This window comes from Prionailurus viverrinus, chromosome E2 (genome assembly GCF_022837055.1).
Source record: "Prionailurus viverrinus isolate Anna chromosome E2, UM_Priviv_1.0, whole genome shotgun sequence".
Classification (NCBI taxonomy): domain Eukaryota; kingdom Metazoa; phylum Chordata; class Mammalia; order Carnivora; family Felidae; genus Prionailurus; species Prionailurus viverrinus.
Window position 1 is genome coordinate 24,056,379 of NC_062575.1, and position 144,179 is coordinate 24,200,557.

Below are 144,179 nucleotides of genomic sequence, written 5' to 3' on the forward strand. Positions count from 1 at the left end.
TCATCAGGTGACTCCTTCCCTTCCTTTTGTGGGTTAATAGAATATTGTTTATTCTATTTTATCTCTGCTATTGAGTTTTCAGGTATGAAAACTATTTTGTTTTCTTTTTAACTGTTTCTCTAGAGTTCACAACATACCTCTTAATTTCCTGCCATTTTCCTTTACAAAAGATTGTACCACTTGTTATACAGAATAAAAACCTGACAGAGCATGCTCTGCTGTTAACTCACAAGCTTGCAAAGATTAGTACTCAGCCAAATCCTCCATTCTCATGGCTTTCATGAACTCTCATTCTGGACAGTGGTCTCCTTTTCCATGTTTTGCCTTTCCATGCTTCTGCCTCCTCCACTCAATGAAACCTCTGGACTTTGTATAGGTTTATACTCTCTGAGCTGTGGCCTATAAATTCTCTCCCAGGTTAGGGTTTGCCTCTTTGTTTCCCTTCCTTGAGGGTTATTCTTTATGCTCCATATTATTTAATATCTAAAAATACTTGTTTCATATATCATATTAACCATGTTTCAACCTTCCATAAATTTGATGCTTTAACATCTGCCCCACATGCGTAGATTGCATATGCCTTTTTATGAACAACCATAATAATTTGCCTTGTTCACCTTGCCTTGACTTCCTGCCTACCTTGTTACCTCCTGCCCCTCTTGAGAGAAGTCCTCTTCCTAGGGATTCATTTTTCAGATAGAAACCACCCAATCCAGAGGTCACATTTCAGCCACCTCCATCTTTCTCTCTGGACCAATACCCACCTGTCCTGATTACCCAGAGCCACTTCCAGACAACCAGGACAAATTTCAGGCCCTAGAGCACAGAGAAGTTATCTAAATCAGCCAATTCTAAGTCTTCTTACCCCCACTTCACCTGTTTCTTTCTGAAGAAACCGCAATAAAGGCTCTGACTTATAGCTCCTCCTCTCTAGCTGCCACCTGACTGACTCTGGTGCATCCCCGTCTCCCCCAAACAACACAGACCATGTGGCATGACCCCTCTTCTTGGGAACTTTGAGTAACAAACTATCTTTCCAGTGATGCTTAAATATTGTTCTGTTGGTCTTGCTATACCTTAAAATTTCCATTTACTAATTATATTTCAAAACATATTTTTCAAGTTTTCTGGTTTTTAAGATGTGTGTGTTGGGGGGCAAATCCAGTTACACCATCATGGCTGGATTTGCCACCATTTTAGAGTTAAATAAAGTGCTCTTCAGAGAATTTGTCACCTTCTGAAACCACACAATGATTTCAGAGACTCAATATATTTGTTCAGTGTTCTTATTAAAAACATTTATCTGCCATAGGTTAGGTTGTGTTATCATATTAGTCTCCTGAAGGCACTGTAACAAATTACTACAAACTGTGGCTTAAAATAATACACACTTATTCTCTTATAGTTCTGGAGGACAGGAGCCTGTGATTAGTAGCACTGGGCCAAAGTCAAGGTGTGGGCAGAGATACAGTCCCAGTGGAGGCTCCAGAAGACAATACTTTCTTGTCTCCCCCAGGTTTGGTGGTTGATGACATTCCTGGGCTTGTGGTTGAATCATCCCAATAGTCAAGGTTCGCTTTTTCACTTGTCTCTACTCTGCTCATAGCCTTCACCTTTGTGTGTATATTCACAAGGTGAATCTGTCTTGTGTGTATATTTACAAGGTCCCTCTGCCTCTGTCTTACAAAGACACTTCTGATTGAACTTAGAGCTCACCCTGCTAATTCAGGATAATATATTAACTTCTTTAATACATCTAAAAAAGACCTTGTTTCATCAAACATTCACAGGTTTCAGGTATTATGGCATGAGATTCTAGAGGAATCATTTTTTAGCCTAGCACAACTGCTTTGCTTTTATGTTTTGTTTACTTCTGGCAATGTTTTGTCTTGCCCACATTCATCATTAGATACAGAATAAAGCTTATTGTCCCCCTGAAGAGGTATTCTGCTCAGTCGATCAATCTCTGGAGGTTTGAAAAGAACAAAGTAACAGCTGAAAATGTTAACAGTTCCTCAACAGATTAGAATAAAACAAAATTCAAATGTCTTCATCTTGCATTTCTTAGTGTTCTAAGTTTCAAGCTTTCTGCTTTTGGTCTGTGACTGTGTTGGGGGGAGTAGGGTACAAAGTAAGTTCAGTTTAATAACAATGATAATAAAACTTAGAGTTCCTTCTCAAATGTGGGAGACTACCTGAAGGATAAGATCCTTGAGTAACAAGACTATATGCAACAATCTGTGATAATTTCGTAAGTTTTGAGTAAAATGAGAGCATAATACAAAGTAAGCACTTAATAAATATATACTTAAAGGAATGCATGAATGAATGAATGTGTAATTGCTTCCTATAAAGAATATGTCCTATATATCTATCATTCACAGGCACATGTGGGTAATTACATAATAAATATTTTCCTGGGCTCTGCTCTGAGCATAGAGCCTATTTAAAATTATCGCTTTTTCTCCCTCTGCCCCTCTTCCCCATCTGTGTACACAATTTCTCTCCCTTAAATTTTTTTTTTTTAAAATGCAGTGTCTGGGTTGCTCAATCAATTGAGCATCTGACCCTTGATTTCAGCTCCGGTCATGATCCCAGGGTCCAGGGACCGAGTTCCTCATCAGGTCTATGCTAATTGTGGATCCTGCTAAAGATTTTATCTCTCTCTCTCTCTCTCTTTCTCTCTCTCTCACTTCTCCTTCTCTCTCTCCCTCTCCCTTTCCCTCTGCCCTCTCCCCTACTCCTACTTTCTCTTTTTCTAAATAAAATTAAAACTTACTAAATGAATGAATTAAAGAAAGAAAGAAAGAAAGAAAGAAAATATTTCTGTAATGCTGTGATTCTAGAATGTGATTGTAGAGTTTTCATAGCAAACACATGATTTATTTGCAAAGTTTTCAAGGTATTTGCAAATAGATTTGTGATTTACTTTTTTTTAAAAAAGTGAACATTCTTGAGAATGCAAATGCTTTCCAATTAGCATTCACTTTTCTTTCTGCAAAATTATAGCTGTATACAAAAGTGTATAGCATTGAGAAATTTAATCATTCTCACCAAATTGCTTGTATAGGCGTATAACTAATTGTGCATTTTGACATTCACAGTTTCTAGGAAACAGAAAAGATGAACCCAAATATGATGTAACTAGTCAATTCATGCTCACAATTACAGTGTGCTGGCAACATCTCCCTTGACTTAGTACTTTGGAGATAAAACTTTGTGGTGGGGTCTAAGACCTGACCACTGGCCCCACAGAGCCACTTGTTGGACGTGTGACCCTACCGCATGGCTTAACTTTTTCTTTTTTTTTTTTTTAAATCAATCTAGATCATGGTGAAAATCCAAGTCTTAATATCTCAGAGGATTGTTTCTGAAACAAGTGGAGAATAATGCATTATCGGTTTTTCAAGAACTAACCATTGGTATTTCTATATGCTGGGAATATTGTACAGTGCTTGAAAAAATAGTATTAATGTTAAATATATGTTAAATAGGGATATTCTTAAGTGATTATACAAATATGAGTTGTGATTCTCACCTATTCTAAAGCAGGTTGGAAAAAAAAATCATCTTTCTGACTTTCTTCCACCTTCAGCAAACATGGCAGCAAGGCTTCAAAACCAGAACCAAACAATGGATTCCTTAGTGTGGAAAGCCATTCAGTGATAAGCAGAGAGGAGAGCAAAATGCCTAGGTCTTTGATGAGGAAACAGGAGTGAGAACATAGGTGAAACAGATACACATATTAATTGAAAAATGTAGTAGCTTATGCTATAAATGGCATTTGGATGCAAAAGCCAGAAATCAGATGAAAGCTAGCTGAGACAGAGGAGATTAAAATAATTAAGGATGGACATTGAAAACTGATAAAGAATTTAGAGGTTGGCTATGGCTAATCTGTAAGGGCCGGTAGGCGTGCTGTTCCTGCAGTTCTGTGGGGCTGGACTGAAAACATGGCAGCAAAATGGCTGATAGTATAGATTAACAACAACCATGAAAATCTATTGAGCCAAATTAGTCTTTGAAAGATTAGAGTGATTAGGGTTTTAGAGAGAATTGAAGTATGGTATTCCTTTCAAAGCTCAAGAAGCCACAGGATAAAATGCTTGACAGACTGATATTGTAATAGAAAGTAGTACTTCTCTTAAGAGAAATTTCTCCCCTCCCCCCCAATACAATCTCCTTTACAACTTGAAATAGATAACCCCTTGTAGAGACATTTTGAGTGGCAGGTTTTGTGGTGCTATTGTAGATGTAGGGGGAAAAAAAGAAAAAAAAACTGTCAATTCATGTAATGTTTGGTTAGCACATAATGGCCTTGCAGGTGAGCAAAGAGTGAGAGATCAATAAGATACCCTGTCATTGCAAAAACTCCGATAGAGGGTAAATTTATTTTCTCCACCACATGGATTTCAGGTTCATTTCTCTGTAGGATGTATTAAAAAAAATCCTGGTGCAGTAACTTACATTGTATGTACACCCAGAAGGGAAGAAACTTACCAAGAAAATGAATAGTTTCCAAATTTAACAAATGACTGGTTGTAAATGGGCTGTATTTCTAAAGATGAAAATGTCAGAAATTTTAATACTCAATTACTGAAATAGCAGAGCATATTTCATAATTAAAAAAAACAACAATCTCATTCCCAGGAAGCATCAAAAACTCATAGAAATGTATATGTGGATATGTATTTATGTGCATGTATGTATTTGGGTGCATGTATGTATGGGTAAACATTTTATTTAGTTTTCTGTGGTTAGATGACCTCAGCTATGGGGAAGCTTGTTTATTTTTTCTTATAGATTATTAAGTGAGGAAGAAAAATATTATCACTATGTTCATTAATATACTTAGGAGAGGAGTTATTATAACACCCAAACACTTTTATTAGGGTTATTTATATTTTAATTCACTCCAGGGAAACCATCAGTGTTTTGAAAGTCACTTGAAGAACTACAAAATGACCAAGATACAATAATAAATTTGTGGGCTTATTATCTTAGTGGAGTGCTCATGTATGTATGCAAAGCCTTTTGTGTGAAACAAACACAGGCTAGGATTTCATAGTTCATCCAGAATTGGGTCACTTATAGAATGAGCAAAATGAAATGGTTTCCAATGCAAATATGGAACTGAGTCTTCAGAAATTGGAAGGATTTTTTTCTGATGTGATTTCTGATGTGATTAATACCACTTATGTAGTGTTTAACCTTAAATAATCATGAAGAAGAAATTAGGTAAATCCAGACTGTGAGACATTCAACAGGAAAACTGGTGCCAGATATTTAAAATTCTCAATGCCATGACAGAAACAAACAAATGATGGAGATGGGGTGACTTCACTTAAAGACAGATAAATAGAATAAGTGATCCTTGATTGGATCCTGAATTGGGGAAAAACATTTTTGGACAATTAAAGAAATTTGCATATAAATTTAATATTCAATAATATTAAATCTGTGTGAATTTTGTCTGGTATAAGGTTTATTTTGATTCTCTAAAGATAGGAGTTTCAGATAACAATTTGTATATGGGTAGTTTATTTTATTTTTTATTTTTTATAATTTTTTGATGTTTAGTTTTGAGAGAGAGAGAGAGAAATAGAGAGAGAGAGCATGAGTGGAGAAGGGGCAAAGAGAGAGGGAGACACACAGTTCGAAACAGGCTGCAGGTTCTGAGCTGTCAGCACACACAGAGCTGGATGTGGGGCTTGAACCCACATGCTGTGAGATCACCACCTGAGCTAAGTTGGATGCTTAAGCAACTAAGCTACTCAGGTGCCCCTGGGTAGTTTATTTTAAAGGTGACCCCAGGAAGAGAAATGGAGTGGACACAGTGAAAGAGGGAAGTCGTGTCCTCATATGTATGGTGCAGCATTAATGTAGCTGTTCACACATTGGGGTAATTATTCCTCCAAGAATTCTCTGATGAGCAGCTGTGTAGAATGCACTCCAGAAACGTAACTGAAAAACAAAGGGCTGGGATAGTTATCCACTGCTTCAAGACTTCATTGGTTGAGAGAAGCTTACTATGGGTGTTTTGTCACATGCATTTCCAAGTACATAGGCTAAGGTACATTTTGAAGGAGGAAAGCATCAAGATATGTGGCCAGGTGAATAAAACAGTAAACTCTCAGTGTTATCAAGAACTATCTACCATAGTAGTGACTAATATTAAAACTGGATTGACAGGTGTAATGATATTATTGTGGTAATATAAGATAATGCCCTTGTTTTTATGAAACAAATATTGAATTATTTAAGGGTGAAGTGTCAAAATGTCTGTCACTCAATATCAAGTGGATCTTCAGGGTATGTGCACATGTGACTGTATGCGAATTTGTGTGTGGGGGGAGGGTGAGAGCAAAGAACGTTAAAGCCAATGTAATAAAGTCCTTTGTACCATTCTATCATTTTTAATGTAGGCTTAGAATTTTTCAAAATTAAAAGTTGGAGGAAAAAGAAAAGATGGGATTTTAACAGATGAATTTAGAATAGGAAAGAGGTTTCCTTGTTTGAGAAAACCTAAGAGTAAAAGGTGGGAACTCTCAAGGTAGAAAAACACATAAGTGTCTGTATAGAGTGTTTGGAATTAGCAGTTTAGAGTTATACGAGAATTTAAAATTTATTTTATAATAGATATTAAATACTTGGAGTTATAAAGGACAGATGAAATGTATGTATATGATATAGGATGCCTTCTCTCTCTCTTCCTCTCCTTCTCTCTCTGTATGAGTGTTGGTGAAGGTCAGAGGTTCATTTATAGTACTAAAACAAAGTGGAGGCTACTGGAATATTAAAGAAGTGAAGAATTAAAGTCCTGAGCCTGGATAGTATTAGTAGTTTAAAAAAAAAAACAACGAGATGAATGCTAATGAAAAGATATCATACATAGAGAATTGATATCTTCTAATTAGACTCCACGATGGTAAAGGTGAAACATCTATGTGAATACTTAGCAATATTTTAATCTTTGTGTCCTCTGTTCCCACTGTGTAACTGGTGATCAAAATTTATAAATAAAGAATTAAGGTATACCTTAGATAACAAGGAAGAGCTTTATGGCTTCAAAAGAAACATAAAAAATAAGGAAAGAGGACTTTGGGGGAGAGGAGGAAGTCAATGAAGTGTTGAATTTTATATCATTTTTCAGGGGATGTCCATTCCTTTGAATTTATTTTAGGATTAGTGTTTTTATAAAACCTTTTGAAAGGAGAACTTTGTATAAGAATAGGAAGGTGCTATTTAAACAGTATTTTAAATGGGCCAAGAGCTTTGGTGGTAACCCATTCAGGAACCTAAATTTGATGGCTGGGCTAATGACATAGCAGACTCCAAAGGTGTAAGATGCAAACACTTATTAATACTCACACAGCAGAGGTTACTGGATTGTAGAGGTTATTTCCACACATGGAGACTGAGGCAAAAAGGGAATCAAGCCAGATGCACAAGCAAAAGCATTCCTGTGGCTAAGGAGAAAGGAGGACAAGATGGGCAAGGTTGCAGTTTGATTAGTTGATGTGAATCTCAGTTGTGTAGACAGGTTTGTGATGGTTACTACATGTCGCACGTGCATCTATCACAGGATACCATCAGCATTTCTCCAGTTAACACACCACAGGGTTAAGGAGCACAGGAGATCAGGAAGAGCTTGGGAGAGAGGCAATTGGAAAGGCTTTTGTGAAGCTTAAGGCTCTTGTGTCTGTGTTAACCCAAATAAAACGGAGTTCATTTAAAACTGAAATGGACTGTCTCGGGCATCATGGATAGATGGCTCCTCTCATTACAAACAGGACTGAGCTTTTCCTTATCATGGTAGCAAACTGTCAGTAGTGCAAGAGTAGAAAAGCAAAGGAGATTAGCATGATCACACAAGGATCCAACAGGAAAGAGAGAGCATTTGGCACTGTGGAAGAGCCAAAGAGAACAATTTCTTCACCACACCCCCCCGTCATGTATAAGAGATGGACTCTGGAAGATTTTATGCCATCAATCCCATTCTTTACTTTAGAAGGTTTCATCTTCCCCCATGGAGTAGTGGTTAAGTGAGTGGAATTTGGAGTCACTAGGTTTTTGTTTGAATTTTAGATCATCCACTTATGACTGTTCCAGTGGTAAGTCATACATGCTATAAACCTCTGTTTACCAATCTGTACAATGGGAATAATAACAGTACCACAATAGAGGTCAAACGTGATTTTACTTAAAAAAAAAAAAAACAAGCTGTGAAGCAGGCACCATTGTTAAAGATATTTTCCATGTAAGTGGCGCCTGGGTGGTTCAGTCAGTTAAGCGTCCGACTTCAGCTCAGGTCATGATCTCACAGCTTGTGAGTTCCAGCCCCGCGTCAGGCTCTGTGCTGACAGCCCAGAGCCAGGAGCCTCTTCAGATTCTGTGTCTTTCTCTCTCTCTCTGCCCCTCATCCGCTCACACTCTGTCTCTCTCTGTCTCTCAAAAATAAATAAACATTAAAAAAAAAGAAGATATTTTCCATGTAAGATGCTCAGATAGGAAGAGTTAAGTCACTTCTCCAGAGTTACAAACTTGTAGTTAGCAGAACTGGGATGTGAAACTAGGTTTGCCTTATTTCAAGTGTCACTTTTTAAATTAATATATGATACAATGTCCTCTTTTACATAATGCCAATCAGTGGGGGATTGCTTAGGAAAAAGAACAAAAAAATAAGGAAGAGTCAAGGATATCAAGGTAGACAGTACCCATTCAAAGACTACTCTGGGAATACAGTGCCTTGGACAATGAGAGGGAAACATAATAGTCCCATTTCAAGGCAATTTCTATGCAGAAGCAGCTGAACTGGGTTTTCTCAGCCAGATCTCATGAGAATAGAAGCACGTAACCCGTCCTTCTCTGCCCCTAATTTCTTATCCACCAAACTCTTTTCTGATCGTAATATGGCTTCTTAAATTAAGGTTGCCAATGCAGAGCGGTTTTGAGTTATCTAGGTAATTGTATGTCACAGGATATAAAAAACCATCGGTATTCAGTTCCATATATTCATCTGAGAGTTCTTGTAAGAGGGAAACACAGTCTGTCCATTCTGACACACTGCTAGAATAATGTTTCTGAGCCAGAAAGGCTTCGCGTCAGGCTCTGAAGGCAGCAAAACCCACAAGTTCACTGTGGTTGGGGAGGCTTCTAGTCAGCCACACGCCGACCAAACACACTTCTCCTCATTTACTTTTTTTTTTCTTTTTCTTTTTCTTTTTTTAAAATTTTACTTAAATCCAAGTTAGTTAACATATAGTGTAATGATGGTTTCAGGAGTAGACTTTAGTGATTCATCACTTACATGTAACACCCGATGCTCATCCCAACAAGGGCCTCATTTACTTTTAACAAAAGTCATCCCATTCTGCAGATGAATAAATTACGGCAAAAATGGATAAAGGAACTTGCTCAGTATCACAGGGCTGTTCCGTGGGAAGAATTGTGTTTTGGCCACTCCTCTTTGGACCCCAAAGTCCATCTTATTACTGCATCACAAGAGTACTTAGAGGAAAATACAAGTTCTCAAGGTAACTTTGGAGAGAACACTTTCCACTTTCTCTTTTTCATAGCACCAATAATAGCAGATGGAAAGGGCTTGAGATATGGTATAATTATTCTGTCATAATTAGAGAAGATTCATATGAAATGTAAATTCTAGCTGTTATGTTGTCTCTTTGGGTTACCAACTCTCTAACTTGGGCACTGGAGGGGACCAAGGCCGTTCACGTGATGATGCTGTGTCCACATTGATGCTAACTAATCCAATTACACATGCAGCCACTGACTGGCTATGATCGTAGTGAAATGTCAGGACTTAGAGCTTTCATGCTAATTACACTCACCTTCTCACTTGCTTCCCTTCTCAGTCTCTTTCCTCTTGATGTATTCATTTCTCTTGAGGCTGTCTCCCTCTGCCACCTCCATCAACACAGTTGCCTCTTAGAACAATGATTCCGTTAGGTTCTCCACTTTTGGATTCTTCTGACTAGACTGACATGCTCTGGGTACAAATGTAAAGGAGAAATGTACAAAATAACTTTATTTACCTTCCTTCCTTCGTTTCTCTTCCTTTCTTCCTCCCTCTCTTCATTTTTTCCTTCTTCTTTCTCTCTCTTTTCCCCCCTTCCTTCCTATTGTCCCTATGTTTACAACCCCCAACATAGGAATATATAATCCCCTAAGGTAAATATTAGTTTGTTGGATTGGGGCTATAGTTTCTACCTGGCACTGTGTGTATTGTTTCTAATTAAGGATTACTGTGTATGCTTATTCTTTTGTTTTATGACAATGCCCACCTGCCCCAGTTTACGGCCTCTGCCTGCATTCTCCATGGTCCTAATGCCCCCATGAAGAAGGCCTAAAGCTCAGGTGGTAACAAAATAATTGGAATGAGGACAAAAGGCTGGTTAAAGTGGGAGACTTTGGATACCCTAATGGGTCTCATCAGTATCACCTGGAGAGCTCGGGAAAGCCAAATTGCTGTGCTCTGCCCCCCTAGAAATCCTGGTTCTGGTATGGGATGAGAATTTCCATAGAATTTCCACACCCAACAAATTCCCACAGGGTGTTGATTTACCAATATAGGCAGAAGGATACCAGTTCTGAGGAAGTAATTGCATTCCAGGAGGTGAGTCCAGGGCCTTAAGATTCAGGATCAGTCCCCACAGCCGATAAAGATTATAGGCCGGAACTAGAGGCGAATGCAAGAGTTCAAAGGTCTGGTAGTGGAGTGCGGAGTGGGCTAGGTGGCTAGAGAAGTAAATCTTCAGGACTTGTGTTATTAGTGCTGATTCTCACTTTTAGCTGATTAATTAGAAATCATCTACAGTATTCAAAAAGTGTAGTTAAGTCAGTTAGCAAATATGCAATATAACCAGGCAGAAGAAATTAAAATCAACTCAGAGAAAATCAATGATAGAAACAACAGCAGAAGCCTGGAGCAGGTGAATCAACTAGCTCTTATTGATGCTGAACATGCGTGCCTGGGAGGGTCACGGGCAGCCGCCAGCCCAGCAGGAGCAAGGACCGCTCTCCTGGTTTGCTGTTACTGATGGATACACTGAAGACACACGTGGCGTCGCCTCCCTGTGGCGTCTGGAGCCGTGGCAGTCCCTGGAACGTGAGTATGCATGAGTATTCGTGAGCAAGCGGGAGCTCACACTGAGTGTGTTAGCCTCACTTTTATAACTCCTGCAGAAAAGCCGTCACAGACTGTTCTGTTCTGTGACAGAAACTATTATCTCCGTATCTCTTTCTCAGTGCCTGTGGCAGTGAGGGTTCTCCGGGCCACGTCTTTTTCTTAAGTTTCTTGGAGGTTCTGGAAAATGAGAGAAAAAAGGCCTGACTGCCCCTTGCAGAGTAGTTTCAAGAAGGATTGTCTTCCAATTTATTTCCTTGGGTCTCACTTTCCAGAAAGATTGTCAAACCTCTTGGTGCCCATTTTCAGTAGCTTATTCAGTGTGAGGAGTCACAGGGTGTCCTCAATTCTGAGGAAATTGGTGATATGACTCAGAGTGATATCACAGAGTGTGGAGGGGCAGTGATCTTGAAAGTAATGTAAAATTCACAATTTTCAAAGTTTATAGAAATCATTTCTCATGTGTCCTCAAAACCAAAATTTTCCTTTTTCCCTGATAAACAATGGAAATAGGAGAAAGGCCTGCAGAAGAATTCTCTCTGGTAGCAGGGATGAAAACAAAACCTACCTAAATCAACACCCCACTTTGGAATCTTAGATTTTCCTGGCTGAGGAACAAGTATTGTAAGAACACTGTACCTGCATGGCTTCTTGGGACTTTCAGTGTTTATGATCTAATGTACTGGACTTCTCTGTGCTCAGAATGACATTTCCCTCCTTAGTGTTAATCTCTACATATACCAAATGACAACCTCTCAGGTGCAAAGGTAAATAAATAGGCGTATTTGATTTTGAAATGATGCCTTTTTATAGGAACGATAAGGTACGAAATTTCAGGCTGTGAAAGAATATCCTTTGTTCTATGTTTTTGCATGGTACGTGCGACCTAAATTGAACTGTCTAGTCTTCCTGCAGGCATTTCACATATACAGGTGACTATTAGAGTAACTGCTTATTTCTCTCTAACTTTACCTTGTAAAATTGGAAAATAAAGTCACCAATCCAGGCATATGTTGAGGAACCATTAGTATTCCTAAAACTGAGATCTTAAGAAAAAAAGTAAATTACAACATGATGGTAAAATATTTAAGATGTTTTAAACTGAGAACCAATTGTTAATTTGAGTGTTGAGTTAGCATGATTTATTGTTTAAATTCATGTATTCTGAGAGAGCGGGAAAGGGAGGGCACGAGTGGAGGAGGGGCACAGAGGGAGGGAAAGACAGAGAATCCCAAGCAGACTCCCTGCTGTCAGCACAGAGCCCCATGCAGGGCTCGAACCCGTGAATTGTGAGATCGTGACTTGAGCTGAAATCAAGAGTCAGACGCTTAAACGACTGAGCCACCTGGGCACCCCCTTGAGTTAGCATGATTTTTTTTAAGTTTGTTTATTTTGAAAGAGAGAGACAGAGAGCACGAGTGAAGTAGGGGCAAAGAGAGAGGGAGAGAGAGAATCCCAAGCAGGCTCCACACTGTCAGCACAGAGCCCTAAGCAGGGCTCTGTATTGTGAACTGTGAGATCATGACCTGAACCAAAATCAAGAGTTGGATGCTTAAAATACTGAGCCACCCAGGCACCCCTTGAGTTGGCATGATTATTAAAAACAACTAATTGTTGAATTCTGAGCTAAAGAATGTCATTACATAAATTACTAACAACACTAAAACTAAGCAAAAAAAAATGTACAACTTATGTAATAGCTTTAGGATTTATGTTTAATCTCTTTCTTCTGAAGAAGCTGCAACAAGAACCTGCTATAAAATCTCAACAGACTTCTTTCTTCTTTGTGACCATGAGTTTGCTTTGCAGACAGTGTCTGAACACTTGGGATGGAATTCAGTGAGTTTTCTGAGAGTGTTTTGCTCCTACCTAGTAAGAACTGTGATGTAACATTTGCATATATTCCAGCTAAGGCTTACATTGCTTTGGTGTGCACATGTAACATTAATGGGCTTCTGAGGAAAGAACACATTCTGTCGTCCTCACAAAGATTTCAGGGCCTCGTGAATGTTTTTGTCAACTGCTGGAATGTTAGGTGTCTCAGCAATTGTATGGCTCAGCAAGAGTTGAATGTGAAGTTCTGTGAAAAAGAAATGTGATAAATATTCTTTTAATAGTTTCTACTCTTCATAGACTGGATTAGAATGGTGGCCAGGGGCACCCGAGTGGCTCAGTCGGTTAAACATCCAGTTTCGGCTCAGGTCATGATCTGGTGGCTCTTGGGTATGAGTGTCTCAATGGGCTCTGTGCTGACAGCTCAGAGCCTGGAGCCTGCTTCCCATTCTGTGTCTCCCTTGCTCTCTGCCCACTCCTTCTCTCAAAAATAAATGAAAACACTTGAAAATTAAAAAAAAAAAGTGTTGGCCATGTGCAGTGCCTCAATGCTGAGAACATGAATTGATCACCTAGTAATATCAAGCACAGTATTCTGAAAACTCTAGAAAACAGCAGAACAAGAGACATTTGGGTTTTACAATTAGCGGAGGAAAAGAAAGAAAGAAAGAACCATTGGTTAAGAATCTAATATGCAACATATACTTTCTGTAGATTCTTTCCATGTCTCAGGTCACACATTGATGTTGGCTTCACCAGAATTTAGGGGCCTGTGCCCAAGTTCAAACTTGATTAATGAGGAATTATTGAGGCTCTGAAGGGAATGTTATAGTCACACATCCAGCATAACTTGACTGGTAATTATTACTGCTTTTAAACAGTTTTCTCTTCTTATTGAAGTACTGTAACGATCTCTGTGAATTGGTTGATTAATCGGTACATGGCAAGGTAGACAAGATGTATGTCATAGAGTGTGTTTTGTTTTGTGTTTTGTCCCTCTCCTTTGTGAACAATAATAGGAAGATTACTTCTATCACCAGTGCTCTGATACCAACTAGGGGCCCCACAATTTATTCCATTTCTGACACTAACTAACCATAGTTAGCAATAACCCTGCAGGTCAGGGTCACCACCTCACAAGACTCTGTGCCCACTTCACACACCAGCATCAAGTCTTGGGTGACTGCAAGCCACCTACACTCTTGCCTAGCTAGGCTACAAATTCAGGGATTCCTGCAGTGTTTCTTCGGGTGTGATAATTTGTTGGAATAACTCCTAGAATTCAGGAAACTGCTGCAGAGTTGATCCTTGAGCAACATGGGAGTTAGAGGTGCCGACCCCCTGTGCAGTCACAAACCCATATGTAACTTTTGATACTGTGAAAACTTAACTATGAAGAGCCCGTTAACCAGAAGCCTCACCAATAACCTAAGCAGTTGAATAACAGGTGTTTTGAATGTTATACATTCTTAGAATAAAGCAAGCTAGAAAAATGATAAGAGAAAATCATAAGAGAATATACATTTATAGTACTATACTGTATTTATAGAAAAATTGTATGAGTGGACTCATGCAGTTCAAACCCATGTTTTTATAGGACCAACTGTACTTAGAATTTTCCATTTTATTATAATAAATTCAAATGAATAGAAGAAGAGACACACAGTGGCAAGGCCTGGAAGGGCCTGAGAGCAGGACTTTCTTTCCTTGTGGAGTAGGGGTGTGCCCATGTCCCCATGCCTGTACATCAGTGTGGTCACCAAACAGGAAGCTTTCTGAGCCACATTGCTCAGTTTTTACCAAGGTTTCATTGCATAGCGATAGTTGATTAAATCATTGGGCACATGATTGAACTCAGTCTCCAATACCTTATTCTGAATGCTGTAACTCTCAAATCACTTGCTGGGTTTTTCTTTCTGCCAGCCTTCATTGTGATGCTATCTCTGGGCCCTGGAAGGATCGCCTCATTAACATAACAAAAACCTACCATCACTCTGAAAGTTCCAAAGGTTTGTGAAGCTCTGTGCCAGGAACAGGGGGGACAAAGACTATATATATATATATATATATATATATATATATATATATATATATCTCCATTTCTAGATCTACACACACTTTTATTATACTTCAGAGGATAATGAAATATTGTAGTGCTAATTCTTATTCAGAGAAATGTTTTTTTTTTAATGAAGTTTGGATATGTCTGTTCATGTTTTTGTGATATCAAAAAGGAAAAATCTATCTGTCTATGGATTCCCTCAGCAAAAGAAGTCTTTCCCTCTTGGGAATCTGTGAACTTAAATGGACATAACTATGGTGAAGGTTCTTCTGGCAGTTTCAGATATTTTTATAAATGAGTAGACAAGCTTAAGATGGTTAAGTGGCTTTCCCAGAATTCTACAACTGGGGGCTATATGGAAATTTAAGCTCTGAAACTGCAAAGCCCATGCTTTCTACTAATCATGCAGACTTCCAGCACAGAATTAGCCCGGGATTGATTTACTTAAGGTTACAGTTTCTGGTAGACCACCCAAAAGGAGAGCAAACATTAACAGGTATTAGAATTATTGGTCCCATGCAGAATTGAGTGTAATTCAAACTCAGAAGACCTGCAAAGGCCACAGATATCCAATAAATCATTTATTTTGATGAAGAAAAATCAAGTTAAAACAAAGCTGACATCATACTTCAAATTACACAGTCTTTAAAGTTTCTGTACTCACTACAGATCATTGGTGTCTATTCTGTCTTATTTAAGTGTTTACGAAGTATCAGTTGAGAGGAATAAATATGCCATCAGGAATCCATGGAGAAAAATGCATATTTTTGTAAAGATGGATTATCTAGAGAAAATTCTTAACATATTGTTTCCCTGTTATTTAAATTCAGACTTTAAAAATCCATATTGGAGTTCCATTAACCTGCCAATTAATATAATAATTAACTCATCACCTTAATGGTGCTATAATTATCTATTAGCTATAATTGTATTTTAATTTTTCTGAAGTCAAAGCTTAATGGTCTTATCTGTGCTCCCATGCACAATTTTCTCTCTATGTCCTTTCCCCTGCAGGTTATAAGTAAGACACAGAGAATCCCTATGATGAGTTATCTAATCCCTACTACACGTAGGATCATTATTTTCCCAGAGCTAGCCTATCTTTTTATATATATTTTTAAACATACAGGAGAGTTTGAAAGACGAAGCCCCGTTCTTTGTCTGAATATGTATCTTTTTCTGACCTGGGCTAGAACTGCATACTTTCTCTGGGGGGACCTCTGCTTCCCAGGTGGTGCTGCCAGGCAGTCTATTGAGCCAGATCAGGAAGAAGATATGATGGGCTAATGAGTTCTGTCAGCTTCCTGGATGCATCTCTTACTTGTTTTTCTGGTCTCCTAAGCATGCTTATTTGACTGGTTTGGTAATCCAGCCCCAGGTTTTAGACAAGAAGGGGAAAAAAATAATGTTGAAGGTTGATTCAGCACAGCTTAACATAAGTAGAGACTTCACGGTAGAACTTAGGGGACAAGGCTAAATACTCAGCAGAAGGTCATTCTGCTTTGTCCTAAGAATAGTTGACCTACTCATAGCAATTACTTAATGTGTTTTAAATTCTAGCTGCTGATTTCTTTTAGATGATTCCTCTGGTTTTGTCAAATAACTCTATAAATTAGTTGTGATTATTGTCTCAATATTACAGGTGGGTCTTGGAAAGGTGATAGAATTTCTCCCAAATCCTAGAGCTAGATGATGATAGACATCTACATATGGCTTCAGATTATTAGGCTTCTGTTTCTATGAATATCTTTGTTCTGTCAAGTTGACAATGAGGAGAACTCAGGTCTATATAATTTCAAAGTCCACATGAATTATTGTTTTCAAAAATCACCTTCATTTCCTTTTTTCTTCTTTAATCACCTCCCCGCATGCCCCGCCCCCCACCACAATGAATTACGTAAAAGATCAGTAACATAGAGGAACAATTTTCCTTTTTAGTCAAGAGGGTAACAGTGCCATTAGAAAAAAAGGTTATATTTGACAGTTGAGTCATAAATACACAGTTGGTCTGAAGAGTGCAGGGATTATAAGGAATAGCTGAACTACTTCATTTGGTATTTCAGACCTAATGATAAAGTTTTATAGGGTTTGATCCACAGCAGTAAATTGACACATTCTTTAGCTGTGCCCTGATGGAAGTCTTGGTTGTAAAAATAAGAGGGTATTAGCTAGTCCAGTTGGCTGCCTATTAGTGAGTGTATCCACCTCCTATTTGGCCACTGCTACAGGCTACATTGTTGAAAACTCAAGGACATTCATTTGAGGTGGAGATGATTGTTGGAACAGGCTGTGAGAGACAGTATCTGGAGGACAAATTGAGAATTCCTTGGCTCATCTGAGCTCCCCTTCTTTCGCGTCCAACTTGGTTCCAGATTGATATCTTGGTGAGGAGTACGACATACAAAAACTACCATTCCTTTTGTCTGTATCTTCTTGTCCTGCAACCTCACTCTTAGTTTCTTAGAACCAAAGTTCAAAAAACAATTAGAAAGTATATTTTTAATGACAGTGAGCAGCAAAAGCAGACTATGTCTTTATTGGAAGAGCTAGTGACTTCTTCAGGGAATTAACTAGTGGCAGTCTTACTAACACCACTGTCTGTGACTCCAGGCATCAGCCGTTGTGACAACATTGATGGGTCTCAGCTGCAGTGGAGCCTTCAAACTGCATTGGAGGCATAGCTTCTGTGTCTGGCATTGACAGTGACAAAAAAATGTCACTGAAAGTAATCAGAACACAGATTAGAAACAGGTTAGCCAAAAGGAACAGTGTATGTGCACAGAGAGAAAATGCAGAGCTGAGATCCACCCTTACATGTATTTGACTTTAAAGATCATCATGTCCTAACCAGGGGCTTTAGAAAAGTTACTAAACAACTCTGTCTCTGAGTTTTCTCAGCTCTCCATTGTCAAATGCAAAAGATTTGAAATGCCATTCTGGGTGCTGTGTGCTTCATATGCTAGTGGTCAAACCTATTAGCTGATATTTGTAATCTTGGAATAGTATGTCTTACAGGCTTTTGGATAAACTAGAGAAAGGTAAAAAATCCCCCAGCATAGAGGGAACCACAGAATACCAATCTGTGAGTATAATTGAGTTGATATTATTTATTCCAACATCTAGGAGTTAAGGCTGTCCTTTATATAAATTGGTCTTTTCCTGCTCAAATAAGGGTTTAATTGTTTGGGCTTCTTCCTAAATGTATTTTCTCTCCCCTCTGTCAGGTCTGTGTCCCAGGTCTTCTTATGTGACTAGACATTTCTCATGGCTCAAACAAGATATCTTCGTGCCAGTTAGGAACAATTAGGGTCTAACAGCAGTTAAGTGTTGGTGTCTTGATGATGTGAAGCTGTTTCTCCTTTGCATTGATCTAAGAAATGATCTATGAAATGATGGTTGGCTAACCTAAAGTAAATGAAGAAATTCCACATTATCACCTATGTGCTTATAAAATAGGCAGGTCAGTGAAAAATAGAAAAGTTGTAAGCTAGTATAGAATGCCATCGATAAGTTAGGTTGAATGGATGCCTCCTTTGGAATTGAATTTCACATAAAGCGGGAGGTTGTAATGCTCATGCAGCCCAACTGTTTGTAAAGATAAGTTTGTGAGGAGAACTTGCATTAGAAAGTGTTTTTGGACGCTTATCTTCTGCAAACCACAAGTTGACAGGACTTTTATATCGTCTGTTACAGGATCATTTGGAAGAAAAATAAGACATCAAGAAGTAGTTAAGTCAACACCAGAACAAATTTGTGCAGTTGCCCTTGAATAAAAACGTAGACTGTTGTTCAAACCTTTCTAAAAACGGTCCTATTTGGTATTTATCAATGACCTCTGCGTGTGTCCATGAGCTAATGGACACTTCTTTCAGAATACACCTCACTCTTGCAAAGTCTAAATGGTGTCAGAGAAACAATACAGATCTATCATAAAAGGCTATCATCCTATCAGGTGAAATTACCTCTTCAAGAGAGAAAAAGTAGCCAAATGTAACACTTCATCTCTGAGCCCTCTCTTCTGTATTAAGCAGTATGAGATCAAATATATAAAATGTCTCCTTTTCAGGGTGTTCATTCTGTGTGCGCATGTGTGTAAATAGAAGTTTCAGAGTTTATCAAGTCTAAGAAAAAATCCAAATATCCCCTCTTCTGGGTAGGCTTTTCCAATAACTCTCCCCTAACCACAACACTGAAACACCTTCCCTTCTCTGATGCACAGGTCTCCAGTCTAGAATTGAGAATTATTCTCCCATCTTATAGGAGCACTAGGTTAAGATGTCTGTCAGCTTTCAGCACTCACTGAGGGACTGTGTTAGTTTAAAAAATTTCTTGTCCAAATTCATGCTTCGTTTCAGAGGCAGCCTGAATCAGAAGACAGGTCAACGTGGAAATATAAAAACTGTCCCCTTCACCCCAACTCTGAAAGAGCGTTGCAGCTCCAGGGTTTCATATGGGCTTGGTCTACACTGGGGATGCATTGCAGCTCAGGGACTTCTGCCTGATCCTGTGTCTGCTCTTGCACTTCCACAGGTGTAAATTCCCAAATCCCCCTTGAGTAAATATGTTGAGTGCTTATCTCCATTGTGTAGGCTGCCTCTAGGGGAACTCGATTGGCAACACCTTTGTACTCCCACAAAATGCTTGTGTACTTGTGTTTCAGTGACAACAATCCACTGTGTTTTTATAATGGCTTTCTGTTTTCCTATATGCTAGCTCATTGAATTTTCCTGATGTCCCTATAAGGTATACATTATTTTTCTCATCTGCCAAGTGAAGCTTGGAAGAGGTTAAGAGCTTATACCCAGGTAGAAATAAAACCTAAAGAAAACTTATTTTCTATGCACAATGAAATCACTCACTCAAAATATTCATTGTTATGTATGTCCATTTTTTCCATTAGGAAAGAGACCACAGTTTCTCCCACTGATGAGCTCAGTCCTTTACCCAAAATTCCATGTGTGTTTTGTGAACTTGGAAAAATTATCAACTTTGTTTATCTGTGCTTGGTTCATCTTTAAAACTGATAAATATAGCTATTAGGCTAAAACCAGGTACATTATGTAAAAGGTGTAGCATTCAATTGAACTGTGGTTTATAAGCTTTCAATTCAGCTAGCTAATACCGTGAGAAGTATAAGGTTGGTATTGTGTAGGAATTACCAGCATAAGTATTAGGGTCAGGTAAGTATAGTATTTCCAGTTAAAACTCAGAGACTGACTCCATCCCTGACCTGGGGTAGTTTTCATGATGTATCTGAAACTGAAATTGTTCAGCCATAAAGTTGTTTATCATAATCCTGTAAGATCATTCATGTAAAAACATTAGCAGGATGCCTGAACTATCATTAGCCCTCAATAAACAGAAGCTACCTTGCGTAGATATTCCTCTCCCCCGGACACACACACACATATACACATGCATGTGCTTGTGTCAAATGTGCAAGGACAAAAGAGGCATCAGGGTAGGGAAGAGATGGGAAAGGCAGCTAATAGGTCTTGGGCACTAGTTGGTTTTGATAAATTATCAAATTCAGTTGCAAAGTCCAGTATTAAAAAAAAGGAAACTAAATTTCAAGAATATTAAATAACTCCCTCAAGGTCACAAATTTGGTAATTGATGGAGCAGCTGTCCAAAGCCAGATCTATTGACTATAGAGATTGAGAAGAAGAAAAAAGGGACAGAAAATATAAAGGAAATAAACAAGAGGGGGAATAATATAATTTCTCAAAAATATGTATGTCTGATAAATATAACAAATGAATCCCTAAATTTTTGTGAAAAGTAGAATCTTAACTCTTTAGTTGATTATCAAGTTCATAGAATCTGCACAGCAGTTATTTATCTCTCCACCGATAATGTCCATCAGTATGGAGAATGTGTGCCATCTCAGATCTGAAGATGCAAATGTGGTCTCCATTGATTGATTGAAGATACCAGAGTCCAATTTGCAGGAGAATTCTTACTTCCTTATTAAGCACACATCACCATTAAATGTTCACTGTCAAGGTTTCTCATCAGGCTTTTAGAGGTTTTCTGTACTCCCTGTAAGATACTCACAATATTGGAGCTTACCAGTAAAGGCATTTTCATGTCTGCAAGAGTGGTTATGGCCAACAGTAGAAATGTACTTTCTGGGATAATTGAGAACAGTAGAAACGTGCTTTCTGGCATAATTAAAACAATTATCCTTGAGGTCAATTCTAGGTAATGTGAAGATCATTCCCACTACAGGTTATTCTTATCGAGATACAATCCTCTATTACTGCCACCCCTCAAGAAAAAAACGCTGATGAAAAATTACATATCAAATCTAAAGTAACTTTTATTGATGCAGCCTTGCCAGATGTGATAGAAGTTGGTCATTCAGTAGAGATTTAGTTTGTAAATATTTCTAATCTCTCTACAATGTCATCCATTCTTATCTTGTTCTAAACACAGCTTGTAAGACATGCCTACGTGATCAAGTTAATGACTAAGATGATAACTGAAATTTGTATTATACTTTTGCTATTCCAAAAGAGTATTTGTTTCAATAATTTTACTGTCAAAATAAAGGAAATGGTATAATTGACCTCACTAGGGGTTTTTAGCAAACCAAGAATAAGGCTTCCTAAAGAGAAATATTACATTTAGTATGTGGATATTCATGTTTAAACCCTTAATATGCCAAAGTATTATAATTGAGAGCATGGAAAATTTTTAAGAATTCTATAATGCCTTTTCAAAAGCTACAATAGTCTACTATATCAAGAGAGTCAACCCTGTATGACTACTTTGAATGGATTACTACTAGCAAAGAAATTCATTGTGGGTCCACATAAGAAAAGCTCCATGAGTAAACAGATGTATATCTTCAATACCAAGCTTTACATATAGTACAGGATTCATAAATTCATTTTGTTTTTGAGCAAGGATTAATTGTAAGTCTATAAAATAACAGATACTGTGCTCTCAGGAATTGACAAATAATAAGATAGAAACTCATACCTTACACACACTCATTCACATACTCATATATTAATTTATTAATATTTACAAAGAAATATGACAACTCTGTGAGGCAAACACTGTCTTGTTGCACAAGACAAAGTATTTGTGCAAATGGATTTTATATTATTAAGAGGGTGGGTGTAAATAGATTAAAAATAAATACAGAAAGTAAAGACATGTACACAGTGAATAATAGGTATTTCATTTTAGTAATAATAATTATAATATGAAATAATTATTAGAGTATATATGTGATATTTAAAATGAATTTTTAAAAGTTTTTTTAGTGTTTATTTAAAAAAATTTTTTAATGTTTATTTGTTTTTGAGAGAGAGAGACACACACACACACAGAGCATGAGCAGGGGACAGGTCAGAGAGAAGGAAACACAGAATCTGAAGCAGGCTCCAGGCTCCGAGCTGTCAGCACAGAGCCTGATTTAGTGTTTACTTTTGAGAGAGAGAGCACGAGTGTGAGTGGGGAAGGGTCAGAGGGAGAGCGGGACAAAGGATCCGAAGTGGGCTCTGTGCTGACAGCAGAGAGCCCAGTGTGGGACTCGAACTCAAGAACTACGAGATCACGATCTGAGCTGAAGTCGGACGCTTAACTGACTGAGTCACCCAAGCACTCCAACAATGAATTATTATTTTAAATGATAGAGTGATAGAAGGAAACACAGATCTCCTTGGGAATATAGAAAAAGAAGCAAAAAGATTGTGGCATTAAACCTTCACTCAGGACTTTCCCAAAGAAATAATTATTTTAGGGAGAAGAAAACTTTTAACTTTTCTAAAGCTTTAGAAAAGATGGTGTGTTGTGGACTTGCACATAGTTCAATAAGACCTGTTATTCTATACACATCTTCACATAGATTTGGGACCCTGTGTTCCCCTCTCCCTCTACCATGTTTAGCTGGTAAATGTCCCTGCTAAGGAGAAACTTGGTGACTGCGTTAAGCAGGTGAGCTCTGCTGCAGAAAAGCACAAAATTGTGCTAAGTAATCTTACTTTCTATTTGTGATCACAATTGCCAAATGACTATAGTATTGCTCAGCAGTCCAACCTTCTTATTTTTTTCTTCCCCTCCAAAATCACTTCTTCATACCCCCTCATCCTCAAAACTCCTCTACCAGTCTTGTCTTCCTTACTCTCAGCTAATGGCCTGAATCATGATAGGAGAAAATAGAAACCAACAGAAATTCCCTCTTTTTGGCATCCTGTAGGAACTAAAATATCTTCACCTGTACCTGCACTCATTGCCTCCCCTTCTTTCTTTGAATGGAAGATTTTCATCAAAATTTTATCAAAAACCAACCCTTCTACTATGTTTGAATTCCATGGTCTCATGGATTTAAGGAGAAATTCTGATTGTGCCAAGTCAGGTGATAAGACAGCGAATATGTGCTAAATATCAGGAGGTAGGCAGTCAATCATTGTCTACATTAATTTATAATGAAAACAATTAGGTGTGTCTAACCATACGTATGTGAGAATAGAGGGAGTCCAACAAAAAATAGACACCAATCATTTTCTCTAATAATAATCTTTTTACTCTCATGCTTTTGTATAGATCTCTGTTAGATCAGTTTTACCTGCAGAGGTATATGAATGAAGTTGAAACTTCAGGACCATTCACTTGTATGGCCTTATTAAGACATTAAGTTGGGGGCGCCTGGGTGGCGCAGTCAGTTAAGCGTCCGACTTCAGCCAGGTCACGATCTCGCGGTCGGTGAGTTCGAGCCCCGCGTCAGGCTCTGGGCTTATGGCTCAGAGCCTGGAGCCTGTTTCCGATTCTGTGTCTCCCTCTCTCTCTGCCCCTCCCCCGTTCATGCTCTGTCTCTCTCTGTCCCAAAAATAAATAAACGTTGAAAAAAAAATTAAAAAAAAAACCACCAATCCTTCTACTATGTTTGAATTTCATGGTCTCATGGATTTAAGGAGAAATTCTGAGTGTGCCAAGTCAGGTAATAAGACAGCAAATATGTGCTAAATATCAGGAGGTAGGCAGCCAAGCATTGTCTACATTAATTTATAATGAAAACAATTAGGTGTGTCTAACCCTATGTATGTGTGAATAGAGGGAGACCAACAAAAAGTAGACACCAATCATTTTCTCTAATAATCTTTTTACTATCATGCTTTTGTATAGATCTCTGTTAGATCAGTTTTACCTGCAGAGGTATATGAATGAAGTTGAAACTTCAGGACCATTCATTTGTATGGCCTTATCAAGACATTAAGTTGGACCCGAACTTATGCTCATACTCATATTCAAATGTGTATTAACTTTGCATTCTTCAAAGCAAATCCTCCAAAGGCATAAGCCTCAGATCCCACAAAACCAAGATCCACATGCCTATGTGTCCACAAAATTATGACTTTGATTGAAAATAGATTGTACCATAACCCAGAATGCTTCAGTCAGATTTCTAAATAGAGACACAGTGACTGAAGTGTTAGGCACTGTATTAGACACAGTGATCTGTAAGTACTGGACACTGGACGTTTTTTATTTTTATTTTTAAGTTTATTCATTTATTTTGAAAGAGCGCAAGTGAGGGAAGGACAGAGAGAGAGGTTGAGAGAGAAAATCCCAAGCGGGCTCCATACTGCCAGCACAGAGCCTGATGCAGGGCTCCAATCCACAAAGCCATGAAATCATGACCTGAGCCAAAACCAAGAGTCAGATACATGACTGACTGAGCCACTCAGGTGCCTCAGGGCACTAGACTTTTTTTTTTATTTAAAAAAAAATTTTTTTTTAACGTGTATTTATTTTTGAGACAGAGACACAGCATGAACGGGGGAGGGGCAGAGAGAAAGGGAGACACAGAATCGGAAGCAGGCTCCAGGCTCTGAGCCATCAGCCCAGAGCCCGACGTGGGGCCTGAACTCAGGGACCACGAGATGGTGACCTGAGCTGAAGTCGGACGCTTAACCGACTGAGTCACCCAGGCGCCCCTAGACTTTTTTTTTAACAAAATTTAATTTCTAGAACTGATTACATTTACATAAAAATAGCAAAGATAGTATAAAGAGTTCCATAGAACTGACACCCAGTTTTCCCTATTATTATTATTTTATATTAATGTGTTTTAAATTTGGTACAGTGAACCAATATTGTTACATCAGTATAACTAAGGTCCATATTTTTCAAATTTCCTTTGTTTTCCCCTAATGTCTTTTTTTCTCTCTCAGGATTCCATCCAGAACACCATATTCTATTAGTTGTCATGTGTCCTTAGGCTTCTCTTGGCTGTGACCATTTCTCATACTTCTATTGTTTATGATAGGCTTGACAGTTTGAGGAATACTGGTCAGGTATTTTGTACATTGTCCCTCTACTGGGATTTGTCTGATTTTTTCTCACGATGAAACTGGGGTTATGGTTTATTAGAGGGGAAAAGAGATAAATTACTATTCTTATCACATAAGGTCAAGGGTACATACTATCAATGTGACTTATGGATGATGCTATTGATGTTAAACTTGAGCATTAGTTTATATCGGTATGGACTCATGTACATTTATTTTATACTTGGGGGATATAATCTACTTTATTTTGTTGTTTAAAATGTTCTAGCTTTGCCCTTTGGGAGTTCTTTCACTTGACTCTTGTGTCCTTAGACATACCCCCATCATTGTGGTTTTGATATTGTTTTGTTTGTGAGCACTTTCTTACTTTCTGGCACCATAGATGTCCTATGGGGTTTGTACTATTATGATCCCAGTTCTCATGTGAAGATTCTGAAAGACTCATGTTAAGAAATTTGCTCATAACCATATAGTTATCATAAAGAGTGGAGGGAGGTTTCAGACTCAAGCTCTGTTCTGGAATCTTACCCTTTATACTTTATTAAAGGGATTTAGAAAACAGGGAAGATGAACATATAACCAATGTCATTGAAATATGAAAAATAAAAGAATATGATAAAATAAATGTATTTCAAAGACCTGTAAAGTCACAGATGACTAATTATGGGTACCAGCTTTTTAGAAGTTGCTGTATTTTGCCTTTCTCAAGTCTAAACTTGGCATATTTGAAGGCAGCTTCCTAAAGATAGAAAAATGGATATTTTTGGAGTGCCTGGGTGGCTCAGTCGGTTGAGCGTCCAACTTTGGCTCAGATCATGATATCACAACTTATGCGTTGAAGCCCCACATTGGGCTCTGTGCTGACAGCTCAGAGCCTGGAATCTGCTTTAGATCTTGTGTCTCCCTCTCTCTGCCCCTCCCCCTCTCATGCTCTCTCTCTCTTCTCTCTCTCTCTCTCTCTCTCTCTCTCTCTCTCTCTCTGGCAAAAATTAATAAGCATCAGAAATTTTTTTTAAAAATCCATATTTTTAAAGGCAACTTCTTATATGATGGGAACTCTGAAAATATTGCTAAGAGAGCCAAACTTGTGTCACAAAGGGAGACTTTACATTATGTGGTACATGGATGATAGATCCTAAAATAGCAATAGTGTCCTTGGCTTCCAAATTCAATACTGTTCCCAATTCATCAGTCCTGAATTAGTCTTCAAAGTGTTTTACACGTGAACCCCAATCACATATCTAAGGGCACCTGATCTTAGGCCTGTTTCCATTCCCGCCTTTGCCTTGATGACCATGGAACTGGATTCTAGAATATCATTTTAGGTTTTCATATGTTCATCCTACAACTGGTCTTATCTAGTTTCCTGTTTTTTGCTCAGATACTACCTTGAAGAGTAAAAGGGCATTACCAAAATTTATTAACAAAGGAAATATCTTATTATGATGTTGTTTATATTCTAAAAATTAGGAAATTGATATTAAAGAACAACCAGTCTCTCCTGCATCTGAGGACAGTTAATAATGTCACATTGCCAATTATAAGGGACTACATTTGAGAGCCCACAATTAATTGCATTCTTGTAAGTCATTTGAAATAAATAGAAATAACAAATGGGTTTAGTTGCCACTTTTACACCAAACAAATTCCATTATTTATACCTACTAAAAGATTAATTATCAACTGAGAGCTACATAAACCATGTTTATTTTAGTAATATATCTGTATTACAAGCTTACCAAATTCTCCTTTGCTCACTAATTTATTTGCATAAACTTCAGATTATTGTCAAAGAAAAAAATATCCAGACTTACAAGCATCTAATAAAATGAATAAAAGGCTTTTTTCTCTGTTTTTTCTCTTGAGTTGAAGTAAAATTCATTTTTTTTAGCAAAATTAGCTTCCAGTGCAGTTAGAAATGTCTAATTGGAAATCTGAATGTGATTAATATAGAGATTGAAAATGTTATGCACTGCTTCTCTAAAATTCTCTTTTTTAGTGGCCATTCATCTTTATTTGACTCTTTCACTATTGACCATATGTAAATTATACATACAATTTAAATATATTAATTACATGTAAATTAAAAAATATAACTTTCTAAGTGTTCTAAGAGGACCAACCTTTGCCTAAGGAAAACAGTGGTATTTGCTACTGTTCAAAGATCAGGAAAGGTTACTTGAAGCTGTCAGTCACTAATGTTTTTATATTAACTATAGTTGCAGGATTTTTTTTCCAATTTTTTTTTTGTACTATCAATTTCACCTTTCCATAGTCTTCTAAGCCACTCCATGTATATCTGGGATTTACAGCACAAACGGAATTTCTTTTGTCTTCTGGAGGACCATATATGAATAAATTAAGAATTTCTTTCAACAAAATATTCCAGGAAATATATAATTTAGGAGCATAGCCTGACTTAGGGCTTGGTGCTTTGAAGAGTATATAGTAGGAAAATGTTCAACTGTTTCCACTAAGCAGTTGAGTGATCTTCCTTTTTTTTCCTCCCTTTTTCCGACTATTATTTACAACTGGGAAATTCTCTGCTTGAGTATTATAATAGAAAATTATTTGACCAAGACTATATTACTTACATACATAGATGTCTGGATAATATAGTTGGTCAACAGACATAGCTCATAGGGGCACTTTTCTTAGGGGTATATATGTTTGAGCTGAAAGCAAGCAGATCTTGACAATGATTCATACTTGGGTCTATGTGCACATATGAGAGTGACCTCGCATTAGAGATTTTACCTTGCTTTTAATTTAATGATTTAAAGATGCACACACACACATACATACACACACACATGTGCGCGCACCCCTACATTGTGTAATAAGAACCAGTGGAGGGTGTGAATGTTAACACATTGATACTTAAATGTGAGAATCATCTCCTCTCATATACAAATTCCCATTTAATCCTCACCTATTATTCTTTCTATTAAGATCGGCTAATTAATATGCATATTATTAAGGGTTTAATTCTTAGTCATATTTATTGTTTTTGGTTATATTTTGAGACATTTCTCTGGGATAATGTATTTATCCAACTGGCCACTGACTATGCAGTGTTTTCTTCATAGAGTTAAATAGAAAATTGTATAATGACCTACAAACTCAGAATCCAGAATTACCATGTCTCAATATCCTGCCTAGCCTTGTTTTTAAAGGGTCTTTTTCAGGAGTCATTTTTATGATCCTCTGGGCTTTCTGGGCCTTCATTCAACATTGATTACATATGAGTTGATGATGAGATCTTGTTATTAGGCTTTCATGAAAAATGCATCTGAACTACCATGCAAGGGCATTGCTAAAACTCATTTGACTTAGCAGGATCCTACACCTACGGGATGCAGAGGGACAGACCACTGTTTTCCAGGGGTTATATATTCAAGGCAAGGATTGATTTCTCATGAACCCAAACAAAATTTCCTTTAAGAAATGTTACCAGTTTTGCAATTTTCACACTTATGTTACCAACATACAAGTTTTATGGATCAATTTAAATGCTAAAACCTTCCTAATGAAAAGGAATTGAGAGATACTTGAATATGTTAATTTAAAAAACTGAAGTCAAGCAATGGAAAGTTATTCTAGGCATCACATTCTTAGGATTGCATTAACCTCCTATTTATATCCACAATCCAAATACTTCTATCCAAATTCCTTTGTAAAATAATTGTGTTATAGCATAATAGCCCTATAAAATAACTTTGTTGTCATAATGCCTCTAGTTTCTCTTTGAAATCAAAGTTTTAATTTGCTTTGGTTGTATTTTAATTCCTGCTTGACTTTTGAAGGTACTGATAGTAGAGAAAAGGAAGGCAACATGTTAAAATGTCATCAAAGCAGCATTCTATTTTAAAACAAAGATATATATTCTAATTCCAACGACAGCAATAAAGCACTCCAGGGTGTGCTTTAATGGGCCATTAGTTTTCTTCTCGGGTGGTTGAAATTCTTTGGCCTATAGCCTTCTGCTCCCCTGAGTCTCTGGGCCTCTATTACAACTATTAAAAACTCCCTGGAATGTGGTTTTTGTCTAATATAATTATTATAAAAATGTTCAAGTTACACATTTATTCCCCCATTTGCAATGGCACTGGCATTTCACTTGCCTAAATGTTGACATGAGGGTCTTCAGAAAAAAAGTTGTGCAGATTATCAATTAGAAAGTAACAAAGATTGTTCAGGGCCATGTCAGTGAAGGCAAGAGGAAAGAAGAGAAATGTCTGTGTAATCTGAGTAATTTTCACACACCCCAAATGCATAATGTTTTGAACGATGTTGGCAAATCTTTATATAACACAAGTTTGATACATTACCCCCAGCTTAGTTTTTCAAATGATCATTTCACCTCTGTTGGGGACAGAGATACTTTTCTGTGTTTCCTTGGACCTTCAAACACATTTCATTTTGTAACACTAGTGAGAAAACAGATTCCCCTAATAAGACAAAATGGACTAGGTCCCAGGACCAAAGGCAGAAGAGGCAGGAGTGGTTATGATTTATTTTCCAGCAAACTTGCTTTGGGAGAAACGTCCTTCCCTATTAAAAGTGGTTCTGGTAGAGGTAGCAGTAAAGCCTCCTATCCCCTTTCAACAAGAGTTTAACCCACCTAATCCATGACCTAATTTACTTGAATACAATGATCGGTGTTAAGGTGCTCTAAAATAGGACAGATAGCCTTTCCTGCAATTTGATACCTGGAAATTTGGACAGAGAAATGATGACTCTTCTTTTGCATGACAAACTGAAAGGTAGCCTCAGAACTCTCAGGGACCACTGTTCTTGCCTTTGTTCTGTTGCCTTTATTGGGGACAGTGTTCTTATCCTTGTTTGATTAGATTAAATTGGATAGTTGGATAGATAGGTGATAAATACCAATCAATCTGAGAGACAAGGAGGAGGAAGAGAGAAAAAGAGAGGAAAGAAAGGTGGGGGAGACTTGATAAATTTAAATTACTGGACTCAGCTATACCCGAAGAAAGACCTGCCTTTGGACACCTCAGTTACAAGAACTGATAAATTACTTTTGCTTAAGTTTGGCTGTTTTTTCCCCCTTGCTTGAATTGAATTAATTTTGGCTATTATATTAGACCTAGGTCCACATCCACCTTAGAATTGTCTATATTTTAGTGTGCATTCTCCAGAGAAACAGAAAATAAGAACAAAAACTCTGTATGTATATACAATTTTTAGTTTATAAATATATTTACTATAAAGAATTGGTTCATGTTGGGGTGCCTGGGTAGCTCAGTCAGTTAGGAGTCCGACTTTGGATCAGGTCATGATCTCGTGGTCCATAGGTTCAAGCCCTTGCTTCAGGCTCTGGGCTGACAGTTCAGAGCCTGCTTTGGATTCTGTGTCTCCCTCTTTTTCTCCCTGCCCTTCCCCACTCATTCACTCTCTCTCTCTCTCTCTCAAAAATACTTTTTTTTAATAAAAAAGAATTGACTCATGCAATTTTTATGGAGGTGGAGAAATCCAAGAACTATAGTCAGCGAGCTGGAAATTTAGGAGAACTAAGGATATAGTTCTAATCTAAATATTTAGGACTCAGAATTAGGGGAGCTCATATTATAGGGTTCAGTCTGACTACAAGTCCAAGCTTGAATCTGAGTCCACAGGCAGAAGAAGACTGATGTTTCAGCTCAAAGACAGTCAGGCAAAGAGAAAAAATTATTTTTTATTGAGGCTTTCGTTCTATTCAGCCTTTCAATAAATGATGTTCACCTACCTTGGGGAGGACAATCTCCTTCACTAAATCTACCTATTCCAGTGTTAATCTCATCCAGAAACGTCCTCACAGTTACACCTGGAAGTAATGTTTAACCAGTATTTAGCCAAATATCTTGGCACTCATGGTCCAGTCAAGTTGATACATACATTTAGCCATCACAACTAACATGTGACCTTTTTCCTGGCTCCTGGCTCTCCCATGAAATTTCACACCCATATTTATTGCCAGTATTTTTAACTCTATTTCAGGTTAACCACTTATGTCTGTTCAACTAAGATCAGTTTCTGGAGGTTTATCTTGGGTTCTTGTGTTTGAAATACATTCCTCTGTTTCTTCATTTTCTTTGATTCTCTGTGGTGGTTTCTGTGCTTTAGATGGAGCAGCCACCACTCCAGCTCTTGACAGAATGGTCTCCTATGGGAGATGAGCCTTGTCAGTCAGCACACCCTGAGCTCCTGGATGTCTTTGCAACCTTTGTTGCTGTTCAAGATAACTTCTTTGTTCTTAGTGGCTCACAGCAGTTGCAGGTATGCCAAAACTTGTCAGCGTGCTGGTGGGGAGGATCTTGTTCAGTGCCTAGATACAGGCTGATTTGAAGTGATCCTCAGGCAGCAACTGGGAAAGCGTTGAGTTAAGCATCTTTCACATAGAAAATGGGAGATGGGAGTTTTGCCCACACTATCTGTGCTGGACCTGGGTGTATAGCTACGAGGAGATGTTCTTGTACCCATTAGAAGTGGCTGCTTTGTTTGCTACAGTCCTAAATGATGTGTTAGTGTAAGCCCCCATCCGCTATAAGAACCAGACAGCCAGGGTCCTGTCCCTCACTCAAGCAGCAGTCACAACTATGAGGTGCTTTTTCCAGGGAGACACTGGCAACTTGGAGCAGGCTGAAGAGTTGGACAGGTGTCTTACAGCTTCCCTAATCTCCTTGGAAAATGATAGAGAGCCCCTAGATTTGTGATAAATTAGAAGCTTGACCTTCAGGTGACTGATTTTAAAGTATGCATATAGACCTCTTTCAGGGAAAAACTGGAACACAAGTGGTCTTGCCTGCTTCCTCTGATCTGAGTCCTGTGGGGATAGCTGATGAAGAACTGTTGCTTTGTAGACTATAGACTTGTAGAACTTGTAGATGGAAGTCCTACTAGCTATCAGAACCAGGTATTCTGGGGACTTGTCCCTCAGGCAGCTGCCAAGAGCCAGGATGCAGACATTTATACAAGCTCCTTATAGGGAGATTTTGGTAACTTGGAACAGGCCATGGGGAGATGGCAGGGGAATTGTCTGCTTGTTTTCCCAGACTCTGGGAAGGATTGTAGCCAACACCTAGATGCATGCTAAATTAGAAGCCTGACCCACAGGCAGCAGTTTTTAAAGTATGTAGTAGACACTAGTCAGGGAAAAACTGGGAGATGGACAATTTTGCCTGCTCTCTCTCTTGGTGAGTACTCATGTGCCTATTAACAACTACTCCTTTGTTATGGTCTGTGGTTCTCCTTGATACAAGACTCATTGGTCTTAAGAGCTAAGTGTTTTGGGGTCCCATCCCTGGGTTAGTAGTCATAAAAGTTAGGGCACTAAATATAAGATTCAAACTCCTCACTCCTCAAGGAGTAGCTGGCAGTGGAAAGTCCCTTCCTGATTGTAAGGTGCAATGCTGGGGGTAAGGTACATGGTCAGAGTGTTTCATTCTTTCTTGCCAGTTCCATGATAGGTATTTCTCATTTGCCCCATGTATAGGAGTCACTCAGTTAATTTCTGGTTTTCTTTCAGAGATAATTTCTCCATGTTTAGCTATACATTCAAAGTGTCTGTGGAAGGAAGAAAGTTCAGGGGCCTCCTGTGTCACCATCTTGACCAACCCCCACTCTGGAAAGTTTGTTAATAGTGTAATTTGCAAAGCCTAACCACCAGGTTGGATTCTTTGTTTGTTCCTTCCTTCCTTTGTTCCTTCCTTCCTTCCTTCCTTCCTTAGTTTCTTTCTTAGTTTCTTTCTTTCTTTCTTTCTTTCTTTCTTTCTTTCTTTCATCTATCTATCTATCTATTTATCTATCTATCTATCTATCTATTTTTACACCAGGTTTTTAGATAAAAAATCATGTCAATTGTCAACAGAAATAATTGTACTTCTTCCTTTCCAAATCTGGAAGCCTTTCTTACTTTCCTAATGTCTCTGGCTAGCACTTCCAGTAGTATGTTGAGTAAGGTGATGAGAGTGGGTACTCTTGTTCTTGATCTTAGAGTAAAAGCTTTTAGTCTCTCCCTATTTGAGTATGATGTTAGCTATGGGCTTTTCCTTTGTGGCTTTTATTATGTTGTGGTTGTTTCCTTCTATTCCAAACGTGTTAAGTGTTTTTGTTTCTGTTTCCATGAAAGGGTGTTCAATTATTTTTCAAATACTTTTTCTACCACAATTGAAATGATCAAGTAGTTTTTCTTTTTTATTCAGTTTATGTGGTATATTACATTGATTGATTTTGCGTATTGAACCATCCTTGCTTCCCAGGAATAAATCCCATTTGGGCATGGTGTATAAGTATTTTAATGTGCTGTTGAACTTGTCTTGCTAGTATTTTGTTGATGATTTTTGCATCAATATTCATCAAGGATATTGGTCCCTAGTTTTCTTTTGTCTGGCTTCAGTATTAGGGCAATGCTGGTCTCATAAAATGAGTTTGGAAGTATACCCTTCTCTTCAGATTTTAGAAGCATTTGAGAATTAATGGTGTTATTTTTTTAAAAGTGTGTTAGAATTATCCAGTGAAGCCAGTTGTGCTTTTTTGTTGTTGTTGTTGTTGTTGAAGTTTTTGATTATTGTTTCAAACTCCTTAGAAATTGTATGTTTGTTTAGATTTTTTAACTTTTTTAAAAAATTTAAATCTCGGCAAATTTTAGGTTCCTAGAAATTTGTCCATTTCACCTAGCATCCAATTTATTTTGTCTCTTGTTATCCTTTTGATTTCTGTGGCATCATTTGTAATGTCTCTCTTTTATCTCTGATTTTAGTTGTTTTTTTTTCTTAATCTAATTAAGGGTTCATCAATTTTGTCGATCTTTTCACAAAACCAATTCTTAGTTTTGTTGATTTTTTCTACTGTTCCGTATTATTTTCTATTTCTGCTCTAATCTTCATTATTATTTTTTTTTTACTTTTCTCACTTTGGATTTAGTTTTTCAAATTCCTTGCGTAAATTTAGGTTGACTATTTGAAGACTTTGTTTCTTAAATTTTGAAAAAATATAAGTGTTTACTCGCATAATTTTCCCTCTTAGTACTGTTTTACTACCTCCTGTAATTTTTGGTAGGTTGTGTTTCTGTTTTCTTCTGTCTTAATATATTTTCTAATTTCCCTTGTGTGTGCTTCTTTGACCCATTGGTTGTTTAAGAGTGTGTTGTTCAACTCTCACGTATTTATGAATTTTCCAGTTTTCCTTTGGCTATTGATTTCTAGTTTTATTCCACTTTAGTAAGAAAAAAATAACTTTGTTTTCAATCTTCTCCTATTTCCTGTATGCACTTGAGAAGATTGTATATCGTGTTGTAGGGCATAATGTTTTGCATATGTCTGTTAGGTCTGATAGGTCTGTAGTATTGTTGCAATTTAGCATACGTTGGTTTCAGCTTGAAGGACTCCCTTCATCATTTCTTGTAGCACTGATCTGTTGGTAATGGACTCCCTTACCTTCTGTTTATGTAAGAATGTCTTAATTTCTTCACCATTTTTGAAGGATAGCTTTGTCAGATATAATATTCTGGGTTGGAAGGTTTTGTTTTCATTTTATAGCTCTTTGAATATATCATCCCACTCCTTATGGCCTCCAATGTTTCTGCTAAAAAATTCATGGATAATCTTATCCTCTTAATTCTTTCCATGTGATGAATCTTTTTTTTTTTTTCCTTCTGCTTTCAGGATTCTCTCTGTGACTTTTGGCTATTTGGTTATAATGTATCCCAGTGTGAGTGTCTTTGGGCTTTTCCTAGTTGGAGTTCATTGAGGTTTTTGAAATTGTATATCCACTTTCTTCCACAAATTTGGGATATTTGGGCCATTATTTTTTTCAAATGGGCTCTCAGCAATCTCCTGTCTTTGTTCCTGAGACTCCTGTAATGCATATATTGGCCTACTGGTTATCTTATAAATCCCTTTGACTCTCTTCACCTATCTGTGTTCATAATTCTTTTTGCTCATTTGCCTCAATTTCAAATGACCACTCTTCAAGTTTGCTAGTTTGCTTGATCAAGTCTGATTTGAACTCTTGCAGAGAGTTTTTCAATTCAATTATTGTATTCTGCAGTTCCAAATTTTATCTTTGTTTATTTTTCTTTATAGTTCCTATATTCTTGTTAATATTCTAATTTTGTTCATGCACAGCTTTCTTCATTTTGGTAGTGATCTGTGTTCTCCTTTAGCTCATTGAGCGTCTTTGAGATTAATTTTGAATTCTTTCTCAAGGAATTCATAGAGCTCTGAATCTTTAGGGTCAATTCCTAGAGATTTGTTTTGTTCTTTTGATTGGGTTGTATTTCCTTATTTCTTTGTATGCCTTATCATTTATTGAAGTATGGGTAGTTGAAAGTTAGCCATATATCCCAGTCTTTAGTAACTGGCTTTGTATCAGGGAAAATCCTCACCAGTCAGCCTGTCTAGAGATTCTAGGGACCTTTCAAACCTTTTTTAGGGATACATCTTCCTTCAGCTCGTGTGTGTAATTTCCCAGCCAAACTGTTCTGCCATTTATTTTTCAGGAGTTCATAATCCTTTACTTCTCCCAATATCTTTCTACATTGTAGTCTCTCTCATTCTTCTATAATAAACTGTACTCAATTCGTTTTCAGTAGCCTCCAGGCATCCAAACTTTGTCAGTTTCCATTAGTGCTCCAAATCAGGAGAGACAGAAACCAGACCCTTGTGAAGCCCTTCAGAGTGCTAAATTTTATGTGCACATTCCACTCTTCTCCTTCACTTCTAAGGGAGTGGCCAGGACTTGGGAGTTTTCTTGTGATTATGCTATGGTAAATGCTTTGAGGAAGGTCTATGGCAAGTAAATACAATGAAGTGTTTTACCCACTTCGGTGCAGTAATTCTTGGCTTTGTACTGACAATGAGTACTGCAAACTCTTAAATGTTCTCTGGAATTCCCACAGAGATAATTGGTCCATCTTTCAAATTTGGTATCTCCATGGGGAATGAGCGTCTGGGGGGTTCCTATTCTATCATCTTAGTGACATCACTCTGGACCATCGAATTGTGATTTAGTGTATTAGGATGGCATCAGTACAGTAGAGGATGTTGATGGAGAATATACATAGAACATCTGTTTAGAACTACTGTTCTATACCAATGGTTCTCAAAACATATGGCATATTAGAAACCCTGGCCACTCCCAAACATGCTGATTTATATGATGTGTGGTGGAGTTCAATATCAGAAGTTTAAAATGCTCCCCAGGTGATTGTAATATGCAGCTGGTGTTGAGAACCAGTGTTTTCATGCTCCTTATAGATTAATTGATTAATTCTGGAAGTCCATCAGGGAGTCAGCTCGTCACTCCAAGTAGTTAACTATTGACTTAGGTATAGTTTCAACATCAGTGAAAACTCCATTTAGTGTCATAGCCTTCTTCAGCCCAGATCTGTATGCCTATGTTATTAACTAGTGTCAAAACACTTGAAGATGACATGTGCATTTCAAAAGGGCTGTATAAATCTAATACCACTAGTAAGGGAAGCTGTGACTCAAACTGACCAAAAGGTGAAGCAATTCAGCCTAAAAATTTTCAGTAGAAACAACTGATTCTTCTGTCAACAATAAAAGGCATTCACAACTCTCAGTACACACATTTAGGTTTATTAGATAACACAATTAAGACAGATAGTGTAGGAAGAGGGACTCCTTTTCTGATGCATTTTCAGAAGATTTCCAAGTGATGTTTGACTGGAACTCCACACCTACACTCCTACCAAATCCAGAGTTCCTGTGAGGTTTTTTATAACTCCTTCTAACTGAGACTTTGGCCAAGAGATTTCAAAACACGTAATTTGCATTTTTTGAAAAACTTCTTTTCCCTTGATAAATAAAGAAATATAAGTATTAATTTAGATGTCGTTTTTAACTTAGAAAAAATTCAACAATATTGAAAGAGAAGATAGATGCCTATTCATACAAGAGTGAGTTCTTTAATCAAACAAAGTAATTTTTAGTTTTTTTCCTTTCTTACTATACTAATGAATAAATTATCTAGATTGTCTGTCTCCCAAATTAACAATGGGAAAGCAGAAGAGAGAGCAAGAAATCTTCCAAGGTTTCCAAGTATAAACTCTTTGAGATGTTTTATGTTAGTAGAAGTATCAAGAGTGCTGTAATCATCTGGCATGTAGAAGAGATTGAGTAAACATTTCACCAATTATGAACTGTATGTGGATATAGATGTAACTGTAAAGACATTTGCAAAAATCAACCAGGACATCTTCCTTTATTTCCAAACTGTTCTTAATCCATGTGTGGCTTTCAGGACACTCCGGTCTTTTTAACTCCATCCCTTCTCTTATGTATAACCCCCCAACCACAACTCAACTACAAAACTTCAGACTCCATCCCCCAGATCCAGTTAACCCCAGCAAGTGTTTTTGGAAAAACACCATAAACTGTAGGTAGTTTTGCTTTGAATTTAATAAGAATGAGTGGCCCGTTTTTTCTCCTTAATTGGAAGATTAAATGAAAACTTACATACAATTTTGTTGGTGCTAATATCTTAGAAATATTATTCAGACATATATTTCTGGGTTTTTTTTGCATGGAGTTCATTCAAGATCATATAACAGTCTCAGCGAATTTCTTAGTAAATTCTCAAAGATCTAATCTTGTTCTGTGCTTCATTGCCTAACAGTATTACCCAAACAAATTTTCCAGAAGTCCTCTTAAGTTATTTGACTGGAAATATTTTTCTGTGACTAGATCGGAAATCTTTTCTGCTGCCCGTACCTTTCAGGGATCCATTTAAAAAGTGGATGAGGGGTGAGATAAAGACGTGGAGTACAGTTATTTTTAAGTATTTTTATTTCTTCATTTTTCCAAATTTTGTCTTTCTCTTCTACCCCTGCTTCTAACTAGGCTGTAGTTTTCCTGTCAAAAAAGTCCAGAACCTAACCTGGCCAAGAAGTCTGCAGTTACTCCTATATAAGTAAACCTTGACATCTGCAAAATTAACAAGCAAACAAACCTAGAGCCAAACCCAACAAAACTTAGACTTCCTCTATCCCTTTGCCATTCTATCACGTTTGCAGTTTTTATTCATTGAGCTGCCATAATATGATTGTTATGCTTACCAACAGTGATTTTTTTAAGGCTTAAAAGCAGTATAAATTGCAACAGATTATACAGCTCCCTGACGATTATTGAAACTTCAATTCAAATCAAACTGACAGTTGAAAGAAAGCAATCTTTTACATGAGCCTACAAAAACTCATCTAAAATGACCTTACTGGATAATTCATGAGGACTTTTTGTTTTTGTTTTGATTTTATAAGGTGTGCACACCACACTCTAGCCAGATGACTCCAACGGTCTTTGCAAAGGCTAAATTACAACCATTCCTGTCATCTTTTCTAAGAGTGGTGACATCCATTAGGCAACTTCACTACAGCCTGGACAGATGAGGTAGTAGTAGGACACATTCTATCTGTTTCACTTACTTTCAAATTAAGCCCTTTGCTTGAACAGTGGTCACTGTGCTGTATAACTAATGATGGAAGTCAATATATACTGTTCAATTTTCCTGTTCCCACAGCTTAGAAGAATACTAATCAAAGGCAAATTATCAAAGGTCAGAATTTTTATAATCCTTCATATTTGAAGACAGTGTGCATTCATAGAATCTCTTAGTGATAAAATACTTCAGTTCTAAGGAATGAATACAATTGCTAGTACATTCTATGATCTGTGTTCATTGTACTGTATATAACAAACCAGGAAGTAGCAAAGTAAGTCATTTATGGTCACCTAAACTAATCTGAAAACTGTGCATGTAATGTCTAGTCATATGTTTGTAACTTACTTTGTTAATCACATTTCTGATAAAATATAAAAATGAAAGGGGATAATGAGAATCACATAATTATTTGACCCTGCTCAAGGAGATTTTTTAATAATAAATGTACCAGTGGATAATGATAATCTATATCTATGCCATTTCTTCTATAATCATATGAACTGTTAAATATGCCTTCACAAAACAGGGATCATAATATATTTGTAGTTTTATATCATTAAAATTATTTTGTGAAATATTTTAAATATACAGATATTCAGTTTCTAGCTCCACTGAATCTTAATATTACACTTTGTTGACTGCTTTTTTATTGCTTTGGAAAAATCAGATATTTGAGACACAGTTGAAGCTCCCTTGGAAAACCTCTGTGATTCTGTTACCCTCTACCAAGGTAATCACAAACATGAATTTATGTTTATTATTCCCATGCATGTTTTAATATTTAATACATATTTATATATCCCTTAATGTAACATCTTGTGTTGGAGGATTTAAAAGTTTAAATAAAATACATCATACTTGATAGGGCACTCTGCAGCTTGCTACTCCTGCCTAACATTAGGTATGGAAATTTATCTCTGCTGATACATATACCTCTAATGCAGGGTTCTCATACGTGGGTATCAGAATCACCTGGAGAACTTGGAAACATTACAAAGGCCCAAGTCCTATCCTACTTCAATAAGCCTGGGTCTCTGTGCTCTTTATTATAGGTGCTCGATAGGTGATTCTGATACACTCACCAAAATTCATTCTCCTTTTGCTGAACATACTTTTCCCTTACTCCTCCCCTCCTCTCCTTTCCTTCCTCCCTTTTTCCTACTCTTCATCCTGCAAGTTGCAAGTTGTCTCCCTCTTCCTCTGACCCTCAAACACTCATGCTTTCTCTCTCTCTCAAAAAAAAAAAAAAGAACAGTTAAAAAAATTAAAAAACAATACAATAAAATCTTAGTTTTTTAAAAAAATTGTTTTTAATGTTTATTTATTTTTGAGAGAGAGAGGGAGAACATGAGCAAGACAGGGACAGAGAGAGAGGCACAGAATCCGAAGAAGGCTCCAGGCTCTGAGCTGTCAGCCCAGAGCCTGATGAGGGGCTTGAACTCAGGAGAAGTGAGATCATGACCCAAGTTGAAGTCAGACACTTAACTGACTGAGCCACCCAGGCACCCCTAAAATTATACTTTAGATATTACACCTTTAGTATACCTAGAATTATCTGTGAGGTAAGAGCTAACTTTACTTTTCCCTATATAAATAATAAATTATTTCAACACTGTTACAAACAGTCTGTATTGTAGTCATTTATATTTGGTACTATTTATGTCCCAGATCTAGTTTTTAATATGTCTTCTGCTTTAACATAAGGTTTCCATACTAGGGTCGGTTAGTCTATGTTTTGACCTCTATTCCTGTCTTCCTCAACTAATTTATCTTAATTACCATAGTTTTAAATTAGTCATAGTATTTGCTAGAAAGAATGATTTCACATTGTCCTTTTTCAGTAGTCTTCTTGCATACTGACTCTGGTCTTCCACTTACATTTTATGGTAAACTCAAGTCCATTAAAATGTGATTTTTATTGGAATCACATTGAATTTATAGGATAATTGAAAAAACTGGCATCTTAACAATTGAATCCTCTCATCCATGAGCATTGTATGTCTCTTCATTCACTCAATTCTTTTTTTATTCCTTCAATATCTTTTATTTCTCCTAGAAGCTTTACTTATATGCTGTTGCATCATGAGTGGAAATTTTCTTTTTTCCTTGTATATTTTCTAATTTGTTAATACTAATGTCCACGACAGTATTTTACATACATGTTATATTTTTAGTATAAAGCAAAATGTCTGAAGATATGTAGACAATCATACATTCTAAAAACTAAAAGCATTTTTAATTTCCTTTCCAATTCATATAGCTATGATTTATTTTACTTATTATATTGCCCAGCATATTTCATAAATATGGAATAGAAATAATGATGGAAGCCAGACTTGCGTGTTTTTTACTTAGAATGCTTTTAAAGTTTCCCCATTAAGTAGCAGATGGGCTTACATGTATATATGCCTTTAATGGATTAAAAACTCTTCTTTCTACTTCAGATTTTCAGAAAGTAAAATTCTCTTTGTAAAACATAAGTGAATATAGCATTTTGAGTATTTTGGAACAAGCATTGAAATGCTTTGCCTTTTAGCTGCTCTTGTGGGCAGCTGCAAAAATGGGCAGCCCCCAATGATTCCCACCTCATAATATCCATGGACTTATATGAGCTATTCCCTTGAGTGTGGGTTCCACCCAATGACTCTCTTCAACCAAGTAGAATGATAAAAGTAATGGCATGTTACTTCTGGGTTTGTGTTGCTCACAATCTCTCTCTGGTTCTTCTTTCTTCTACATTCTGGTGAAACTGTTGTCCTAGGGAAATGTCCGTGTGCTAAGGAAATGAGGGCTGTCTCTGGACAATTCTAGTCAAGAACTAATTTCTGTCTGTTGACAAGTGTTCGTAGCACTGTTTGCAATTTTCAGTATACAGATCTTGCCCTTATTTATTAAATATATTCTCGACTGATTATTCTGAATTCTTTGTTACTGTTACTGTTATTTGTAATTACTTATTTTTATTTACTCTTTTTATGTTGACTTTTTATCCTGAGACCTTATTAAAAATTATCAGTTCTAGTGACAAATTTTTAGGTCTTATTAATGTGTAAAGACACAATATTGTTTCCGTTAAATGATTTGTTTCCAATAAATTATTTATTTCTTCTTTTCCAATCTAAATGCCTTTTGTTTCCTGCCTTGTTGGTTGCTCCAGCTAATTAAACCAATATAGTGATGAATAGAACTGGAGTTATATTCATGCCACGTTCTCAATCTTGATCAGAAGACATTTAAGTTTTTTACTATTGATTATAATAGGTATGCATTTTGTAGATGCCAATTGTAAATAATAAGGAAATTTCATTATATTCCATGTTTGCTGAGATATTTAATAAATTATATACATGCTATAAATTTATATGTAAATTTATATATATATGTGTATATATATATATATATATATATATATATATATAAATAAAATAAAAGGTCACTAAGTTTTGCCAATATGTTTTCTTTATATGTTGAGATGATACGGTCTTCCCATATATTCCATTAATATTGTGAATTACCTTAGTAAATGGTAAATGTTAAACTAACCTATGTTCCTGGACAAAATCCCACTTGATCATGATGTGTTAAACTTTCAATATAATGACAGATTGTTTTTACAGTTTTTTTTAATTTTTTTTTCTTTTTTTTAATGCTTTTTTTATTTATTTTTGGGACAGAGAGAGACAGAGCATGAATGGGGGAGGGGCAGAGAGAGAGGAAGACACAGAATCGGAAACAGGCTCCAGGCTCTGAGCCATCAGCCCAGAGCCTGACGCGGGGCTCGAACTCACGGACCGCGAAATCGTGACCTGGCTGAAGTCTGACGCTTATCCGACTGCGCCGCCCAGGCGCCCCTGTTTTTACAGTTTTAAAGGGATTTTGGACCTATGCTCATGAAGAAGATCGGTTTGTAATATGCTTTCCTTGTAAGGACTTACCCTGGCTTGTGAGTGTAATGTGGGCATCATAAAATGAGCTGGGTAGTGTTCCTACTTCTGTATTTGGAAGGAGTTTCATTGCTTGATATCATTTCTTCCTTAAATGTTTGATATTATGCTCCATGGAAGATATTTGGGCATTTTGTTTTTGTTTTTGTTTTTTTTTTATCATGAGCAATTATATATTTATTATAATTAAGAATTGATTAAATGTCTTTGCTCACTATTTCCGGCTCTCTCATGCTTTCCACTTGAGTTTACTCCCATTCATGTTGAAATATATCTTTCAGGTTTTTTTTTCCTTTTGAATTTCTCCAGTTAGAAAACTTTTTTGTGTGTCCATACCCGCAAATGTCTTTATTTTGCACTTTCCCACAGTTACTGATACCGAGGCTGTGTTGATAAATTTCATGAAAATACTGGTTCCTTTCTTTTTGCCTCATCTCTCTGGAATCAGGAAACTCCTGTCTTAGATCATGACTTAAAGAAAATGGAGCTATTTTCTTTTCCCTTTACCCTGTAGAGCCCAAACTCTCCAGTACTACATGGTTGTAGACACAGAGAAAAATTGTTTTATTTTTCTTGTTTGTTTTTACTCAGTGCCTGGTACAAAAATATACTTGGAGTGCAATTATATCATATTTCCCTCATTTGAAATGTCATCCATCATTGCTAGGTGTTTGGATCAGGGAGTCTGTATATATACTCTGTTAACCATTTAGACCAATTGGCAGATCATATAATTTAACATTGCTCTGCAAAAACTCATTATCTGCATGTCACTTCTATTAGTTGTTTCTAGGTATTACTAATAACTAGCTTATGTCTTTAAAAAAATTTTTTTAATGTTTATTCACTTGAGAGAGACAGCACGCGTGCATATGTGGGGGAGGGGCAGAGAGAGAGAGACGCAGAATCCAAAGCAGTCTCCAGGCTTGAACTGTCAGCACAGAGCTTCATGCAGGGCTTGAACTCAAACTGCACAGCCATGACTCAAGCTGAAGTCGGACACTCAAACCGACTGAGCCTCCCAGGTGCCCCTCCGGGTTATGTCTTTTATTATAAAAGTTTTTGTAATTGCTACTGACAGTAAGGTACAAGATACTTACTGAATGCTTAGTATACAGTAAGCACTCTGCTGAGGTTTTCTTTTACATGTATTAACTCATTTAATTCTAACAAAGACCACATGAAATAGCTGCTAGTGTTATCTCTGTTTGAAAGGTGAAACACTGAAGTACAAGGAGAGGTATGTTTCCAAGACCAAGGACGACTAAGTTGCCTAGTTTGTATTCAACCCTAACTTGTCTGACTTAAATGTTTGATGAATAGGAACCAACAGATGAACATTGCTGATGACATCTGTCCATCCTGGTCTGTCAGGCATGTGTCACCCTGTAGTGCTGCCTGAGTGTTCCAGGTTCTTGAAAGCAATGGCATACTTTGTCTTATTATTCCAGCACCTAGCACTGAACATAGAAGTCTCTACGTACTGGAAATGGTTGTCATGGTTAAATCAGATCTGAGTGGGATTCTTCTCTGAGAATTCGATCTTTATTTTGGTTAGGTGGAGACGATGACTTTCATTATTTTCTCAAGAGGCTTATCCATAGTTTTGAAGCAATCTGGTAAAAAATGTATTTTAAAAAGACTGGCCTCTGGGGAAACTGTAAGGAGATAGTTTATTTTGTTTTTTTTTTTTTGGTTTTTAGTTTTAGTTTTTGGTTTTTGTCAGCGCTTTATGAAGTACTATGGGAAGAAGCTTTGGAAGGACAATAAGTGAAAAACATTCATTGAGATCAAAGTCTCTTTGTGCACAAATGTGCAAGAAAATGAAACATGTTGCTATTTCTCCCCAGAGTGGCCATTTCTCAGCATGAGCTCTATAATTTTATGCATAAGACCCTCAGGAAAAAGGGGACAGGCAATTTGATAAAACCTTTGTCTTTAAAATATAGTTCCATTCTGGTTATTTAACAAAAGACAAATATTAAAAAATATTTCATTGTTTCCACTGTCAGGATGAGGGGACACTTTCAAAATAGCTTTTCCCAAGTGGAAATAAAGTCTCTGGGAACTTCCTGAGGGACAGCAAGGAAAACCTATGGCAAAGGGACAGGATGTACATCTGTGTGAAGCTCTGTCAACATCTTTTTTTAAGGAAGGAAAGGATGCTTATAGAACAGAGCAATTAGCAGCTGCTTCTGCAGTTTCCCTGCTGAGAAGGTAGCTGTGTCCACTGCCTTATTACTGCAGAGATACTCCATCTTGATGGTCAGCACTCGTCTCCTGGGCTGCTTTTGTCTGCAGATTGATATGTTGTTCTGCCGTAAATGATACAGCCCTGAGAACGCCTTGGGTTCTGAACTCTGATGCTGGCTTATCAGCATGGGAACGAGGAAGACTCGCGGCATGGAGAGGGCCGTCTGCCTCGCAAGTGAAGCTGCACTTTGGAGGCAAAATTGTGTAAAGAGAGCTGAATATTTGGACGGCTAGCACAAAGTCACCATGCTGTCAGGGACGCCGTGTGTAGGAATTACAGTCATCTTTCTCATTTTGACAAATTCCAGCCCAGCCCAGGGAATTGAATAGTTGCGCCCTCTCAACTGTGTTCTGAAAGAATCTGAGGCTCAGATCAGCTGGGTGTTTGTCTATCTGCCAGTAAGTGGATGTGTTTGTAAGAAGAGCTGTGCAAAATCAAATATACTTCTCTGACCTGTAATTTGGGCAGATGGTGGAGATTCATGCAAAATTCTGTAGACTGAGCCCAGTGGGAAATCTTGCCTCCTTCATTTCTGGAGACTTTTTTTATTCTATATGATCAGCTGGTCCTCCGTAAGATCAAGTTGTAACCTAGAAAGAGGTTTATCATTGATATATTTAATAAATGGAATTCCAAAGCCCTTAACATATGACATAATTGATAAAAATTTATAAGATACCAAATGGAAAAAAAGGCTTTACAGACCTTTGCCAGTGAGGCACATTAGGTTAATACCCAAGATTAGTATAACCTTTAGAGATGTTGTATATCAAAATACCTTCTTATCTTGAAAACCTAAAACAACAAAACTGGTTAATACAAAAATTTCAACTATAATATTAGGATAACCTAAGTAATATGAACTTAACAAAAATGAATACATAGAAACATTTTCTTGAAGCATACCTTTTGTGCCCTGCCTCCTTCATTTTTCTGTCATAAAGCAGATGCTGAAGTGTAACGTGATACTCTGATGCATAATGCATAATGGTTAGCAAATTTAAATGGCCAAATTACCAATCTGGAGGATGTGGAACAAACATTATGATTCCCATAACACTTCAGATATTGATATATGTCCATAGAAAAAAGCAAATTTAACATGGGATAGATGTAATCAGGCTGTACTCAATCTCTGTATTTTTGGATGGCACTAGATTAGTTTGGGGAAAAAAGAAGGAAGAAAAAGGGGGGCAAAAGAAGAAAGCTCATCTTCCTTAGCTAAAAAACACAGAAGGAAATGGAAGGATGTAAGGCAAATAATATAATGCTTTACTTGTCAAAAGGTTCTTTGAGGAATTACTATTCACTGGATCCCTCAAAGGCAATGTGAGATAGCTCTGGACAGGTCGCATTGTTTACATGTTATTTGTAAGGTTACCAATGTTCATAAGAAGGGGAATAGGGCCCGAACCAAAGAGTAAGTGGTAATCCCAGAATGAAAACCTGGGACATGTGAATTTTAGTTCAAGGATAGTCATGTGATGCCTCACAAAACATGTTGAGGATCAAATTTATAATTTATAGGAAACATTTATAATTGTAGGAAACAAGCTCAATACTATCAGGTTATCAAAGCAGTTAACTCATATCACTTTGTCTCTTGTAACTGGGATAGATACCCAAGAAGAGAGGGAGTTTTGTCTACTTTGTTTAGTGTAGGTGATGAATAGTGTCTAGAAGTCTTGAAGTAAATACATTTTGAATGAACATTTGACTAAGAAATGTTAACCCTTTCTCTGCAGCAGAAATGTTGAAGCACCAAGGAGTGCTTGGTACATATCATCACATGATATTAAGACTTCAGAATAGACAGTTTGGTAACCAGATGTTGCTCCTAGCTCACCTTGACCTTGGGTAAATCACTTATACTTTCCAGACCCCAGTTGAGGGAACAGCAATAATAAAATACTCGATCTGATTCCTTAAATGTTTTCAAGATGAAATGAAGTTTTATTTCCAAAATTATTTTTATTACTTTTACTATTTGAAGCTTTTAACTAAGACTACACTATTTAATCTGAATAGATAAACATAAATATTACATATCCTAACCATCAGTGATGATGTATTCATATGTTTGCTCTAAACCAAACCTTTCTGAAATGTATTGTGGCATATCTTCACGGTAGTAAAACAATTGGAAATGTATTACCAAATAAGACCAGACAGTGATGTCTTCAGAGTTAGGCACTGCATCATTCATTCTTCTATCCCAAGCACCTGAAGTCCTTAGATGATGTTCACTAAACTATATTGATAATTATCATAGTGGTGATGATGTGTTCGCATACACACACACACATACACTCATACACACTTTTACACTTCTAGAGAAGTTACTACTCGGTGTTGTCTAATTTTGGACAATTCAGATTCTGTTTTTATGATACCACCAGTATATTAATGGAATTCCTGCATGTGGAACCCATGTGCTGTCCATATTTTAATTATTCATAACCTAATATAAACTCGAGTATTTGATACTTTCTCTTTGGTCTTATGTTGTGAAGTTTTCCCTATTTAGCATGGATGGAGCCAAGAACTAGTTTAAGGCACAAGTTGTTTTATTTTAAAGCTTTTTATTTTTACCATTTGAAAGTAATATTTTATTTTCCTTTTATTTGGGAAGAAAGTGTACATTTTCATGATGAGTAAAATGTGTCTGAAACTTCTCAAATAATTTACTCATGGTCGAGAATAAGCAGGAGTGATTAGAGCTTCAAATCAGAAACTTCAGAGAGCCAGAAGCTATCAAAATGTGCAGCTTTAATGAACAATTTCTCACTCATTGCTGTATAGCAATCATCACCGATACACTCTAGTTTTTTTCCCAAAGCATATATAATTGGACAAATCATCTAAACCCCCACAAGCAGGCAATTATTCAACTACATTGACGCAGAATCACTGGGTCCAATGTTTCATTAGAGTATACCATAATCCCTTGTTCTTGTCTTAACCTTCTCTGTGAAAAATCTAATTCATCCAAAGATGACACAGTGTCCTGTTGGTTATGCAAATAGTGGCTGTGCAGGAGACGGAGTTTCAAGCCACTTTTCTATCTTCAGTCCCATGTGTAGGGCTCTTATCCAAATCTTTAAATAGAGCCTATGAGTTCTAATAATTATTCAACTAACATATATAAGCTCCCTCTGTGCTCCTTTTTGAAAATGTGCTTATCTTTTTCTCTTATAGAAAAGAGAGAGACATTGACAGAGAGATTGAATGGCATTGCCAACACCAGAGGAATAGCTAGGGAGGGGAGCAGGAGGGCACCGCGGTGCAAGGGAGATGATAAGAAAAGTATAAAGCTGCCGGGAGGAGGATGTTACCCCAATCACTCTCCTCTCTATTCTTGTAGCCTAACTGTCCTTTCTTCTGACCCTGTCTTTGTGTTACATTGGGAAGAGTAGAATTTTGGGTCATTTGTTCCTGGGCTCAGATGTCCTATCTGCTGGTGACTAGAGCCCATCCTTGACCATATTATTTACTGTCTCTGAGCCCAGGAAAGATGAGGATTGCGTGGCCTGGAAATCTTGGACAGCTACTGCAATGGCAGGCATGTAGGTGCAGCCACATAGACCATCTAATTGGATTTAAAAAAACACCTTCTCTTTCTGAAAGGATATGATTTGAGAAGCATGACAGGAAGAAAATTTGATAGAAAATGGATTGTTATATGGGGCCTAGGATAGCATACTTCTGGGAAAGCACACTCATTTGCCCCTGAATCATTATTTCATCGTGCTTTTTCCCAACATGCCACCTTGTGATTCAAGGTCAAAGAAAGCTTCATAACATTAACTAAACATTGCTGCTTTACGTGCTTACTCAGTTTTCATGTGATCTCAGGAACAAGATTAGGAGGCGAAGTGGTAAACTGTCCATCCACTTTCTTAATAATAAGGAGAAGAATGACAATTGTACATTTTAATGTATACATACTGTATGTATACACATCGAGCATACTATATGACTTAGGTTAACTAATATGTATTAATTATTTCATATAATCTTCAAAACACACTTGTGATCTCATTGCTATATTTATCCTCTCTTTAAAAAATGGGGGATTGAAGCTTATACTCATTAAATAACTTGACCACAGGACATGATTATTACATGGCTGAGCAAAGAATCTAGCTTAGGCACTTTAAATATGTCTTAACCAACCTTCACTCCCAGATAGTCTTCTAGTTTCTTCCTTCTCTTGAATGGTCAACTCTCTGACTTTGCTCTTTGTTATGCTGAGCAAACTGCCACAGTTAAGACAACTCTCAACTTCCTTCTAGCTACAACTAACGTTCTTTCTGGCTGTGTATAGAATGGTGATTCTCAATCTTTGCTGCAAAGTGGAATCACCTAGGGAACTTTAATACTAATGTTTGTGTCCCACCCTCAGACTTGAGTGTACTTGGTGAGAATGTAAAATATGAAACCACATGCTAAAGCTTGGATTTTTTTTGATAGATAAGAGTCAGTATCCAACATTTAAGCCTTTTAAGGCCTGATATTTATAAGCAAATCTTGCAGGAAAAAAATGTTAGTAAAAAAGAAAGGATGCAGTAACAAATAAATGATCTGAGAAAAGTGCAAGTTTAATATTAGTACTGATAGATTGATCGTAATTCAATTCTCATTATTTCTTTTATCCCTTTGTGATTTTGGTGTCTGACCTAGAACCTTCCTAGATTTGCCTTGAGGTATTATGCCCTGTATATTTGCAGGTGCCTATTATGCATCTGTTAATACTGTTGCTATAAGTGAAGAAGAACTTGACATTAAGATTGATGTCTAGACTGTAAAGTCTAAGTATGCCATCTTTACCTCTTTCTTTCTTCCCTCCCTTCCCGGACTCAGCATAAGAAACAGTCATGGTCACCAAACTCTGAGTGAGTTCAGTCCAAATGGGTTTATATTCTGTTCAGATTTCCCCATTGTCTTCATTAAATTCTTGATCTTTGCCATCAAAGAATGAAGCTACAAAACGTCAGTAAAGGTCTCTTTCAGATCTTGCAGTATATGTCTTTATAAATACAGAATTGACTGTTAATCTTACTGATATGTTAAATAGCGAAAACACTGATGCAGTTAGTAATATACAATGTGAACTAATCATTTTAAGAGTCGGATATTTCATACTGGAGGAGAAGGGGACTTCATCTTTCCATGAATTTGCAAGAAGTTGTTAATTTCTTTTTAATAGTCAGAAAATTTTCCACTGAGGCACCTGACCAAAAGACACTCTTAAAAGTAGAATGGATGCTTTTTTTTTTCTTTTCTTTTCTTTTCTTTTCTTTTCTTTTCTTTTTTTCTTTTTTTTTTTTTTTTTTTACCTGGTAGAACGTCATGAAATGTCACAGGATCTTATGTGCTGATTGTGCCCTGGAGGAAACAATGACTTGGATTCTTTTCTGGGTTTACGAATGGGGGCTGGAGAAATTGAGCGACCTGTCCAAGGTAGCATAGCAAGTAAGTATCAGGTTCATAGCTAGAATCCATGTCTCCTGATTCCCATTTTCGTATATAGGCACTCCATGTGTTACATTACTGGATAATTATTGTAACTGAAGGAGCTGAGTATTATTATTACCTCTGCTTTAAAGATAGAAATATACGTTGGGGCGCCTGGGTGGCGCAGTCGGTTAAGCGTCCGACTTCAGCCAGGTCACGATCTCGCGGCCCGTGAGTTCGAGCCCCGCGTCAGGCTCTGGGCTGATGGCTCAGAGCCTGGAGCCTGTTTCCGATTCTGTGTCTCCCTCTCTCTCTGCCCCTCCCCCATTCATGCTCTGTCTCTCTCTGTCCCAAAAATAAATAAATGTTGAAAAAAAAAATTAAAGATAGAAATATAGGTCTCAAAAAGTTAAGTAAATTGTTCAACATGTTAGGGGTGGTATATGAAGCAGCACCCTTTTTCACTCCAAAATGCATTCACTTATACACATTTCTGTATCTCCTATATTCTCTGAAAAATAGGAAATGATAAATAGTTGTCTGAAGATGTCTAATAATTCCCCACCTGGATAAATTTCAAAAAGACACAGACATGTAAAATTAAAGTATTACTTTATTTTTTCTTCATGACAGATCCTTGAAATTGAAATTAATTTAAATCCATTCACCTAGAAATTTTCCTCAATTCTACATTTTGCACTTGCTTTGAATTCTGCACTTGCATTGAAATATTTACGAGCAGGATCTTTTCCTGTCACTAACATACTCACAAGCTGCTTCAGCTCTCCAAGCCTCTGTTTCCTCACCAGTAACAAATGCTATTGGGTTACGTGGGTGGCTTTCTAACTGTGACATACGGAGTTTGGGCATTCCTGGAAGCTACTTCAGGAGCCAGTGTGAAGTAATCCCAGTAATGTGGGTCTGGGTCCACTCCGTAGTTCTGAGCACATTATCCGCTTCATGTAGCTTCAGTGTAATATGTTATTTACAGCATTCACTGTTACAAAAAATTTGAAAGCCACATGAATTTATTCTTAGGATCACCCCAGTCATAAGTGATTTTTCAGTATTACCCTTTAAGCCACCCATTGTATCTGCCATAGAGAATACGTGTAATACCTTGAACTGGAGACACATTTCGTGAACACTCCCTATGCTCTCAGGGATACACATTTTTTATTTCCCTGTAGGAAACTGCCTGCTTCATTAGGACAACAGTAACTCCTTGGTTTTTTTAGCTTTATTATAGTATAATTGACAAACAGAAATGTTCTACATTAATATATACAACTTAAAGTTTTGGTAAATGTACACATTATGAAATGATCAGCACAATCAACCTAATTAACGTGTACCCCTTAACTCACATGGTTATAATTTTCTTCCTTTTCTGTTTCCTGTGGTAAAAATATGTAAGATCTACCATTTTAGCAAATTTCAAGTATACAATACAGTATTAACTATCCTTACCATGCCGTATGTTAGATTTCCCCAGAGTTTACTCATCTTGCATAACTGAAACTCTGTACCCTTTGACCAACATCTCCTGACTTCCTCTTCACCTGGCTTCTGGTCACCACTGTTTTGCTCTCTGCTTCAATGAGTCTCACTACCTGAGATCCCATTTGATTCTCTGTTTCAGCATATTCACAATCTTCCTTGAATTGTAGAATATTAGAAGAAAGATAAAGAGTTTGGAGTCAACTTAGACCTAGTGTTGAACTGTGATGCTACCCTGTACTAGTTGTGAACGTCTGTACCAGTCACCTAAACTCTTAGAACTTCCGTTTCCTTATTTGAGCAGAGTAAAAATGATTGCATAGGTCATAGGAATTATGTAATGTATTTTAAAAGCTCAGTGAATGGCTGACTAGAGTGGACCAGTAGGATCTTCTAAGTTGTTCTCAAGAGCAAGCCATAAGCTAATTATGACGGTAACTAACCAATAAAACATCAAAGATTATTTGTCGGTAGTTACCAAATGTTGGCAGGCACTTGACACTCATGCTGATGGCTGTGTCCTGAGTCATAAACTCCTGTGTCTCTGATCCAGGTGGCCCGTACCTTGTGCCACCACCCATAAATCTATTATAGGCTAAACTGTTAGCTGTTAAGTAAGGTAAAAATTTCAGACCCTTCAGTATTCTTGGGACACCCTAATACGACTACATTAACTAAAGTGAGTTAGAGAAAACAGCCTAAATTTCCATCAGCTGATGAATGGATTAACAAAAAGGTAATATATCCATACAATGAACTATTATTCAGCCATAAAAGGAAATGAAGCAATGTTATATGTTACAACAGGGATAAACCTTGAAAATGGCTATGTTGAGTAAAGGAAACAGACACATATTTTATGATTTCACTTACGTGAAATGTTCAGAATAATCAAATCCATAAGTACAGGAAGTAGACTACTTGTTATTAGTAGATTAGATGAGAGGATTGAGACTGAAGGATGATACGTACTGAGTTTTATTTTTGGGGTGATGGAAATGTTCTGGAATTAGTGGTGATAGTTGCAAAATATAGTCAATATGTTAAAACCACTGAATTGTACACTTTAAAGTAGTGAATTTTACATTACATCATCTTTATTACAACAAAAATGATTTAAAAGTGAGAGGAAAGATGGAGAGAAAGAGGGAGAGAGAGGTTTTTCTGTTCCTGAAAGGGCCTGAACTAGGGCCAGCAGGCATGGGTTTGAATCCCAGCTCTTTTACCCTGAGCACCCACCGCATCACCTCTCTGCCTTATTCTGCACATGTTACGTGTTCAATATGATACTCATAGGCCTATCGTGGAGATTAAATGACAGGTGTGGGTACCATAATGGCTAACCCAAAGATGATGTTTATTATTTGGTAACTATAAATAAGACAGTGACAACAATTTTTCTTCAGAAAAGAAATTAATTAACAAAAAAGAAGCACTTCTTCTAGAATGTGCCATTGTGTGGTTACAAACACTTTGCCGTGGCTATAGTAAGGTTATCATGGTTATTATAGACATATTCTCCTACCAACACTTAAATAAATACATTTTTAAAATATTATTGCTTATGTTTCTGCAAGTAATTGGAAGTGTCCTTCCTTCAGCACAATGCTATAGTAAGAATAATACACTGTCAACAGAATTTACATGCTAATAACTTCTTACTATGCTTTAGCGGGGAGATGTTGGATAATTAAATCATACTGAGAATACATTTCTAATAGCTCCTCTGGCTCTGGACCATGCTCATTTTTAAGAAGTGGTATAGCATTTTGCAATCAAGATGGCAATATTGGAGAGGCTTGTTTTATAAACAGTTTTCATTGTGTTTCCCTAAAGTGATGAAATTTTTTTCAGACTGGACTGCACTTCTTTGAGGGAACGTATTTCGTGATGCTTAAGTATTGCTGCAAGGAAATGACAGCCAAAAGTAGTGTAGGGAGTGTGGGAAGGTGGGTCGTTTTGATAAAGGATTCTTGAAGACATTAAGATGCTGATGTGGCATATGCCATCCTGTGAAGTGAAGCCAGCCTCACCCACCTTCATTCAAACTGAAGCACATTTTTGTATAGTTGTGCAAATCCTAAATGGGCTTTAGGCAATCAATACTTTGAACATATTTAGATATTATTTAAGGGTATCATAAATGATAGTTATTCCTCCTGGCATTAGAATGGGGCCGTTAGAATCCACTCCTCTTTTTGTTCGTAACATCAGAATGAAGAGTGAGGCAGGAGCAAGGGAGAAAAAAGAGTAAGAACCTGGCATGCCCGGTTAACAGAAGTTGAGAGAAAGGGCATCAGTGGAGTTTCAAAGGTGCAGAGGCCAAGAAAGATCAGCATATGAAAGAGAAGTTGTGGGATAAAAAAAAAAAAATTAAAGGTAGAGAATATGTGTCTATTTTTTCCCCTTTTGGCTATTCTCATTCAAATCCCATTTTTCAAGATAGCTTTTTTCTATTCATCTTCTGTACTTTAGCTATTCAGTTTTCTCTCCTCTCAGTGCCTCCCGTGTTACCACCTGCTGTCCTTGTTTCTCTAAATATCATTTTTCACCATCCCATCTTTTCTTTCTGTTCCATGGTTCTTGCCTCAAGCCAATTTCCCAAATTGGATCCAGGGGCCCAGTTTGTCAACATGTCACTTGGGAGCGTCCAGGCAGGGACCCAGGCTGGAGGCAGACACAAGTGAGGGGTGTGCGCAGGGACTCCATACCTACGTCAGCTCAGTGCTTCTTGGATGCAAGCAGCCCACGGGACTGTAGGCAAAGTCCTTGGAGAGAGTCGTGCCAGTTTTTACTGTGCCAGTTATAAATGCTGTCTAGACCTTGGCATTTCAGTCCCTCATACGATGAATGCAGACCCTGACACAGTTCCAAGTACACTGAGTTGAATGAACGCAATGTCAAAGGAAGAAACAGCTGCTTGAGAAAAGGCATCGTGGCCTCGATGCAGGTCTCCAGCTGTGTGTAAATACTTACTTTCATAGATGATGCTCCAAAGCCCTATTACTCAGTGTGCACTGTAGAAGTCTGAGAGGCAAGAATATTTTAAGTCCTTCAAGGTACTAATTTCAGTTTTAGTGATTTATATTTATTTTTATTAACCGTTTTCTCTATTGCAAGTAGAAGTGATTTCACAATTATGGTAGTGTATTTATTTTCTAGAGCTGTTGTAACAGAGTCCTGTGGACTTGGTGGCTTAAACAACAGAAATTTACTTCCTCATGGTTCCGGAGGCTCAAAGTCCAGGATTAAGGTGTCAGCAGGTGGGAACCTTCTGACAGCCACAGGGAAGGATCTATTCTAGGCCTCTCTCCTCAGCTTGTAGATAACTGTCTTTTCCCTGTGTCTTTGTATTGTTTCTCTCTGTACATGTCTATGTTTACATTTCCTTTTCTTCTAAGGACAAGAGTAATTGGATTGGAGCTCTCCCTAATGATCACAATAGGTCACATTCTGAGGTACTGGGGGTTAGGATTTCAGCATGAAAAATTGGGGGAGGAGATGTAACTGCCCATAGCAGTTAGTGATGTCAAATTTCTTTTAAATTTAAATACATTTTATTTAAAAGTCAGGTAAACATTAAGCATATGTAAAACACCTTTACTCCTGTCAGAAAAGGGCTAAATAAGGATTAGCTTCTCCCTCTAATATTTGAAACATTGTATCAGTAATGCAGCAGAAGAGAAGTAATGGAAGTTTTGGGACGTGATCTAACGAACTATGTTTAGAGTCACCTCAGCACCTAAAACGGTGCCTGGCACACAGTTGGTGATAAAACATATGCGTTGAGTCAATAAAGAGATCTGTTGGGGTGGGAAGAAAAGAGTGAGAATAGTGAAATTAGGAAAAAGTGCTCTGGAATAATCAGACAGAAAAAGTCAGCTTCAAAGTTCCTCAACTTGAGTGGTGGAGGAGACGTCATGTGTGTTCGTAACATATGCATCCCCGTCCCTGGACAAGATGTTAGCCATAAGGATGAGGTTTTAAAAAAATGTAAAAAATTATTTCCAGTCCTTGAAGGCTTTGCGATTTGGTGCAAGAGAAACGGGCTCTGATACAAGTCAATTCACGACTGCTTAGGAAGACAAGCATGGCATTCACGGAGTTCACTCTTTAAAAGTAAGATGTTTATCCCACTAAATGCAAGACCCCCCACCTCCTAGAAACAGCCATTTCATTTTATTGTAGTTCGTTTTAAAAATAGGATTGATGACAAGAGACACCGAGGGAATTTATTCCTCAGGATGCCAGCCTCTCTTTATCTGCTTTGGTAAATGCCTTCTTACCCGTCTCTTGCTTTTTCATGCTTCTTCCGGATAATAACTAGAGATGACATCTCACAACTGCATTTTTACTCTTCCCTCCCCAAGACTGAACTAGGCTTGTAAGAATACATTTCTGACTGTTATTATATGACTTACATTAACTAATATTCTCTTGCATATATAACATATCATATAGCCTATATGATATATAAATACATATACATATGTGATTTTTAAGTTATGTGTCCACATATATACAGTAAAACCTTGGTTTGTGAGCATAATTTTTTTCTGGAAACATGCATGTAATCTAAAGCACTTGTATATCAAAGCAAATTTCGAGAACTATTGGCTCAGTTGTGATCATGAGACGTTCAGGGTCATGGACTACTTGTATTGCAAGACATGACTTGTTTATCAAGTTAAAATTTATTGGAAATTTTTGTTTATCTTGTAGAACAGTTGCAGACAAAGTTACAATCCAAGGTTTTACTGTCTATGAGATCCAGGTAAGTTTAAGAAAAAGTGGGGGCGCCTGGGTGGCGCAGTCGGTTGAGCGTCCGACTTCAGCCAGGTCACGATCTCGCAGTCCGTGAGTTCGAGCCCCGCATCGGGCTCTGGGCTGATGGCTCGGAGCCTGGAGCCTGTTTCCGATTCTGTGTCTCCCTCTCTCTCTGCCCCTCCCCCGTACATGCTCTGTCTCTCTCTGTCCCAAAAATAAATAAACGTTGAAAAAAAAAAAAAATTTAAAAAAAAAAAAAAAAAAGAAAAAGTGTTCCTCCACTCTACATGTTGGTAATAAATTTGGAATCTCTCATTTTCTATTTCAAAATAATAAAACAGCTAACCATTTATGGAAGGAGAGAGTGGAATAATGCAGTGGGTAAATAAATACATTAATTATTTTTAACGTGTATTTATTTTTGAGACAGAGACAGAGCAGGAGCGGGGAAGGGTCAGAGAGAGAGGGAAACAGAATCCGAAGCAGGCTCCAGGCTCTGAGCTGTCAGCACAGAGCTTGACGCGGGGCTCAAACTCATGGACCGTGAGATCATGACCTAAGCCAAAGTCGGACGCTTAATTGACTGAGCCACCCAGGCACCCCAGTAAATAAATACATTATAAAGGCAATGAGAGCTAGAGTTCACAGAACTCAATCTGCTAGTTTCTCATGTGGAAAGAAATGGAATTTAATAGCTACAGAGAAAAGTGATTTGGCTTTCCACCATAAAGTAGAAGCTAATGAAAACTAGTTACTACAACAAAAAATTGTGTTATAAGTTATGTGTACTATATTTTTAGGGCTTCCTGATACAAATTACATCGCATCCTGTTAAATTATTTGTATTTTTCGTGACAGTGAACAGGAACTCTTGTATTTTGCTGGTGCAAGTGTAAGTTAGGATCACTCTTTGGGATAACATCTCTATAATATATATAAAACATTTAAAAATGTGATGTGTTTTTTTTTAATTTTTTTTCAACGTTTATTTATTTTGGGGACAGAGAGAGACAGAGCATGAACGGGGGAGGGGCAGAGAGAGAGGGAGACACAGAATCGGAAACAGGCTCCAGGCTCCGAGCCATCAGCCCAGAGCCCGACGCGGGGCTCGAACTCACGGACCGCGAGATCGTGACCTGGCTGAAGTCGGATGCTCAACCGACTGTGCCACCCAGGCGCCCCAAAAATGTGATGTGTTTTAATGAATTGATACCAATTCTCATATATGTCTCACCTGTGAAGAATGCATGCATTTGGGGGACATGTGCACAAAGATGTACACTTCAGTTTTGTATACAATACCAAACATTATAATAACATAAATAGCATAAAATTAATGAAGAGTAAATAAATATTTTTTAAATTCAGAATTCTTCCTCCCACCAGGTCCTAAATATTTTTTAAATTCAGAATTCTTCCTCCCACCAGGTCCTAAAATGAATCTCAAGATAATTCCAGTGTTTCTTATGCCTTTTGGGGTTTCCTAGATTTGGGAATTCACTTATTTCTCCACAATTCCTTTTCCCCTCATTTATTTTTTATGTTTAGTATTTTAATTCCAGTATAGCCAACATATAGTGTTGTATTAGCTGCAGATGTATGATGTAGTCATTCAACAGCCCTATAATTTATTCAGTGCTCATCATGATAAGGGCAGTCTTTAATATCCACAAATTTCACCCATCCCCCAACCTACCTCCTCTCTGGTAACTATCAGTTCTCTATAGTTAAGAGTCTGTTTCTTGGTTTATCTTTCTCTTTTTTTCTTTGCTTGTTTGTTTGATTTGCTAGATTTTACATATGAGTGAGATCATATGGTATTGGTCTTTCTCTGATTGACTGACTTTGCTTAGCTTTATACTCTCTAGCTCTATTTTGTTACAGATGGCAAGATTTCATTTTTTATGGCTAAATAATATTCCATTTTATATGCATACATCTTCTTTAAATATTCATTGATCAGTGGAAATTTGGGCTGCTTGCCTAGTTTGCCTATTGTAAATAATGTTGCTATAACATAGGCATGCATGTATCCCTTGGAAATGGTGTTTTTGAATTTTTTGGGTAAATATCCAATAGTGCAATTCATCATAGGGTCGTTCTGTTTTTAAGTTTTTGAGGAATCTCCATACTGTGTTCCACAGTGGTTGTACCAGTTTGCATTCACACCAACAGTGCATGAAGATTCCCTTTTCTCCACATCTTGGCCAACACTTGTTTCTTGTGTTGTTTGTAACAATTCTGACAGGTGTGAGGTGGTATCTCATGGTAGTTTCAATTTGCATTTCCCTGATGATGAATGATGTTGAGCATATTTTCATGTGTCTGTTAGCCATCTGGATGTCGTCTGGAAAAATGTCTGTTCCTGTCTTGGCCCATTTTTAATTGGACTATTTTTCAGTGGGATGTTGTATTGTATAAGTTCTTTATATATTTTGGATACTAACCCTTTATAAGCTATGTCATTTGCAAATATTTTCTCCCATTACATCAGTTGCCTTTTGGTTTTGTTGATTGTTTGCTTTGATGTTCAGAAGCTTTTCATTTTGATATAGTCCCAGTAGTTTATTTTTGCTTTTATTTTCCTTGTCTCTAGAGACCTATCTAGGATAATGTTGCTGTGGCCCATGTCAGAGAAATTACTGCCTGTGCTCTCTTCAGTATTATTATGGTTTCTCATCTCACACTCAGGTCTTGATGAGGTCCCAGTAGTTCATTTTTTCTTTTGTTTCCCTTGCCTCTGGAGGCATGTCTAGTAAGAAGTTACTGGTGGCTGAGGTCAAAGAGGTTGCTGCCTGTGTTCTCCTCTAGGATCGTGATGATTCCCTGCCTCACATTTAGGTCTTTAATCCATTTTGAATTTATTTTTGTATGATGAAAGAAAGTGGTCCTCTTTCATTCTTTTGCATGTGGCTGTTGGTTTTCTCAGCATCATTTGTTGGAAAGACTGATTTTTCCCCCATTGTTTATTCATTCTTTTTTTGTTGAAGATTAATTGACTACATAATCATGGGTTTATCTCTGGGTTTTCTATTCTGTTCCATTGATCTGTATGTCTATTTTTATGCCAGTACCATACTGTTTTGATGAGTACTGTTTTGTAGTATAACTTGAAGTCTGGAACTGGGATGCCTCTAGCTTTGCATTTCTTTTTCACGATTGCTTTGGCTATTCTGGGTTGTTGTTGTTGTGGGGTTTTGTTTGTTTTGTTTTTTTGTTTGTTTGTTTTGTGGTCCCATACAAATTTTAGGATTGTTAGTTCTAGCTATGTGAAAAGTGCTGTTGGTGTTTTCATAAGGATTGAATTAAATCTGTGAATTGCTTTTGGTAGTATATGCATTTTAACATTTGTTCTTCAAACCTGTGAGCATGGAATGTCTTTCCATTTCTTTGTGTCATCTTTAATTTCTCTTATCAGTATTTTCTAGTTTTCAGAATACAGATTTTTCAAGTTTTGGTTAGGTTTATTCCTGGGTATTTTACAATTTTGGGTGCAATTGCAAATGATATTGTTTTCTTAGATTCTCTTTCTGTATCTTCATTATTGGTTTATAGAAACAAAATAGATTTCCTTAGATTGATTTTGTCTCCTGAAACTTTACTGAATTCATTTGTTAGTTCTGGTAGTTTTTCAGTGGAGTCTTCAGGGTTTTCTATATACAGCATAATGTCATTTGCAAATTGTGAGGATTTTACTCTTTCCTTACCAATTTGGATGCACTTATGGATTTTATTTCTTTGTGTTGTCTAATTGTTGTGTCTAGGACTTATAGTATCATTTTGGATAAAAATGGTGACAGTTGACATCCTTGTCTTGCTCCAGACCTTAGGGGAAAATCTCTCAGTTTTTCACCATTGAGTATGATAGTGGCTGTGAATTTTTCATATAGCACCTTTATTATGTTGAGGTATATTCCCTCTATATCTACTTTGCTGAGGGTTTTTTTTTTACCATGAATGATGTTGTACTTTTTCAAATGCTTTTTATGCATCCCTTGAAATGATCATATGGTTTTTATCCTTTCTCTTATTGATATGACATATCATGTTGATGGTTTTACAAATATTGAACTATCCTTGCATCCTGGGAATAAATCCCACTTGATCACGGTGTATGATTTCCTAATGCATTGTTGGATTCAATTTGCCAGTATTTTGTTAAGGATTTTTGCATCTATATCCATCAGACATACTGGTTTATAGCCCTCCTTTTTTTGTGTGATGTCTTTGTCTGGTTTTGGCATCAGGGTTTTACAGAACTCATAGAATAAATTAAGAAGTTTTCCTTCCTCTTATATTTTTTGGAATAGTTTAAAAGGACTAGGTATTAATTCCTCTTTAACTGTTTGGTAGAATTCACCAAATTTGGGAGTTTTCTGGTTACTGATTCAATTTCAATGCTGGTAATCAGTTCGATTTTTCTATTTCTTCCTGCTTTAATTTTGGTAGGTTATATGTTTGTAGAAATTTATCTATTTATTCGAAGTTGTCCAATTTGTTGGCATATAGGAAGACTAAATAAATTTTGATACATACAGTAAATAGGAGATTATATACCAGTAAAACTTAATTGTCTTTATGTCACCAAAGATAGTCACTTTTTTATTTTGCATAAAAGATCAATAGATTTTACTAGCCAAAAGTGTATTTATCAGAATCAAAATTAAATTAAAATGACAGACTAGGAGCCATCCTGATAGCACACATGGCAATAAAGAATTGTGTCCATACTTATAAAAAATATATCTGGGTCAATATTTGAAAATCAATTAAAATTTACCTGTGAATAGCCCCCCAGAAAAAACAATTTGGCAAAATCTGTTCATGATAAACTAAATAAATTTGCACTAACATACAGATTAAACGTTCTCAACCTAGTAATGAGCACCTACAAAAAATCCATAGGTAATATCACATTTAATGATGAAAGACTCTATGCACTTTCTTGAAGACTGGGAAGAAAGTAAGAATGTCTGATCTCCTCACCCTTCATCATAATATAGAATACACTGGCCAGTACAATGATGCAAAGGGGAAAAAAGGCATTGAAGTGTGGGAAAGAAGAAATAAAGCAAAATCTCTATACTCGTGGAGAAGATAATCTTGTATGTAGAAAATCAAATGGAATCTGTAGAAAAGCTACTAGAACTATTAAGTGAATTTAGCAAGGTAGCAGGATACAAAAGAAATATGTAAAAATCAGTGTCTATATTTGTATATTTGCAATGAGCAATTGAAATTTAGATTACAATAGTGGTGCCATTAACAATAGCACTAAACATGTGAAAATAGTCTAAGACTTATTAGTCACTAAGGAAATGCTAGTTAAAATTGTGATGATGGATAATTAAACTCTTAGAATGGCTTAAACAACTACAACAAAATAAACCTGAAAATACCAAGTACTGGTAAGGATGCTGAACAACTTGAACTCTCCTATATTGCTGGTGGGAATTCAAAATTGTAGAGTCACTTTGGAAAAAAAATGGTAATTTCTTTCACACTTAAGCATACACTTACCATATAACTGAGCAATCCCATCCCTAGTTGTTTAGCCAAGTGAAATGAAAACATGTGTTCACATTAAAACCTGCATGTGAATATTTCTCAAGTTTTATTCATAATTACCATAAGCTGGAAATAACCCAAGTGTCTGTCAACTGGTGAAAGTATAAAAATAAAATCTGTAGAACCTCATTTAATGGAATACTACTGAGCAATCAATCAGCCAATCGATAAAGTACTGATGCACACAATAGCATAGATGAACTTCAACTGCATTATGTCAAGGGAAACAAAAAGTAAACTCTAAAGACAAAATCTAATGTATGACCCCATGTATATGACCTTTGTATAAGGGTGAAACTATACGGACAGCAAATAAATCTGTGTTTGTAGGGCTTAGGGATGGGGAGAAGTGTTGATCACAAAGGAGCATGAGGATTTTTTTTTTTAATGATGGGACTATTCTATATCTGGATTATGCAAGAATTTACAGATCATAACTGTATGGATTTGTCAGAGTTCATAGAACTGTATAAATAGAATGCAGTTCACTGAGTAAAATATACCAAAAAATAAAAACTGACTTAAAACAGTTGAAGAATAACAACTATTTGGAAAATTAGGAAAAAAACAAAAAACAAAAAAACAAGCCCTTCACATGTCAAAGGACATAAACACGCATTTCACAAAAGAATAAAATTAAAAGATCAAATAAAAGTTGTTCACCTTCATTTTTAACTGGATAAATTCAAAACTTAAAATGATAGTCTGATTTAGCTCACCATAATGTCTGGTTCATCTGTATTTTCATACTGCTATAATGAAGATGAAATTTGTTAAAACACTTAAATAGGGTAATACAGCAATATGCATCATAATTCTAAACATCTATAAATAATTATTTAGCTCCACTCAAAGAAAAGGCAGCTATAAATACTAAAAAAATGTATTAATGATATTCATTCTAATATGAAGAACAGGAAACACACTGAAAGTCCAAAAATAAAGAATGAGCAATATTAGTTGAATGTTTATAAAATGGAATAAAATATCAGAAACTAAAATGAGAGTATAGATACATATTTCTTTCAATATGGAAAGAATTTCAGGATATATTGCAAGCAAAATTTCAAAAAACAACAATTCATACAATATCATTTTTAAGGCATGTGTGTATGTGTATATATGTATCTATAATATATATACAACTTTTTTTTACCACAATCTATATCTTCTCATAAACTTTCAGTATGTAAAAGGTGTTTAAGTGGTACACATTGTGTTGTTTTCTCAATTTTAACTTCTAGTATTTCTGAATACTTTATAATATTATCCTACATATAAGGTAGAAAATTGGATCCCAATATATAATTATAACTATGTAAATTAAGTAAATAAAATATGCCTACAAAGAAACTAGGAAGAATTTCTCCAATTACTTCTGTCTGGATGGTGGAGTAAAAAAAATATTGGTCACATACTCCATTGTTGACATGTAATATGTGAACACGCATACACATACCAACAGGATCTACAGGGGGAGTAAAAAATAACGTGGCAATTAGGTCTTTGCCAGTTTAATTTTAATAGATATGTTGAACATGTTTACCGCAGGCTGCTGGATTTCAGAACCAAGCCCATATAGCACTCTTTAATAGCGTGTAATCTCAGATAAACTACAGCTCTCCTCATTATTTATTTGCACATTCCATATTTGCAAGTTTGCTTGCTCATGACTCATGCAAGTTTGTCTGCTCATGACTCATATTTTCGTGGTCATTGACAGATATGCACAAAGCAGTAAAAAATTAGAGTTGTCTTACACATTTATTTCCAGCTAAGGTTAAACAAGGAGAAGACTGGCCTTCTTGTTTCAGCTTCTGTATTGTAAACAAGTGTCTTTTTTATGGTTTCTTTAATGCCGTATTTTTCTTTTTTGCATTTTTCACTTTTTGTTGATGATTTCACTGTTTAAAATGACTCCCAAGTATAGTGCTGAATCACTGTTTAGTGTTCTAAGGGCATGAAAGTTATGATGTACCTTAGGGAGAAAATGCAGTTGACCCTTAAACAACATATATTTAAACCACACAGATTCACTTATATGGGTTAAAAAAAAATATATATATATATATATATACATATATATACATATATATATATAGAAAAATACTATAAATTTATTTTATCTTAATGGCACTTATTTTTTCTAGATTTATTGTAAGAATACAGCGATGATTCATATAGCATACAAGTGTTAACTCTTTATGTTATTGGTAAGGATTCTGGTGAACAGTAGGCTATTAGTAGTTAAGTTTGGGGGAAGTCAGAGTTGTAGATAGATTTTTAACTGCATTGGAACTATGGGTGTGAGAACCCAACATAAAATTACTTAGGTAATTGTCATAATTTACCAAACACATAGGTATTGAGTGCTTAGAATATTCCCAGTACTGTGTTAGATCATGACACAAAGGCAGGATATCACCTCTGTCCTCACGGAAGGATGTTGTTGTTAAAGGCAACAAAACAAATAAAATACAGATATCTGTAATGCTGTGACTGAAACTAGTGGGGTTCGTGATAGAAAGTACAAAGGGTCACATGACAAACCAAGAGCAAAAAGTAGCACAAAAGCCTATGGAATGACAAGGTCAAGGTTTGATATTCTTCTAGGCTAAAATGGAAGACAACAAGCCTAGAATACGGAGGAAGGGCAAGAGTTGGAAGAAAATAGATCATGCAGGTCCTTGTTATTCTAGGCTATATTCTAGCTAAATGTTTTTATTCAACACAATACAATAAAAGCACTTTATAAAATCAGAAAAGCTTTGTATCATCCAAGGCACCCAAGGAAGTCATTTGTTCCCTTTTAACATGGTGTCATGGTAGTTGGGGAAGCTTGAAAGATGTCAAATCCTGGTTTTCCATATGAGAAAAAGCTTCATAAAAATAAATGGCTGTTTGTCATGAGAGACCTAATCTCCACTTATCTCTTCATATTTCTGAAGTACAATAGGTAACATATCTCGCAGGGATTTCAATGGTAAATACACATTTTTCATAGAATAAAAGAGTAAACTGATAATTCTAGTAGGGGTTATATAATTGGGATGGAGGGGTATGGTTTTATCTTTTCTTAACTTCATTCTTACAGAGCCTATTCTTCCAGTCTCTAGATTTCTGATTGTTTTTTTTTTTTTCATCTGCTCAACTGGTTTCATTAAGTTTTTGAGCAGGTTCCTTTTCCTCTGTATTTGAAATGAGAAATTCTTCAGTTGATATCTTTGTAGCTCAAATTAGTAATGTTGAAGCAGGATTTGATGGTTACACAAGATTTCACTGGCAAAAAAAAAATACTGTATCTAGAGAGAAAATTTTTGTTTTCAGTAATAAGCCCATTCTATCCATAATATAAGTGAATAGTTTTGCAAGGTATACTTTGTTCCCAAAAGTATACTTTTGCAAGAGATACTTGAAGGGACTTAGAGTCCTCCAGCCCCTCCTGGCCATAGTCCACAGCTAGCAAATCCAGGGATCCAGTGGGAGATAATTCTGTCTTCATCTAAGAAAATCCATGTGGCCATGTATGCAATTTATACCCCTCCAGCTGCAGTTAGGGAGCACTCTATCCTGACCAGGGTCCTACCAAGATACATGCTCATCCATGTCTCCAGAGCCAGAATTGCAGAGCTGAATCTTGCCTATACTCGATGAAATAGCCCTGGGACTTGGCTCCAGCCCTGCTCAGATATGGGCAAGGCCAGTGTTGCCCACCCAGGGACCCATCCACTGACCTGATGGTAGCCCTCCAAGATACATGGAGAAAGCCACATTCATTTGTGTATCTAGTAATAGACTCCACTGTCTGAGGGCCCAGCTGTGGACCTCGAGGTTCAGCCTTATTCCAGTACCTTCATTTAAATGAACTCAAAGACAAGTCACTCAAAATCAGCCAATAAGAGGAACCAAAAAGAAGAAAAATAATGAAAAACAGTGAAGAAAGTCTATGTGAATTATGGGACAATATCAAGTGAACTAACATAACATCATGGCAATCCAAGAAGGAGAAAGAGGCAGAAGATGTATTTAATGAAATAACAGCTAAAAACTTCCCAAATCACGGAAGAGATACCGATATTCAAGTACTGAAAGCTCAATGGACTCCAACCAAGATCCACCCAAAGAAAAATAGAGTAAAGCCTTGGTTTGCAAGCATAATTTGTTCCAGAAATATGCTTGTAATCCAAACCACTTGTATATACAAGTTAATTTGAAGAACTCTTGGCTCAGTTGTGATCATGTGACATTTGGCATCACATACTACCCGTATTGCAAGACTTCGCTCGTTTGTCAAATTAATATTTATTAGAAATGTTTGCTTGTCTTGTGGAGTACTCGCAGAGCAAGTTCCTTACAATCTAAGGTTTTGCTGTACTTGAAGACACATTATAATGAAAATGTTAAGTCAGAGACCAAGAGAATGTTGAAAGCAGGAGAAAAATGCTTCATCACATGCAGAAACCTTGCAATTCAGTAGGGAGTGAAATGATAAAAACACAGCAACACCATAACAGTAGAGGACTTCAGTATCCCACTTTTAACACTGAGAGATCACTAAGGAAACAGTGGCCCCAAACAGGATAAAAATCATATGATCCTCTTGGGGTGCCTGGGTGGCTTAGTCGGTTGAGCATTTGACTTTGCTTCAGGTCATGACCTCGTGGTTTGTGAATTTGCGCCCCCCCCCCCCCCCCACATCACACTCTGTGCTGACAGCTCAGAGACTGGAGCTTGCTTCGGATTATCTGTCTTCCTCTCTCTCTGACCCTCCCCTGCTCACACACTATCTCTCTCAAAAATAAATAAACATTAAAAAAAAATCATATGATCCTCTCACAAAATGCTGAAAAAGCATTTGACAAAATTCAACCCCTTTCATGACAACAAATTGGGCATATGAGGAATATGTCTCAACCTGATAAAGGCCATATATGAGAAACCCCCAATTAATGACATATTCGATGCCAAAAGTTTGAAACCATTTCTTCTAAGATCAGAATAAGACAAGAGTGTTTGTTCTCACTACTCATGTTTAACATACTACTGGATGTCCTAACCAGAGTAATTGGTCATGAAAAAGAAGTCCAACAAAAACATCAAAATTGGAAAGGAAGATGGTGTCTTTTTGCAGATAACATGATCTTATATGTAGACAGCCCTCAAGACACAACCAAAAAACTATAATAACTAATAAACAAATTTAGTAAAGTTAAAGGATACAAAATGAACATACAAAAATGTGTTGTATTTCTATACACTAACAGCAAACTATCTGAAAAAGAAAAAATAATCCCGTTTACAAAAGCAAAAGAAAAAAAAGAATAAGATACTTAGAAATAAATTTAACCAAGGAGCTGAAAGATCTTTACATTGAAAACTACAAGACTTTTGAAGAAATAGTTTGAAGAAAAACAAATGGAAAGACATCCAATATTCATAGATTGGGAGAATTGGTATGGTTTGAATGTCCATAATATGCAAAGACATAGATTCATTACATTGCTTATCAAAATTCTAATGGCATTTTCACAGAAATGGAAAAAAAATACAAAATTTGTATGGTACCACAAATGACTCTGAATAGCCAAAACAGTTGTGAAAGAACAAAGCTGTGGGCATCACGTTTCCTGATTTTATATATATTTTTAATGTTTATTTACCTTAGAGAGAGAGAGAGAGAGAGAGAGAGAGAGAGAGTGGGAGGGGGTGGGAGGGGAGGGAGGGGGCAAGAGTGGAAGACACAGAATCCAAAGCAGACTCTAGGCTCTGAGCTGTCAGCGCAGGGCCCGACGCGGTCTCAAACTCATGCCATGAGATCATGACCTGAGCCAAAGGCAGATGCTCAACCAACTGAGCCAACCAGACGTCCTACATTTCCTGATTTTCAACACTACACAAAGCTGTAGCATTCAAAAACGTATGGCAATAGCATAAAAATGGGCATATAGGGCAATGGAACAGAATTGAGAACTGAGAAGTAAATTTTTGCATGTACAGTCAACTACCCTGTAAGTGACTTCCAAATCAGCTGTTAAGTACAGAAGAGCATCTCTACTCACTCTGCTGTGCGGGGCACCTTTAGCTTTGAGTGATACAAGCATGAATTGTTTTCTGTCTTTTGTAAAGTTGACCGCCCTTCCTCCCTCCCTCCTCTCTTCTCCTTCCTTCCCTCATCTACTTCCTCCTTCCCTCTTCTCCTTCCTCCTTCCCTCTTCTCTTTCCTCCTTGTCCTTGTCCTTGTCCTCCTCTTCCCTTTTTCTCTTTTTGTTCTTATTCTCTCTCTCTCTTTTTTCCCCCACCCATCCCCCATGGCGGAAGAGACACATGGTGGATAAAGTGAGGAGAATGAAAATGGACTCAGACTAACTTTATTATTATATACACACATTTATACATACATATACTAATATATATAATATAATAGGGACACAAACTGTGAACAGCAACTAGGAGCTTTGCAGATAGGGGATCAGGCTGTCTCATCTGCAAGACTTCGTGATCAGAAAAGGTTTTGCTAATTATGCCAACTGAGAAGAGCCTTTAGTAAAAAATGAAGAAAAGGCTTTCTAGGTAGCAGGGAATGGAGGAGAGTGATAGAGAGTGATATCACAGTCTTTAGAATTACTGGCCTCCTAGGAGCCCAGTTCTGTCACTATCTCAGAAAATTTATATAATATCTTTTTGTGCTTTTTCATCTGAAAAATAAAAGTAGTTTTTTAACTATAAGTATATATTGCATAAGTTATGAGAATCATATTACCCGATTGAAAATTCTATTACCTATTTGAAAGCTCAGCATAAACATCATTTACTCAAATCTTTTCTGACCAAGCAAAGCTTGGTTAGGGTGTTCCCTATAAATATCTCTGTCGAAAAATTTTGTATGCTAGAAATGACATATTTATTGTCTTCTTTGCTGATTTGACAATGAAACTCAACTCTATCAAGGGAGGTTCATGCCTGTCTTCATATTGGATGTTGGTCCCTAGCACAGTGCCTGGCCCTTGAATCTTTTGTTGCTGACTAGCTGTTCTCAGGGACCATTTGGTAGGCATGGCACATTGTCAAAAGGGAAGAATAACTCCCTTTAGGCAGTGCTGGCATGAAGTCCATGATAAATCAGTCTAGAATATAAATCTATCTGACTTTTCCAGTGAAAGAGCAATAAAGCATCATCTTATGGAAATTTTTAAGTGACACCAAATGGTAGCAAAAGAAAGCCAAGTGAAGGATTGTTCCAGAACTGTGACAGAAGACCTTCCATTGCTTTTTCAAGCAGCCTCAGAGAATTAGAAATAACAAATCAACATGCAACACTATTGGAAAACAAACAAACATACAAACTCGTGTCCCCATAAAGTGAAGTACCTTAAGAGTCACGCTTTCTATAAACTAGATTACAGTCTGTGAGCTATAAGCTATATATATTCTATAAGCTAGATTATACAATGTCTAACACTTCAAACTAGTACGGGGGGAAAAAAGAAATGTGACGTGTATCTTTTTTCAGGTGTGTCTTATGATGTATAGCAGTGAGGCAATCATATCTATCTCAATATATCAGTGGCTGGAGCTTGGTGACATTTTTCTGTTGGAGGCAACTCATTCTTCCTTGCGGAAAGCATTGCATGATTGGCATTAGAAGTGTTTTAAGGACTTGAGAGGTTGATTTATAGTGAGATATCACAGCAATTAAATCTGTGCTATAAAAAAATCTTAGGTGCATAACTGTCTAATACTGAGGGTTACACATACTAAGTGGACAAAAAGGAATTTTTGAGATGATAAAAAGGGTGTGATGAAGAAGAATAAGATGAAATTGAGAGATTAGAGGTGCTTTTGCCTGGGAACATATTCCAGCAGCTGTCTTCTTGCACGTACTAATTTCCTGGAGGTACTATAACAAAGTACAAGAAACTAGGTGCCTGAAAACAATAGAAATTTAGTGTCTCACATTTCTGGAGTCTAGAGTTTCAAAATCAAGTTGTCATCTTGGCCACAGTCAATAGGGCCAGGCTCTAGAAAAGACTTTGCCCCACACCTTTCTCTTAACTTCTGGTGTCACCAAAAGCCCTTGGAATTCTTTTACCTTGTGGGTATGTAATTCCAATCCTCACATCTGCCTTGACATCAAATTTTCTTTCTCGGTCTTCATGCCATCATCTTATAAGGACACTGATAATATTGTATTAAGACCCCACTTTACTCCAGTATGACCACATCTTAACTAATCTGCAATGACCCTATTTCTTAAAAAAAAAAAAAATTAAACGTTTATTTATTTATTGTTCAGGTAGACAGACAGAGTGCAAGCAGGAGAGGGGCAGACAGAGAGGGAGACACAGAATCCAAAGCAGGCTCCAGGCTCTGAGCTGTTAGCACAGAGCCTGACGTCAGGCTTGAACCCACGAACCGTGAGATCATGACCTGAGCCAAAGTCAGATGCTTAATCAACTGAGCCACCCAGGCACCCCTGTTTATGTGTGTCTTTAAGGCTAAAAGGAGTCTCTTGTAGGGAGCATACTCTTGCATATTGTTCTTTTAATCCATTCAGCCATCCTATTTTTTTTTTTTAAACTGGAGAATGTAATCTATTTACCTTTAAAGTAAATATTGATACATAGGGACTTACCATTGCCACCTTGTTATTTTTTTCTGGTTGTTGTGTAGATCTATTTTTCCTTGTTTCTTATCCCGCTACCTTTTTTGTGTGTGTTTGGATGTCTTTTGGTATCAGTGTGCTTTGTCTTCTTTATCATGTTCTTTGTGTAATTACTGTAAGGGTTTTCCCTGTGCTTACCATGAGGCTCATAGAAAACTTACAGCACCCTACTTTAAACTGAGAAAATTTAACTTCAATAGAATTTTGTAAACTTGACACTTTTACTTATCCTCCCCCTCAGATTTTAGTTTATTGCTGTTACAATTTATATGCTTTTTATATTGTGTAACTAATAACAGATTGTTGTAGTTATGGCTAATTTTATTCCTTTTTTAAAAACCTTTGGACTGGAGTCGTAAGTGAATTATGCACCACTATTCCCAAATTGCATAATCTGACTATGACCGTATATTTACCATTACCAATGAGATTTATACTACCTCTTTATGTTTTTATGATGTTAATTAGCATTATTGAATGTTACTTTTCATTTTGTCCCAAACCTAATAGGAAGCTGCACTTAAACACCGAGGAAAGATGCTATCAACCGTTGACATATTTTTAAGAAAGATGCTCTTTCCTCTAAGACACACTTCTCTTTAAATAAACTTAGCCTACCTTCCATAAGGTATTTATCATCAGTTATCATACTTCTCATGTATGTGCACATGCAACATAAAATCAAATCCTTATTTGAACAAACATGATCAGCTGTCTTTGAGCCAGAAGAAGCTTGGCGTTTCTGAATTTCTTGTAATCTCCCAGGGTAAGCTTAGATAAGCTTTTACTTCCTCCCTGTATATTCCATCAAGAACTCCCTATGGTCCTATCAGACAGCGCCATAAACAGATTTCTAAGCACATCATCCACCAAGAGGCTCAGCAAGAATCTCCCCCAAACTCATTATACCATTCTAAAGGGAGACAAACATGTAACAAAACAAAACAAAACAAAATTAAACTGGCAAGAGTTAATATATTAAAAAAAAAAAAAAAGAGAGAGACAGAAGAGGAGATGAAACTGGTCCCAAACTTCTTAGCTTAGCCGGAGAGAAGATAGATATACATATATATCTTTGTATTTTGTACATTAAGTTTTAAACATAATAGTTATTGCTCATTCCTCATTTTAGTCAGTATTAATCCCTCTCTCACTTCTGCATATATTAGTAACATTCCACTGAGAGGTGCCCTCCCTACCTTAAACTCGAGCTTTGATTCCAGAAAATGTCTGTGGCTGTTGCCTATCAGGTTTTCGGAGAAGAAAACTCAAGGATATCGGTCAAATCCCTGTATGAGAAAAAAAAATCTATTTCTGTCGAGGTTTTTTTTTTTTTTCTGTCTAAATGCTGAGAACATAGTGAAAGCAGATTTCCCTTGTGAATGTATAAAGCTTGCCTGTTCACAAGTAACCAAAGCAAGGCACTGAGAACTGGTGAGTTGTCCATGGCCTTCAGAAATTCCTCATGGTTTCTTCTGTAGATAGCACGCCTAACCTTTTTCATTGTGTTTTGGAATTTTTAATATAAATTGCTACCCAAATTGAATTTTCAAATTGTGGATTTGGGATACACTGTTTCTTGGATAAAGATAGCCCCTACCGTCCTGGCCTATGAAGAGTTACTTTCTATTTCTTTTCTTGTTTTTATTAACAAGCGAAATATTCATAGTTAGTAATGTCGACTGTGATAATACAGATTCTTCAATAATAAATATGCTGACAAAAAAAAATGTGTTTTGTACTGCATTCCTGTGTTCAGCCCATAGTGACCTCTGACAAATACTAATGGCTGAGCACTGAGTATGAATACACTATATTCATACTGTGATAAGTAATGATCTTTCTTTAGTAATGTTAAAGTTCTATTATTTGTTTTGCATTCTTAAACCACATGTATTCCTTCTTTATAGATTCATAAGTGCCTCTCTGCCCAGAAGTATCTAGGGTTATCTCTTCTTCAATTCCTTATTAAGGATATGCAGTTAATTTTATCTCTGCTTCACACTTCTAAAGAAGCAGATGACCATTGTCAATAAATGCTTTCTTCCTTTATAGGAAGGAGTAGCACTCTCACCAAGGTTTCTGTTTCATCAACTATGATTGGAAATCAGAGTTGAAGAGTTACATTTATATACTCTACTATGTTATTGTTTACATAAAATGAGAGGAGGTGGGGAAAGAGAGAGAGCCAGACACAGTTCATCATTTTATGTGCAATGTTATATTTGAAGTCACTTGCCATGCAAATTTAGATTTCCATTTTTCATAATCTAATTGGATCCATCTGAAGATAGAGCCCTCCTTCACTCATGGAAGGAAAGAAGGCTTTTTGTAGGTGGTTGTTAGATGAAACATGTAGACGAATGGCGAGACCCCTGCTAGGAACTACACAATGCCGTTCATGTTTAAATATATTACCATAATGTAGGTCAAATGCTGCTTAAACCTATGTCTTTGTCACAATATCTCTTTCTATCCAAGTATCCGCAGACCTTGTCTGATGGATCACGGGTTCTCAGAAACTCTTAGTGTTTCAAAATTCCTTAACATGACAATAGCAATAATCAGTCCTGGCCAGTATTTGCTACTGAATTGAACCTGTTCTCAAATTACTGTACATTTTACAGCTTTTTGCTGTTGTTGTTTTGCCAGTAACGTTTTCAGATATACAGAAATCCTTTCAACATTTGAAATTTAAATGGAGAGGAAAATCATTAGTTTGAGTTTGTGGCAAAAGTTAAGAAGTGAAAGAGAGGAACAAAATGAAGAAGACATTTCACTTACTATGTGATAGGTCATCAGTTTCTCTATATCAAATCAAAATTCAACTAGAAAAGTAATTTGAGGGATGCCTGGGTGGCTGAGTCAATTAAGCGTTCAACTCTTGATTTTGGCTCAGGTTATGATACCAGGGTCATGAGATTGAGCTCCTGGCTGGGCTTGAGATTCTCGCTCTTCTTGTCTCTGCCCTTCCCCCACTCACGTGTGCATGTGGGCGCGTGAGCGCTGTCTCTCTCTCTCAAAATAAACATTAAAAAAAAATGATAAGATCATTAAAAAAAAGGAAATTTGATTGTGATTCTGCATCTAAGATCCTCAATTTATTTTTTACCATGTATGTTTCCATAATCTTATGTCTTTGATTCTGAAAATACACTCCATAAAAATTTACATGTCCACAATATGCTTCTTTATATCTTGTGGGAGCTGATGCACAGTTTTCAACAGATTGGCAGAAATCTTTTGTAAAGAAGGCTAAGGATCCTGGCAAGAGGACATATGTCAGAACCCTTTGTGGTAGAGGCTATTTAAAATAGTGAATTATGTGACCTGTGTGTCATATTTCATGAGTTTATATACCACTTGTGGCATTCATAAAACATAGTGTCAAGTAACTCATTGTTGTTGTTGTTGTTATTATTATTACCTTTTGCTGTTTATCCAAAGTGAGGCAACCATAGTATATACCTTTTAGAGTTATTTTGAAGAATAAGTGTGTTAAAGTAAGAAAAGTTGTTAGAGCCATGGCTGGCAAATAGAAGGTGACATGTAGATGTTAGTTCTTATTTTATTTCATTTCATGTCATTTCATTTCATGTCATTTCATTTCATTTCATTTCATTTCATTTCATTTCATTCGAGCAAGAGAGAGAGAGAAAGGGAGGAGGGTTAGAAGGAGAGAATCCTAAGCAGGCATCATGTTCAGTGTGGAGACCAACACAGAGCTTGATCCCATGACCCTGGAATCATGATTGCAGCTGAAATCAAATGTCACACACTTAACCAATTGAGATATCCAGGTGCCCTTCTCATTATTTCAACAAACATTTTTGTTTTATCTAGTTTACCCTTCTAAGAATGCCAAATTTATATATTTTTTTCATATCATTTGTAACCTTTTCTACTTCTAAGAGGGAGGAGGACTTTAGCTATTATCACTTGCAAGAATTTGGAGGATGCACAACTAACTAAAACCAAACTTTTAAAAGATCTGTTTAGGAGGTTAAGTGACAATTAAAGAAATCAGGGATATTTTTATGACTATAGGCCTTAGCCTAAGAGACAAGCTGTGATTTGAGTTTTTAATTTATGTCATAGTTGTGTGGCCTAAACTAATATTTTACCTAAATGAACTTCAGTATTCTCATCAGTGAGCAATGCTCTTATTACAGTAGCTATGTGAAGTCACTGACACCTAGTAGGCTGTCAATTAATATTTATTGATTAAAAAGTAATCCTTGAGCTGCTTTTAAGCAACAGACACTGACACGTACTATGAATACAACCTTGAACAAGCCCCTCAGGGTTCTTTCACTAAAGGAGCTTTTTTTCCCCTAAATTCCTATTTGCATCCATTTTCTATTGTTGCTGTAACAAATTACTACAAATTTCATGTGTAAGATAACACAGAATTTTAATCTTCTAGCTCTTTACATCACAAACCCAACATGGGATTGCACTGAGCTGAAATTAAGGTGCTAGCCTCACTATATTCCTCCTAGAGGTTTTTGGAAAGAAGCTGTGTTCTTACCTTTTCTACCTTCTAGAGTTCGATGCCTTTCTTGTCTCTTGGCCCCTTTTCTCCATTTTCAAAACCAGCCAGTTAGCATGTCTCTGACTATTCTTCTGATATCATGGCTTTCCCTGACAACAACCTTTAAGATTCTTGCAATTGCTTTTGGCTTATCCAGACATTCCAAGATAATCTCCTGATCTCAAGGTCCAAAAGCTCAATGGCATCCACAGTCCCTTTGGCAACATAAGGTAACATATTCACATGTCCCAGAGATTAGGGTGTGGACATCGTTGGGAAGGGGTCATTGTTCTGCCCTCCACATATCATCGCTCAAGTTTAAACATTTCTGTAAATGGTTTTTGTTCTGAATTCAGGAGGCCAGGAGAGTACTTAACTGCTTAGTCACCAATAGGTAAAGCACTTTCATTAAGTCTGCTTAAGCTTTATAGAGATGTCTGCTTGGCCAGGGCAAGGTATATTTTTTTTGTTCCAGTTTGTCCTTAACCCCCACTGTGAAAAAATTATCTCTACCGTTGATGTGCTTAATTACCCAGGTTAAAGGGCATTAGGCAATGGTACTCTATAATGCTTGCCATAAGGAAGGCCATCCTTTATCATTAGCAAACTGCTTAGTGGTGAGCTTACAATTGTACATCTTACCTACCAGATACTAGTAGCCCACTTATCAGTTTTCCTAATGAGATGAATCATGTGGTACGGTAGCGATGGGAGGCTGGAGCTGGGGTAATGATCCAAGGGGATTAATTAGAATTAGGTGAGAGCCAAAGAAAGCAACAAAGGTGATTTCAGTCAGAACTCACGTGAAAGCTCTAATTAACAGGAGTGATGGACTTTGCTTTAAGACCACTGGAGAATACATGATGCTCAATTTAACTTTCCTGACCTGGTGGCCAGATAATGTCAAGTCTCAATGTGTAATTTTTTTTAAAAAGAAGGTAGAAAAACGCCCCATTTTTGTGGTGCATTAACCATCAAACTGTGTAAAAACCAGTAACCTTAAAGAGATATCCTCAGCAGACACGGAGGTCAATGAGAAGAATGCAGTTATATCCAAGGTATTAGTTTCATTGGACTAGACGACACTCCGTGAGCCTAACAAAGAGCGTGCTAGGGCCAGAGGACTCTGGGAGATAGAGGAAGCTGGGGACGCTGCTTGTTCATTGTAACATCTGTGTCTCTCAATATACAACCCACTTCAGGAATAATTTAGCTGAGGTGCCATCCTAAAACCGCATAAGCTTTAAATTTATCACTTCAGCAAAGTTATTGTTCCTTCAAAAAAAGGTATACAAGGTATTTTAGCTGCAGGGAGCATAACTAGAGAAAGTGTTTCCTGCAGCGATTGTCTGCCTTTCTACTAAATTAACTGCACAAGAGCCGACCATGTTACTGTATGACATTTAGTTTTTCTAATCTGTTTAATGCCATGGTTTGCACATGATGTATTCTGATGTGCTTTTATGTTTCAGATACTAAAAAAGCACATTAGAAGTGCAGTAGGGATTCTTTTACAGACAATATAACTTGTTACAAATTGCATTTTCAGAAAAATTATACCGAAAAATCCAATCTTATCTTATGATTTTTTTCCCCCTCAAAATTACATTTTACCTCCTGTATGTCTTCTGTCTCTGGGGTCTGAGTATCTTCACTTTGAGATCTTCCTGATTCATTCTTCTTTCCTCTGTGCCCTGTGGTAAATGAATTCAAATCTATTTTTAAGGTAAAATCGACAGCACTTGGAGATGCAGTCAGCATTTATGTGATGCTAACTTGCATGAATGCTGGGGGAGAACTTTTGAACACATTTTTCACCCAGGCCTAGATTTCAGCTCTGTAATCTCTTTGTTTCTGGTAAAAGTAGACCTTTCTTCACCATTCTGCACTCAGCGTGTGTTTATAAAATGTCACATTAGTAGGAAAGCAGTTCATGTCTATTTGCCTATATTTTCAATGTGCTCATATATGAAATTATGATAAAAGAAAATGAAACCTCCCAGAAAAGCTTTATCATCCAAGCTGTATGCCCCACTGGGTATGTATCTGTGGGCTCCATGCACTGTTGACCCTTGAACAACATAGGTTGAGCTTACCGAGTCCATGTATATGCAAAATTTTGATAAATATAGTACAGCACGGTAAATGTAGTTTCTAGTTTTTATGGCTCTTTTAATAACAGTTTATTTTTTCTAGCTTATGCTATTGTGAGAGTACAGTATAATGCGTATAACATACAAAGAGTACAGTATAATACATATAACATACAACTCTGTCATTGTTATATAATGTTATATAATGTTGTTGTTATAATACGTATTATCAATACGTATTGATAATATAAGGCTATATTATCAATAAGGCTTCTGGCCAACAGTATGCTCTTTATTGATAAGTTTCTTGGAGAGTCAAAAGTTACACATGGATTTTTGGCTGTGCAGGAGGTTGGCATCCCTAAGCCCCGCCTTATTAATGGGACAACTGTATACATGTTTTCCATTTGACAATACAGATTTACACACAGAAAAATGTGGAGTACTTACACTTGATTTTTGTTTATTGGTTCTTCCATCTTAAATCATACCTGGTTTAGGAGTCTCCAAGACCTTAGGTTTTGGATTTTAATAATAGCTATTTCCCTTTTAATTCTCAGAAATATTTCTTTTGTTTACTTTTATTTTTTCTTACTTTTTTTTCTTCTCTCATATTCTCATTCTCTCCTACCTCTGAGAGATAGGGTTAGTATTCAGCTATCACTTTTAGTAATTTGGAGGATACACAAATAAAAAATTCAAATTAAAGTCCTATATAATTGGCTAGTTGACAGGACACTGCATGGTAGAAATCTCTTTTTTTCTTTTTTTCTTTCTTAACCAAAGTCTGTACATCCCTGAAGTGGAGATACCTTGAAAAGTTAGAAATCTTTCTTGGCCATTTTTTTTTTTTAAATCAAAGCCCTGCTTTAGGCTGAAATGATTTTCGGCTACTCTCTTGAGTGATGTCTGATCATCCCGGCCTGCCTTCAGCAAGAATCCTGTTAGGTTAGATTAGCAAGAATCCCTTCTTACCCCTTGGGATTTTCTCTAAGTAGTTTTGTGTCTGTGGATCCTCAGTCTTGTTCCTTGGCTATAAATTACCACTTGCCCCTGCTGTGTTCAGAGTTGAGCTCAAACTGTCTCCCCACGGTAAGACTCCATTGTGGCAGTCCTTACTGCTACCTAGTGCGATGGCCCCTTGAGTAAAGTCTTTCTTGCAGTCTGCAGCAAGTATCATGAATAATGTTTTCTTTACTGGTCTACAGATGCCAAACTGCCTTTATCACACTTGTCATGGTACGTGAAAACAAGAGGTTAGGCCACATTCAGGCCACAAAACAGCTATGATTTTTTAACTCAGTTCCCAGGTCTTCTGGATCAAGTTTCTTTCCAAGAAATTGCGCTGAGTGGGAAATCAGCCAGAGAAAAAGATGACTAGAAATAATTCTAAAGGTGTATCAGTAAATGGAGGTAATACAAACTTAGTATGCAGGAATAAGAATCACCTCCTCCTGTGCTTATTTTTAGGGTAAAAAATGGTTGATGTGAGTATCAATGTATCCAATTTCTTCAAGAGGAAAAACACTAGAACCAATTGTATGGGGGTGGGGGGAGTCCATGATGCCAGGAACGGAGTCTGTCTTGCTCACGCTCACAACCTCAAGAGCTACACTCGTGCCAGTTTCCAGACAGACTTCAGCAATAGCTTAGTGATACTTACTGGAATTGCAAATATTCCAAAAAGCCAAGAAAACCCTTAAATCTTATAATACAAACTGACCTTTTTGTTTTTGTATGCTTACAAAGCTCAGCTTCTCCAAAGTGAAATTTCTCTGCTTGATGTTTAGAGGTGGTGTGCATATTTAAAACCATCACCATGAAAAGGGTTCTGTAGGTCAGAAATTAATTACAAATGTGATATTCAATTAGCCATGTGGCACAAATACTCCAGTTCCATCATCAATGCCCATTGCTTTACTATCAAACATTTTCATAAAGGTTAAGATTCAATAAATAACAGGGATACAATTTTTAATTCTGAATCAGCATGTAAGTTCAGGAGATGTAAATGCCAGAGGCATTAAAGCACCTGTGATTACTCACTCTACCTAGATACTAAAGCTTTAGAATAATATTCTTCCTCTCTGCTGCAAATACAAACCTTGCCATGCTAAATTCCTCTCTGGTATTTCTTTGAAATGCAAGGAAGTATTGCTTGGTGATCAAAGTTTTCTGGTTCCCAGGTGTTGGGGTCAGTGAGGAGACTCCCCTGCTTAGATAAATGATTTCGCCAAGTTGAAAACATTTTAAAGGAAAATGCCTCATTTGCAACTTGTCATCTGAGGATAAAGCACTAATCACATGAGAGGTTTCTTTGAAAGAGAATGCAAATGTATTAGAAAGTTCTTTTGGGAAGGCTTTGAAATTCTCAGGGTGTTTGGAAACTGTGACAATTAAACTTCCTACCAGCGTAAACATCTTAGCACCCCTTCATGAATGACTAGGATTAGGTGTTCAGAACACGAATTTCAGAGAGGAATAATTATTCCCTGACAACAACACTAAAAATAGTGATTCAGAATGATCAGTCTTAGCAGAAAAAAATTACCTCCCGGGTCAGTATCTTTTTCTGACTTGTTATTAGTGATGTCACTTGGGAAACTAGTCCCTCTGAAATGTTGCTTTCTTATAGGTAATATTAATCACAGATAGTTCATAAGATTATTGTAAATATTAAATAAGAGAAGGACTCTGACATCCCTTACCAGAGAGACATTGTGATGTGGTGTGAGATTCTTGTGTTTTGATTCTTGTGTTTTTCCAAAGACCTAGTTAGTGTATGTCTTGGGTAAATTAATGATTTTCTATATACTTTAGTTTTCCTTTCTATAAAGTGGATATGATATAGGCACTTTTTGCATAGCGATGTTTTGAAAATGGTGTTAGAAAAGTTATAAATAAGCAGGATCCGTTATCAATAATTTTTAGCTCATTGTACCATCTGATGCATTGTTTGTCCTCAACCAATTTTCATCGTCATCTCCTTTGCTCACATTTAATACCCCTAACTTGAAATAAGGACTATGTACTCAGTGTCGGAAATACTGCTTTGCTGATTCACTTCCATACTTGCCAAAGGCATTCTAATTCATAATTCTAAGTGATGTATTTGTCACATATTTTCTCATTTAAGGTGAGATGGTTTTTGCCACTGGCTTCCCAACCCTCATTTTCCTAGTCACTGGTTCTGATTTCTTTTGAAATGGCTAGTGTTAAAAAACTTTGATAACCAGAGGAAGACAGCTAGTAGCTTTGTTTTAACACTGAAAAGCTTTCTGCCTACCATGTCTACAGAGACAGCTTTGCAATTGCACAATTAGTTGAATGGAAAGCAATCATTTGTGTCTGAACAGGGTCAACAAAATAACGGCATGTCCACCAAATTGCTTTGTTTAATTTTTTCTCCAACTGCTTAAGTTAGATCAGCTCTTGGAAACTGGAAAGTACTTGGAAGACAATCAACATTTTATATTTCCATTTATGACAGTGGCTGACAAATCATAGTGTATTTTCCTTAGATACAACATTTGATGGGTAGGAAATAATCAGTATGGCATGTTGCAAAAAAAAATTGACTCAGTAAACTAAAGTCTTGGTAATGTCAAAGTTGGTGTGATATCGAAGGCAACTCCTCTCATCATTACATTATTCTGACTTTCTGATTGGAATAGGCAATTTAAGACAGTGACCTTATTTAACATTCTGAATTTGCCACTATAGTTCAATATCTTCTAATGTTAGATGGAGGAAAGAATGGTACTTATCTCAAAATTTTTACGAGGATCGAGGTAGTGCACAGTGGCAGGAGGATGGCGAGAATTCATCCTTCTAGAATAATGGAGGAAATTGAGACATGCTACATTTCAGTATATTATCCACAATGCACACATGCACACACACACACATGTACAGACAAATGGAGCAAAATTCTTGAAACTTTAAATATGAATTGTTTTTATCTACCCTTGAGTTGTTTACCATCTCATTTTTCTGCTATCATCTCTAGAGTCACTGTCAGGATTATATTCCTAAAAAGCAAAGAGGGAGGGAGGGAGGAAGGAAGGATGGAAGAAGGAATTAAAAGATTGCAAAGATATTTAAGTAACCAATAATTTTTAGATTCCACATGGATGAGGCTGCTCACAAATTCATATTTAAGGGAAACAAATATGAAACTTCAGGTCCCGTTGATTGAATTGATTGTCAATTGATTGAAGACAAATATCCACATGAATTATAGGTGTGTTTGTTTTGTTTTCCTTAAAAAAAAAAAAAGCACCCAAGGTTTATGTCTACAGCCTTCAGCAAGATCTCTGGACATCTTCACTACTCTATGAATCTGTATATGCATAGTCTATATACCATTCTCTGAACATCCTGTACAGACATACTAGTTAATGAAAATAGTTCTCACTCTCTTAAACATATTTCTGTCACTGCTCCAATACACTTTTTGTTCACCTTCCTTTCGCACTCATCTTCCTGGAGAGCCATGCCCTGAGTTTAAGTAAAGGGGGCTAAAACCCATGATGTTTGAACTTACTTGGCGGGAAATATGGAGAATCTATTATAAATTCTATAATAAATTCAATAAATTCTCTTACTGGCCTGTTATTCTCACAAGAATGTCATGATGAAATGAATATTCCACTGTTCTTCCTCATTCTTACTTGAAGAGGAGCAGGAGTGGGTGTATAAGCAAAACTTTCTGCACATCCAGCCTCCAGGCCAAAGTTAATGACGGGTTAGTTTCAAAATGCCACACCTCCTCTCATAAACACTAATCAATTTTATACTCAGGCAAATTGGATTGTTCTCTCTTCCTATCTGCCCTAGATGCACATTTATTTCTGTGTTCTGTTCCTCATTTTTCCCAACTTAGACTATTTCCTTTTGACAACCCACAGAAAACTCAGTTAATCTTACAGAGGCTTTATTAAGTCCACAATACAGTATCTTTGATCTCTCCAGCATGGAACAATAGCTTAGGTGAGCACATCAGGGCGTAGGAGGGGGTGGGGGGAGGGAGGGAGAGAGAGAAGGAGGGAGAGGGATGAAGAACTGAATAAAGGAAGAAAATAGATTATTTGTAAGATATTCTGGAATTAGAATCTTGGCTTTGAATTTCAGAACAAGTCACTTAAAATAAATAAGATTTTACATCTTAAGATTTAAGAAAACATATATCTTATTATATATTCATATCTTGTTATATGACATAATATAGGTCTTTTACCACAATGGTGGTTATAGGTTTGGTGGTCAACAAATTGTAGTTATTTTTATCATTACTGTTAATAATAAATAAGGACAAAAATACCTTTTGCAGTGCATGGAATTCTCTATGCTATGCTCTATCTTAAACTGTTATCACAGAAATACTCCTTAGCCCATGTGGAATTAAAGAAATAGAAAAGAACCAAGGCTACATCATGTAATCAGAGAATCCGGGGAACATTAGTGCTTATACACATGCACTTTTAAAATATCCAATAATTATTCTAACTTCTCTAGGTGCTTCAGTTTTACTTCTGGGAATAAGATGTTGTGTACCTAAGTCTCTAACTAAACATGGAACATGCACATAGTGCAAATTTCAACCAATGAACATAAAACAGAGAAACCAATAATGATTCAATAACGGTCTTGTTATTTTTTACAATTATATTAGCGCCACCTAAATGTCAAAGCACTGCAGAAGACGGTGATGATCATTCTTATCATGTGTCTTTTTAAAATTCCCTACCTGCATTCAAGATTCAAGAGAATGAGGGGGACTTTATTTTAATGTGAGTATTTGATTGTGTGTTTGCATGTGTGTGAATACAGGAACATGTATTCTTTCACTAATATATACTGTTTTAGGGTATAGATAAATTGAAAAAAGAAAGAAAAAGTCTTAATGTCTACCTTAAGGAACTCACAGTAAAAAAAGAGGAGAGAAATGTTAAAACATGAAAAATTTTTAAACTGTAAAAATTTTGGAGTGCCCGGGTAGCTCAGTTAGTTAAGCAACCAATCTTAATTTCGGCTCAGATCATGTTCTCACCATACATGAGTTGGAACCTTGTGTTGGGCTCCGTGCTTAGAGCATGGAGTCTGCTTGGGATTCTATCTCTTCTCTCTCTCTGCCCCTCCCCTACTCAAGTTCTCTGTCTCTGAAATAAATAAACACTTTAAAAAATGTAAAAATGTTTAAGATAATTAAACATTAAAAGTTTAAGATAATGCATGGAAACATAAATTTTAAAGTAGCATAAGTAGGGGCGCCTGGGTGGCTCAGTCGGTTGAGCGTCCGACTTCAGTTCAGGTCATGATCTCACACTTCGTGAGTTCGAGCCCCGCGTCCGGCTCTGTGCTGACAGCTCAGAGCCTGGAGCCCACTTCAGATTCTGTGTCTCCCCCTCTCTCTGTCCCTCCCCTGCTCATGCTCAGTCTCTCTCTGTCTCAAAAATAAACAAACAAAAAAAAAACCATTAAAATAAATAAATAAATAAATAAATAAATAAATAAATAAAGTAGCATAAGTAGAGAGCACTAAACATTTTTAGACCATTTGCAATGAAGACATAGGTAGTTATAACAACAGTAATAATGACACGTTGTATTCATTGGCTCTAAACTAGAATGGCATTTGCAGCATTTAGGGTTTTGGTTATTAAAGATAAAGCTGTTGCAGTCGCCATGTATAAGAATTTGTATGAACATACATCCTCTTTTATCTTTGCTAAATATACATTGTGAGAGTCATGTTGTGACTGCATGCTTAACTTTTTAAAGAAGCTGCCAAAGAGTTTTAAAAAGTGGTATTGCCAGAAAGCCTGAATGGTTCAGTTGGTTAAGTGACCACCTCTTGATTTTGGCTCGGTCATGACCTCACAGTTCGTGGGATGGAGCCCCCGACGCTGGGATCTGTGCTAATAGCATGGGGCCTGCTTGGGATTCTCTCTGCCCCTCCCATACTTGCTTGCAGTCTCTTTCTGTGTCTCTCAAAACAAATAGACATTTAAAATCCTCCCCCCACAAAAAGTGGTATTAGCATTTCATCTTTCTGCCAACACATGTGAGAGCTCTTGTCAGTGTTCTTGCTAACACTGGGTAACATCAGCTCATTTAATTTGAGCCCTTTCATTCGGTATATAGTGGCATACCACAGTGGTTTTAGTTTGTATTTCCCAGATCCCTAATAGTGTTGAACATAGTTCTTTTGCCCTTATGGTCCGACCATTTTTCTTTACTTGTGGGTTGTCTGGAAGGAACCTGTCTTTTTCCTTTACTCTTCTCAGTTTTTGGCTGGGGTCCTTGTGACACAGGACATAAAGAAATGCATGCAAATGTATTTAATGTCAGCGTTATATGACACAGAACCTTCATAAGGAAACAAAGACTCAAGAAAGCAGTTAGACCTGAGTGTTGTAATGCTAAACTTGCTGACAAGTGGAGTGATAGAAGATGCCATTGGGTGAAAAGGACATGAGCTAAGTAGTAAACTGGGGGAAAGAGCATGCCTTGTTCTGATTGCTCTACTTTAGGTGTCTTGGAGATAAGGATGTTCCTTTTCTCTGGGTTTAGGGAAGGCCTGTCTCACATGAGGGTTTTATGACCTGTTTCAGAGGAATGTCAGAAATTTCTTCTTGCACGTAATATTTCCCAAATTACTTTAGCTTAAAGTATTTAGTATGCCAAGGTGGCATATGTTGGGGTAGAGTATCTTGAACCCCTATTTACATCATTTCCCCATTTTCAAAATGGGGTTTTTGGTCCATTCTGGATAAGACTCCTTTATCAGAAATGTTTTATGAGGGGCGCCTAGGTGGATTAGTCAGTTAAGTGTCTGACTTTAGCTCAGGTCATAATCTCACGGTTCATGGGTTCGAGCCCCATGTCTGGCTCTGTGATGACAGTTCAGAGCCTGGAGGCTGTTTTGGATTCTGTGTCTCCTGTCTCTCTTCCCCTCTGCTGTTCATGCTCTGTCTCTCTTTCTGTCTCAAAAATAAACATTAAAAAAATTTTTTAAATGTTTTATGAATAGTGTTGAAGAGGTAACATCAAAAAAAATTTTTGTTTAGTTCCAAATTGCACTTTTTTAATGTGTATACTGTCCAAAAATGCCTATTCTTTGTTCATGAGATTTTCTTCAATGTTTCCTTCTAGAAGATTTATGAGTTTAACTTTTATATGTAGAGATATGATCTATTTTTAGTTTTTTGTATATATGGTATGAGGTAAAGGCCAGATGTATTATTTTTTGTTCCATATGGATATCCAAATCTTCCATCCAGAGTTGGTTGAAAAAACTTTTTCTCTGATGAATTACCCTGGCAACTTTGTTGAAAACACATTGTGTGCACAGATGTGCACACACACACACATTCTGTTACACACATCCTTGTAGACATCTTTGCCTTGTTTCCAATATTATTAGAAGTATTCAGTGCCAACTCTGATGTTAGCTCTAAGTTTTTTGTACACGTTCCTTTTTCCAAAGACTAAATTCTTTCTGTCCCTGATTTTCTGAAAGTTTGTATTTTCAATGGGTTTTGGGGGGTTTGACCCTATCAAATAATTTTTCTGCATCTGTTGTCATGATTCTCTGGTTCTTCTTTTGTTAATATGGTGAATTATTTTAATTGATTTTGAAATACATTTCCAACTTTGCTTTTCTGGGACAACTCTATTTGATCATGATATGCTATCATAATATATTCTTGGATTTAATTTGCAGTTATTTTCTTAAAGATGTTTCCCATGTGTTCTTGGAGAAAATAGTCTGTAATTTGCTCTTATAAAAATGTTTTTATCAAGTTTTTGATACTAGTTTTATGTGAGCTTCATCAAATTAGTTTGGAATTTCCTTCTCTTCTGTATTCTCAAAGTTTATATGTTAAGACTCAGGTTATTTATTCCTTGAATGCTTGATGGAATTCACTAATAGAAGCATCTGGGGCTCACATTTTCTTGGTAACACTTTTTTTATAGCAAATTCAATTTTCTTCAATACAGATAGGACTATTCAGATTTTCTCTTTTATCTTGTATCAGTTTTGTACATTAACTTTCTAAAGGAATTTGTCCATGTCATCTAAGTTGTCAAGATTGTTGATGTGAATTTGTTCAAAATATTTCCCTAAAAATTATCTTAATGTTTGAAGAATCTATAGGGATAATTTCATCAATTTTGATACATGTGAGGATATTTTAATTTGGTTGACCTTTTCAAATTATCAGAAAATTATTCACTAGACAAAGGAGATTTGGGCAGAGTTATACACAGAATTTGGAATCCTATTTTGTATGTATCTCTCTCATTTCTGGGATTCCCCCCTTAGTCCAAAACATAATACATTTTCAAACATAGATTCAGCTGTTATGCCCTGCACTGGGATAGTGGCCTACCCATAACCCAAACCTGCAATGACAGAGTACATTCCTTATGTTGGACTCTTATTTCAAGTTTTGGCTTACTCCAAAATACATACCTTGTTCACTCTGCAATGACTAGAGATGGTTCTTGTCTGTCTGTAGGTCTCTATCTCTTTCTGTCTGTCTCTCTTTCCCTCTCTCCCTCCCTGTATCTTTTTTTCTCTCCTGCCCCTCTCTCTTTGTATTTTGTCTAGAATTCTAGTTGTTATCTGTAGGAGGTACATTCCTTGGAGGATTTATTCTGCCATACAAAAAGTGAAATTCCAAGGAAAGTTCTTGAAAAATGTAAACAAGAGAAGACTCAAGCAAGTATTTACTGCACACCTATTATGCACAGACCTCGGATTTTTACATGTTATGCTGTGTAATCAGTGCAGTGTTGCTGCTCTCAGCATCCTTGTTTTATTAATTAAGAAAATAAGAATCAGTGCTATGGAATAATATCCTAAGTTTCCAAATCAAGTTAAGTAAGAATATCTAGCACTGTCACAGACTATAAAATTCAGTGGATCATGTCACTTTTTTTTAATCTGTAATGCCAAAAATGAAGGTTTCTAGTGGGAGAGATAAGTCACATGTAAACAAAAGTACTATCAGTCAATATTTATGAATTCCATAGTATCAGTATTAATACTATATTCTATAATATTATAGACTTATTCTCTATTCTATTATACTCTATAATATATTCTATATTATTTTGCAGAAATAAAATATTATTTCTAGCTATGGACATTGAAGGATTTCTGGCTTTCTCCCCACATTAACACTATCGGATATAGTACAGCTCTACCCAGTATATATCATGATCCTTAATCAGTCACTTGCCAAATGGCTGATTGAATGAGTGAGACAATTGCAATTTAGAAAACAAATCAAATTCTATTCAAATTATTTAGCATTTACTATTTGTCATGTACTACCATAATTTCTGGGATCATAAGGCACAGAAAATAAGTGTAGTCACTGTTTTTTGTAGAGTTTACCATTTAATTAGTGGATAAGACCTTAAAAAAATAAACCATACAAATACAAATGGAGTTGCAAAATACAGTGCATTCCCAGAAGAATTATACAGAGCACCCTGACATTATGGAAAGTTGTTAATATTGCTTAGAAAGGGGAGTCAAAAAACATATTTTGCATCTCCAACATCTTGGCTCTACCAAGAAATCCAGTGATGACTTCCTGTCCTCTTTTTCTGCATTTTCTACTTGGAGTTCATATTTTTCAGCCTCTATGCTAAACACAAGACTGAACACACACTGTTTACTGATACAGGGAATATTCTGATTGCTAGAATTCTCTCTTCTTCAAGAAGAAGCAATGTTTACAGATGTGAGCCTTCTGGGGTCAGGTGGGAGCCTGAGAATCTTAGAGAACTTCATGTGCTCAATAAAAGCAGGTCTATGCAGTTCATCAAAAGATGGAATAGCACTGATGTGAACATTTAACAGACAAGACACAAGGAACTACACAATTATTTTTACGTGTTTTTTTTTTACTTTAAAAGATCATCAGACTACAAATTCTATATACTCTTTTATAACAGGCCATAATATGCAGGTGTATATCCACACATCAACATCATCATCAGTGCCAATCTGATAGTAAAACAATTTGTTTCTACGGCATACAGCAAGTATTTTGAGGTAGATGATTGACTGTAACTTTTTTATTGCAGAGTTCATCCAGAGAATTGACACCATTTGTCAGAAAGATTTGGATCGTGAGAGAAGATTGCTAACTTCTGTGGCAGGTATGGATCCCAGTTCACAAATTCACATTTTTCTTTGTGTTTCTTTACGAATCAAATCAAGATTATTTCCATTGTAAATCTTCATTTTAACACCATGGTGGCAGAAACTTAATCTCAGTCTATTTGAGGCTTTTTGAAAAGAATTTTGGCCAGAAGCTGGATGTCTCAGTTTCATTTCTGACGGGCTGGACATAACTTAAATTTAGGGTTGGGAAGGCAGATGGCTCTTATTCTCCGATTTGCGCACATAGATCGTCATTGAGACATGCCAGGATCTTTCATTCCCGTCTTTCAGTTTTGAATGCTTTATTTACTACATCAATTGACCACGTGGAGGCACTAGAATACTATATTGATTCTGTGCCCTGCTGGGACAGGAGCATTTCCACCTGGGTAACTTTGTTCCAATTTGCCTACCTTGGCCATGCATGCTTTCCCTTTCTGATGCCTTACTGTCATCAAAAGACTCTGCTCTGGGAGCGGGAAATAGCCCTTTACTTTGCATCTCCATGCGGGACTTCTTGAGGACTCTGCTGTGATCTTTTTTTCCATCCTGCCATCACTGAAAAATATCGTTTTCTACAATCCAGACAAGGGCTGGGGTGGGGTGTAGGGAAAGGAGAGTTGCTCATTTTCTCTGTGTCCGTTTATTTATTTTCTTCCATTTTTTTTTTCCATGCCCTGGTGTTTATGGATTTCTTGAGGACTATAGCTTTGAAATATAAAAACCTAGAAACTTATTTTTTTTCCGTCTCTTTCCTGCCTTATTTGCTTTTTATATTTTAACTTAAGAGTGAAGAGACAACATAGTGTCTGAAAGAGAATAAAGAGAGAAAAGGGAGATTTTTATATCAGAAACAATGAAAAGGGGCATAAGTTACTTATGAATTATAAGTATCCTGCCACTTTGGAGAGATGTTCGAATCATACATTGGCCTAGGCGTAGCCCAGAGGGGCATTCAGCCACGATTCTTACAAGAGTAAATTGTAATTATTGGTCTCTTTCACTACCTTTTAAGCACATACATTTTGATTGCAATTAATTGGAGAAAGTCATGGAAGTAAAACAGTGTGCATGTGCTACCAGAGGGATGAAACACAATAAATCAAACACATTGAATTGGAAGTAGCTTGATACTGTGAACATATGAAATAAAAAAAAGAAAAATCTGGGATTCAGTTCACCTATGTTATAGACCATCTTGGCCATTAACTGAGGTGTGTGACCATAATAATTCAATTCAATCTTCCTTATCCTCATATTTTGTACATATAAAAATGATAGCTTGGTAAAATTGTGCTTGTTAACGCTTTATCAACTATACCTTTTATGAAAATCTCCAAGGTTCTTGCCAGCACTTAACAAGACTTTCCATTCCACAAACCAAAATGACGACCACAGGCAATCATCAGGGAATACTGAGTGTACATCACTTTTATTGTAGAAAAGGCAGTCATACTGCCTAAACTATCAGATCGAATGTGGGCTCTAATTACTTGCTCAATTCAATAATTTCATCTCATATGGCCAATGATTTCTTTTTTAATACCACTATTTGATTTTGAGTTTCCAGAAGGGAGAGACCCTGTGAAATTTGTATGTGGCATACCAAAACACAGTGTTGCATATAGACATACAGGAAGAATAGGGTTTGATGCGAATTTTATGTGCTGATATCTTTTATTTTGGTCTCCAGAACCAGCCCCTCCTTTTATCCTTTCTCCATGTAAGAGCAATAAGCCAGAGGAAATCCCTTGCTTATAGGTTTTTGGTTCAGGATTAATAAGGGAAGATCATAGGAAGAGATGACCAAAATATCCTCTTCTTTGCACAAGATAGATAGGCCCATTGAGTCCTTTATGAACTTCCCCTTCTATCCTTATCCTCTAAGAAACATATTGGTGATAAGACTGGACAGAACATATTAGAATTTGGCCACAGTTAATCATGAGTGGAATTATTGTCTCAAAAGGGAGAAAAAAACAACAGACAAACTCAGACTCTTCCTTAATTCTTTCATGCACATCCTCTGTTTTTTCCATCCATTTGGTAAACAATCATTTAAGGTCCTGGATCCAATAGAGGACAGTGGCCAAACTGTCTTTTCCACCGTCTAAATGAGAGATTATATTTGAGCTCAGGCTTATTCTTGAGGTAAGCCAGGCTCTCCTCCTTCTCGTCCTCCTGTTCCGTATTGTGCTCCATTTACATCCAAGCATATCGCTCTCAATTATTTAGATTGAGGAGAGAAAACAACAGTTCTAATTAGGCGTTGTTTCTGATCAGGGTCTCCACTCACCCCCATTCAATCGGGATCTAAATTAGAATGTTAGCCAGTCAGACATCTCTGGATAAAGTGGAACTTTGATTCTTATTCTGCTCTTGTTAGTTGCGTGTCTTCCTTTTTATGTGAAAGAGAACTGAATTTCATGACAGGATTCAGGTATTCTAATTCTTTCAATGATAGCATCATGAGGACAAGAACAATTCCTAATTCATGGCGTTGTGAATAAAGTAGGCTTAAAAATCAGACAGACCTAGGTTCAGTTCTTTCCTCTGACACTGTATGTGTACACACACGCAAACACACACGTACATTATGTGTTTATAATCCACAGAGAGACAATTGCTGTTTTAGTCACAGCTGGTATAGAGGCAAATCAAGCAGCAAAAAACTGACTTTATTGTACTTATATTTTACTAAAAAGATAAATACGTATTTGAAAATTAATTCCTTGGTAGCAATAAATTCTAGGGAGAAAATAAAGCACTTACTACCTATAGTAATTTACACAAGTTATGTAACCACTTAGAGCCTTGGTGTTCTCATTTGTTAAAAAATAATGTTTGAAAATGACATTTGGGTCGACTTTTTATATGGTAATGTTGGGATAAAACTAGCTAATAGACGTAAAAAGTTATCTGAAAACTCTCATGTAATGTTCGGTTGGGGGAGAGAAAAAGTATCTTACCTCCTCTCTTTTATTCACATAAACATTGTAATTGTCCAGGAATGTCACATTGCTTGTTTTTAACCATCTGTTCCATTTATCTCAATATGGGCTCCACTTTGTCTCCCTTTTGAATAGGTAGCTTGTAACAAATCCCAACAAATGTTCACACAGATTTTTTAATAATTTTAGCAATTCATTTGGAAAACCTTTGTGTTACAGGCACAGACCTCAGGTGCTCTGAGTTGGCAAAGTCTGGGGTGGGGTGGGGTGGGAAACAAAGAAAAGATGCACAGGATGGGCTTATTGGTCAGAATGAAACCCCGGCTCAGGCCATGGGACCAGGTTTGAATGTGTGGGAGGTTTTGGCAGATGCTTAACTACTTTCATATTCAACAGACTTTGTGCTTTTTGGTCCTATATCAAGAAAGATGCCTAGAAATCTCAAAGCTGATGACACCTTAAGTACTTGCATCTCAGCGTAAAGTTCTTTTAAAAGTTATTGCATATGAGAATTGTAGAGTCATCCCCAAACAAATTTCCCATAGGTTTCCATAGACATGGCTGTGAATATTAACTAGTGCCACTTCTTCCACAGAATTTTGAGTGTAAGCATCTACATGAAGTTCCCCAAGTTTTCTGATGATACTGTCAATGTACCATAGACTTGGACACCGCTTTTGAGAAATTTCTTGATCAGATCATCAGAATACTCAAAAATACGGAATCCTTTTGAATTCAACTGTTTTTATTGCTACTTGGAGTCATCTGTTTTTATTGCTCTTAGAGATAATAGCTACAAATATTAAGTGCCTAATAGGTATCAAAAATTAAACTTTCCATTTTATGAATACAGTTTGTGAGTCCCAATATATACCTTCAATGTAACATTTGAAACTTGAAACTTTTAAAATATTGGATTAACAATACACGGATTTATTTTTCTTACACATAGCTAAAAACACAGGGGTAGGTTGTCCAAACCTGATATTGTCTGTTGCTTGTGTCACTGGGACAAGTCTTAAACTCTCTTATTCTTAAGATGTGACCTTGGTTTCTCGTATTGAAATATGGTTACTGGACCACCAATCATCCAATTAATGTTTAAAGCAGGAAGGAGGAGGGAAGGGAAAAAGAAGCCTGCCAGTTGAATTCCCTTTAAAGAGAGTTTGTGGAAGTCGTAGTTGATGACTTCCTATTCCACCTCATCAGTCATGCCAATCAGCTAGTGTGTCTCAAAATGGAAATAGTCTCATGTGGCCATATTACCACCCATTGCATATAGGTGCTCTTTTATTATTGAAAGAAGGGATATTCATTCTGTGCTGTGGCACAAATATCCCCATTTCTCCCACAAAGAAACTCGTATGTCATGAGTTAATTAACTGTGTTTTTCACCATCGTCATAGCCTATATTTTCATATGTTCCCAAACCTGATCAGGCTATTTCTTCATTTGTTCCAAGAATACCTATTCTTACATGCCCTGCGTTGATAGGTCGTATTCATCCAGTAAGATGTTCTCAGGTATTTGTTTTAGGAAGTATATACATTATCCATGCCTGAATGAATTAATCATGCCTCAGTTGTTATAAAATTATTTGAAGCTATATGCTGGTGTTTATCCTGTGTCTTCTAATTACTGAGTAGATATTTTTTTCTCATTCACCTTGGGGAAGATACTTGAAGTCCAGTTGTTGTCTTATCCATCATCACCATCATCATTGTCATCATCATCCTTCTGTCTTGCCTAGTACCCTCTATTTTTATATTGAATAATATTTATTTTCCTATTGTCATTGAATATCACAACTGATTTGTAAGCCATGTAAAGAAATCTAATTTGCCAGAAAGTAATGTACGGTGAAAGAAAATAATAGAATGTTCAATGAGTTGACCTTCATAGTTCTAATGATAATTTTTTTCATTGTCTTCTAAAATCTAATTCACTACTAAGAAGTAAATATGTGACTGCAGTCAGTATAATTCTTAGTAAGCATGGGAGATATGCCTTATTGTCTTTATTTATAGAACATTATATATTGCACATCTATATTATCTAAAGGTTCTGCTAGATTCTAAGAAAACAAAGTTTCTGATTTTATTTTCTTTCTTTGGTTCTCCAATACCAGGATGAACAATCCTGGTGGCCAGCTTAACTGCTTTTCCCTAAATGGTTTTATTAGTCCTGGGGAGAATGGTGTGCCCAGTTTTGTCTAGTAAAAAATACTTCGCATTTTTGTTACTCATTGTGGATGCCAGCAACTGCTAGTTGCTACTGGACACATGTTCTTTGTCATTGTGTTGCTTTCATAATTAACATCATACTTTAAAATCTGGCTTTTGATTATTTTCCCCTTGCAAGCTGTTATTAATGCCTAATTTTGACATATCGGTTTGACTAACGTCAGATGTACTTTCTATCCTCTATATGACACTAGATTTCAAAAGATGCTTAAATCTAGCCTCTTTTCTGTTAAGAGATAACTACCAGCACCTACAGCAGTGCAAAGGAAAATAAATAAATGATTTTGAAGGAGTACATAAGTTAGCTTATTTATCATCATGATTGTATGATACAATTTCTTATTTTTTTTTTTTCAAAAATTACTTTGGACAACAGCCTTATTGAAGTAAGTTTGGATATTGCCAAAGACCCAACTGAAGGTAATGACACATTCTCGAATATTTGCTAAGCATTTTGTTTAATTATCTTATAGTCATTCCTGCAGGCCCAGAGATAGTCACATTTTGGGGGAATTAACTTATTTTTCATGGCTGAATTTGGCTCTGTGTACATTCAAAGATATTTATGACATAATGCCAATGAACAAATACGTATGAATGTTCAGCCCTTATTAGATACATATGAGAATCAATAACTATGAAGGCAGTATGCTTCTAATAGCATCTTCAAAATATGCCCAAGGCACCTTTGCTAAAACTATTATGCTTCTTTAAAAAGTTGCTGTGCATACACTATGTTAGTATAGTCAGCAAGACTCGGGTCTCCTTATAGTATTTAAATGCTAAAGAGTCCCAGTAGTTAACGTAAACAAGAAAAACCAAGCAAGGAAAACTGCATGTAATTTTTGATTATAATTTGTCCTAGGAGAAGATATCTACTGAGACCTGTCAAACTAGGATCTATTTACAACCAGCGCTGTTTACAATTTTTTGCTTGATCTTCAGTTTACAAATTTGATTCTAAAACTTTCTCTTTTCTTGAGTATTTGGACGACTCATGTTTTTGGCCAGACTACTTCATTATCTTGCTCATCTACCAAAAAAGTGAAATAATAATAATAATAATAATAATAATGATAATAATAATGATAATATCCCTCCATAATGTTAATTCTATTTGCAAACTTATGCATGCAGTTGTGTTTTTCTTTTGGGTTTTTTTTTTTAACTCAGACTTTTTCTTTTTATAATCTCTATGTTTGTTTTGTTTTGTTTTTACCTCTCAAACAGGCTTAAAGTGATTTCCTCCTCTCTCTGTCCTTGTTATAACATTTTGGGATTTATTGCAGACGCTTATATTTGGAATGTTAGTATTCTACCTTCCTAATTTCTCACATGCTTCTTTTTGCTTTCTTTCATCCTTGAGTTTCTTTCATTTATAAAAGAGTTAATGATTCTGTATTCCTTATGGAATTTCAAAGGAATAGATATGGCATCACTTGTCAAGTGCTTAAGGCTGCTCTGATCACTTATCAGCTCTCCATTAATGTTAGTTTCTATCATTCTTTGTGGAAGCATATTTGTGTGTCTGGGTGTGTTTGTGGAAATGGATTGTGTATGTATGAGTAGGGACAAACAAGGGAAATATAAACAGCCATACAAACTTGGAGAAAACCTGGCTTCCCTTGGATAGTTCGGTATTTAGTTGCATGATTTCATTCCCCATTTTAATAATTAATCACAGTAGCCATATGAGGGTAAAACAGATTTTTGTTATGTTAGCTAATGAATAATACAGTATGACATAAATTAAGTGCTATCAGGAAGGGATGAAAGGAATGCCTTCCTTTAGCTATTACTTTCTTGGAAAAAGCTGAAGCCAGTTGTAAGGCAGATGTAAGCACAGTCACATCAATATATGTTGTGAAACTCTAGATACTTCATTGAGTTTATTTTTCTCAAGTACTTTTCATTTAAAAATTTTAGCAGAAAAAAAATGTTATGGCCATTTGCTCTTTTAAAATAATTGCTTTCATATTTTGGGGGGTTGATTCACATTTGGTATTTTAGTGGTATTACCTTGCTTATAAAAATTATACTAAATAAAAATCAGAAAAAAATGAAATCTAGTTCAAGTTCTCTCACTAACTGTGCAGCTGAGCAATGACTCACATGGTCAAGTTGGGTTACATTCTACAGTGTGGCCGTAGTAAAAGGCTTCCTATTGTAGATTTATTTTTTTAATATGCCTAGTGGTACTCTGTCACTCCATTTAAAATCCCATGGTCTTTGCCACCTGAAAGCTGATCTTGACACACCTCTGCTGTTTGCCTACATCATTCCCTGTGCCTGAAATGCTCAATCCTCTCCTTTTTTCCTGGTTCCTTCCCTTGCTTTTTTCAGATCTCAGCCCCTGCCTCACTTTCTTGGCAGCTGTCTGTGGTCTTGCTGACTTCCTTGACCACCTAGATCTCTTCCAGAGCACACATCCATCTGAATGTTTACATTTCCTCTACACATTTTTATTCATTCTTTTTTCTGACAGTCACTGAAGTCAAGGACTTTGCCTGTTTTGCTTCCCCAGAGTCACATAAGGAGGGAGCAGGAAGTAAAATGGAATAGATGGTTTGTTTCAAGAATCTTTTAGTTTTATGATGTTTTTCAGATAACCGACCTGTTATTCGCGAGTTATTAAAAAGTTAGTGAAGAGAGGTAAATAAGTTTATCAGGGAGCAAAGCTGAATATGCAGAAAGAACCATGACATAGATGCTGCTGTGGAAAGGGTAGTACTTTCTGAAAGGGGAATCTAAAAGACCAGCAGAGATAAAAATTTTAAGACCCCATAACGATGTGTGGAATCAGCTCAACTGGTACATAAAGTCAATTGTTAAATTTTTAAGTCTTTTATGAAGTGATTAGGAAATTAATGGTAGCTTTCAGTTGGTCATGTTGGGAGTATTTACACCACAGAAATTGGCAGGAATTATATAGCAAGTCCCTTTTCCACTCACCTAGGATAGGTTGTCCAACATTCACTAGCACAGCACTTTCTGTCACATGAAATAGGAAGTAGTCACCTGAACAATGACTAGAGACTAATGGGACTGGGAGGGATCCAAAAAGTTATCTGAGGTTAAAATAAAAAAAATAAAGTAAAATATAAAAATAAAATAAAATAAAATATAAAATAAATTGATACAAAATAAAACATAAAAGGTTTATTTGCCAGAAGATGGTACCAGACATCGCAGGATGATGTTAGTTGATTATTATTTCCTTTTTTTTTTTTTAGTAGTACATTTTACTTTTAAGAAAAAGATTGATAATGGCCACTGATGTCTTTATCATCATCATCATTGCTAATTATCATAGCAAACACATATTTCAGGGTAGCTCTCTCATTTTAGAGATCATTAATCTGAAACATAGAGATTAAATCACTTAACACTGTCAGGAACATAGATGGCACACTTTCAAACTACCTGACTATTTTGCCTTCAAAAATAATCACACAGTCAAGGTATATAGGCTTTATTTGGCTAATTATTCCATACTCAACCTCCAAGGCTTCAATTCTACAGTTAGAATTAGAGATTATTTTTCCTTTGTATTTGTTATACATTTTCCAAAGACATTTGACTGCATTTTCTTTCCTTCCCACCAGGCCATCCATGACTGAGCACCACACTTTACTTTAGGCTATTTAGATTCTCCAAGCCCTCACTATGAAGCAAGCTGCTGCTGCCTTTTTTTTTAATGTTTATTTATTTTGAGAGAGGGAGAGTTGGGGGCAGGGACAGAGAGAGAGGGAGAGAGAGAATCCCAAGCAGGTTCCACATTGTCAGCACAGAACCCAATTGGGGCTCCATCTCACAAATGATGCAATCATGACCTGAGCCAAAATCAAGAGTTTGTCCCTTAACTGAGCCACCCAGGTGCCCCAAGAAAGCTCCTTCTTTGTTTGAATAAGCTACATTATACCTTCTAGAAGTTTTAGCATTGGGGAAAAATAAGTCAAGAGTGCTACTAGATATCTACCCCAATACTACTTAATACCACAGTTGTCTAAAAATTTCTTTTCCCCTAGTTTTTTGTTTTGTTTTGTTTTGTTTTTAAGAATGACTAAATAAAACCTTTAGGAAAATAACTGAGATACTGATAGCATCCATCCAGAAGTACACTGGAAACAAGCTTTCATTACTTTTCCTGTCACTCTTCATGGCAGAGATTTCTTAAAATTTGGATTGCAGTCCTAAGGAAACATGACAAATGCCATCATCACAAATCAAATAAATGGGAAGATCAATTCATTTACTGCAGAAAATTGTATAAACAACTCATCTTAATAGCATTTTTTCCTGCAACCCACTATCAACATATTATGAGCTGAAATGAAAATGGATTACAGAATCTCCAAAATTAAAAATGGATCTGTATACATATTTCCCAAGACACTCTCCTGTCATGGAGTATCTAATCATTCCTCCTCACTCACCTTGTATTGCTATCGATGCAAGAGAACATTATCTCAAAACAACTGATCAATATTATCATAATCTCCTAAAATTTTATCTCTGACTCTTGGCTTTTGAAAACACATCTTTGGTCACTAGGTTTCATAATTTCTTTTTCTTTTCCAGTTTATACATCCCTTGGAAGACTCATGATACATTTCAAGAAAAGTTTCCATAAATCTAACAGTTCCCTAAAAACTAACACCATTTCATTTTAATATACAAAACTGCCAATAAAATTGAAATATTCTAGTATTTCTTGTAAGTATCTCTAAGTTAACTTGAAATAAGATAATGCTATCAGTAATAATTGTTATAGTATATGTCTTACATCCCTGTAGATATACTTGCCAGCTTGACATTGTGTGTCCAAAAGTTTGCAAAGCAGGTTTTTAAACGTATCCCATTTATTTTAGAAATACAAATTTATATCTCCTGTGACAAGGGAAATATCTTTTGATAATACTTTAGAGATGGACAAAGGATCATTGCTGATATAAATGCAATATTTTATTCAAAGGGGCGTAAGTCCAGACCTGTGTCATTTCAGTAATACCATTCCAAAGCCATAAATTAAAATGTCTTTAATCATCAGTATCTATCTTGAATTGTTCTTTTTTCTTTTTAAGTTTATTTATTTTTGAGAGAGACAGAAAGCATGCGCGCACGCAGGGGGCAGAGGGGCACAGAGAGAGGAAGAGAGAAAGAATCCTAAGCAGGCTGTATACTGTCAGCATGGAGCCCGATATGGGGCTTGAACTCACACATCAGGAGATTGTGACCTAAGTGGACGTCAGATGCTTAACCAACTGAGCCACCCAGGTACCCCTCTATTTTGAATTATTCTCATTGAAAGAACATAAGTATAAATATATTATCCCATACATAGTAAATAGTACCATACATTTGTACATATATATACCTTGTCCAAATACATATGCATATATAAAATATATGTGTGTATATATACGTGTATAAAATCATATGTTTGTATATATACACATCTCATATATATACATATATTTTAATTATTTAAATATTAAATAATTATTTAAATATTAATATTTAATTACCTCTATATCTTATATGCGAAGCATAGGGCTAATTGAACCCCTTGATTGTAGTCCAGAAACCTTGAAGCGGGTATTTTTCTAAATTGTGAGAGTTGCTTCAGTTTCCCAGAGGTCAACTTTCTAGATTATCATCCTGAAAACAAAATTGGATAATATACATAAAGAACCAGGCATAATTCCTATAAGCTTCCAGATGAGCCAGGTATTAGACTGTCCTTCGCCTACAGTATTTTCATTTATAAAATGAATTTCTTGCAAATTGTTCTCTCAGTTAAATGAGATTTTGAATTGTATCTCGTGTAAATAATTGTCTGCCTTCTGTTTGTCTATGACTGAAACCAGGCCCGTTGCAAAATACGTTTTGTTCCCTTTCACTTTGCATAAATATATTTCTATCTGTTTCCCCCATTGATGTTCATTATAACAACAGAGCTGCATTTTCATGCTCGCCCGTGGGTATTTGGGGGTGGAGAGGGGATGGTAGTCATAGGACATTCCCTTTAAGATGAAAAGTTTGGGGGCACCTGGGTGACTCAGTCAGCTAAGTGTTTGAATTCAGTTCAGGTCATGGTCTCACAGTTTGTGGGTTCGAGCCCCATGTCAGGCTCTGTGCTGACAGCTTGGGGCCTGCTTTGGATTTTGTGTCTGACTCTGTCTCTCTGTTCCCACCCCCTTCCTCAAAAACAAATAAAGATTTAAAAAAATTATTTTAAAAAGATGAAAACTTTTAGAAAATAGATCCAGCTATTATTATTTATTAGTGATCAGAATACTATTCAGAGTTTTGAGAAGTGGCACCACCAAAGAAGTGAACCATTATTTTGGCTCATGACAGTTCTGAAGAATGTTAAAAAAATTTAATGGGCCAGCTTGCACATTACATTTACAAATAGATAATATGTCATTTGTAATAACATTATTTTTTCCTTATTGTGATAATTTTTTTTATTTGCTGAAATTCCAGAAACAATATATTCATCATGTTCTCTATTATTTGCTTGTTATTGTAGATCATTGACCAGAAAACTTTGAGCCAGAAACATTTGGGAAAAAATTAGATTATCTTTCCTTGACTGGTCTTGAAAGGTACATAATTTGTGAATTTTCCCCCTCAAAAATGTATACCAATTTTCTATTAATATATTATTGATTGTAGTCATTTTTAGTGCAAGAGAAAATATTATTTTGAACAAAATGAGACATTACTCTGTTCACTCACTTTGACTTACACAGTTTTTAAAATCAGATATTTGCTTCTTACTGACAGCAGTACTCTTTTGGGTATATTTTGTTTCATTTTCTTTTCTTTTTTTTTTTTAATTTTTTAACTGATGCCATGCATCCTGCTGGCTAGTCTCCCATACCACACCCAGAGGCTTAATCTGTGGTGACAGCTACCCCGTTGGGTGCTTGATCTATCTCTTCTTTACTGTTCCCACCAGTGGACACACAATCAGAACAAGGCTTTGGGATTGCTAGTTGGATAGGAAGAGATTCAGTTTATCTGGTTGTGTGATGAGTAGGGTGCTGAAATAGTGAACGTAGGTAACCCACCACCATCCTTTAGAACACAATTTGTGCATAACTGCACTGCTGCTAATAGAAGTGAAAGCATTTTTTTTTCTTTTAGCGTTTTTCATTATATTTGATGAACTGGAAATCTATAGACAAATCAGGGGGGAAGTAATTGACTCAATTCCATAGTCCAAGTGTTTTAATGGAGTTGAAGATTTGTAGTTCTTAACAGAGCACTGTAAGTCATTATCTAGGAACTTGTTAGAAATATGTTATCAGGCCCCACTCCGGACCTACTGAACCAAAATTTCTGGAGGTAGGACTTAAGAATCTTTGTTTTAACAGAATCTTCAGGTGAATTCTTGTGTTCGCTTTAGTTTGAAAAGCATTCTTGTGGAGCAGAGGTTCTCAAACCATTGCTCTTTGGTTAGTAGCATTAGTCTCACCTGAGAATTTGTTAGACATGCTCTCTCCCAAATTGCACTTCATATATGACAAATTAGAAACTGGGTGGGACCAGCAACCTGTATTCTAACAAGTCCTGGAGTAATTCTGGTGCATGGTAAAGTTTGAGAACCATTGGTAGTAAGTAGAGTATTGCACATTCTTAGTGACTAGCTAGCAAAATCACCAGGGAAGCTAGTTAAAATTATAACTATTTGGGCCACTTGGCAGAGATTGTGAGTCATTACTTTTAAGCATGTGGCCAGGGAATCTGCATTTTAATTAGCTTTTCAAATCATCGTTACCTAGATTTTCGTTGAAAACCAATTTGATATAAGCTGATGTGTGTCTGTAGCTCAGATTGAGCCTCCATTGTCAACCTGACACAGCAGACTAAGCTATTTTAAGAGGAAAGAAAAGGGTTACTTACATAGGTAGTATTTCATTTTAAAAAGTTTCCAGGTGTCTGAATTAGATTAATTACCCACATTCTTCTCATTTTCCCAAATTCAATCCTTCCAGCCCAGAAGAGATAACCCCCTGCTAGTACATTAGTATTCTGGATGCTGGGAAGAATGCCGTAGATATAGTTTTTAACCTCGTTCATGACACCAGGAATACAATCATAGTATTATGAGTACACCAGTTCTAGTGCCTCTGGGAGAAAATATAATTTCTGCCTCATCAAGTTTTATTGATAAAACACAGATGTAGTTATATTATTCATATGACTTTCTGAATTTGTTTTTTGTCTTTTCCAACTTTTTTAACATAATTTTTATGTTCTTATGGGATAAGTAATCATTTGAGATACATTTAAATGAGCAAAGACTCAGTTTTTAAAATTTATTTTCGGCATGTGATGGAAAAGTAGAAAACAACAAGAAAATACTCGGTAGTATCTCTGGCAGTTACTTGAAGAATCATTTACTTTCTCCATAGTGACAGAAATGTCATCCAGAGTGTATCATTGACATGTCCCAGGTTACCCATATAGGTAAGGCTTTTAAAATACAATCCCTATAAGATGACTTGAGTAACAGCCTTAAGAATTCTAGTGTATTAGCAGAATGCCTGCCAATAATTAAAGAATTCTGACCCGCTATAAATCAACTAAAAATAGTATAGACCCAAATTGATTGTTATAAATATCCAGTGCACATATATTCTTTCTTTTCTTCACTGAGCAATTTCGATAGAAACTGCTGAAATTTTTGTGAAGGGGATTTAACCTCGTAAACTTAATCTAAAAGATATATTTAGTATGAGCACTGATAAATATCATTTTAATTAACTGCATATTGGGGCGCCTTGGTGACTCAGTCACTTGAACGTCTGACTTGATTTCAGTTCAGGTCGCGATCTCATGGTTTGTGTGATCAAGCCTCGCGTCAGGCTCTGTGCTGACATTGCCGAGCCTGCCTGGGATTCTTTCTCTGCCTCTCTGTCTGCTCCTACTCCAGCTTATACTCTCTCAAAATAAAAAATAAACATTTAAAAAATAATAATTAACAGCATATTCATTAACTCCATGACATTTTCAAGTTGCTGGATGCATTTCTGTGCCGTGGTTCTCAAACTCCTCTTTGATTATAATTCTTGAGAAGAAAGACTGTGTCAGAAATACTAGAGCTGAGGCTTCAATACTGAGTGGTTAGATTAAATTAATCAATTTACTTGTCAGTAATGACCAAATGTCTCTCTGTGGTGGGCATCTTGCTTTGTCAAAGGCAATAGAATTTCTCCCATGAGTTCATACTTGACCTTGCTTATTTTTTGTTTGTTTTTAGTTGTTTTTTAGGCCCAATGTAATAAACAACCTATATTTATATTTTTATGCCCATATAGTATTAATGAAGCCAAATTAGATAATTGACTATCTCAACTACATTTGGACATTTTAAAAGAGAACTAGGTGTTCTAGGGTTCCCAAATAGTCCAGCTGGGTACTCATTGTATGTTAGTGGTTAACTTACTACCATCTCGATGAATTTCCAGAATGTCAATTGGAAACAATATATTTGACTTAGGTTTAACCACAGGAATAAATGGACTATCTGATTTTAAACAATTCTTCCAGCTCAATTTGTTTGTATTAAGAAATTATTTACTCTTACCACTTCATAAATATAAGGACCTACTCTGTGTCAGGGACTGTTCCATCCTTTAAGAATAAAACAATGAAGGGGCGGGCGCCTGGGTGGCTCAGTCAGTTGAGCATGCGACTATGGCTCAGGTCATAATCTCACAGCTTGTGAGTTCGAGCCCCGCGTCGGGCTCTGGGCTGACAGCTCGGAACCTGGAGCCTGCTTCAGATTCTGTGTCTCCCTCTCTCTCTGCCCCTAACCCACTCGCATTCTGTCTCTGTCTCTCTCAAAAATAAATATTAAAAAAAAAACTAACATCTTTAAAAAAAAAAGAATAAAACAATGAATATAGTATAAAAAAAATCACACTGTTGTTGAGATAGTAGTGGAGCAAAGTCAGAAGCAGATAGTCAGGTCATTAAAACAATAATCTGTCCAGATAGAACTTCATTTTTTTCAGAAGATACTTGTTTTTAATTTGCATGTCCTGGATGATTAATGAGCTTGAACATCTTTTCAAATATTTGTCTGTACAGTGAACACCTCTTAGTTATCCTAGGATAGTTCCCGCTTGCACCAGTAACCTTGTGTGGTTTGACATTTGCTCCAGGTTTTTAAAAGAGGTAATATTATTTATAATTAGTTAAAGTATCTTCGGATGGATTTAAAGACCTGTATTTTGTGCTTTCATTTTCTGCCATGTTCTTGTTCAGTAGTGCATGAGATACATGTCTCAAAAACAAAGTTATCTCAATGTAGTTAAATTGAAAATCAACCAGTGAAAATCCTTTTCCTTTTTTCCTATACTTTCCCAGTTGTACTTTAAATCAACATCTTCCTTTCAAAAACGTCATGTGTAAAATATGTTGGGGATTAAAGGCTACAAATGAACTGCTCTAAAGCTTGCATATAATAGTGAACATACTTTGCATACTGGGTGAGTGACACCATCTGTCACAAACTATATGAAATTGTTTTTTGGGGGGAAGTCAAAGTCGTTGATTATCAGCAGGTTTGTAAATTTAAAATCACCTGCAAATGTTTGTTTATATGAACGATGAATCACAGTTTTAGAATTTTTTTTAACGAACTGTCTTCGAACGAATGACCTAGAAAATAGAATATATTTCTAGTGAAATGTCACTTATTGAATTTCCATTTCACAAGAGATGATGAATTTTTAAGATGTGCAAGGAGTTTGTCAACATTTACTTTATGATATTGGAACTACAATGATATTACTGACAATAGGAAAACTAGAAATCCAGAATCTACTGAAAATCTTCAGCCCCTACTTTAAAAATTAGCTGTTATTTCCATAAGTTTGAGCACAAAACTAAGAATTTAGTGCATACACCAATGTGTGTTGATATATTCCTATGTGAGTCATGACTCTTTATTTAGATCAAATGATTATTTTTCTTTTGTTTTTATTAAAAAAAATTTTTTAACATTTATCTATTTTTGAGACAGAGAGAGAGAGCATGAATAGGGGAGGGTCAGAGAAAGAGGGAGACACAGAATCCGAAACAGGCTCCAGGCTCCCAGCTGTCAGCCCAGAGCCCGACGCGGGGCTCGAACCCACGGACCGTGAGATCATGACCTGAGCGAAGTCAGACGCTTAACCAACTGAGCCACCCAGGTTCCCCAAATGATTATTTTTCTAAATCAGTTTTTCTTATTTCCTTTTTCAAATTTTTCTCTGGATGTACATAATTAGCACCTCCCTTTAAAGCACATCATATATAACAGGTGAGGAGTCCTAAGAAAAGTCTTTTTGTAACACTGAAGCCATAGCTGAATGTTTCCATTTGTCAACTCCGCTGGAGAACTTTGGCAAACATACAAATGTTACTGGTCAAGCAGGACTTCTAGAATGGTGGAGTTAGATCCTTGATGTATCTGCTACCAAAAGAAAGCAATGAGATAATAGCAACACTGTCAAAATCTACTCTTTGAGAACTCTGGAAATAATCACAGGCATTTACTGTATTTATTCCAGAAAAACTACTGGCTCTCAATATGAATGGCAGCATCTATTGTATTCTAACTTGGGACTAATGCCATCCCCCTGGTATCCAGCTTGATGGAGTGGTGGTAACAAAAAGCCTATGGTGTCATATCCAACAGAGTGCCTGATTTCTTTTGGAGCCCTAAAAAAGCCCCATTCCAGAATACAGTTTATATTTAGATGAGTCTCACTGCTCAAATGGAAAAGCCCCATTTACAGAGAGTTGCCAAGAAATGAGAAATTGACTCAATGATTAACATTGCAGCTACCTAAGGCTGTGATTTCAGTTGAGGTCCATAAGAGTTTGGTGAAAAATCAGAAGGGAAGACCCAGGAAAGTGGATGACCTAGGAGACTTTGAAAAACTTGCACATACTTCTGGGGATCTAGAAGTCCGTGCACATGTGCAGGACTGTTCACATGCCCAAGAATGAGCGAGGAAAAGAGGTGAGCCTGTAGTAGTTCACCTCTGGCTGATCTTGAAGTAAAGTGAAAGCTAGGGCTGAATTGTAAATTTCCTGAAATATGACAGCTCACCTTCAGAGTTCCCCTTGGCAAAAGGTGGGGGCTTACTGGCTCAAGGTATTTAGAGAAAAATTCTTATTCATTGACTAAACACTAAGTTGTGGTGACTTAGGTAACCTTTTAGAAGCTAGGCTTAGAAATACAAACAGGAACCTAAAAAAAAAAAAAAAAAAAAAAGGAAACAGAGGACTCAGTGACTTTATAATGCTGGGAATGCAAAATCTCCAGAAGTCCAGGAGAGTAAAAAAAATAATAATAATAATCACAACAAGAAAACAAAAGCTCAGCAAATGAAACTCTATGTGGGTGAGACCTGATTTCAAAATTACTAGGATATATTACCTAAAATTGTTCATTTTCAACAACAAAAATATTTGAGGCCTGATAAAAAATTAAGTATGGTTCTTACACAGAAAATAGAGAGTTAAACTATGTTCAAAGAATTAAAGAAATGCAGGCGCGCCTGGGTGGCGCAGTCGGTTAAGCGTCCGACTTCATCCAGGTCACGATCTCGCGGTCCGTGAGTTCGAGCCCCGCATCGGGCTCTGGGCTGATGGCTCAGAGCCTGGAGCCTGTTTCCGATTCTGTGTCTCCCTCTCTCTCTGCCCCTCCCCCGTTCATGCTCTGTCTCTCTCTGTCCCAAAAATAAATAAACGTTGAAAAAAAAAAAAGAATTAAAGAAATGTATAGTGACCAAGTCTCAACAAGTAGAGAACATCAACAAAGATATATTAATAATAGTGATCATAATAAAGCAACAATCATAATAAAAGAACCAAATTGAAATTCTAGTGTTGAAAAAATGCAATGACAGAAAAGAAGGAAACTTAACTACAGGGTGTCAAACACAGATTTGTGCTGGCAGAAAACTATCAGTGAACTTGAAAATAAGTAAATAAATGATACTGGTCCTATATTAATGAGGCCACATGCTTCATTTAGAAAATCAATTAAGTTAATTTCAATATAGTTTTCAAGTTATTATCTAACAGGTGAAATTAAAATATTTGGGAGTTAATTTTAATGAAATAAATATACCTGACATTATTTTACAGATATTATAAATTTGCTGCAATTATTCACTATTAAAGAGAATTTTTGTTTAGTGAGAGAGATAATAAAATTATAATGTTTATGTCCTTGTCACAGTAAAATCAGTATCTTACTAAATAAGGGAACCCTCAGAGAAGAAATGTAGTTGGAATTGTTTTTGTTTTGCTCTAAATATTTTATTTACTTTTGTTTGATGCACACATTAATCCGTAATTAAATTTGAAGATGCTAAAAATTCTTTTCATTGAAATAGCCATTGAAATTACCAAATGTTATAAATACACAAGAGTTTGTCCTTCACTGTTTTTTCTTAACCTTGTGCAATTTTTTTTTTTAATTTTAGACAGAATGCAAGTGGGGGAGAGGAGCAGAGGGAGAAAGAATCTTAAGCATTCTCCACACTCAGTGCTGGGCCCTATAGGGGATCAATCCCATGACCCTGGGATCATGACCTGAGCTGAAATCAGGAGTCAGTTACTCAACTGACAGCCACCCAGGTGCCCCTGTCATTGTTAAATGCCCAGTAGTCAAGATTTTTACTCATTTTAATATTAGATTGTCCTACTTATTCATTTCTGGAAGATATTTATATATTATGGGCACTCATCTATTAATATTTCTATATGTTGCAAACATTTTTTTTTTCCCTCTGGCTTCTCTTTTCAATATCTTAAAACAATTTTTTTCAATAATTTTTATTTATTTATTTATTTATTTATTTATTTATTTATTTTTTTTTTTTAGATATGAAATTTATTGTCAAATTGGTTTTCATACAACACCTAGTGCTCATCCCAAAAGGTGCCCTCCTCAATACCCATCACCCACCCTCCCCTCCCTCTCACCCCCCATCAACCCTCAGTTTGTTCTCAGTTTTTAACAGTCTCTTATACTTTGGCTCTCTCCCACTCTAACCTCTTTTTTTTTTTCTTTTTCTCCCTTCCCCTCCCCCATGGGTTCCTGTTAAGTTTCTCAGGATCCACATAAGAGTGAAACCATATGGTATCTGTCTTTCTCTGTATGGCTTATTTCACTTAGCACCACACTCTCCAGTTCCATCCACGTTGCTACAAAAGGCCATATTTCATTTTTTCTCATTGCCACGTAGTATTCCATTGTGTATATAAACCACAATTTCTTTATCCATTCATCAGTTGATGGACATTTAGGCTCTTTCCATAATTTGGCTATTGTTGAGAGTGCTGCTATGAACATTGGGGTACAAGTGGCCCTATGCATCAGTGCTCCTGTATCCCTTGGATAAATTCCTAGCAGTGCTATTGCTGGGTCATAGGGTAGGTCTATTTTTAATTTTCTGAGGAACCTCCACACTGCTTTCCAGAGCGGCTGCACCAATTTGCATTCCCACCAACAGTGCAAGAGGGTTCCCGTTTCTCCACATCCTCTCCAGCATCTATAGTCTCCTGACTTGTTCATTTTGGCCACTCTGACTGGCGTGAGGTGATACCTGAGTGTGGTTTTGATTTGTATTTCCCTGATAAGGAGCGACGCTGAACATCTTTTCATGTGCCTGTTGGCCATCCCGATGTCTTCTTTAGAGAAGTGTCTATTCATGTTTTCTGCCCATTTCTTCACTGGGTTATTTGTTTTTTGGGTGTGGAGTTTGGTGAGCTCTTTATAGATTTTGGATACTAGCCCATTGTCCGATATGTCATTTGCAAATATCTTTTCCCATTCCGTTGGTTGCCTTTTAGTTTTGTTGGTTGTTTCCTTTGCTGTGCAGAAGCTTTTTATCTTCATAAGGTCCCAGTAATTCACTTTTGCTTTTAATTCCCTTGCCTTTGGGGATGTGTCGAGTAAGAGATTGCTACGGCTGAGGTCAGAGAGGTCTTTTCCTGCTTTCTCCTCTAGGGTTTTGATGGTTTCCTGTCTCACATTCAGGTCCTTTATCCATTTTGAGTTTATTTTTGTGAATGGTGTGAGAAAGTGGTCTAGTTTCAACCTTCTGCATGTTGCTGTCCAGTTCTCCCAGCACCATTTGTTAAAGAGGCTGTCTTTTTTCCATTGGATGTTCTTTCCTGCTTTGTCAAAGATGAGTTGGCCATACGTTTGTGGGTCTACTTCTGGGGCTTCTATTCTATTCCATTGGTCTGTGTGTCTGTTTTTGTGCCAATACCATGCTGTCTTGATGATGACAGCTTTGTAATAGAGGCTACTGTCTGGGATTGTGATGCGTCCTGCTTTGGTCTTCTTCTTCAAAATTACTTTGGCTATTCCGGGCCTTTTGTGGTTCCATATGAATTTTAGGATTGCTTGTTCTAGTTTCGAGAAGAATGCTGGTGCAATTTTGATTGGGATTGCATTGAATCTGTAGATAGCTTTGGGTAGTATTGACATTTTGACAATATTTATTCTTCCAATCCATGAGCAGGGAATGTCTTTCCATTTCTTTAAATCTTCTTCAATTACCTTCATAAGTTTTCTATAGTTTTCAGCATACAGATCCTTTACATCTTTGGTTAGATTTATTCCTAGGTATTTTATGCTTCTTGGTGCAATTGTGAATGGGATCAGTTTCTTTATTTGTCTTTCTGTTGCTTCATTGTTAGTGTATAAGAATGCAACTGATTTCTGTACATTGATTTTGTATCCTGCAACTTTGCTGAATTCATGTATCAGTTCTAGAAGACTTTTGGTGGAGTCTATCGGGTTTTCCATGTATAATATCATGTCATCTGCAAAAAGCGAAAGCTTGACTTCATCTTTGCCAATTTTGATGCCTTTGATTTCCTTTTGTTGTCTGATTGCTGATGCTACAACTTCCAGCACTATGTTAAACAGCAGCGGTGAGAGTGGGCATCCCTGTCGTGTTCCTGATCTCAGGGAAAAAGCTCTCAGTTTTTCCCCGTTGAGGATGATGTTAGCTGTGGGCTTTTCATAAATGGCTTTTATGATCTTTAAGTATGTTCCTTCTATCCCGACTTTCTCAAGGGTTTTTATTAAGAAAGGGTGCTGGATTTTGTCAAAGGCCTTTTCTGCATCGATTGACAGGATCATATGGTTCTTCTCTTTTTTTTTGTTAATGTAATGTATCACGTTGATTGATTTGCGAATGTTGAACCAGCCCTGCATCCCAGGAATGAATCCCACTTGATCATGGTGAATAATTCTTTTTATATGCCGTTGAATTCGATTTGCTAGTATCTTATTGAGAATTTTTGCATCCATATTCATCAGGGATATTGGCCTGTAGTTCTCTTTTGTTACTGGGTCTCTGTCTGGTTTAGGAATCAAAGTAATACTGGCTTCATAGAATGAGTCTGGAAGTTTTCCTTCCCTTTCTATTACTTGGAATAGCTTGAGAAGGATAGGTATTATCTCTGCTGTAAACGTCTGGTAGAACTCCCCTGGGAAGCCATCTGGTCCTGGACTCTTATTTGTTGGGAGATTTTTGATAACCGATTCAATTTCTTCGCTGGTTATGGGTCTGTTCAAGCTTTCTATTTCCTCCTGATTGAGTTTTGGAAGAGTGTGGGTGTTCAGGAATTTGTCCATTTCTTCCAGGTTGTCCAATTTTTTGGCATATAATTTTTCATAGTATTCCCTGATAATTGTTTGTATCTCTGAGGGATTGGTTGTAATCATTCCATTTTCATTCATGATTTTATCTATTTGGGTCATCTCCCTTTCCTTTTTGAGAAGCCTGGCTAGAGGTTTGTCAATTTTGTTTATTTTTTCAAAAAACCAACTCTTGGTTTCGTTGATCTGCTCTACAGTTTTTTTAGATTCTATATTGTTTATTTCTGCTCTGATCTTTATTATTTCTCTTCTTCTGCTGGGTTTAGGCTGCCTTTGCTGTTCTGCTTCTAGTTCCTTTAGGTGTGCTGTTAGATTTTGTATTTGGGATTTTTCTTATTTCTTGAGATAGGCCTGGATTGCAATGTATTTTCCTCTCAGGACTGCCTTTGCTGCGTCCCAAAGCGTTTGGATTGTTGTATTTTCATTTTCGTTTGTTTCCATATATTTTTTAATTTCTTCTCTAATTGCCTGGTTGACCCACTCATTCGTTAGTAGGGTGTTCTTTAACCTCCATGCTTTTGGAGGTTTTCCAGACTTTTTCCTGTGGTTGATTTCAAGCTTCATAGCATTGTGGTCTGAAAGTATGCATGGTATAATTTCAATTCTTGTAAACTTATGAAGGCTGTTTTGTGACCCAGTATATGATCTATCTTGGAGAATGTTCCATGTGCACTCGAGAAGAAAGTATATTCTGTTGCTTTGGGATGCAGAGTTCTAAATATGTCTGTCAGGTCCATCTGATCCAATGTCTCATTCAGGGCCCTTGTTTCTTTATTGACCGTGTGTCTAGATGATTTATCCATTTCTGTGAGTGGGGTGTTAAAGTCCCCTGCAATGACCACATTCTTATCAATAAGGTTGCTTATGTTTAGGAGTAATTGTTTTATATATTTGGGGGCTCCGGTATTCGGCGCATAGACATTTATAATTGTTAGCTCTTCCTGATGGATAGACCCTGTAACTATTATATAATGTCCTTCTTCATCTCTTGTTACAGCCTTTAATTTAAAGTCTAGTTTGTCTGAAATAAGTATGGCTACTCCAGCTTTCTTTTGGCTTCCAGTAGCATGATAAATAGTTCTCCATCCCCTCACTCTCAATCTAAAGGTGTCCTCAGGTCTAAAATGAGTCTCTTGTAGACAACAAATAGATGGGTCTTGTTTTTTTATCCATTCTGATACCCTACGTCTTTTGGTTGGCACATTTAATCCATTTACATTCAGTGTTATTATAGAAAGATACGGGTTTAGAGTCATTGTGATGTCTGTATGTTTTATGCTTGTAGTGATGTCTCTGGGACTTTGTCTCACAGGATCCCCCTTAGGATCTCTTGTAGGGCTGGTTTAGTGGTGACAAATTCCTTCAGTTTTTGTTTGTTTGGGAAGACCTTTATCTCTCCTTCTATTCTAAATGACAGACTTGCTGGATAAAGGATTCTCGGCTGCATATTTTTTCTGTCTAGCACACTGAAGATATCGTGCCAATCCTTTCTGGCCTGCCAAGTTTCAAAAGAGAGATCAGTCACGAGTCTTATAGGTCTCCCTTTATATGTGAGGGCACGTTTACCCCTTGCTGCTTTCAGAATTTTCTCTTTATCCTTGTATTTTGCCAGTTTCACTATGATATGTTGTGCAGAAGATCGATTCAAGTTACGTCTGAAGGGAGTTCTCTGTGCCTCTTGGATTCCAATGCCTTTTTCCTTCCCCAGTTCAGAGAAGTTCTTAGCTATTATTTCTTCAAGTACCCCTTCAGCACCTTTCCCTCTCTCTTCCTCCTCTGGGATACCAATTATGCGTAGATTATTTCTTTTTAGTGTATCACTTAGTTCTCTAATTTTCCCCTCATACTCCTGGATTTTTTTATCTCTCTTTTTCTCAGATTCCTCTTTTTCCATAATTTTATCTTCTAGTTCACCTATTCTCTCCTCTGCCTCTTCAAGCTGAGCCGTGGTGGTTTCCATTTTGTTATGTATTTCGTTTAAAGCGTTTTTCAGCTCCTCGTGACTGTTCCTTAGTCCCTTGATCTCTGTAGCAAGAGATTCTCTGCTGTCCTGTATACTGTTTTCAAGCCCAGTGATTAATTTTATGACTATTATTCTAAATTCACTTTCTGTTATGTTATTTAAGTCCTTTTTGATCAGCTCATTAGCTGTTGTTATTTCCTGGAGATTCTTCTGAGGGGAATTCTTCCGCTTGGTCATTTTGGATAGTCCCTGGCATGGTGAGGACCTGCAGGGCACTTCCCCTGTGCTGTGGTGTATAACTGGAGTTGGTGGGCGGGGCCGCAGTCAGACCTGATGTCTGCCCCCAGCCCACCGCTGGGGCCACAGTCAGACTGGTGTGTGCCTTCTCTTCCCCTTTCCAGGGGCGGGATTCACTGTGGGGTGGTGTGACCTGTCTGGGCTACTTGCACACTGTCAGGCTTGTGATGCTGGGGATCTGGCGTATTAGCTGGGGTGGGTAGGCAAGGTGCACAGGGGCAGGAGGGGCAGGCTTAGCTCGCTTCTCCTTAGGTGATCCACTTCAGGAGGGGCCCTGTGGCAGCAGGAGGGAGTCAGATCTGCTGCCCGAGGTTTGGCTCTGCAGAAGCACAGAGTTGGGTGTTTGCGCAGAGGGAGCAACTTCCCTGGCAGGAACTGGTTCCCTTTGGGATTTTGGCTGGGGGATGGGCAGGGGAGATGGCGCTGGCGAGCGCCTTTGTTCCCCACCAAACTGAGCTTTGTCATCCGGGGGCTCAGCAGCTCTCCCTCCCTTTGTCCTCCAGCCTTCCCGCTTTCTGAGCAGAGCTGTTCACTTATGACCTCCCAGATGCTAAGTCGCGCTTGCTGTCGGAACACAGTCCGTCAGGCCCCTCCGCTTTGGCCAGCCAGACTCGGGGGCTCTGCTTGGCCAGCGAGCCGCCCCTCCGCCCCGTCTCCCTCCCGCCAGTCCGTGGAGCGCGCACCGCCTCTCCGCCCTTCCTATCCTCTTCCGTGGGCCTCTCGTCTGCGCTTGGCTCCGGAGACTCCGTTCTGCTAATCCTCTGGCGGTTTTCTGGGTTATTTAGGCAGGTGTAGGTGGAATCTAAGTGATCACCAGGACGCGCGGTGAGCCCAGCGTCCTCCTACGCCGCCATCTTCTCTCCTCTCCCACATGGATGGTCCTCAATAATTTAAAAAAAAAATTTAATGTCTATTTTTAAGAGAGAGAGACAGACTGTGAACAAGGGAGGGGCACACAGAGAGGAAGACACAGAATCTGAATTAAGCTCCAGGCTCTGAGCTGTCAGCACAAAGTCCAATGTGGGGCTCGAACTCGTGAACTGTGAGATTATGAACTAAACCACCCAGGCACTCCTCTTTTAAAGAGGATTTTAAATACACAGAAATTCCTAATTTTAAGGCAGTGTAACTTTTGCAACTTCTCCTTTATAACTGGATATTTAAAACATCTTTGCCAACTCTGATTTTTATGTGTATGTTTGCTTTTAGAAGCGCTCTTATTTTAACATTTAGATCTATAATCTACCTGAAATTATTTTTTCATAAGGTTTAAACCCTAGTTCATAGTTAATATTTTTTTCCAAACTGTTATCTGATTGATTAGCATCACTTGTTCAAAATTCTGCCCTTTCATATCACCTTTGTCATAATCCAAGTGTCCACATATCAAGCTCTTGACCTTTCCTACTTATCTATCTTTGTATCCAAATGGTACTGACCTAATTATAATACCATGATTACTCTATGTGCCACCATTCTTTTATACACGTTCTTCTTAGTCAGTATTGTAAGTCCTCCAAGTTTGTTCTGTTCTTGGCCTTTGCCTTTCTGCGTAATTGTAGAATCACTGATAACAAAAATCTGTTTATATTTGGTTGAGGTTTGATGAAGATTGTAATGTTGAGACTCCTGGATTTTTATAAGGCTGAGACTAACAAAGAACATGTTACTTGTTTTTGTTTTAATTGTGGTAAAATATACATAACATAAAATTTACCATTGTAACCATTTTTCAGGATACAGTTCAGTGGCATCAAATGCATCCACACTGTTGTGCAATCATCACCACCATCCACTCTTTAATTTAGTTAAAGTTTTTTTTCCCTCAAAAATAGCTTCTTTCTACATAGGAGTCTTACTTGCTTTTGTTTGATATATGATGAAGTAGTTGATGTTTTGATTTTCATAGTAAATTCTATTTTTAAATTGCATTTTACAGGTTTTTCTTATAAATTTTTTTTTCAACGTTTATTTATTTTTGGGACAGAGAGAGACAGAGCATGAACAGGGGAGGGGTAGAGAGAGAGGGAGACACAGAATCGGAAACAGGCTCCAGGCTCTGAGCCATCAGCCCAGAGCCCGACGCGGGGCTCGAACTCACGGACCGCGAGATCGTGACCTGGCTGAAGTCGGACGCTCAACCGACTGCGCCACCCAGGCGCCCCTACAGGTTTTTCTTTATTGAAGGGCAGTTGACACACAATATTACGTTAGTTTCAGCTCTACAACAGTGATTCTGTAACTTGATATGTTATGCTACGGTTGTTTGTTATCCCTTGATCTTTTACCTACCAATCTTGTTAAATTCACTAATTCTGGGGCGCCTGGGTGGCGCAGTCGGTTAAGCGTCCGACTTCAGCCAGGTCACGATCTCGCGGTCCGTGAGTTCGAGCCCCGCGTCAGGCTCTGGGCTGATGGCTCAGAGCCTGGAGCCTGTTTCCGATTCTGTGTCTCCCTCTCTCTCTGCCCCTCCCCTGTTCATGCTCTGTCTCTCTCTGTCCCAAAAATAAATAAACGTTGAAAAAAAAAATTAAAAAAAAAATTCACTAATTCTAATAATGTTGGTGTGGATGCTTTGGAATATATTCTGTGTATAATGCCCTCATCTGAGAAGAATGCTTTTCATTATGTGATTTCAATGAAATTCCTTTAATTCTACCACCATTCAAGTAGGTAAAAATGAAAACAATAATAACAAAAGGACAATGCCCAATGTTGGCAAGAACATGGAGCACCTGAAATACCCATGCGGTGATAGAATATAAGTGGATATATACCTGTGGGAAAACTGCTTGGCGGTTTGTAATAAGGTGGGTTGTAAGTGGACCCTATCACTCTGTAATTATATTCCTAGTTGTATTCCCACCAGAGAAGCATATATATGATCCCTAAAAGGAATAGGTGAGAGTTTTCTACAGAAGAAGAGGGCATATACAGTCGTCCCCCTTATCTACGGGGGTACAGTTCCAGATCCCCGGCGTATGCCTGAAGCCACAGAGAGTACCAAACCCTATACATAATGTTTTTTTTTCTATATACATCAATCTGTGATAAAGTTTAGCTTATAAATTAGGCACTGTAAGAGATTAACAACAATGACTAGTAATAAAAGGGAACACTTTTGGCAATATACTGTAATAAAAGTTACATGACTATGCACGCTCTCTCTCTCAGAATATCTTACTGTACTCCCCCTTCTTGTGATGATGTGAAATGATAAAATGCTTGTGTGATGAGATGAAGCAAGGGGAATGAGTAAGCATTGTGATGTCCTGTTAAGCTAGCATTGACCTTCTGACTTTACATCAGAAGGAGCATCTTCTACTTTCAGACTATAGAACTGAAGGTGCAGAAAGCAAAACTGTGGATAAGGGGGGTATGCTGTATAATAAGATTCATTAAATCCCCAAACTGCCAATAACCTAACTATTCATTAGCAGTAGGATAGATAAATCGATCAAGATATATCCATGTAATTTAATTCAAATAAATGAACTTCAGCATTACGTGACAAGAAGGGTGATTCTCACACTTAAAATGTTAAGTACAAAGTAACACACACACACACACACACACACACACACACACACACACACAGACATTGGGTAGTTTCACTTATATTACATTAAATAAAAAAACATGGAGCAGATAATCTATTTTTTTATTGCAATACTAGTTTCCCTTTGGGGGCTAGTTTTGTGAGGATGGACATTTGGATGGGGGAATTCATAGTTCTAGCAAGCTGTTTCCATGACCGTATATATTTTGTGAAAATGTTTTGAGAGGTACACTTTTTATTTGTTACTCTTTCTGTATGTTTTATATTTTTTCAAGAATATATTAGAAACAAAAGAGAGATCATGATTACCAAACCAGTTCATTTTCTCTTTTTGTTATATTATCAACCAGTATACCCATTCTTACGGCCTAATCTTGGCAGCAATAGTAAGGACCAGAAGCAGACTTGAATCGCAGGAACCTAGATCACTGAGCCTTTAGGGTAAGTCGAGTGGGTGTCAACAGGTGTGGGAGATGCCCTTTTCCCCAGTCACTTGGGAGTTGTTGCCAGACCTGATACCGGTGAGTAGAGCAGATTGATAGAAGGTTCCTGGAATTTCTTAAAATAACTTGACAAGAGTTATCAAAAGAAGCAAAAGACTTAAAATTCACAAAAGCTCAGGCAAACCCCTTTGTATTTCCTGCGAAGGACCTTTCTCAGGAGCTCAGCCCCTGGATGTGTAAGCACTTCGCAAGATCTTTCTGAAATCTCTAACAATGGCCAAAGCCAGCATGCACTGGCCCTGCTCTGATGAGCTTTATTTACTTCCTTTGTGTTTATTTTTCTCATCAAAATGGGGTCTTCTATGCTGTGTGTCTTCGAGTGGCTTGAGCAGTTCCATTACCACCTGTATTAAAACCTAAGCCCCATTCTGATGTACCTTCCTCTGTGTTCTTGGCCACCTGCCCTTTTGTGGGAACCTAAATGTAAATACGCTAAAGCATCTGCCTGTTTTTCTGCTCATTCTGTACCTCTCTTTCCCCCTAAAACTCTAACTTCCAGAATTTCTCTTTTTTCACTAACTTAACTCTTTCCTTCCACTGTTTAAACACAACGCTTTTCTCCCCTCTGCAGAAAGTGGATCTTCCCAATTGTCACAGATTCATTTTAATAAACCATAAAATATTGGCTATTTTTAACATGAGAACAACAGCATATCATTCTGAAGTGGGAGGGTTTGGGGATGTAAACAAACATTTAAAACAAATACTTGGTGCTAAATAATGAGTTAAAGCAGAGTGATGATCTGAGGTAAAACTCTTAACCGAGCAAGAGACATTACACCAGGGTTTCTTCAGGATGTCTCTCAAGCCAGCGCGGATTCACACCCCGCTGAAACATCATTATCTCTTCTCTGTCTTCTCTCTGTCCCCTTTGGGGCATAATTTATAGTAACTCTCATGATTACGAGTTGACATCTCTGTTGGGGCATAGAGTAGAGAAGGTCATTAGCAATCATCTTTTCTCCACTCTTATTAAAAAGCAGTTGGGAGGTGATGTCAAATTCAGTGAAGTGAATTTAACCTGAGTTAGACAGCTCAAAGTAGCAATACCAAAGCCAGACTTTACTATCCTGAAAATCAGCGACATTCCCATAACATGATGCTGTTAGGTCTCATCTCCTGAGGAGGAAAAATGTATCTCGAGCAGTGCCTGGCACTCAATAAGTATTAAGATATTCTAAATTATTTTTATATTATTATTCTATCATTGTCCTAAGTTTCACTAGGAAAAGTCAATTGAGTGTTTTGCTTGTATTGTCTCATGGACTATTTAGAAATCTATGAGGTAGCCGTTATTAGGATCCCTCTGTTATAGAAGAGGAAGCAGACTCAGAGGTGGGTTATGCAACTTAAGAAAATTTTACTAAGGTCATGCAGGCACCAAGAAGCCAAGCTAGAATTTGAACCCAAGCGATATGGCAGTGTTCAGTAAAGTAAATCCGCACTTTTATATATAACATCTCAAAGATACAAACCTGCACAGAATAAGGAAACAGAATAGATAACTGAAATATTAATAATGGTTAAATTTATAGGGTAGGGCTGAGTGTATATGTTTTACTTAGTTTTATCTGTACTGCCAATTGTATTTAATAAGCCTGTGCTAGTTTTATTGTGTAACCACAATATTTCTATTTAAATGGTTCATATACCAAATGAAAATTTTATCTCCAGTACAACCAAGGAAATAGAGTGCAAGTTATAGACATCCTGGGGCTGTTTACTACAGAAAACATGTGAAAATATGGGTCTGCCACATGTACATTATTGAAGCAAAACCTGGTCACTTTTCAGGGGAAAAATTATGGCAAGAAGAAAAAATATTGTCAGAACCATTTTTATATTTGTCTTGATCATGAGGGAAAGAGAGGTGGACAAACAAAGCGGTAGCAATGCTTTCTAAAACATGGAATCAAGAACGTACTCCCTATTCCAAATGGTGTCCCTAGTCTCCAACTAAATTATAGACCTTGAATACCCCCAGCTAGAAATATCCATGATAATTCAGCACTGAAACTTTCAAGGGAGAACTAAATCAAAAACTTAAATTGAGTAAAATCTGCTAAGGACATCTGGTTCCTAAAAGCCGGATTTTATAATCAGAATATTCATGGGCAATGTCAGAGTCCAATTCAGGTGCCTCTGCCAACAAGGGTGTCGCTGTGTACAGGAAGTGTACGGAGCTCTGTGCACGCACAGGCACACTTTTAGAAGTTTCATTTGCATCGCTGCTGTTTTAGTATTCAGAATTAGAGTTTGCTTTATCAGATTGGAGTCCTGTACTGTTTCCGAGTAAATCAGAAAGATCACGGGGATCAGTTTCCCTTGTGCTTTGCCTGCTCTGCTCATTTCATTCATTGGCCATTTACTCAATAAATACTGAGGATTTGCTGTGTACCAAGTGGAGAAAAGGAGAAAAAAAATTGTTAATTGTGAGAAACACTGTGAGTCAAGTAATTACAAGTGATTATAGGCAGGGTGCTCTGTTGGAAGGGAAACCAGAGAGCTAGAAGGACTTAGAGCAGATCGTAGAAGCTGGTCTTTGCACAGGTGTGAGAATATTCCTGGAGGACTGTATCAAGGCAACTCCCTTGAGGAGATGCCCCCTGAATTGAGCTTGTTTGTTGGAGGGGTAAAAGGTGACCAACTGAAAAGAAGGAGGGGGTCATGTGGGGCAAGGTTTACCAGACAAGTGGAATAGCACGTCTTTCTTTAAACAGTAGGGTCCGAAAGTGGAAAGGACAGGATTCCTGAGGTTTGCTAAAGTGTTACAACCCACTGGAACGTGCTATTTTCCATCTCAGGGAAAGGAAAGCATTGGGGCAAGATTTACAATTGGAGCTGTCAGTTTATCAGGCTGGAGCAGGTGTCAGAGCAGCAAGAAATCAAGTCCAGGAGGAATAAAATCAGAAATAGAGAGATGAGTAAAAGTGGTAAGTAATGGCCATGGCAAAAGGCCACCCGAGATGGCACCACAAAACTCCAGCATGAAAATGAAATTCAAACCTTGTATGAGAGGAAGGTTGTGAAAAACTCAAGAGCAATTAAAGATTCCTGCAGGTGAGACACCGCTATGATATTAATTTAAAAATAGCAATGGACTTCAGAAAACAGACAGCAATTTCTGACACTGTTAAGGGCACAATCTACCCATTCTAGTAAACAATCTTTAATGTGACAAAAACAACCAAGACAAAATAGTATTTATCTTACACCTGATTATGATAAGGCAAAGAGATAACAGAGCTTTTTGGAATTCTAGTCTGGGAAAAATAATGGTGACAGTTTTGTCAAATCATGTTCAATCTGTAGGACCCCAAGATTCCACCACTTGGACTTTCATCTGTCTGTAATAGAGAAGCTTCTCTTTTTCATGCTCTACCTTCTCTAAGATGACATCATAGAAAAAAATAAATTTATTTCAATATGTTCATTAAACACCTGACCAGTCAGGGTCATTAAAATGTTTATTTTTCTTATGGTAAATAAACTCTTGCTAGAAAATACAAAAAAAATGCATGAAAATTAATACCAACCATAACCATATATTTAAAAATCACAATCACAGTTAATACTATAGTGTCTGTTCCTTTAATATTTTTCCTGCATACTCATAATGGCATATAGAGTATAATTGACACTACATAAAATTTACATCTTGCTTTTTTTTTACTTCATTATATCATAAAGGCTTTTCCAAATTGTTAAAATAAAATTAAAAAAAAATTTTAGTGTTGAGAGTGTTATGCTAAGTGAAATAAGTCATACAGAGAAAGACAGATACCATATGTTTTGACTCTTATGTGGATCCTGAGAAACTTAACAGAAGTCCATGGGGGAGGGGAAGAAAAAAAAAGTTAGGGAGGAAGCCAAACCATAAGAGACTCTTAAAAACTGAGAAGAATATGAGGGTTGATGGGTAGTGGGAGGGAGGGGAAGGTGGGTGATAGGTATTGAGGAAGGCACCTGTTGGGATGAGCACTGAGTGTTGTATGGAAACCAATTTGAAAAACAAAAACAAAAACGTGTTTTATCATGTTCATCAAAAATAAATTTAAAATGAGAAAATAAATAAATGGCCCATTGAATAAACAGTGCCTTTGGACCTCCAAGAAAAAAAATAAATAAAAAATAAAAATTTTTCAGTGTTTATTTTTTAGAGAGTGAGAGACAGAGTGCAAGTTGGGGAGAGGTAGAGTGTCAGACACAGAATCTGAAACAGGCTCCAGGCTCTGGGCTGTCGGCACAGAGCCCGATGTAGGGCTCGAACTCAGGAAGGGCGAGATAGTGACCTGAGCCAAAGTCAGAAGCTTAGCCGAGTGAGCCGCCCAGGCACCCCTTAAAATAATATTTACAAACAAATTTAAATTGTTGTTTACTTATTAGCACTGTGAAGAAACAGATGGAACTGTTTTATGGAAGAAATGGATACAACCATGAGGCATTTACAAAGAACAATTTTGAATACAAATCTTGTATGCATCTCTAATATTTTTCTTACGATCAGTTCTTAGATATGAGATTATTGAATTAGATGATATAAATAATTTAAAGTGGAAAATAAGCAGAATTGTCTAAATAAATCACCTGACCTGATTTGATTTTATAATTATCCAAGCCAGAGAGATAATATTTTCAAAAAGTTTGAAAGATAAAAGAAATGGTGTAAATAACCTTAATTAAATTAAATACTTGTGTTTGGAAGGAGATCTGAGAAAGCAACAAGTTGCAGTTTTCTTTTTACTCTGAAGTATTAATGTGGAGACATGAAGCAAAGGTTTAATTGGACATATCTTGCATGTTTGTTCATATGTATTTTTGAGTTGTTATGTTTCAAATTTCTAAATTCCTTAAAATGGAACTGAAGTTTAAAAGAGTTCACCTTCCTTTATTTATGGATTTTAGACCTTGTGAACTTTTGAAAGAATGGATGGATGGACCTTTTTGTGGCCAAGCCTTTGGTGCAGAGTTTTACAGGCTTATATATAAGGCATATTTTAAGTACTTGATCCTTTCTGAGACCATGTCATTAATGCTATTTTAGAAACATCCACATTGGTCAGTGAGTTTACTGTATCAGCAGTAGACTTTAACAATTAAGTAGTTAGGATGAATAGAGTATATGTATAAATTTAATAAATGTGATGTATTGGCTTAAAAATTAAATTTAATAGAATATAACAATTGAGTTCCAGAAACCGTGTTTCAAATTTTGTAGATATTTAAAAAAATTTAGCCCTCACAACAGTACTATGGGACTTTTATTTGTATTTGTATTTGTTTATACATGAATAAGTAGAGGCTTCATGTATTATTGTTAGTAGAATATTTGTGAATAGGATATTTATGTTCCATCAAACAGCCATTCATGGAACAGCCACAATGTAGCAGACATTATGTAAAATGCTTTGGGTAAATAATGGGCCTGTGGAAGGCTCAACGTCTTGTTTGGAGACAAAAACACAAAGTTATTTTTAAGTGCAGGTGCAAATAGCTCCACAGGAAGCCAAGGAATGCTTTCTGTGGAATGTGGTGGAAGATTTAAATCTTTGAGCCTGAGCAGGACATATCCAGGTGAAACAAATTTGAGTGGATGAAAGTTTTTGCATATGTGACTTGCTGTATGACTTCTGAGGGAGTTGTTCACTTAATTTCTTAAGAGGAGTGTGTTTAGAACCCAGTCTGTGTTAAGCATTGTGATAGATACTTCACAGGTCATGGTGTATTTATAATTCACAACAGTCCTTGATGGGAGGGACTATTTGTTCCATTTTACAGATACAGAGATGGCACATCAGAGAGATTCAGTAAATTTACCTGACTTCACATGGGTTTTCCTTGAATTCAAACTCACATTAGTCAACTCTGGAAGACCATGTGCTAAAATTAACACTATAGGAAGCTGCCTGGACCACAAATAATATATGGCAATTGAATAGTCACTAACCGCTATAAACTGAATATTGGTTTTCATTCAAAATTCATATGTTGAAACCTAATCTCTAATGTGATGGTAATTGGAGGTGAGGTCTTTAGGATGTGATTAAGTAATAAGGGTAGAATCTTTTTGAATGCAAAAAGACACCCCAGAGAGCTCCCTTGCCCTTTCTGTCATGTGAAGTCATATGGAGAAGAAGGCCATCTATGAACCAAAAGTGGGCCCTCAACAGACACCAAAGATGCTGGCACTTTGACCTTGGACTTCCCAGCCTTCAGAACTATGGGAAATAAATTTCTGTTGGGTATGAGTTATGTAGTTTATGATATTTTGTTATGGCAGCCTGAGTTAACTAAGACCTGAACTTACTAAAGAAATATTAGCAGGCTATAGCAGTAGTATGTATGTGCCACCAGTGGGAGGCTATCCTGTTTCTAGTCAGTATAATTCCTTTTTAAAAAGTGTTTATTTATTTATTTTTGAGTGAAAGAGCGCATTAGCAGGGAAGGGACAGAGAGAGGGGGAGACAGAGAATCCCAAGCAGGCTCCACACACAGCACAGAGTGGAGCTTGAACTCACAAACTATTAGATCATGACCTGGGCCGAAACCAAGAATGAAATGTTTAACCAACTGAACCACCCAGGTGCCCCTAGTTGGCTTAATTCCTGACCTAATTTTTGTGGCCACTGAATAGTCAATGCAAGAATGAAAATCACAAGAGGTCCTGAAAGGAAATGTAGTAGGGTAGAATTTGGGAGTGTCAGAGCTATGCCAAGAAAGGATTTCTTAAGACTATCACTGCATAAATAGAATAGGATGTGGTAGAATTACCAATCAGAAACTGTAGAGGACAGACCCCCTGTCACCATCTTCTAATTTACTTAAACTTTTTTTTTTTTTCAAGACAGCGATGTTCCCTGGTTAAAATTCCTTTTCATTCCAATGTAACCGGGAGCCATTTTCCCCCCTTCTTCCCACCTTTAAATTGAGCAGGATGACTAAAGGGATATTAGTTAACCAATAAACGCTGCAGGGGAAGACATTCTAAGGATATGCAACAAAAGAGAAGTAATTTAGGTCTTGTTGACATCATTGAATCACCATATAACCTGGAGATTTTTGACCTAGGATTTGTTGTTGCTGGCAATGAATAAATACCTTACTTGTTTAAGCCATTAGAGTAGGGCTTTGTTTTCTTACTTGTTGCCAAATGGAATCCCAGCTGATGGGGACTCAGATCAGTGGAAGCAGCATGTGGGATTAAGTTGGGAACATACTCACCATGTCTAGAGAATCAGAACTGATGGCAAGAGAAGTAAATAGGCAAGTGAGTTATTAAATAAAAACGAATGTGTCTCGAGGCTGTTTTGGCAATGGTCTTGGTCAGGCGTACCTAAAAGGAACAGGGATGAGTATGAGAACCATAATTCAGGAGCAAAAATATTAGCTTTAAGCTGAGATATAGATGAAGAAGAAAAACAGAGCTGAAGGATACGGGTAGCAGCAACACGTTCAAAGTTAGGAGGACATCCTGGTCCAAGCTTCTATAGTCAATGAAATGAATACACCTTTAAACTCCCGTTTGACTCTTGCTCAAGATTCAGGGTCCTAATAAGGTACTATCTAATGTGCTGGGTGGGTATCAACTACTCCACCCTGGATGCACATATGTAATTTCAGGGGGGAGCATGACATCCAGAGATTTTGAAGTAGGACATTGAAAATTCCTCCCACAAACTTTGGATTCAAAGTTGTGGTTGTGCCAAAGGGAGACTGCAGTAGTCTAGGGAGAAGAAAATGGATTCTGAAGGACCGAATAACACAGAAAATGTCCAAGCATTCCCCTGGCCCTGCTTCTGGAGGTTTGAACCCTGAATTGTTCATAAACCCTATTGTTTTAGGTTAAAGATCTAAATTTTTGTCCCAGTTTTTCTGATGATACTCTAAGTGCAATAGGTCTGATAGAGGCGATGAAAAAGGAAGAATTAGTATTCTAGACTTATGGCTGAGGAACTTGGCTCCTAGACTTAAATTCTGTTACAAATAATCCCCATGCATCCATGCATGCTGACAGATACGGCACAACACTTTAATCGCCATTGGCTATGGGCCTAATAAAAGGGGGAGGGTAATAAAATCAAATTCTGCTGGGCTCCATTTTTACAGGCAATATCAAGCCCTGTGAACTTTAATGCCCACTGTCTATTTAGATAGTCATGGCTCAGAGCTGGTATTAAAAGTAGCTAGAAATACTTGTTCTGAAGTGTTGAAATATATTGCAAATTACACTGGAGTATGGGCTTAGTCCAAGCTAATCGTATATTGCACTGACCTTTGCAAAATCAGTTCTGTTTTCCTTGGCAGCTTCATTTCCACTCCTTCTCTTTGTCTTATTCCCATGAAGTTCCATCTTTATTTCATTTTGGTGTCAGGAATCGGTATGAAGTGGCTGCCTGCTTTCAGGTGAGTTCGTGTGGATGTGTGTGATAGGTTTTGCTTCTGGGTGACCAAACAAACCTATTTTTCATTCCATTTCCTTTGCAGGCTTATTTTCATTTCAGCTCTCCGTTTTCCTCAGACACCATCAAATACTTTTCCTTTGTAAAACAATGAATGTATTATTCTGGGCTGTGCTTTTTCTAGGGCTCAAAAGAGAGCTTGGGGTTTTCTTGTTTCCCTACACATTACAAAGAAAATATTATATTCTAGACACCCAAACTTTTATGTCAAGTCGCATAAAAAACAACAACAAAATTAATCATAGGAGAGGGATAAAAACTACATCTGGCACATGTTCACAGGGGTGTTGTTTCCAAATTCTTAAGTAGGAAGGATGATGTCTGAGTGAAATGATAATGTGGAACATGAGCATTATGTGCAAGAAGATGAAGGACAGACATCTGAAGAGAATTGCATTCACTTAAACAGAGAAGTGGTTTTTGACCTTTAGAATTTAGCCAAAAGCTTGAATAACTTCACTCCTGCATCTTTGTGTATAGACAAGCCACTAATCTCAGCTCTGCTTTAATGAAGTTTTATCAAATATTTTCTGTGGAGTTTTACTGGAGCATCACTCAGACTGCAGACACCCAGCTGTGGCCTGTGGCATGGTCAAATACCAGCCCGGCTTCAGATTTTTATGTGCAAGTTCAAAAGAGAATATGTTGTACCGGCCACCAAAGAGTTGTATGTTCACTCAGTTCAGATCTCACCCAAATTAATGGACGGCAAAGTATAACATTTGGCCAAGTTCCTACTTTGCTAGAGCACCTTGCTCTCTGATTTTGACTTCCCCATATGACTTTCTATCTATAGTTGTGGTTCTTATACTTGTGTGTTGTTGGTAATCATCCTAGAAACTTGAAAACAGGTATTTTCAGAAGATATTTCGTACTTTCTGAAGCAGAGTATTTTTATGGTGGTGCTGGAATCTGAGTTTTTTTACAGAGCACTCTAAGTGATACTGAAGTCAAATGTCCTTGAACTATACTTTGAGAAACACTGCTTATTTGGCTTATATTTGTAACATTAATTGGATAAAAACCACACTCTTTCATGTCTTCTTATGTGCTCATATTCCAGTGACTTCACAATTTATACAGGTTTGCAGACTTTTATCTTTCCAATGATTGTTTTCACCATCCAATTGTGCTGTATCTTCTTGGGTATAAATTGTTCATCTTTTGAAGACTTTAACCATTAAATAAAATAGGTTTTCTTGTATGGTGAGGGTTTTGATGGGGAAGAGTTTTTTTCACTTGTGGCTGTCACCATAAAAATAGCAAGGGCGCTCAAGGGTTAATCCTGCTGATTGACATGCTGGGTAGCCAGGCTTTTGTGTTTCATGCCATGGAAGGGCCTCTGGACTAATTGCTTGTCCTATCTCATCAGCTTCAATGGAGAAAGGAGAGGGACATAACACCTATGCTGTGAGATTTTTTCCTCCTTTCTTTGTCCTCCTCTTAATGGTAAAGACACAGAAGTAGTTAAAGGAAGGGAGGGGAATCATGGGAGGAATTAAAAGAACATGACTGGAAAAGAACATCTCTCTGTAGCTCTTATCTCTCTATATGGAGAAATCAGACAGATTTGATCTCAGATTATTATCTCAGTTGCCCCGAACAAGTACCTACGTCTTCCTGACACCAAATACCGTTATTAGTAAAACACACACAAGACATATTTTTTTGTTTGTGTTCGCCGGAATGGCTTGAGGATATTTTCACAATCAGGAATGGATGTTAACATTGGACAGCACTTTGGGTAGCAATTTATTTTTTGTAAGTACTAATGACTTTGACCTTACTAGTTTGATTTTCAAATGATAATGCAATCTCATGTGTTGAGTACTAGTAGCAATATATATTTCCAGTTATAGAACAAAGGTAGTTTGGTAATTAGACCTTTTCTTTGGTTTTCAGCTTAATTGTGTGGCCCAAAATAGTGTGAAGAAACATTTAAGGTGAACTCTCTTGCCACAGCTTAGTTCAGTTTGCATGCCTCTTCTGATTATATCAATGAGATTAATGAACAGATCTGTAGTTAATGATATTCTAGGTACATGAGACAAGTTACAATCCTTCCTCTATTGCAGTATCCTTCACATAAGTTTATTTTTGGCCATGCACACAAATTTAGTTAAAGTGAACACTCTGTGTTCACACTTTAGCTCCTTTCACTCTGTGCCATGTTGTCGATTCCTAAGAAATATGTAATGCTCAGTAAGAGAGAAAAAGCCACTAGTTCACAGCTGAGCCTCCAATCCTGTCTACTTTAGACTCAGCTAGAATGTCATTGTCTTTGGAATGCTTCTCTGATATTCTTCCCTTTCCTCCATTCAAGCCAAGCCACCAGTTACAATCAATGGGTTCTATTCTTGAGTGCTCACAGAAATCTTCCCAAACATCTATCAGATTATTTATCATCATAGTTGGGCACCAAGTACTATACAAGATGTGCTGGATTCAAAGATGCTTAAGAAAAAGACCATGCCTTCTATGAGTTTATTATCTATTAGGGAAGACTGATGATTAATAACATCTCATGTAATAATGAGTCAGTGAGAATGAATGAATAAGTGAAGTAACCTGGTAAAAGTTCCAAAATCAAATAATTACTTTTGCATTCCTTGGCAATGGAAAGCTGATATATATTTTCTGCTTTTTAGATATCAGTATTTAGCACTTTCCAGAACATTATCTAACTTATTTTTTTAATAAATGTAAAGTGAAAAAAATAATAGGTCATTCTCCAATATTTTGGGAAAAACTGAGACTCAGAGAGGTAACGCAGCTTTTTTCATTTTCACAAAGCAGGATTTAACACAGATTTGCCTCATAATGAAGCCTAAGCTCTTAAACAAGGTGTGACCTTAAATGCAGTATAACATAAGATCTGTTTGGGTTTTCACAATGACAGTTTTTGTGGAGATACATCCGAAAATCATGGAATATATCTTGGCATCATTTATTAGTATGGAAATGAGATACGTGATCTTAATTAAAGAGTTTATTCTTCATTAACCTTATTGTTCGCCCTTTTAAGATAAATCACATGATAGACGTTAAACAGAAAAGAAAAGAAGTACACATCAGTGTACCTTTTTTGCTCTCTATTCATTGTCCCTGCAAAATGCTACATCAATAAACAAACTTAAAAATAGAAAAAAAGAAAGCCTCCTCCCAAATTGTTTCTTTGGACACTGTGACACCTTATACAGATTGTGAAGTATAAGTTGTATATATGTGTGTGTATACACACAGACATACACACACATTTATATATGTATATATTTATATATTTATTTATAGATGATATATGTTATATATAATAGATGCCTTTATTAATAACCCATTTTGTTATAGTTTCCTAGATCTGAACAAATCCTCCTTTGTCCCTTGCTGTGTACTCTTTCTTGCACTGGAAATAACTTAAGCTCAAGAAAGCAGTTTATCTTTTGTTCCTAGTGAGCTTTTGTCAGCCAACATCATCATGGGTCTATCCACTCCATTTTCACGACATCAGCATATCAAGGTGCCATCTTATTTTAAAATCCCACATGGTTCAGGGAAGAAACAGAAGATTCTAGAATTTTGAAGAATTTGAGAACCATGTCCTTTTTCTACAAGGAGGAAAGGAATAAAGGAAGGATGGAATTAAATAAGGCAGTAAGAAAGGAAAATTGGAGAAATAAAAAATAATTAAGGTTGGATTTTTTTTATGGATGATCAAAAGCCAAAATTTGGTAAGAATACACTTATCTGATGAGCAGTAAGTAACATATGGAGCTATTGAATCACTATATTGTACACTTGCAGTATAATATAACACTTAATGTTAACTATAGTGGAATTTTTAAAATGAAATAGAAAAAAAGTGCAAAGTTTGGTTTTGTAATTCTGTAAGTTACCTATTGCCGTATAATAAATCATGCCTAAACTCAGTAGGTTACAACCACAAATATTTATTATCTCATTTCATTTATGAAGCTCTAGAATCTTCTGGGATTTGTTTACCTGGGTGGGTCTGTCTAAGCATCTCTCATGAGATTGTCGTGAAAATGTCAGATAGGGCTGTAGTACGAGCTTAAAGTGACAGTCTCTTTACCTGGGTTGTTGTCACTTTACCTGGGTTCAAATAACAGCTCCATGTTTTACTAATTTTGCGAAACTGAGATACTTATTTTCTTAAGGTCTCAGAAAGTAATAGATGTTGTCACATAACAGACTGGGAAATTAACTCATTGAAATATTGTGAATACTAAGTGAAGTAATGCAGAAAAAAAACCAGATAGCTTAGTGTCTAGGATATAAGAAATACTCAGCAAGAATTACTTTTTACTATTCATAATGATGTTTTCTCAAGGGCAGATAGGAAAAGAGTTGTAGGAGCAAGGAGTTTCCTATTCACTTAAGCAGATGTGTACAAGGTATCCTTACACTGTGACAAAAACTGTGCTGTGTACTGTGGAGAGAGTCGTAAATGAAGCATGTGTCCTCTTTCACTTAATGTTCATCTTACCTGAAATATAACTCCAGGAAGAGAGCAGCAGTGAGGATTATTGTAAAGAACGAAGGACATCACGCTCTACAAATAAACAAAAAAGAATCTAACCTAGCCTGAGGGCTTTAAAAACAATCTCCCTGAAAAAAAAAAAAAGTTTAAGTTGAATGTCAAAGTATGGGAAAGCACATTGTTATGGGTAAAGCCCGTGGGGCAGTGGTTTCATGGTGTTCAAAGGCCCAGGAGAAAAAGCACGTCCTGAAAGAGGAGGGATTAATGGGGTGAGAGAAATTATCTAGTGGTCACGGAGACTGAATGGGTTCTCCAAGTTGACACAAATGACTATGTGTGTATTTGTGTGTGCACACGCATGGCTGTGTGAAAAGATTTCTGGGGGCACCTGGGTGATTCAGTCATTTAAGCATCCAACTTTGGCTCAGGTCATGATCTCAGCATTCAGGAGTTCGAGCTCCACTTGGGGCTCTGTGATAACAGCTCAGAGCCTGGATCCTGTTTAGGATTCTGTCTCCAGCTCTCTCTGCCCCTCCCACAAGTGTGCTGTCTTGTGCTCTCTCTCCCTCCCCCCCCCCCTTCTTTCTCCCTCTCTCTCTCAAAAATACATAAACATTTAAAGACATTTTAAAAAGATTTCTGAATTCAAGCATGCATTTTGTATGGCTAGGAAATAAAGAATATAGCATAAATATGGAGGGAATATTGTAGATGATTTTGCTATATTTTGGTCACAGGCCAAATTGCCAAGGGACAATGCTGCCATGAGACGAAATCTGCACCTAGAAAAGACCATAACTTCTTCAAGATGTCTAAACACATAACTCTGCAAATGACAGTTACCATTCTGCGGCCAGGAAGAGCCACAAGGATACACCATGTCTCTACTTTGTCCTGGGTTTTACCAACAGGAAGCAAGACAATCAATAGGAAGAAACCAGGGAACCCCACTTCCCATGTGCCTCACTGATAGCACCCCTTAGCACCCAGGAGAAACACTGGGCAGCTGATAAATAGATTAAGTCTTTCTTTTAAGTTTAACCCCACATTTTATATCTCCTATTTAGCCCTGCTTCCGATTAAAACACCCTTGTACCTTACAAGAGGACATGCTCTTAAAATTACAGAAACATAGCAGTGGCAGTTGGTAATACCGTCTACAGAAATCAGCTCAATTTATACACAAAAAATCCCAACTCCTATCCTTAGTACCTCATATTAGGTAAGAATATTAACCAAGTTAAATGTTCCTTCTGAGATAAATTATATACATATAGATAAATAGATAGATATAGATATATAGATATATATAGTGTGTGTGTGTGTGTGTGTGTGTATATATATATAGTAGGTCCTTGTAGAAGATATATGTATATATATAATTGTGCCAAAGGTTGGTAAGGCACATTACTAAATATACTACTATATAAAAAATATATATTTATACTTATATATACTATATATATACTACAGTATATATATATATATATATATATATATATATATATATATATACACACACACACTATGGTATATGTATATATATATATGCTTCTCTCTATATGTGTATTTAAATGTTTTTTCATTTGTGAATTTGGAGACATATGTCCAACTTTACAAATGAAGAAACAAAATGACACAATTTAAGAATATCACCCAGAATCATATCATTGGGCAGTGGAACATTCTGGTTTAAATTAAGGTCATTACAGTTCTGCAGTCTGTGATCTTTTGCTGCTTGATGCTCCCTCTGTCATGTCAAAAAATCCTCTTGTCCTGACAAATCAACTTTACACCGCATGTACATTATGCCACCATCCTCCTGGTTGGAAAGGACTGAATATAATAAAGGCTTTAAAAAATGACTAGTAATATTTTAATATGCAATCCCTCTGGGAAAGCTTTGTCTTCCTTTTGGGATGGAATTTGTTTTGATCTAACTCCTTGTGACAGGACATTGTATACTTGCTATTGTGTAGCTCTTTCTGGTAACTCGTGGACTGGTTAAACCAAATTATTAGATCAGGTTTTCAGCAGACATCTCTCTCTCTCTCTCTCTCTCTCTCTCTCTCTCAAGATTGTATCTCTTAGTATATTTTGTAGCAAATATTGTAATTTTATTATAAATAAAATTGTAAAAATTGTGATTTAGATACCTGAATCTGAGCTTAATTTTGAAAAGCAAAAATTGAAGAGAAACATCTTTAAGGCACAATGCAGGTAAAATGGTTCAAGCATTGCAAATGCACAGAATGTGTTAAATAACTTATATTGTCTTATTGTATATTCTTTATATCCCAGAAAATACAACCTGGTTTTTTCCCCTAGTTTTAAAGTTATGGTAACTGACACTTAGATAGTAGCTTAGTAGATGATATGTCTAGTTTTCATATTCATGGCATGACACTTCTAAATTCCATGCATTCTCCCCAATCTAGAACATAGCTAATTCATAGAACAAGAATAAACAAACTTGCATTGTAATGTCTTACATGTATGAGATATTGCGTTGTTTTACTTACACATCACAACAGTCTGAATAGACATACAGAATTTTCTATTCAATTTTATAGATGAAGAAACCTAGAAAGTAGTTTAGCTCACTTGTCCAAATGCCCGTAGTCAGAAAACAGCAGCAGGACATAAACCCACGTATGCCTACCTGCAAAGCTTAAGCCTGCTACCTTTCTGCTTGTGAACTGAGCTTCTGACTTTTTTTTTTCAAAATTAAGATGCAAATTTGTAATAGCATTGTCTTCTTGAGGTCAGAAACGTCTTCTTCACTAGTAATTTATATCTAGTCTTAGAACTGACTGAAGGGAAGAGGCCTTAATACAAACTTGAGACCGAACACATGCAGTTCTTCTCAAATATGTTTTCTGCACTTGGATACTCAAGACCAACTGTAGAGCAAACTCCCGGTCACTCGTTAGGCTCATTTGGCTTTGGTTGGCTGCTTGGAAAAGTTTAGCCTACCTATTTTCTCTGACTTGCAAGTGTTCTGTCTCAGGTTTGCACTAAGGCTTCTTCCCTCTTTTTCTTTTAGTTGAGGACCAGACAGAAAAGCAAAATGTTAGAGTGGCCAGAGCCTATACCTGCCAAGGACTATCCATTTTAGTAAAGTATTCTTGTAAGCCACTGGAGGTTTTCCAAAGAATTAAGGTTGTCTTTGGATGATGCTACGTTTGCTAAATATGTTGCCAGACCACCAGAAGGTAGAGGGCAAATTTAAGCTGAGAATAGTTATGGCTGGTTTTCAAGGCCAAATTGAGAATTTTGCTGGGAAGCGTAGAGCCACTCAGCAGTGTTTGACGGAAGTTTGTGTTCCATACCATGTGATTATCAGACAGATGGGGGACAGGGGAATGTTTCCAATACAAAGATGATAACATATTTCTATTTAAACACTCATATCTATGAAAATGCCTGACTCATAGTAGGTCCTTGTAGAAGATGTCTTTGATTGAATACTATACTAAATATTCTTCAGGCAATACTACATAGTGAATTTCAAGGAGGAGGGCTTTGGTTACCTTCAACCTTTTCTTACCTATACTGTATGTTGGATTCTCACCACTCTTCATTGATGAAAAGGCAAGATATAACAAGAAAAGAACAGCAAAGACTGTTTCCTTGATTGAAAACTACAGGCAGTAGAGAATGTGTTATTTGCTCTCATAATCTTTATTGCAGGAAGAGATAGTTTGGTTTCAGTGATGTGCACATGTGTGTGCATGAATCTCACAACCATGTCATCTAACCTTTTCACATTACAGGTAAGTGCAGGACTCAAAACTTGCATTCTCTAAGTCTCAGATCACATATAGTTCTTTTTTCAACTCCTTACACATACAGAACTAAGTATGCATAAGAATTTCTCTGCCTCCTTGAAACTCATCCCATAAACAATTGCTTGCCTGGGTTGACCCACAAAATAGGCATCAGTTTAAGTAAAAGCCCCTGGTGAAATAATGTATGTTATACTACATTGTGATAGAGTAGAAGATAATTTACATCATCAATGTCTGTCTAATCATGCAGGCACTTAAACTATTTTAAAACAAAGTATTTTTGGTCTTTCATGATAATATGCCTGGTTGTGTAATACTCTGGACTGTGAGCAGCTAATCAGTGGTTTCATACTGGCCTGTCCCACACATAAGAACAGGGGTGTACAGATTATCTTTAGACAGACATACCCTTTCAGAAACCAATGCTTGTTATGAAAATTTAGTTTATTTCAATAGAAAAGAGTTGACTTGCTCTAATGACATCTCAGTTCAACTTTTAGAGAGAAATTTAGAAAGAAGAATAAATGAAATTAACAAGTTTATTCAACAAACAGAATCACAATTCTGCCCTTTAAGTTATCTGATATTATTTTCACAAATATTGAGGCTTTTCCCATTAGCTTCTCAGATTTATAAGTATTTTTCAATAATATTTAGAAATTCATTAAAATTGCTACATCATGCACTTTATAAAATAATTTAGAGACATGTTGGTGAATGCTAAATTCTAGGTGTAACTATGAGGCCTGAGGTATATGTGTGATGCTCAATATTTAAGGTGTATATAATGATATAGACACAGATATAGATACAGATATAGATAATTTTTTCTCATCTTCAGGTAAACCCATTTTTAAATTTTATAGAAGTATAATATATATGCAGAAAAGTACACATATTATCAATGTACAATATCATACATTTTCACTGACTAAGCATACTCATGTAATTAGTATTAAGATCAATGACCAAACATTACCTGCGCCCCATAACCTCCCCTTCTGTGCTTGCTTTCAGCCTTTAAATCCTCTAAAAGGCTACCCCCATTCTGTGTTCTATCATATTTTATAAAAATAGAATCATACAATATATAATCTTATGTTTAGTGCATGATTGTTTGTGTCTGGCTTCACTAAGCATCATGTTTGTGACATTCATCTATATTTCTCTGCCTTGTTGTCTATTGTTGATTCTCATTGTTATACTTTCTATCATGTCATTTGATATAGCCATAGAAAAATTTTCTAAAAACTTTATGCAAACTAAAATATTTGACAAATGTGTTTATTTCCTGTAAGTTATAACCGATACAGTGGCGACTAAAAAACACTTCTTGGGATCATTGTACTCTTAAAGAGTTAACCTATCTAAATTTTAGAACTACTATTAACCTATAGGCAGACCCCCTGTATGTTCAGTAAGTCATGTTCTGGTAAATCCATTTTCATATTTGGATGTTACTTTTCCTCCTCAATTTGCAGATTTCTTAGGTACAGCAAAGCTTATTATAGATCATGAAATAACTTTACAACCAAAACATGTTTCATTGGTTTTTAGATAAGTGAGTAAAGTGGATGGGGAACATAAATTGTGCAAGGGCATCATTTGGTGAAAATAAGGCAAAACTCAAGACTCTTTTTCCAGTGACATTCAATCTCCCATATTCTCATACTTCACATTGGAGCTTTGTGATAAATAAATTCAATTCATTGAGTTTAAATTCAATAACGGATGGTAAACAAATTTTTTTCCCCTGTGCAACACCTGCTTTGGAGCACAGCACTGGGCACACCATTGACTACACTCATTGTAGATGGACTAAACTGAAATCCAAGAACTTTGGTTGATGAGTATGATAGACTGAATAATGTGTCCTAATCTCCAGAGGCTGTGAAGATGTTATATTACATGACATGGAGAAATTAAGGTTGCACAAGAAATTATGGTTGCTCATAAGCTGACCTTGAACTAGGAAGATGATCCTAAATTGTTCAAATAGGCCAAACATAATTACAATGACCCTTATAAATGGAAGAGGGAAGTGGAAGATGAGGTCGGAATCAGAGATCGATTTGGAGATGCTATTCTTCTGACTTTGAAGATGGAGAAAAGGAATAAGATAGATATTTCCTCCAGGGCTATGAGAAAGAACACATTCCTGCTGACACATTGATTTTAGCCTAGTATGACCCATTTTAGATTTTTGAGTTCCATAACTATAAGATAGTAAGCTTGCGCTACTAATATAATGGCAATTTGTTTCAGTAAGAATAGGAAGTTAATAGGTGTGGATCTAGAAGAAATGAGTAGAGGGGATGAGCAATGGATAAATCTTGTCTTTTCTTTCTCAGAATCTGATGACTATTTTACCTTCTTCCACAAAGCAAGTAGCAGATGATTCTTTAGCAAATTCTTTGCTTTAATTCCTGAGTAAGATGGCATTTTTGTAAATGAATGCAAATCTACTTCTGTCTCAGTGGGGAAAATGTATGCATTGCTTGAAAGTCAAATGTGGACATGGGCAAAATGAAGGGCCTCATTTCTTTGTCCTTAACCAAGATAAGCATTTTTTTTGTTTTACTTAATAAGATAGGAGATCAGGCTAATGGGGGATGGGAGAGGTACCTCTCTGACTCTGGGCCTCCCAGGTGCCTGCTAATGCAGAATTTGCCTTCAAGGCCACTTCTCCAGAATATATCCCAGAGAGTATGTTAAATATAGTTTCTCTACTTAAGTTTAATTATAACTGTTTTCTCATGTTCCCATAAGAAACATTTCAGAATGTGAAAATCTGGTGCATATGGAAATAGGAAATTCATAGGGGCTTCTGGGTACCTTGCTTCACAGTAATATAAGGAGCCCATTTCATTTTCAATGCCAAAATTGTTCCAACAAATCTGGAGTTTTGTCACTGAGTGAGAAATTAGAGTTAAATACTCAGAGCTGGGAATGACATTGAAACACATAGATGGAAGTAACCAAAGAGAAAAGGTAGCTCTACTCATTATTCTTAAATTATAATAAACCAAAAAGCCTTAGGCTTTTAAAACTCAACTACTAAAATGGCTTGGGATTTTTGGACTTCTCTCAAGGGCTAGCTGAGATTTGCAAAATGGCTTAATACCATTTTCTAATTCCAGCAATCCAAGATAAAGACGCTTGTGACAGAGCATGGATGCTAACACCAGGAAGAGAGGCAGGCAAAGGGTTCAGTAGTGTTCCTGTGCACACTGGTCATCACATTGTCCCTAACTTATCATTAATACAGTTGCACACATTGTGTTCCTCTCCTATCCACTTTGACCTTTGCAAATAAGGTTCTAAGTAGTGCCTTGCCAGATCCCAGGTGAATATCCCAGAAAGGGAAGTTTAATGGGGAAGGATATAAAATACCTTATAGAAATAACAAATTCCCAATTTGAAAATCACATGAGATTCCATTTCCTTTTTTTTCCCACAAGGGAAGAACTATCTCTTCAAAAATTTAAGGAAGTTAGGGGTGCCTGGGTATCTTAGTTGGTTGAGCATCTTACTCTTGATTTCAGCTCAGGTCATGATTTCAATTCAAACCTGTGAGTTCAAGCCCTGCGTTGGGCTCTGTGCTAAGTGTGGAGCCTGCTTTAGATTCTCTCTCTCTCTCTCTCTCTCTCTCTCTCTCCCCCTCTCTCCCTCTCTCCCTCTCTCCCTCTCTCCCTCTCTCCCTCTCTCCCTCTCTCCCTCTCTCCCTCTCCCTCTCCCTCCCTCCTTCCCTCCCATCTCCTCTCAAAGTAAATTTTAAAAAGTTAAGAAGGTTAACCAAGCAAAATTAGTATTCATTGAGCACTTACTATGTGTCAGTATTGATGCTTTGTAAATTGATACTTAATCTCTTTACTCAAGGGTAGGAGTTAGTATTATTACCCATTTTCCCCATGAGAACATAGGTGCAGAAGAGTTTACCTACCTGCTCAGTGACTGCATAGTGAACTGTAGAGATTGATAAGGAACCAAAGAATACCAAAACCCAAAGCATGAATAATTACCCAGGTTTATCATACTGATTTGAGTATGTCCTGTGATGTTATTATGACAACCTATAACTTCTGTCCTTTCTTGTTATTTCTACATTCTGATGATTTCCTGCATATTATTCCTTTATGTATTTATATTATGTTTGTATTTAAATATATGTTGAAACTCATGTGGCATCAAGAGTAGTGTCTATTACAAAAGAAGTATCTGATAGCATCAACCAACCAGGACAAAAGTAATCTAATTTATAAATGTCAGCTCTTAAAGACCTTAAGCTGTGGCTACTTTACTGTACTTATTGGCTTTGTTGTGTTCCATTCAGTCTATGATCAAACATTGTTGGTAAGAGCCCTGGACCTGGGATTCTTTAGGCTGGATGACATTCTCTTTCTGACACCAGTTGGATGGCCATAGACAATATCCACAATGTCTCTGTGTCTCAGTTGCCTCATACATAAAGTAGGGTTAATAACAGTACTTGTATAATAAGGTTGCTGTGGAGATTAAGTTAGTAAGCATGTGCAATGTGCTTGGTAGGATGCCTGGCACATGAGAAACACCCAGTTAAATTAGAGGATGCATAAACACTGCCAAATGAACATGCTTTTTCTTTTTCTTTTGATGTGATTTAAAACTTGAAGAATTATGGCCAAAATAGTACATTTTTTTTGAATGACCTTATTTCAGGCAGAAGTCTACTACCGTCCATACTGTAATGTCTGTCTCTCACAAACAAGGTTTCCCTGATGCATAACCACATCACAAATAGCAAGTCAGTAAGTTAATATATTACTCATATATTACTCATAAATTACTCATATATTACTGTTTTCCAATCCACATCTTGTTCGTTTTCACCAGTGACCTCGCCATGTTCTTTATGACAAAAGGATACAATGTAAGATCGCACACTGTACCTAGCTTTCGTGCCTGGCCAGTCTCCATGAAGGTGAAATAGTTTCAAAAGATGTTATAGATTTAGTGCCACATATCTAATGAATCTAACTTACTATTCTATGCTCTGCTTTCTCTCTCTCTCTTTTTTTTTTAACCTTGAAGGATGGCAGACCCTAGAGGGTTTTATGCTCCTCAGTGTATGATAAAGCAAAGGTGCATGGAATGTAGGCATGAGCCTGATTGTAGCCTTACAGTCCCCATATCTTCCACAGACAGGATGAACAAGCAAGTGTTTTCTGGTGAGACCAAGAGTGTCCCAACTGTTACACTGAGCATTGGAGATACATATTTGATCATGTTAATCAAGTTATATATTTATCTGTTAATAATCCTCAAAACGGCCCTTGAAAAATATGCACTTATTCGATTAATCCTGAGTAGAGTCTTTTGATCCCCATGGAATTTTGCCTGACTATCTGTCAGAATTTCCCAAACTATCTGTCATCTATCTATCATCTATCTACCATCTATCTATCATCTCTATCTATCTATCTAATCTATCATCTGTCTGTATCTGTATATACTTATATTTCCAAATCCATGTGTTTTTTTTTTTGTTTGTTTGTTTATTACTTTCTTCATCTATCAGTGAATTAGGGTTGGAAACTTCATAACTTATCTATTACTGCCCAACTTTATTACTACAAACTTAGCTTAAAGCATACACACTTTTTTGTGGGCCAGGGGACAAGGCACACATCTGAGGTAGGTTCTCTATTTAGTCATTCACAGAGATACCATCGAGGTTTGAGCCATGGCTGCAGCCTTATCTGAGGCCAACTGGAGAAGTATACATATCCAAGCTCTTGTGGCTGCTAGTAGTATTCAGTATCTTGTGAATTATGGGATTGACAGTCTCCATTTCTTGCATGTACCCTCACTGACTGGTATGTGTCCTTATCTCTTGCCATCGGATCTTCCCAACATGGGTTCTTGCTTTCTCAAGGCTAACAGGAGAATCTCTTAGCAATACAGAGTAAAATCTTACATGTTACCACAGAAGTACTATCCCATTACCTTTGTTGTATTTTTTAGTTGTTATTGGAAGCAAGTTACAGGCCCTGCCCACATTCTCATGATGGGATTATACAAGCCTTAAATTCAAGGACACAGAGGTCACAGGAGCCGCCCTAGTGTCTGTTTGCCACAGAAGGCAAGAAGAAAAGCATTGAAAATATGTATATATTAGAATGTTAGACATTGATAATGGTGGAAGATTTCTTTTGAATCAGACTCTGATATGCTATGTATTGTTTTGTGACTCTCTTATTTAGCTGATGAGCACAGTAATTCAAGATTCATCAAATCCTCTAGCACAAACCCATTTAATGCATGACTGAATGAAGGGGAAAAAATAAGGAAGATACTGTTTCTTCTTCCTGAATTCAAAAGAGAAGATGGTGTAATACAGACATTGCAATGAGACCTATCTACAGTTTAACCTCATGTCTGTTAATTATTTTGGTAGCTTTATTATATTTATACACATTATACAGATGTGAAAGTAAAGACTCAAATAAGGTTTAAAAAGGATACAACTATGGGCCAAGCATTATTATTGGGAACTTTGATTGTGATATCCCTCAGTACTAAACAGTAAGTATTAATTATTTGATACCACTAGGAATAAGGATTGGAGGTAACAGTATGGCTCTAGATTAAAGCTCTCTCAGGAATCTCCTAACTGCAACTGCTAAGATATTTTTGATGGTTTGGGACTATGTTTTGGAAGAATTTTTGAAGAGTACCGTCACTATATAAAAAGACTCATTTTATTTTCTTCAGTTGTACAACAACAATGGTGATACGGGGCTTATTTCGCTTGTCTTAGAATATAAAATTGAAGTGGGAGACTTTAGTGAAAATGGGAACAGTTTTGGACATCAGAAATATCTTTGTCAGACAAGAGGCATATCCATGTGTTGTACTTAGCTGTCACATCAGAGTCTAAGCTTAAAAATTAGATATGATTAATCATGATACTGATACTTGGCATGAAGAGTAGATACAGGAATTCTACTCTGGACAGGAGGCAAGACCTCTCTTTTTGCAACCTCAGGCAGAACACAATTAGATGAAACAATTTTGAAAAGAAAATAAATAGGATCATTCAGCCCATTCTGGTTTCAGTATGTTATCCTTATAAAACTGCCTCTCCTCCAAAACATATTTTCTGCCTGACATGCTCCATTTTTGCGGCTCTCCATGGCAGTTGAGCTGAGGATGAATTATGGGATAGAAGAGGGATCGAGAAATTCCAGAACCAGGATCCAGCTTTTGGAGTCACCTAGACCTAGGTGACTCACTGCCAGGATCCAGCTTTTGTGCCTACCAGAGTCGCTTAGAATGGCTACTTTGACCTTTCTAGATGTCAATTAGAACAGTAGGCAAATAGGATCAAGTGAAGTACATTTAGAGTAGCAAAAAAGGACAGATGTTATATGTTTTTTCTAGCAGTTGATAGTGCCTGTCTAGCAACCCATGTTGTGACAGAGTTGGAGCTCACGCAGAGATTCAGTGAGGAAGATTACAGGGCTCAGTCAGTGATGTCTGCCATGGGTATTGTGGGAGTAAGTCGCAACTTGCCTGGTAGATGTTTGCCATCCCAGGATTTCACTATCTTCTAGATTTAACATTCTCAATGACTGTGACTCACTTTCCCTTACTCTTGAATAAAACAACTTATATTAAGAGAGAGAGTTTGGCCAAAGAAGGAGCAATGTGTGTGCATTGCCTTTTTATACCTTTGACCACGTATTCCATGCCAGCAAGGAATATGTCTTTTTTGGGTCCACATTATATCTACAGAGATTAGCCAATTATTGGCACATAATAGGTGTTTAATAAATGTATTGTGGAACCACTGAACTATTCAGCACTGCTTTTGAAGGAACCATGTCCAATATTGTATCTCACACTGGCTTCCTGTAACAAAGGCAGCTGTTAGACAAGTTTCTAAGACTGGAGTGTATTTAAGACAAACCAGCAAAACAGGACATAAAACATGCTTTATAGAGTTCATGCATCTGGAGTAAATCATGTATAAATCAATAAGGGATGAAGGGAACAGAGTTCAGGGATATATTTCTATTTTAACGTTGTGACTGTTGTTAAAATCTACTAGGGAGTTTTCTAAACACCTCTCTTACGAGTCCATCCATTGAACACCCTAACTTCATAACAGAGAGTGTCTTCCATCACCAGTTCATTTTAGTCCCTTCCCCGTAGCTCAGGGTCACAAAGTCGGTGCCTCTGGCAGATAAGCTTATAGAGGTAGAGAAAAAGACATAGTGTAATCATGTCAGCCTGTCAAATGTCTGGCTCAAAAGAACAAAAGACAGACTGGCCAGCTTTAATTGACCCAGGAATAGTTTGTTTTTTTCCTCTCTGAAATCACCCTCAGGAAAAATAAATAAATAAAAAAAATCCTGTTTGTTGGCTGCTAGTATTAAAACACTAAAAAATGAGCATTTCCAGTTTATTGAGGACTCATGATGTGCACAGCACCTTGCATTTTCACTCTTAACAACCGTTCTTTCTGACTCAGTTTCTTTGAAGCTTATAGGTTCTTAACTGTCTTTGTCTATATTTAAAGGGACCCTCCAGTTCCTTATATGATGTTTGGACATCTATTAGAGGGCATCATTTTTTTTTTTTTTTTTTACATTAAAGACTATTAGGATCCTGTGGATGGCCACATCATAACCAGCTTCTGCCACTCATGCCAGTACCTGCAGGAGACAGATGTGAACACTGGTAGAGAATATCTGGCTTTAGCATCAAATAAAGTATCTTTCACACCAAGTGTGTTTGGCATCTGAGGTATTTATCCATATCTTCTGGTTCCCATGTTTTCCAACTTGAAAACTTTAATTGTAAAGATCACTGTCTTTGGAGACAAATAGATCACAATTTTTATCCACCTAGTCTTAAGTAAGTTATTTAAACTGTTTATCTCTATTTTGTCATCTAGCAAATGGATGCAGTAATAATTATGTTAAAATATTATACTGAAATATTAAATATAATAATTTCCACCAACAGTGTGCAAGACTTCCACTTTCTCCACATCCTCACCAACACTTGTAGTTTGGTGTTTTGATGATAGCTGTCCTCATAGGTATGTGGCAATATCTCATTGTAATTTTGATTTGAATTTTCCTGGTGATTAGCGATGAATATTTTTTCATATATTGTTGTTCATTTTTATGTCTTCTTTGGAAAAACTAGTTATTAAGTCCTAGCTCACTCTTAATCAGGGTATTCGTTTTTGTTTCTTTATTTTTGATAGTGAGTTGTAGGTGTTCCTTAAATGTTTTGGATGTTAATCCCTTATCAGATAGATGGTTCACAAATATTTTCTCCCATTCCATACGTTGTCTTTTCACTCTGTTGATTATTTAATTTGCTGTGCAGTAGAAATGGTGTAATGGCTATGGAAAATAGTATGGAGATTCCTCACAAACTGAAAATGGAGCTACTATATGATCCAGCAATCACACTTCTAAATACTTAGCCAAAAGATTTGAACTCAAGCTCTCAAGAAGATATTAGCACTCCCATGTTCTTTGCAGCACTATTCACAATGGCCAAAATATGGAAACGACCTAACTGTCCATCAACAGGTGAATAAAGAAAATGTTGTATGTACATACACTGAATTTTTCCAGGCTTAAAAAAGAAAGTCAGCAGTATGCAACAACAGGGATGAACCTTGAAAACATCCTGCTGAGTAAAAGAAGGCATTTACAAAAGGACAAATATTACATGATGCCACTTAATATGAGGTGTCTAAAATAGTCATATTTATAGACTCAAAGTGTGGAATAGTGGTTGCCAGCAGCCAGAGGGATGGACAAATGGGAAGTGATTAATCAACGAGCATAAAGTTACTGTTAAGGAAGATGGATAAACTCTAGAGAGCTATTGTACAACCTTGTATCTATAGTCAATAATTCTGTAAAGTCACTTAATTTTTTTAAGAGCACATCTCATGTTAAGTATTTTCACCGCAACAAGATAATTTTTAAAAATTGAATATAATAAGATACAGCATATACCTAGAATGCTGTCTATATTGTCATTAAATAATAACCATAAGAATATGCATTATTCCTATCATTACAGTACAATGCATCCTTTATACTACGTGGGAGGAAGCAGCTTATGGATAAAAAAAAAACCCAGTGACAATCACTTTAATGTATGAAATTACTAGCATATAAAAAGGCCCATTGAATTTTCATTTGCTAAAATTAAGGTAGAGATAAAGAAATAAGTAGGAAAAGATTGCATCAATGACCTCTGATTTCCAGCCATTTATATTTGGTAACCCTAATGAAGGTGATTGCAGACTCCATGTATTTAGGTTGATTCTACTTTGGTAACCTGTGCTACATCTATAGTTAAGAAAGAAAAAAAAAAACTTCTATCTTTTCATTGAGGTGCTATACTAATTCTTATGCAGGTTTTTCA